Source organism: Pholcus phalangioides, unplaced genomic scaffold, assembly GCF_987345545.1.
Source record: "Pholcus phalangioides strain wild (caught in Gottingen) unplaced genomic scaffold, Ppha-v1.0 ptg000011l_1, whole genome shotgun sequence".
NCBI lineage: Eukaryota > Metazoa > Arthropoda > Arachnida > Araneae > Pholcidae > Pholcus > Pholcus phalangioides.
Genome location: NW_028301604.1, coordinates 27,244,101 through 27,372,403, shown reverse-complemented (window position 1 = coordinate 27,372,403; position 128,303 = coordinate 27,244,101). Strand labels below are relative to the sequence as shown.

Genomic DNA, 128,303 nt, shown 5'->3' with positions numbered 1-128,303 from the left:
GATACCCTCAGCAACACTACTCCTGTAAATTTGTGCAACTGGCCCCAACAATTCATTAGCACATTCCCTGAGGTCGCTAGGATAGATATCCTCTGGTCGTGGTGCTTTGCTTGCACATACATTTTCTAGAAAATTTAGGACCTCCACATCTTCCACTTGAATATCGTTGAGGATTTTATTACTCCATTCACCACCCGTACAGTGAATATAGTATTCTCTATTAAAAACCAACGCGAAAAAGTCATTGAAAGCATTACACATACCTGCATTGCTCTCTATCCTAGACCCTCCTATCAAGAGGGGCCCAACTGTCCCCTTGCATCCATTATTGGCGTACCTAAAAATGATTTTGGGTCGGAGCCAATGTTATCTGTCAACCTATATTCAACTTCCTTCTTACTATCTCTTATCGCTTTCTTCAACGCCCTTGTTTTATGAGTAAACAATGACAGGTCACCTTCACCACTTTTATACTCTCTGAATGCTCTCTTCTTTTCAAGGTAAAGGTTACGCACGATATCTGTGAACCATAAAGGGCGCGATATAAAAACCTCCTTTTTTTGAACAAAGGAAATAACGTCGTGCAAAACAGAAGATAGCTTCGTACTAAGTTCTTCCCATTTGACTTACCACCTGACTGATTTCAACCGATCTTTAAAACTTCCGCTAACCTTCCTCTCAAAACATCAAAGTTAGTTTTCCGAAAACAAGGAACCAGTCTTTTGTTATCAACCTTACCCGAAGAAAAGTTACAGTGAAAACTGACGATACGATTATCACTGGAAGAAAGCTCGTCGCCCACCGAAACATGTTCAACAAGATCCTCGGAACTAGTAAGAACTAAATCCAAAATAGCAGTACCCCTAGTGGCTCTTGATACATGCTGATACAAAACATTTTCGAGCACCAGCTTAAGAAAGTCTCTTTCGCACTGATCTCTAGCTAAATGGGGAGTTCTTGTCCTTGAAGGAGCCAATAAATGGCGTGAATATTGAACAACCCTTGAATATTTCAATTGATGCAGTTGAATATTAAAATATCAGAGAGAAGTAAAAAAACATTAGAGAGACAAGATCTCTCTCCACTGCATTTTGGGGAGGACCCTATGGATTAATTTTCCATGTGTGGCGGGGTGGTCCCAAAATTTCTGCCACTCATTATCCTTTTGCAGTTGCTGCTGGAATCTTCTTTTCCACGAGGATCTTAGGACTCCGGCATGGCAGCGAACCCAGTTTAGTTGGATATTGGTATTGCTTAAGAGGGACCTCCGAACGATCCTGGCGTGCTCATGCCTCGTGAGGGGGTCTTTTATGGCCTTTAGGCTGGATCGGCTGTCTGTATTATATAGACTGGGTCATTGTATTTTCTAAGCTGCTTACCGCTTCTCTTAGAGCAAAGAGCTCCGCCTGGAAAACCGTGCACCCTATCAAGATCCTCTGCTTCCATTCCTGGGTTACTACGTCGTCCTCGTATCTCACGAAGGCAACACCCGTTCCATCTTGGGTTTTGGAACCATCTGTGAATATGATGGTTCCTTCGTATGAGATAGGGCCCGTTTCTTCCAGGGTGATGATCAGGTTCTCCTGGATGTCGGTGGCGGGGTGCACGTCCCAGCCTATCCTCTGCTCTAACTCGCTCCACTGGTATTGGGTCTCCTCCCCCCAGACTGCTGTTCCTCTTGAGTCTTGTCACCTTTGGCCACATACTCCGTCGTAAAACTCAGTGGAGGAACTCCTGCGATGGTCTGCATGGCTGCTTTCGGCGTCCTGTGGTAGGCCCTCGTGAGAAGGTGCAGAAAGCCTCCCTGTAGGCTGTCCAGCTGCCTCTTGAGTTTCTCTGATGGGTCCTGGCACTACGCAGTAGCTCCGTATATTATTATCTTGATGGCCACCTGGTCGTACAATATTCTTCTGAGCTGCGTGAGTCCCCATCTTGAGCCTGCCATGCTCGTCAGTATTTGCAGGTTAGCGTTCGCCTTGGCTCCCTGTATTTTTTACGTGTAATATCCAGTCCACGTCTTTGTCCAGAGTGACCCCAAGATATTTGATCGTCTTCTTCCATGGGCTCCTGGTTCCCCCTCATCCTTATCTTGGGTCTCTTGATTCTTGGACTGTACCACAGGTAAGAACTCTTTTCTACTGCCGGCTCCTTGTTGTGTAGCCACCTGATCTTCTGGTCCAGCGTCTTGTGGAGGCCTTTCCTTCCATCTCTTTCCATTTCTCTGTGACCATGACTATGAGTATGTTGTCCGCAAAGAACTGGATTCGGACTCCCTCTTTCCAGGACTATTTAAGCAGTCCGTCCACCGTGACGTTCCGCATAAGGGGGTCCGAGCACGATCCCAGTGGACAACCTCTCATTTGGTCACGTTCCACGACCTCACCTCCCAGCTCCATGGTGTTTCCTGTCTTTCAGGAGGTACATCAAAGTCTGCGTTAGACATAGAGGTGCGGGAATCTAGGCAGATCTCTCTCAGGTTGACGTATCGAAGTGCATCGAACGCGCTTTTGATGTCGATGGACATCAGTGCCACGTGCTTTCCCTGTCTCCGGGCTTCCTTGATGTTGTCGACAACGTCACAGAGTGTTTCGTCCGCCGATCTTCCCATTCTGAAGCCGTATTGGTTCTGGTGCATGTAATGGTGTCTCTACAAATGGTACATAACCCTCTGAAGTAGGATCCTTTCCTGAATCTTTCTGGCGTGTGGGAGCCGAGTGATTGGACGGTACGACTTTATGTCGTCAGCCGGCTTTTCTTGCTTCAGAATCAGGATAACCTTTCCCCTTTTGAAAACCTTGGGAAATCTCCGCATCTCCAGACACTTGTTGTAAAGCGGGGTCAGGAGTTCCAGGTGCTTGCCATTAACCGCCTTCAATATGAGCACGGTTAACCCATCCGGGTCCGGGGCCTTCTTGTTACCTGTCCTGCTCAGCGACTTCTTCTGGGTGATGTCCGGTTCCACCTGGCCAATGGGGGCTCCTGCTGGTCCTGGTCTCTTTCCTCCTCCTCGTCTGCTTCTCTCCCAGCTCCACCTGATTAGTCGGGTGCAGGGTTCTGAGTTACCTGGCTATGGCCTCTTCCATCGTCTGGTCTTCTTCTCCCATGATGATCTGGACCGTGTTTTCTCTCCGCTTGACCTCATAGACGTTACCGAAAGCATATGTGGCCTTTTCGCAGTACTGACGCCATCCTTCAGTCTTCGCTTTCCTAAGCATGTTTGTTTACTGTGCCTGGTGTTTCTTGAATTCGATGACCTGGTTGTCTTGAGTTCTTTTTTCGCCCTCTTCCAGTGCCTGTGCCTGGCTCTCAGGTGCCTCCTCTCTATTTCATGTTGCTGCGTCCACCAGGGTGCCACCTTCCTAGTTGAAGGTTCTTTCCTTGCCAGAGTCTTATCCGCCATTTCTCTGAGGCAGTCTAGAACCTTTTCAGTGGCTTAGTCGAGGGTTTCTTCGTTGTCCGCTCTCCCGATCGTTCGCAGGAGCTTAGGAATCTGAGGCACCACCCTCTTGACAAATTTATCCAGTCTCCTGGTGGACGAGCTATACCTGGGTTTATACCGACCGTTGTGAGATAGGTTAGTTTTACCCTACTGTTGATAGGCCGTGTTCTCCGGACTGATGCGGTAGGGTAAAGCTTCAGCTTGGTGCATGTTTTGCACTAAGCCCTGGGGTCAGCGGCTTTAGCTCTGTAGCTATAGCTAAAAACCGGCGAAAGTCTGATTCGAGAGTGGTGCCAACCCTCTTACGACGGACATTCTTAATGTCTCTCGATTCGGGGTACTTTCCCGTCTCGCTCGTCGGTCTTACTGAGTACTGAGCGGGATGGCGACGTCTGTTCTACAATTTCCTGTATGGCCAAAAGGCTGTGTAAGGGGTGTCTCACATGGATACTTGGGTTTTGGGGGTGCCAGACCTTCCGTAAGCCACTGGAAGTGGATGTATTTGTGAGAACCATGGGTGACTCGATCGCCGACATGCTATCCTTTCAGTTCTCCGGTGACCTTCCAGAACGTCTGGTCCGGCCACCCCCTCTTCTCATTGTGCAAGTAGGTCGGTACCACATTGCCCCTGCTGGCCACTTGGAGTTGGAGCTCCATCGTCAGATTACGGACCGACCTACCTCTCTCGTCATCCTCCCTGTAATTCCAGTCCGAGTGGTGGCCGTTCAATTCGGTACCGGTTATTGTTGGCTCCCCCCACTGGCTGAGAACTACCTCCCTGATTTCGACAAGGGTTTCCTGGATTTCTGCTTTCGGTGAGGGGTAGCCGCTCATGATGAATACCTCCTTGCTACTGACCCTTGCCTTGATCGCTGCTGTGTGCTGACTCAGCTTCAGCGTGGACGCTTCTACATTCTTGTTGCAGAAAAATGATGGCTGCCTTCTTTTTCTGGGATTTCCACTTTCTCCACGCCTGCGGCATCCCTTGTAGTGCACTCCTCGCCGTTCACGGCTCCTGGATGAGGAGGACATCTACTTGGTTAGCCGCTACTTGTTGCTCTAGTAGGTATATGGGCCCTCTGGCCCTATCTGCATTGAATTGCAGGAACTTGAGTCCTTGAGGCTGGGCCACCTCTGTGTCTGCTGTCTGAACGTCTACTGTACTTGAGATTTCCCGACACCTATCTGCAGTAGGCACCGTTGTGGTGCCATCCGTTTCCATGTCGTTGTGTTAGCTTTAGGGTATTTTCGGCGCTTTACTTTTGTGAGGTGCTCTTCACTGAGGCCTCACCTTCCTTCTGAACGCCACAGTTCTAATCGGTGAGTAGGCCTCTAGTAGGGTCCCTGACACCTTCCACTGCCATGGTTGTTCTGGCTGTCACCGATCTTGTGTGTTCTATCAATGTTCTCTGCGGCCTCCTCGAGGCACCCAACGGGGGACCATCCTTGTTGAAAAAGGCCCTGGAAGCTTTCTTCTATCCGTCACCGCCTCGGGGGGCAGGTCTTCGGGTTACCCTGGGTTCGCCCCCCATTGCGGGATATCTGGCTTGGTCTGCTCCTGGTCGCGTCCCATTTAGCACTTCTCTGGTTTCGCCCATTCCGTCTGTCTTCTTCTCTCCTCAGCGGCACCTGAGTCCCCGTCCTGGTTTGGGGCACGGCTTCCATCCCGGGGACGATCGGTTCGCTCTTGCTCCTCTTGCTGGGATTCCTCCTCTGTTTCCCGGTGCTCTAGCGTTGGACTGTTGTTCCACTGGGCCTCGACACTGTCTCCCTGTATATGGGGCACTCTATACCCGCCACTGTGTGGCCCACGTCATGTTTCGTCCCCCTTTCTGAGTTTCTGTGCAGGCAGTTGATGCACCTGACAAGAGTGCTCAGGCATCTCGGCGTCTCGTGCATGTCAGCGCACCTGGCACAGAAGGGGTCGGGCATATTCGGGCCCTGTAGTCGATCTTCTGGCACCTGAAGCATCTCGAGGATGGGGTGAACGCCTTGAAGTCGATGCGACCCATGTTGATTGTCGCGTGCCCTCAGTGCATCTGTTAAGGCAGCGGTTCTCAACTTGTGCTCCGCGGAGCACTTAGAGCTCCTTGTGCACTCTCCAGGGGCTCTGCGGCCGCTGAGGAAAGTAAAAAAAACAGTAAAATATGTTATAAATGTTATAATGTGTTATAAATGTTATAATAAAATGTTATAAATGTTATAATAAAATGTTATAAATGTTATAATAAAATGTTATAAATATTTTTAAATAGTAAAAATAAATCAGTAACTTTGATGAATAATTAAAAAATTGGTCTACGGGGCTCCGCCATTGAATTATTTTGTTAGAAAGGGCTTCGCGAGTCAAAAGATGTTGAGAACCGCTGTGTTAAGGTATTCACACACATATCAGTGCAATCGACCCTTTACAGTCAGAACGCTTCACACATATCGGTTCAGTTCCAGTCAGGTTTCAGGCTAATCGAAAAGCAATTACAGCGGGAAATAGTTCGAGTTTTAATCCCGACATTTAAATACAAATTTCATAATAACAATTAGATTGATTAACTGACTTCAAAAATTTATGAACACGATGTGGCGGCGTAGAATAAATATTAAGTTATGATTAAATAATTTTTTATAAATTACAAATTTAATTTTTAAAACATAGCTGCAATTTCAGGCTCTTGCCGAAATTGTCTTTTCTCGTCTAGCAAACCAACAACCAATAGAGTGAAATAAGAAATTGCAGTCAAATAAATTTTTAAAATTTTTTTTCGGCAGATAAGCCGCAATTTCAGGCTCTTGGCCATAACCATCATTTCTCGCACTAGCAAACGGACGGTCCAAAAAAGCCATTAACACTTGCAATATTATGAAAGGCTTCGAGAAGCTAAAAGGCATAAACTTTTGGTAATCTGTTCAAATATTACTTCAAGCTTCACGAATTACAGTTCATTCTTGTGGCATAATAGCTCCAAGAAGAATATTCAAAGGTGTTCTGCTATCTATCACCAATCTCTTCGCATTGCTACTGGTCTTCCAATCTCAACACTGATTCCTCTGTTACTCAGCATCTGTGGAAAACCTCCATTTTCACTGTTTTTGTTGAAAAACACCACTAATCGCATTATCAAATCAAGAGCTTCCCATTACAGCTCTGTGTTCAAACATATCTATTCTAATTTCGGTTTTGACCGACAAGTCCTACATATTAAAATTTTGGATCCATCTATTTTTCAATTCATCCAGGACAACAATTTACTTATTCCTCTTCAACCCCTGTTTTTTTGCGAATCCTCCTTGGTTAATCACCAATATTTATTTCACAACCAGTTCTCTTCCATTTCAAGCATCATCAAATGATCTGGTCACAAAACAATTGTTTTACGAACATGAACAAAAATTCTGGTCTTGTTCTACTATTATAGCTACAGATGACTCAAATAGAGCTCATACCTCTATTGGAATTTACTGTGCTAACGCTTGTTCATTCTTGTTCTAATTCATTTCAAGCAGCCTCCACGATTGCTCATCTGTCTTCACAGGAGAATGTGTTGCAATAACCATTCTTAAATTCATTTTCAGTAATGAAAACTACATCATTTTATCCGATAGCAAATCAGCTATCCAGGCAATCGCCAACATCGTAGCCGGTCAATTTGTCGCACTCAACTTGTCGAGCTCAACTCGTCGCGTCCCAATTTGTCGCGGTACAAATTCGTCGTAGTGCCAATTCGTCGCGGTACAAGTTTGTCGCAGTGTCAATTCGTCGCGATACAAATTTGTCGCAGCTCCAATTCGTCGCGGTACAAGTTTGTCGCAGCTCCAATTCGTCGCGGTACAAGTTTGCCCCAGTGTCAATTCGTCGTGACGTCAATATTACAGCGCAGAATCAATTCGTCGAATCGTCGATTCTTCACTGTACATGTTCCACGCGAGCTTGTATATAGGTTTTTGTCTTACACGTGAAATAAAAAACATGAACAAAAGTATACACGCAGTTAACTGAAAATAATTATTTTTTGTGAATGCGGGAAGGTCATCTTAATTAAAATTACAATATCAATTACATTTAAAAATTTAACTGCATATAAAAATTTAATTATATTTGAAAATTCAGTTATAAAAATTTGAAATGTGTTAAACAATTGATTTTTCCTGTGATAAAATTTCAATATCATGTGGAAAAATTTCGGTTTGTATGATATTCCCCAAATTACAGTGAGCCTATGTTTAACGGTAAATTTGTATTTGCCCCATGGACGCGAGAGTTTCTTTCCCCCCCCCCCCCTCCGAGAGTCACCAACATTTACCATTACAGTATCTCCATAAGGACCTGAAATAATTAATTAATTAATAATTGAATTAAATTAATATTTAATTTTCACCGTATAAGCCGCACTCTCGCTTTTGTTGGGATTTCTATTTCTCGCAGCGAAGGGAGTTGGGCGCTGATCAAGGGTAGAAATGTACAGTGCTTATGAATGACGATTCGATGAAATTTCATATTGCCCACAGGATGAGCAGCGACAAAAAGACCATGTAATCACCAATAAGAAAGACGACTATGGGTCAGTCGCATAGATATAATATAACCATTAATCTTATGTTTATAATCAGTCGCATATCTTTGGCTGACTTGTTTGAATATTTTCACATAGTTTTCATTAGCGTCTAAGGTTTTGATACAAGGTTGGTGTGCTTGGTCTACATATTTATGTTGGCAAAAACATGGAATATTGCAAAACCGAACGTGGAAATGATATGTTGGTTTGCGTGTGTGTTTAAAAGTTTTTCCCCCATAATTCATGTCCCGAAATTAGAAAAACTTTTAATGCAATTGAATGAATTAACCTATAATTAATTTTCTTTATTTGAGTTGTTTGTTGTATCATAAAATAGGGATACAGATTATACGGATGACAAAAAATAATGTAGTACTTTTTAAATTATAATGTTTGAATTCAATTTAAATTGCAATAAATTGAAATCTCCTACGTATCGTTAAAAAGAAGAAAAAATTTACGATAGTTTAAAACAGCATCCCTTGTTATTCTATTAATCATGATCTGGCTTTTTATTGCGATATTCACGTTAGATAAGTGTTTAAATAAAATGTTACTCAAAAGCCACTGAAAACAAATAAAGGTTTAGATATTGTGGAGTGTTTTTATATGTACGATACGAATTTTTTTTAAAATAAAAAATATCCTAATAAATGTAGGCCATAATCAGAGGCGGATTTATAGTTTTCATATTCTTGATCACCAATTACTCAATTTTGGTTACGCCCTTTCTCTTGAACTTGTCATCCTGGGATAAAGCCAGCATTCCCCCTCCCCCCCCAGGAAATATGTCTCTGAATATAATCCTTTATTGTCTGTTAATGTTAATTCACTCTTGTGTTGTAAGAAGAAATTTTTACTAATCTTTGACTGGAGCCGTATGAGTGTCTGTGCATGAAGTTACATACACAATGGGCTAATTAAAAGTCTGATTTCATTCTTTTTACTTGAGAGTTGTTACTTTAGAGTTGAAAAAAAAATCAAAAATCGATTGACATTTGCAGTGGTGTCACAGAAAGGGATGCTGTGGGTGCCCAGGGTACTTTATGGAATGGGTATGAGTGTGGTGTCCTTATAAGAAATGACTAAAAGAACTAAACTGATAAGAACATACAACGCCACCTAGTGTTGTGTAAAAGGAACTAGAGAGTTCCACCTCGGACATCAAGTAGACAAGTTGTCTAAATGTTCTGCTCTTTCCGCTTTATAAATTCTTCCTATCTATATGTATGTAATCTATCTAAGTCTAACGTAATAATAAATACTCATCAAAATAAATACCCATGTGTTATCCACTCTAAAGAAAACACAACAAGTGGCGACGAGGCCCATCTTGAAAGTTGGATAGAGTATTTACTCGAAGACTGCAAAAGGTAGGAGAAAAAGTTTTTCATACATCTCTGAGGATAGAAAATTTAGTTGAAGAGTCAATAAGACAGAATCAAGCTCTAATGGAAGCTCTCAAAGAGCAACGAGGCTCAACGTCAACAAACCAAAAAGTGACGGCTTCTTTTGATAAATACGATGAAGCTTCAGAGACTTTCGATTCGTTTATAAAACGTTTCGAGGCGTTTTTAGACATTCAAAATGTCCCAGAAGGAAAACGTGCTAAAGTCTTAATTTCGAGCATTTCTGCAAAGCTCTACAACTTGTTGAAAAAATGTATTGTCTCCGGACAATTCATCGGAGAAAAAATTCGCCATTCTAAAGAATGTTTTGAAGAACCATTTGAATCCTAAAGCATTGATTATACCGAGTAGGCACATGTTTATAAACAAAAAGCAGAACAAAGGCGAAAGCATCAGTTCATATATAGCCGAATTGCGACATCTCGCAATCGCGTGCGATTATAAACAAGAGATATTGGACACCATGCTTCGGGATGTTTTCGTTAGTGGGCTCCGAGATAGAGCGATCCTCGATCGTTTATTTGAGGAAGACGACATCGAGCTAGACAAAACAATAAAGATCGCGCTGGCGATGGAGAAAGCTGTTCAGGGGGCGAATGAGATTATCGGGAAGCCGGCAAAACTGAAGATAGTGAAAGCGGGGAAGAGGAAAATGAAACTGCCCACGCAAAACAGAAACTACTCTGCCGCGGCTGTCAAATATCCGCCGTGTATACGATGCACAGGGACAAATCACGATAAAGACTCCTGCAGATTTATTGCTAGCAAATTTCGCTTCTGTAAAAAAATCGAGCATATAGAAAAAGCCTGCTACGCGGCAAAGAAGACTCAATCGACACCTAATAAACAGGAACAGATTTCAGTTGAGGAAAACGAAAATGACGTTTCCATGTTTGGGTTAGAGAGGGTATTGAGTGAAGAGTCGAAAAAGCCTCCGATGATGGTTACTGTCAACATAGACAATAAACCAGTGAGTATGGAAGTTGATACGGGTGGAACAGTATCAGTAATGAGCTTACAGAGATTCAGAAAAATCTCGAAGAAAAAAGTTCAACCTACGAATTTAGTATTCTGGACATACAATGGAGAAAAAATTGTCCCAGCGGGATATGTCACTGTGAAAGTGGAGTAATAAAAGCAAATAAAAGCAAAAGTTGCACTTGAACTTATATTTGGTGAGGGAAAATTTAGACACGATTTTTGGCCGTAAATGGCTATACAAAATCAATCTAGACTGGAACTCTCTTAAGGCTGTGAGGACCGCTAATGACATGGATCTAAAAAAATTGTTGGATGATTATAAAGAGATTTTCGACAACAAATTAAGTGAGATAAATAACCATGAAGTGGAACTAAAGCTAAAACCAGATGTTACCCCAGAGTTTCGTAGAGCGAGAACTGTGCCCTTCACATTAAAAGACCGGGTTGAAAAAGAAATAGACCGGCTTGAAAGAGAAGGCATTATCGAGCGAGTTGGAACTTCAGATTGGGCTACACCAGTTGTTCCCGTGGTGAAGCCAGACGGATCCATAAGGTTATGTGCAGATTATTCTGTCACATTAAATCCTAAGCTAGATTTGCCTCAGCATCCCTTACCAACGTTTGAGGAAATATTCTCATGTTTAAATGGGGTAAAAGATTTTCAAAATTGGATTTCAGTCATGTATATTTGCAAATGAAAGTGCACCCTGACAGTCAACGACTCCTAACCATAAACACTCATAAGGGGGTTATACGCCTGTAAAAGATTGATGTACGGCCTAAATGCAAATCCAGCAATATGGCAGAGGTACATTGATGGGTTATTCCAAGGGATAGATGGTGTAAAAGTTTTTATGGATGACGCCAGAGTGACCGGAACGAATGACGAGTCACATCTCAGGGCTTTGGAAAAAATTTTCAAAAAATGTCAGGAGCATGGGCTGAAGTTAAATTTGAAAAAGAGCATATTTTTTCAAAAAGAAATAAATTTCTTAGGTCACAAAATTTATGAAAATGGCCTAAGTGAAACAAATGAGACAACAGAAGCAATTTTGAAAGTTCCCACACCGAAAAACGTTCAAGAAATAAAAAGTTTTCTGGGCGTTATAAATTTCTACGTAATGATGACGTAATACTTGAATGACCCCTTTCGAAAGAGGCATGATTGTTGGAGCCCGTCTTGCCGGAGCCACAGTAATGAAAACGGCCACCCTTGTTGGTGTCGGGACTCGGGAGAAGTACTATGTCGATGGTAATGACAGCCTATAGCAAACAGGGAAAGACATCATCTACCAAGCATAACAGTGGCTGAAAGTCGAAGATGGCTGATAGACCCAGAAGGGTTTTGAAGCGGATTGTGGCCAGAAAGCACAAGATAACAGCATCCCAGATAACATCTGAGATGAACACACATCTACAGGAAGATATATCGACAAAACTATCCGCCGTGAACTGCATGCAGCAAACATACAACAGAGCGACTATTCCAAAATCATTGGTGACACCATGCAATGCCTTTAAACGACGAACATGGTGTCACGAACATAAGAATTGGACACAACAACAATGGGAGAATGTCATCTGGTCAGACGAATCGTCGTTCACATTATTCCAGACTAACGGACGTGTTTACGTTTGGAGAACGCCAGCACAAGCCTATGATGTTGATTGTCTCCTTATTCCTACTGTTAAGCAGGGGGGGGGGGGGAATCAGTGATGTTGTGAAGCGCGATATCTCACCGTGGTCTCGGCCCACTTGTTGTCCTGGATGGGCGGGTTAATGCAGCAGTTTATGTCAGTATTCTGGCCGACCATCTTCATCCAATGGTTCAATATTTGTTCCCTGACTCTCGACTTGTGTTCTAAGAAGATAATTCGCCCGTTCACACTGCTGGAATTGTCGGAGACCGACTTGACCTCGCGTGGCCCGCTCTGTCCTGTTATCTTAATATAATTGAACTTTTGTGGGGTATTTTGCAGGCCAAAATGTGCAGTAGGTTTCCACCTCCAAAGACACGTTCTGAATTAGTGGCCTTTTTGCATGAGGAGTGGCTACGTATCCCTGTGACTTTTGTGCATGACTTGTATTTGTCCATCCCACGACGGATACAAGCTGTAATTAATGAAAAAGGAAGGCCAACAGCCTATTAATAAAGATTTTTTTCTCATTTCACGGGTGTTAATATTATTTTGTCCAACCCCTGTACATAGAAGTTTAAAACAATAAATAAACAATAAAAATAATTTCAGCATCGATGAGATAATTCCAAAATTAATGAAAGATAATTTCAAAATTAAGGAAAGATAATTCCAAAATTAATAAAAGCGATAATTCCAAAATTAATGAAAGCGATAATTCCAAAATTAATGAAAGCGATAATTCCAAAATTAATGAAAGCGATAATTCCCGCATTAATGAAAAATAATTCCAGAATTAATGAAAGAGAGACTTTCAGCATTGACGAAATTTATAATTTCAAAATTAATGAAAGTGATAATTCCAGAATTAATGAAAGTGATAATTCCAGAATTAATGAAAGTGATAATTCCAGAATTAATGGAAGATAATTCCAAAATAAATGAAAGAGATAATTTCAGTTCCAAAATAAATGAAAGAGATAATTTCAGTTCCAAAATAAATGAAAGTTATAATTCTAATTAATGAAATTCCAGAATTAATGAGGCTTTTCGAATAGACGTCATAATCATCATCAGCATCACTCCTGAGGGACATATGATGATTCTCATACGGCCGTATTCACCACTCACGGTCCTGAAACGCGGATCACTTGAAACCCGTTTCAGTTTTAGAACGAATTTGGCATTCACCAGTGAGTCTCGAGTGCGTATCAAGTGAAACTCGGTTCAGTTGGCGAGTATTTGGTGTATATTAGCTTGGCGAGAGTAGATCCGACGCTGATTGGATGAAGGGTTTTTGATCTTCTAATGAAGTAGAAAACTCAACGGTGTGATTCTTGTGTTTACGTTTTTCAACAATTTTTTTTTCGATAAGCAAAATATGGTTTTATCATCCCCTTTTTAATAGAAATTCCATTTCATTCCAGCTACTGTTTTCTTTCCTACTTCCGCTATATCTATAATGATGGTTTTTCATTTCACTACGAAATTGCTAATATTCTCAGATTAGATAAATTATATATCGTACGTACAAGCAGCTTATGCGCTTTTCATTGCTTTGAAGAAGAAAAAAAATGTATCAGCACATACAAATTTTATTAATCGTGAAGGAAAAAAGGACGGTCGCAATTGTGTAAAATTTATATTTTAAAAAATACTAATAAATTTGGAAATTTTTCAAAAAATAATTTTTATCTGAATATTTTTTAAATTATGATTGTTTTGTATCTGAAATCAAATTTTTAGATACACATATTAAAATGAAAAAGTACAAAATTCAGTGAATTTGATTTCCAAAAATTTTTTTTATGCTAATAGTAATTCTTGTGATGCACATTGAATATTAAATTACTGAACATTAATAGCTATATTTCCTATTAGCCAAATAAGTTAATATCTGAGACTGATTTTTTGTAATTTGTTGAAACTTGTATGATAGTTGCATGCAATCCTTCCTACACAGAAGATGTGCCCCCTCTCAATATATAAAATGCTAAACCCAACAGTTTTCTTTTCAACAAAAAACTGTTCCAACATGTGTACTAGTTTTTTTGATTAGCTTACATAAAAAGTTAGATTCAATTCAAAACAGTTCATTATATTATTAAATATAAGTTGAAAGGACGTCCTTGAAACTGAAAGATTCTTAAAAATAAAAAATCTGTAAACAAAGTTTCAAATCTGACAGTCAATACAAGCATTAGTGTATTGACAATTTTTTTTTTTTAATGTGTAAAATGCATTGCCTTTGAATCATGTTTAACTAAAGGGTAAACTAACAGCCAAGACTAAAAATTAAAAAAAACTTGACATATATTGATAGATTCAACGTCATTATTCATCAACAAAATCATTTTCCATCTCTCTTTTTACTAGCAGGATTGGTAGTTAAATCTGGGGTTTTTTTAAATATATACTGTATTTACATGATAATCACAATCTAGTAATTCGTTACTTTCAAAATTTACACTGTAACTTGAACATAATTAAGGCACAAATTCAAACTACGTAAAAAAAAGCTAACATTTTCCTCACTTAAGAAATAACGACAAATCAATTATCAAAAATAATTTATTCATATTTATATGGAAGTATTTGAGATTGCTAAAAAAATAATGGTACGTATAACACACACACAAACATTGTAAATAAATATTGAGATTTTCTTCCATGATTGAGTCAGCTCGTCTTCAGTGGCCACATTTTATCATAGATGTGTTTTTACCCTACTTTTGCTCCCAAATACTTGTTTCATCTGAAAAATTAAAAACATAGTTTTCATGAAAAAAAATTTCCCTAAAGAATGAAGCAAATCATACTCATGTGTTGTGATTTCAAATACAGTGAAATCATACTGCATAATACGAATCACGTGGTACTAGTTATGTAATGATAGATTACTTAAATATTATAAATTTCATTCAATCATTGCCCAATGCTGGCATGAACTGCACATAAATAAGGTTCCAAAAAGGAATTCCATGAATTTTTGAATTGGTGTTTTGAGCACGAAAGGTATGATCACACACTAAAATCTCAATAAAATGATATTCTGCACATCAAGAAAAATTATCATTGTAGAGGGATTGCTGTTGTATTAAGATTAGAGATGTAAAATTCTTGAGAATATTGTAACGAAGGACTACTATTGTAAATAACTTGAGAATATTCTTATTATTCTTAACAAGAATATTCCCCAGTTATTTATAATATAATTATATATAATATCCTAGAGAATATTCTTTGGAAAGACTACTTTTATAAATTACTGGGGAATATTCTCATCAAAAATAATAATTTAATAATTATTCTCAAATTATTTCTCATATTAATATTCTCATCTCACATCTGTAATCGAGTGGCAGCAGTTTAACATTATACTATAGGAATTTCCAAACAAGACTTTCAAAATATTGATGTAGAGGGATTTATTTTTATATCAAGTATCATTGTAGTGAGGTTTAACTGTAAATAATAAACGAATGAACTGATATTTATACGCAAAATACTGATGCACAAATAGAATGAAATGAGCTGATAATTATATGATTTTGGATAATGAGAGTGCATCACAGAAAATATTTTTTGTTGTGCACGTGTTTTCATTTGTGCAAATACTGTGGATTCTGCTTATAAAGGTTTTTTTTTTTCAAAAAATTACCATGAAAAATGTAAGCGGGGAAAATGCTTTAAACAGGAAATCTTAATAAAAATTAATTCGAGTACTAAGCAGGAAAATATTATACATGGGAATGTTATAAGCGAGATCGACTGAATATAGAAGGAAAATGTCATGTTTACACACAGCAGCAAAATATCAGCAAAGTATCAAATAAATATATTCCTGCCAAGAGGTAAAAGCTAAAAAAAGATAATATATTTTGCTTGGCATTAATATAAATATTTTCATATTAGAGACGAAACATTTCATACACAAATTTATATTTTAGAGTGTTGTTGAATATTGTTTTGTTTAGGAATTAAAATGCACTACTGTAATGATCGCTTTTGCCTAGTACATTTTACGAGTTCTTAATGTACGAGGCTCCTCAAGAGAAAAAAAAACCCCACAAAAATGAGATCTGGTTGAAATTTTCTAGAATTTACCAGGTAGGACCACAGAAAAATTTCTCATCTCAGGGCCCCCCCCCCCCATCATGCTCTTAAGATGGTCCTGGTTAGGGAAAAAAAAATTTTGTATACAAGTAATACAAAAGAAAAATTTTTTGTATACAAGTAATACAAAAGAAAAATTTTTTGTATACACTGTATACAAGTGACTATTCCTGCAATTCAAGAGAGATATTCATGACTTCTTTTCAGACCAATGATACATTATTTTCAGAGGAAAAAACTTCAAAAGCGTGACACTATACCCTGCCATTTTAACCTTTAGGTCAGGACCGTAAATAAGTTGGGGCAACCGGAGCACTTCCCAAGGGCCGAGAGAATGGGGGCCCTCACAAAAATGTACACTTTATTTTACATAATAATACTTTCAGGGGCCCCCACTCAAGAAAAAAGTCTGCATCGAGAGAGCCCACTACCAGTGCTGGCTTAACGGATGGACCTACCCGGGGGCCTCGAGAGAAGAGGGGCCTCACAAAAATGAGATTTGGTTGAAATTTTCTGTAATTTACCTGGTAGGTCCTCAGAAAAGCCACTTGCCCGGGGGCCTATGGTGTTCTTAAGACGGCCCTGCCCGCTACGACCCTGTTTCAGGTACCATAAAGACGAATTTGTCATTAATATCAATACATGAGTATATTACTCATATTATTAAATAATCATTATTTGATAATGATCATTTTGTTAGCGAATGAAGTTCAGATTTGAAGGAAATCATAAAAAAGTATCATTACTCACCTTCTTTCGTCACTTGTTGATGGCTTCAAGTAATAGTTGAAAGCTTTCATTGATCGGGGATAATTACTTAACATATATTTAATACCTAAACGCGGTCACTCATCACCTTATAATTAATAAATTATTCTAAATTCCCTATTTCATTCCGGGTCATCGTAAAAACAATTCAGCGCGACCGCCATTACTATGTCGATGTTTGACGATAATGTTCACTGCGCATGCGCTGAAACTCGATTCACCCTGCTGGATCGCCGATATCGGAGGTTCAGTTTCAGGCTCGAAAAGCTGGTCCGTGGATCTCGATTCAGGGGTGGTGAATACCAATTTTGAGGTGAAACGCGGTTTAGAACCTGGATCGCGTTCTGAACCTGGACGGTGAATACGGCCGATAGAGATCAATGTTAAAATTGCCGATTTTAGCGTAGAAATGTGGAAATTTAGTGGGGTTTTCCGCCACATCAATAATTTTAAAAATTGAATTGAATCTTTGGTTTTTTCGCAATATTGAGCTCGCTTAGAGATGCGAAGCCTAGAAAATTAAATATAAATTAATGAGCCAGACCCACTTTTGAGGTGGATATTCATGCAATAACATTGATTTCAAATTTTTATTTATATCTTCTCAAGCGGGAAAATGAGAACTAATGTCTCCGTATTGTCTTATATTATGCAATTGCATCAATCCAATATAGTTTAGGATGTTTTTAAATTAATTATGGGCTCATATAAATTACATCGAAGAAATTCCCCATTTTTAATCAAGCATTTTGTGAACAACAGGAAGGTCGATAACTTCAAGTTAAAAATGTTATGTCCCCCCCCCAAAAAAAAGGGAAATATCACGTGATCCAAAAAGCCTCATTAAAAACAATTCCAGAATTAATGAAGGAGATACTTTCAGCATTGACGAAATTAATCATTTCAAAATTAATGAGTGATAATTCCGGAATTAATAAAAGATAATTCCAGCATTAATGAAATATAATTCCAGCATTAATGAAATATAATTCCAGCATTAATGAAATATAATTCCAGCATTAATGAAATATAATTCCAGCATTAATGAAATATAATTCCAGCATTAATGAAATATAATTCCAGCATTAATGAAAGATGATTCCAGAATAAATGAAAGAAAAATTTAGTTTTAATGAAAGAGGTAATTTCAGTTCCAAAATAAATGAAAGCGATAATTTCAGCATTAATGAAAGAAATAATACCAGAATTAATGAAAGAGATAATTTCAGCATTGATAAAAGTGGTAATTCCAGAATTAATGAGAGAGATGATTTCAGCATTGATGAAAGATAATTCCAGCATTAATGAAAGATAATTCCAAAATTAATGAAGGAAAATTCCCGAATATTGAGGAAAAAAATTATTCTCTCCAGCATGAATGAAATAAATAATTTGATCTTTTTTTATCTTTAGATGAGTTCTCTATCCTTTTATTAATCTTTAAAACGCAATATTTAGAGACGGAACTGTACATTTCTATGGGAAAATTGCCAGTCACGAACTTTGTTTTCACCGAGTCACGTGGTTTCCTTGCATTTGATGTTACTGCCGTCGCGGCTGTTGGATGCTTTCTCCAGTAATATAATGGTTAGCCCACTTGGGCGGATCTTTCAAACTGAGAGGTATGGTAAAATATCAGTGGCGTGAGATATCAGTGGTTTACAGATTTGTAAACAAAAAGAAAAAGGATACATAAAGGCTGGCTATATTTTCTAGAGAAAAATATGAGAAATCCGGATTCCAAATACGGGACATCGCCAAGAATAATGCCAAAATGACAGATATTTCTGAAATTACGGAAAAATTGCTATGGTGCGAAATGAAGCATTACTGTACATTGCAGTGGATTAAAATTAATTCCACGAAATAAAACGTTCACCAAGACAAATGTGGAAGATTAATGTTTTTATTTATATAGTTGTAATTATCATAATATAATTTATGTGTCGAAAAAATAATTTCAATCTTTGACGTCAATAAAGAATAAAAATCAAAATAGGCTCATGGAAAAAACGTGAAAAACCGGGACACTTTTGCCAAAAAGTCGGGATGACCAGAAAAAAAAACCGGGACTGCCCACGACCACCTAGATAACCTATAATAAGGTTATATAGGAAGGAGGTCGTGGACTGCCCCGGGAAATACAGGACATATAGTCAGTATAGATACATGGTGTCTTTGTCGCTGTTGTTTTGATCCTCGCGCTGATGCTTGAACTTGATATTGGCAACTGTGTTATATATATAAGGTGTTATATATATAATGATAACCACTATTTTAATTTTTGTTTCTTCTCAAGTTAACACTTTACTATTCGGGAAGTGAGATTATTATTATGGGATTTTATTTAAGACCGGCTACGTTATTCATTTACTTCCGGAGTTTGCACTGTTGTTCTGTACATGAATCGTTTTAGGCGCATTATACCGAATATGTGTATAAAAGCATTAGCGATAGCATTTAATGGGCTGTCTTTTCTATCTGAACAGTTTTCTTGAATTGCCCGAGGCGAAATTTGGAAAATAATCCCTATGTCAATCCTCATTCTCTCTTGTAAATATCACGCTAACTATTGCTGATGATAAAGAAACGTAGGAAAAGGTGTTTCTCATGTGCATATGACTGTCTGCTAGGTAGGAAAATAATTTTGTATGTATATATGTTTACCACAGTGTTGTTCCTTATTCATTAAATTATACATTACTAGAAACCCCCGAGCATTCGATGATCTTTAAGATTGGGTATTTTTATTATCAGTATATATTGACTACCTAACTGTGACATATATTTCAGGAAAACTCATCAAAAGTTGAATTTTTTTTTCTGTTTAACTTTGTGCATTATATCAAAAAAGGGAAAATGAACTTTGTTCCGTCTACAGGAAATGAGCAATTTTTTAATACTAGTCAGTTATCGAAACAACCATTGGCACAATTTAAAGTGCTTCTGATGGTAGTCCGACACGGAAGGTAGGATTTAGTTCTGGACATTTTTTAAGTGTAAGCGAATAATATTTTTGTGATAAAAAATCGCCCCTATACTTCTATTGGTTCCCTAAAAAATTGCTCCCTTCAGTTGGCACACTAAAAAATCCCCCTCCTTCAGTTGCCACCTTCTGCTGCCGCCTAGTTCGCGGGATTCAAGATCCAACCCTGGTCTGACATTCTTATTCATGCTCGTGGTTATAGTGTAGTGACCTTTTTTAACCATAAAAACCAAAATGTCCTATAAGGTTTTTTTTTTCTTTCTTGTTCAGACGTGTTATTTTTTTATGTAACAGTTGAACATCTGGGCAGAATGACATAACAGGCTTCTACACACAATAAATTTGAGTCCCGTTATAATGAACTACACGAGACCAGAGCAATCACTTCTTTTTATAACAAATTTTCGTCATAAAGGAATTCCATGTTTTTGCATTGTTCCTATGTAAACATCAGGGGGGAATAAAAAGTTCATTAAAACAAGATTTTTGCTATAATGGTATTTGTTAAAACGGGATTCAACTGTATAATGAATTTATTCTATGCGGCAGAAACTCGGCATGTCAAAGTATTTTCATTCATGCATGGCAAGACTCCTTATTATTCCTCATATTAACCCCCCTCCTCCCCAATATTATCCCTCTAAGGTGCACGCACCAAGCTGCAGTCAAGCCCTGCAATACTGCCTAATTTTTCTCTGAAGTGATCGAAACATAAACTCTCCAAACGCTATTTACAGCTAATGAAACGAATAGCATTACATTAAGAACTCTTCTTGTTAGAATTAGAACTTCTTCAATGCCATGTAGATTTTCTTTGAAAGCAGATATATTAGATGAACTTGCTGCAACCTGTGACTGGCTGAACCAATAATGTTGAAACTGGAAAATGCTATAGTATAATCCCTTTTGGCGATGTGTTGGCAATTTTTTTCTTTCTCAAGAAAAACACCCGAAAGCATGATGAGAAGTTGCCAAGAGTGAAACACAGTCATGCTTTTGGACATCTTGTGAAAGAAAAAATTGCCAAAAAGAAGTGACACTATGGCTGTTAAAATGAAAAAATTACGATAAAAGCGAATGGCAATAACAAAACGTTCTCAGACTAAATAATGGATCAAGATTAAAATATATCTCAGGGTGCGATTGTAGTGCATGCATGTTTCTGATTCTGGAAACCTGCTTCGCCGATTGGTTAAAAACCTGAATTTCAACTTTTTTTAGCTTGAAATTTGGGTTTATAACCAATTGGAGACGACACAGGTTTCCAAAATTGGAAACACGTGTGCATTATGATCGCACCCTTAGACCAGAAACGTGATTGAAAATAATAAAAACCAGGACTCTTTTAAATAATGTGATGGTCCCTTCTGATATATAAGTAAATATCCTCTGGAATAGAAATAAAAACCCCCCACTCTTTTAATAATACAACAGTCAGGACAAAAAAATTAAAAACTCTTTAGGTTCAGTCAAAAACAGTCTGGGTTCAATAAAAACATGATTGCAGGAAAGATTATAACAGCTAGGCTAGTATGCAAAACATTAATAAAATGAAAATTTGAAATTCACAACCTAGAGATGCGAGGCCAGAATATTCGTCGGAGAAATAGAATATTCTCCGAATAATTGATGTAATATAGGAATATAATTCTCCTTGATGTGAAAATTGGATAATAGAGAATATTCATTTTCCTTATAGATAATTAGAAAATTTGTATAAATTTTGTTTATATTATGAAATATAACTTGTTTTCATTGCCAGAAACATTTAAAGCAAAACAATTTTATGCATAATCACCTCGTAATAACTTTTAGTTTTAGAATATTCTCGGTCATAGTAAGAGGTTTCAAAACTTTTTGTTTTTAAGATTTTGGATAGGTCACGTTCAACTGTCCATAAGATCATACGGAATATCCTCCGATATTATCCGTACAAACTTTCACTTGTGCAGCGGTTGCTTCCACATGATTTTGATGCTCGACTCCGGTTCTCACTGCAGTTTCTAGCTTGCTTTAAGGTAGATTCAGACAGAATGGTCTTGGAATATCCTCTGGACAGATGAAGCACATTTACACTTGGATGGTGCAGTTAATACACTCACAACCGCAGAATTTGTGAACCAGAAAATCTGCATGCTATCTTAGAGGTTCTGTTGCATTCACCAAAAGTGATAGTATGGTGTGGATTTCCTGCATCATTTATTCTGTCCCTACCTCTACGAGGAATTATGTTCTACAGGTCCAGAGTAACAGGTTCGATCAGCGGGAAGCAATATACATTGCTGTTACAAAACAAAATTGTTCCGGCTCCGCAAGCACGTCACTGCCTTGCAGTTACAATCTTTATGCAAGGCGGAGCTCCTTCACACATTGCAATGTGTGTTAAGAATGTTCTTAAAACACATTTTATAGAAGAACGTGTCATCAGCTGGTACTTCCGTAATCTATGGCCTCCCCGGACCTTAATCCATGTGATTTTTGGCTTTTGGGGGCATTTGAAACATCTGGTAAGCCGTGACAATCCAAGAACTTCACCTAACTTTAAAGGTAGCATTTCACGCCACGTGCTATACATTTCCGCACACACACTTCGGTAAGGTGTGGAACATGCCAACTTGCGATTTCACATGGTATGGTGGATACCATGATATGATATCTGAAAATGATGGCCATCATGTGAAACATGTTTTGTTGCAGTAACAATTGTAAAAGTGTATTTTACAATTGTTTTACAAATTTTAACAATTGTTAAAATTGTAAACATTTGCCTAAATGTGTCATTTCTTAACACTGGAACCGCAGAGTGAGTCAATTTGACCCAAATCAAACTTTGTTTTCATTTGTCTCATAAACTTAAGCTCAGATGATAAAAAAAATTTGTGACTTTTCATGATATCATATGAGTATTAATTCACGAAAATTTTATTATCTTCACATTTCGTGTTTCAGAGCTATAAGCGCTTATACCTAGAATCACGGTTTGGGTCATTTTGACCCAACGTACTATTCTATAGGAAAAAGCTGTGTATAATTTTCTTAGAAGTGGTTACCCTTTCTAAAAAGTATTTATAAATGAAGATAGTGAAGAATAAAGGTCTTTCAAGGTCAATTTTTGTTGTCCGGGGAGATTATCTTTTTTTTCAATGAAAGAATGACAAGTAGAGCTAAATATTTTTCCTTCTTAAACTTGAATACCTGGAATTCTGACGGAACTCAAGAAAGGTTTTCGGAAAGTAAAAGCTTAACTCTAGAAAAAAATGTATAGCTTGAAATTTCTGTAGGCAAACAATGTCAGGGAAAAAGAATAAAATTCTGCCTTGCACTAAATACGTTTTTAACGGATTTCCAAACTTTGGGAAGGATCAGCGTCCAACGAATCTCTCTTTTAGAGCACATAGTGATGCAACTGATCAAGCCATTTGAGAACAAGGGCAGAAATGCCTCAACCGACACCTTTTTATACTGAAGCTGGTTCAAATGCTGCCAAGAAATATGAGCTTAGTAGGGACGGTGAGACAAAATCGAAGAGTAATATTATCTGACGCAATATAGTGATACTGCAGTTTCATGAAACATAGCCACGGGAAAACAATGATGCCATAATGAAAATTTATGAAGGAAAACAATGTGTTATTACTTGACATGACTTCATCTGACAGTCGATATCGACAGTAGTAGCCCCAAAAAGCTTCCAGAAACTATTTCGCTTTACAATTCAACAAGGTTTGCTGCAGTTTTAGCTGATCAAATGGCCATAAAATGTTCGGTTAAGCCTGTCCACATTTTCTACAACATCTTAGATCTCAGTGTGTAAAAACAATCCGGGATTTTGTATATTAGAGCAGCACAGAAGGGCAGAAGTATTTTTCAAATGCAGTTTCTCTAAAATCTTATTGAAGAGCTGGGTTCATAATTTTTGTTGCCCTTGTGCAAGAGGAAATGTCCATGCACTCATGATCATGTAACTGCTTGTTAGCCATAAAAAATAAATAAATAACAAATAAACGAGTCTGATGTCAGGTAACATCAAAATGTAGAAACAAATCTTAATTTTTGCATGGGTTGTGCAACTTCAACATGAGGTGAATGTGCAAGAATAATAAAAAAGAATTCTCCACTGCTCATCATAAATTCCCCTTATCAGTAAGAAATCAATACTTATTTGACATAATCGTATTATAGACGTTCTCATACTTAATTTCATACTTATTTTACATCTTTGTCATATTATGGGATTACTGAAAAAGTTTTTGTACTGAATAGTGTAGGCTAAATCATATATACTAAGTCTTATTTTTACAGCATTACATAAATTTTTAGCTAATTTTAAAGCCCATTTTACAAATATAGTTTTTATAAACAAATAGTTTTCCGTTATGAATACACAATTAAACAACATAGAATAAAAGTAGGAGAAAACCCCAGGAAAACCGAAAATAAATTCCTGTTTTCGCTATGAAACACCGTTTCTTCACAGTTTGGGTCAATTTGACCCAGTCCGCGGTTCTAATGTTAATGGAATGCCCTCTGGTGGCAACACGCGCAACTACTTTTTCCCCCCTGAAATAAATTCCCATCACTTCATGAAGTTCTCCACAAAATTTCATAATTTTCTGATGACTGGTTTTGTCTGTAGGCTACTTTAAAATAGGGTCTTTTAATTATGGATGCCCTGTACATTAATATAACGAAGTTTTTTACATGAATTTTAGATATCAGTAGTTGTAAAAAAGTGCACATTGCATTTCCTAGAGGGGTGTCACTGTGAGCTTGCAAGAGTGATGCGTGCCTGTTCCATGCTCTAAATTGCCTTTTGTTCCCCACATCCTGGAGGGGCTATGCATGAGAGAGGGCGTGGCTGGTAAACTCTCTCTTGAGAACCACTTGATATTGTATAAATGTAACTATTGCTTATCTAGTTATGTGTATGCCTCTACAAACATACCCAATTAGTGCCTGAAGCTGTACAGATAACTACTGGATATTTTTATATATTTTTTTATACAATATTGATTGGCCGAGGCCTATACAAGAGGATGTGGAATTATATATGGCAAAAGTGATGATTGATGGTATGAGAAAATTCGGAAATCGTAGTGCAATCTACAATATTTGATGGTAGGTTGTTCCAGTCGATAATAGTTCTTGGGAAAAAGCTAAATTTGTGACAATCTGAAGAGGCAAATATGGGCTGTAATTTTTTGGAATGATTAAGTCTAACAGAGAAATGTGAAGGTTGGATTAGAATATTGGATGTGTAAATATTAAAAACCCCATGGAGGAGTTTGTAAAGAAAAGTTAAACGAGAGATAAGTCGAAGAGAGGAGAGCGGTTGGATATTGAGTTGTCGCTTGAGTTCCGTTATAGAGACGTGAAGACCAACAGTTGAAAATGAAACGAGTGGACTTATTTTGGATAGATTCTAATTTGTCCATGTTGGTTTGGGTGTGGGGGTCCCAGGCTTCACAGGCATAGGAGAGGGCAGGGAGAATATATGTTTGGTAGCACAAGTGACGAACATGACAAGTGGAGTATTTTAGGTTACGGCGAAGGAAAAACAGTTTTTGGAGACATTTATTAAATATATAATCAACGTGAAGGTTCCAGCGGAGATCGGAAGAGATTATAATGCCCAGGTATTTATATTGGGAAACCTCAGAGATCAAAGAGTTGTTTATACAATAGGGGAATTCGTGAGGGATTCTTTTACGGGTCACTTTCATAAAAACAGTTTTTGAGAAATTGAGGGGTAATTCCCAGGTTGAGCACCATTTGGAAATAATGTTAAGGTTGTGTTGGAGAGATTCTTGGTCAGAAAGATTAGGCACTGTTTTATAGATGACACAGTCATCAGCGAAGAGTCTAATGCGGCAGTTTATGGAGTCGAGTAGATCATTTATGTAAATTAAAAATAATAATGGCGAGAGGACCGAGCCCTGGGGTGTGCCAGATTTGACATGAAGAAAAGGAGAGTTCTGGCTCTTGTACGAGACAAACTGGCTACGGTTAATAAGGAAGGCCTCCACCCATTTCAGCAGTTGAACATTTAGTCCAAGGTATGAAAGTTTTAGTAGAAGTTTATTATGGGGCACCCTGTCAAATGCTTTGGAAAAATCTAGGAACATTATGTCGGATTGGAGGTTTTTATCAATTGAGTCTGTTAAGTCATGTATGAAAAGTGTTAATTGGGTAGATACTGATAACGATGATCGAAAACCATGTTGGTTAGGGAAGAAAAAGTTAATCGAATCGAGGTGGGTACGGATGTTCTTGGCAATTATGTGTTCTAAGAGCTTGCAGCAAGAGGAGGTGATTGCAATAGGTCTGAAGTTGAGAGGGTGGGAGAGTGAGCCAGATTTATGGATGGGAATTATCTTATTAATTTTCCAGTCATTGGGTAGGTTAGAAGTATTCAGTGAGACGTTGAATATAATGAGGAGATAGTTGTAAATTTCATTGGCGCAGAATTTTAGGATATGGTTGGGGATCCCATCTGGGCCAGTAGAGTGGGGTTTTAATTTTATTAGGAGATTCAGGAGACCGGCTTTAGAAAAGGAAATGGGACAGGAGTTATGAAGTGAATCGAAAAAGACGTATTGGGGGGGTGAAGGATCAGAGGAAAAAACAGAAGAGAAGGCCCGGTTAAATTTGGAGGCAAGATCGAGGGGAGAGGTTAGATCCGAGTTGGAAGTTTTGAGCGAGGAGGTACCTGCTGATTTGGGGCGAAGAAAATTCCAAAATTTTGAGGGATTAGTTTTGAGATAGGAAGGCAATGAGTGGGATAAGTAGTTGGATTTGTGGCGAGAAATAAGGTCTTTGAGGTTACGGGTGGAGATCGAGATTTTGTTTCTGAGAGTAGAGGAGTCGTTAAATTTGAGTTTAGAGACGTAACGTCAAATTCTTCTTTTGAGATGGATAATGTCACGGTTGATCCAAGGGTTAAAGAAGCTTTTAGATGAAGAGCATTTGGTAGGAACAGTGGCTTTATATTTATCGATAACAGCTTTGAATTTACTCCAGAGACGTTGAATATCGTTAGAAGAGGAGATGAAGTCAGGAAAGTGGGTACGAAGGATATTTTGCATGAGGAGGTAGTTGGCCTTGTTGAAGTTAAGTTTTCTGGCGCGAAAAAAGGGAGCGATGGTATGATGAGGGAAGAAATCTAAAAAAGGGATTTTGTGATCGGAACAGCCATCAAAAACTAAAAAATTGGAAACCGGAATTTTGTTAGAAACTGCAATTAGGTCTAATGTGGAGATTGAATGATTGGATATTCTTGTGGGTTCCAAGATGGTTTGGACGAGGTTAAATTTTAGGAAAATGTCGAGAACTCTATTGCTAATACCATGGTTTCCCGAGAGGGACTGCATTTTATGCCAATCAATACCGGGTAGATTCCAGTCACCGGCTAAAATTAAAAGATGAGAATTATGAAATCGGTCCAGTATTGTTTCAAGTTCAATGAAGTAGTGAGGGTCCGAGGCAGCGGGTATGTAAAGGGAGAAAATTGCGATGGGAGTGCAGTTGTGATGGTGCCATTCGGCAGCGACAATTTCAATATTTGATTCAAGAGGGATTTCAATTAGGGGTAGAGAACTGTTGAAAACAAGGGCAACGCCTCCTCCACGTGTGTTTCTATCTTTATGAAAGGCAGAGAAATTCTGTGTTGCTGATATTACTGTGCAACCAAGTCTCTGTAACCGCAAGAAAGTTGGGATTATGAGCTAGTAGGATGGATTCGAAGGAAGATATTTTGTTAATTATGCTTCTTGTATTAACTGTTCCGATTCTGAAGAGATTATTTCTGAGAGGAGAATGGGAGATTAAGGAGGAGTGAGGTTTCGAGGGGTGGGGACTAAAGGGAGAGGAGGTGAAGGTAGGGAAAGGTCAGAAGGAGGAGTAATGGTGGGAGGGGTTTGGGAAAGCGGGATAATATCATTAAGGCTGGGATCCCAGATGTATTTGATGTTATTGATAAGAGCAAAGTTATGAAAAAGTTTAACTTTCAGACCGGACTCACGGTATTTTTGGGAGGCCCCTCAGATTTGTCCACGTAGCCTGCATGTCTCAGGTGAAAAGCGAACAGGTGGCACTGTTCATTGGTATATTTTTACTTAGGAAAAGCTTGTATAAGAGTTCCCCTGCAACCGAGTGTGTCGCACCTGTGTCGATACATATGAGACCACGATCTTGACGTACTTGAATTTCCATCAGCGATAGCGATACCTGAGCGTCTGTGGGTTGACAGCTGTACAAAATAGCGTTGTTTGGTGATTTCACAGCTGTCGCAGTCGATGGAGAGCAATTTGGACATTTTGCTTTGATGAACCCTGGCATATGACATCCATAGCAAACGATAGACGATCTGTCATGTAAAGGTACGGATTTTTGTGGTTGCACAGTTTTACGAACTTGTTCAGGTTTATTCTAAAAATTGTTTCGGTTGAAAACACTTCTGATATTGTCATAGGCATCCAGTTTATCGGCAAGAACAGTGGGTGAGATTACTTCTGTCCACTCATCCATTAGATGCTCTTTGCATTCAGGGGGGGGGGGGGGGGACTTTCTTTTTCATCTGGTCGGTAATGATCAAGCCCTTTAACCCATGGAAAGTTGTGATGTTCGATTCAGTTAACCAGTTCTCGAAGAACAACCTGAGCTCGAAATAGTAATCACGCCAAGTACTGTCTTTCGATTTCTTGTGAGTAGCAAAAAGTTGACGGAATTTTTCAGCAGATAATCGGAAACGTTTCAGGATGACCCCTTTTACATGTTGATAATCAGATGCTTTATCTTCAGGTTCCTGTGCGATGAGCGATGTTGCACTACTCGGCAGGACTGTGATGAGGTGGGATACCCAAAATTCTTCAGGGACCTTCGTCAATTTGAGTTGCCGTTCAGCGAGAGATAGAAACAAGGATATGTCATCCTTTTGAACGTCGAAACTCGGGAGCAGTTTATGAAGTTCAAATCTAAATTCTGGTGACGTTGACACAGAGCTGGCACTGTTATAAGCGACTTCGGGTTGAAGTTTGAGTTTTTCAAGTTCGAATTGCATTTATACAAATACAACGCCACAACAGGCAAATTTACAACTTTCGGATTTCGATTTCCTTTTCCGCTTGAAGCATGGCTTGTTCCCGTTGATCTTGGCGAGTCCGAAATTCTCTCATCGATGACAGTTAGCAGGAATTCTTTCATAAAGTCCTCATCATAATCGTCGTGGTTGATTATTGCAGATTTTATCTGAATGACTGTCATTTCGGTTGACACTGCTACTCCCAATACTTGAGCTAGAACGATGAGGTCTTGCTTCTTTCCTTTTGCTAAATAAGCCATGTCACACTATATATAAACGAATGTTTCAATAACAATACAAAAAAAAATCTACACTTTTGAGACGTGCGGAATGACATAAAAAAAACGAACATTAAACATTTTCACACTCAACGAACACTTTCGCGAATTTCGTTTCAGGTTGAAAACGAACATCGGACGAACATTTTCACACTCGACGAACACTTCCGCGAATTTCGAAACAGCCGATGCGACGAATTCTTTTAGGTTGAAAACGAACACGGATGAACATTCGAAACAACTGATGCCATGAGTTCTTTTCAGGTTGAAAACGAACATTTGCGACGGAAGTTTCACTTACCAATTCGTAGGTACGTTCAGGCTGAACGCTGACGATTTCCCTAGAGTAGAAAAAAAACCCGTTATATTTCACGTTGGGTGCCGAATTGTAGCCTCGTAGGGTTGAAACTACTATATTTTTATTTTCAAGGGACTGAAAATTTACATTTTACTGGGGGAAAAAAATCCGGCTTGCGACAACATACACACCACGTGGGCGACATCACAACAACTTCGTTCGAACCACTCTCGAACACGACTGCCACGAAAGCGAATCTCGGGCGCGCCACCTATATTCGTGAATACGGTTGGCCTTGACCATCACATATTTTAATTTTCCGCAAAAATATTTAAAATATTTTTTAATTTTCGATTTCCTTTGGGGGTGGGCACGGGTCCCCATGTCCTCCTCGGATTTTGTTTTCGGCTAAAATCTGGGTTTGTAACCAGTGATTACGCAGTGGTAATCAGTTCAATATGACTTCCTAAGGTTCTCCAACCTTGAGTGAGTTATCCCTTTGAAAAAAAAAAAAAGCTCTGTTGCCCAGACCAACTGTGGAGGGGTGCTTGCCCCCGCCCACCGGCTTTGAAAAACACACTAGAAATTATGTATATATGTACAGTGGAACTTCGGTTAACGAGCTTAATTCGTTCTGCCAACATGCTCGTTACTCGAATCAAACTTCCTCATAGGAAATAATGGAAACTTGGATAATTCGTTCCACAATAATTCATTCACATGAAAATTACTAATAAAAACGTCATTCATTCAATAATGAAACGCAATAATAATACAATAAATATTACATAAAATATTTAAAAAGTAATAATGCCATAAATAAACACAAAGTTTGATAATGTTTACAAATTAACTTACTCTAAACAACCAGAGAAAGGAAGACTATACCGCACTCCAGGGCCGTCGTTAAGAGCATCATGGGCCCCCAGGCAGGGTTGGCAGGTTTTTGACGCATGTCAGTTTTTGACGGTTTAAACCGTCACGTCAAAAACCTTCCGTCAAAAACCACTGTCAAAAACCTCAAATACTGCTTTTCAACATATAAATTCCCATTGAAAATACCCACATTGATTGCATGTAATGCTTAAAGTGACTATGCTGCAATACATAATGTGTGATTTTAAAATAATCTCCCCCCCCCCCCTACATAATTATTTTGGACAATTATATACATGTATATATACTTGTAAAATATAGAATTTGAGTAGAGCATAGCATAAAACTACGGAAGGATATGTAATGTATTCAAGATAGTTTCAACCTTCTAAAATTTCTTCAACTGTTTATTTATACACTGCTCAAAACAATTAGGGGAGCACATGGTTTTAACTAAATTACGCAAAGATGTATACCGATAAGTAACATAAAATGAATCATCCATAATTTAAAGCGTAGCACGAAACGGAAGAAGAAAACTTCATATGCAAATCAAAGTTCATGACGTCAAAAACCAGGAAAAGGAGATAAGGGCAGAAATCGGGACGTCTGTTTTACTGCCGTAACTGTGAAATTCGATTGCGCAGTATTTTTTTTTGAGACAAGGTGACTTGAGGATGTCTCAACAACGTGATTCACCGGAATCCATGGCATGGCGTGTTATAGGCAGACTGGAATCCGGGCAAACACAACGTAGTGTCGCGGACGCTGTTGGAGTCGCCAGAAGTGTTGTTGCAAGGCTGTGGAATCGATTCCAAGAAACAGAAAATGTTAGACGTCGACCAGGACAAGGTCGGCCACGCGCCACTAATGACCGGTATATACGGTTAACAGCCCCTCGAAACAGAACAGAGAATGCTACGCAGCTGCAAAGACGGTTGCTCTTGGCAACAGGACGAAGGGTGTCCAGCCAAACAGTACGTAATCAGCTTCATGAGGGAGGGCTCTATGCACGTAGGCCAATGGTCTGCATTCCGTTGACCCCACGCCACCATGCGGCCTGAAGAAGATGGGCTGCTGAACATCGAGATTGGGAGCAACATGATTGGAGCCAAGTGCTGTTTACAGACGAGTCCCGATTCAGTCTGGAGTGTGACACCCGACGTGTTCTGGTATGGAGGGACAGGGGCACTCGAAATAATCCCGCATTCGTTCGTGAAAGGTCACAATACAGACGAGCTGGTTGGATGGTATGGGGTGGAATCAGCATAGGCGGACGTACGGACCTGCATATCATTCGGAATGGCACTTTGACGGCTCGAAGGTATGCAGACGAGATACTGCTACCTCATGTCATCCTTTACGCTGGAGCCATTGGAGATTCCTTTGTTTTCCAGGATGATAATGCCCGACCGCATAGAGCTCGTCTGGTGGAGAACATGCTTGAAGCTGAAACAATACAGCGTATGGAATGGCCAGCGTGCTCTCCTGACCTGAATCCAATCGAGCATGTTTGGGACATGCTCGGACGACGCATTGCTGCGCGACCAAGGCCGCCTGTTACTGTCCGAGACTTGCAGATTGCACTTCTTGAGGAGCGGAACAGTATTCACCAAAGTCTGATCGATAACCTCATCGCATCTATGGCAAACAGGTGTGCAGCAGTCTTAGCTGTTCGAGGAGACCACACGCCCTATTAAAACTCGTGCATCATGTCTAAACAGTTTACATGTAACCAAATTGTTGCCCTAAATCATCTTTTCATGTTTTTTCCATATTTTCAAAGAATTAAAGCTTAATTCCAAATTTTTTTATGTCTTTTTTCTGTATTGCGCAGTGATATGCGTGTGCTATCCATTGTATGCCAATACCTGGCTGTCTCGCACGGTTTTCTTCACTTTTTTGCTTGCTCCCCTAATTGTTTTGAGCAGTGTATATGAATATATATTTGCATATCAACATCTGCTCTACTTTTTTTTTTTACAACAGATACATGTTTAAAAAGTTCTTTCATGCTTTCTATATATAATGTTGATTTCTGTTATTATATTATCTAGACAATCCCAGATATTTATAACAATATTCTTATTGTACATAACATTAGAATATATATATCCAGCAATCAAAATACTAAATTATCCTAAAATTTTTCCCCTGAAAAATTAATTAGTTCATTATTAGTCAAAATTTTTCATTGTTACCACAGTTTCTATTCTTGGGTTACATTTGGTGGTATATTTTTAAATAAGTGTTTTTTTTCCCTTCAAAAAGACCTTATAAAAGTAGCCTGAATATACATATTTTTTATATAAAGTATCTTAGTTACTTAAGTTATATTACAATATCAAAATTGCTAATTCTTATCACATTTTCTAACCTTGGGCTATGCATTCTGACGTTCTATTTTTAGAAAATTCATGAATGGTGATTGCATCAGATCTAAATGTAGTGGTATATTATCTCACAGGGTTTTCTTTTTCTTTTTCCTTCACCAAGAAGCAGCAACAGTAGTGACTGCATTATCATGCTAGGGGCAGATGGTCTTATAATCCAATAAAGACACCAGCTGCCCTTAGAATACAAAGACCAGTGTACTAGAGAAAATTCCAACTTTGCTATTTATTGTTTGAATTGTAAAGTAGTGAGGATTAATATGGAAACCAATTTCAGAAATTTCATTTGATATTTTTTTATGATTAGTGAAACCAATTCCTAAGAAATCATAAATATTTAGTCTATTATTAGTTTAAAATATAATGAATCGTGGTGGAAGGCCACAGCATATAGCCTGGCAAAATTTTGATAAAGTAGAGAAAAATGGAAAGATATATGCAAAATGCATTAATTGTGGAGTTATGCGATGTAATCGTGTGGACAGGATGAAGAGCCATATAGCTCAGTGTATTGGAAGGGGCAATGATGTTGAACAAATACCTGATGTACAAAAAGCAACTACATCAACATCTACAGAGTCCACTGCTTCACAGCCTATTATTTTGTTGGAATCAACAGAACCTGAAATTTTCACTCAAAAAAAGAAGCAAAAAATTGATGACTTCATTGTGAAATCAAATTCTGCTACAACTAAAAAAAATTGATTTATTAGTGGCAAAGTTTTTTTATGCCAATAATATCCCATTCAGTGTTGTTGAACATTCAAGTTTCAAAGATCTAGTTTCTGCTTTGCGACCTGGTTATAATACCCCAAGTAGAAAAGCTTTGGCTCAGTCATTGCTTGATGAAGTTACAAGAGAGGTTGAGAAAACTGCAAAAGACAATCTCAGTGGAAAAGCTGTAACTTTAATTGAAGATGGATGGAGCAATATTCATAACGATCCAGTCATAGCTACATGGTGCCCGAGTGGCATGGTGGTAAGATGCTCGTCTACCATCGTGAAGGTTGTTGTCAGGGTCCCGGACCTTGAAGCCAAGTGAGGATATAGATAAGATATTTTCCCTAACGAACTCGAGGCAACCACCGATAGACAGCGCCTTCACTTCCAACCCATCTCACTAATGGCAGTAAATTGCAATATAGCGATATGGCCAGAATTGGTGTTTGGTGAAGTAGTCATAGCTACATGTATACATTCTGAAGGTAAATCCTATTTTCTTGAAGCTGTTGAGTGTAGTGCTATTATGAAAAATGCAGATTACCACAAGTAAATAATTGACAATTCCATATGTTTTAAAATGCGCAAAATTAGTTACATGTTATCGGATGCTACGTGGTAAAAATGAACCATACTATTAATTATATATCTATTCTAGACATTTTGTACCTCAAATTCAAAATCGCAAATTATAATTAATATTTTGTTTCAATTTTAATAAATTAGTGTTTGAAAATGAAACGTAATATCAAAGTGCCTCATCATTAAGTTATATACCTATTCTATTTGAAACATCTTAAAGCATTCATTTAGGTTTTTGACGGTTTAAACCAGTTTTTGACACTTGTCACGTCACCCAACCCTGCCCCCAGGCCAAGTGATTTTTCTGAGGCCCTAACTGGAAAATTCTCAAAAAATTCAACTACCTCTCGTTCTTCTGAGGCCCCTCTTCTCTTGAGTGCCCAGGTAGGCCCATGCGTTATGACTACACTCTGCCACACTCACAGTCTGTAAACTTTGTGTGTTTGAGTTTAAAAAGGAACCCTCTATCTTAGATATAAATTTGTCTATGAACCCTATCTATGACTTGCTTTTGCCTCTTTTATTGTTTTTCAGAAATGGGAAATCGCAATATTGTTGGACAGATTTATTGCTCGCACTGCTAGAGATTTATTTGGAGTGGTTCTCTTCTACAAAGATTCCCACGTGCCACACATCTCTTAATCTTATTTGAAGTGAGGGACTCCTTATTTCTCAGTTCGTCTTTCTCAGACGAGATCTCTTGCAGAACGTCTTGCAGTTATGTGCAATGGAGATCCATCTGCTCGTCTATGGATGTGACTATGCTCCTTCACTAGTTCTTGAATGTCGGGCTCATGTACCTCCAGTCCCATGGTCTTCCCTAGTGACACAATCTCTTCAGAAATGGTGGCCCTTGTTCATCAGCTAATCCCTCTAAAGTCACGTTCAATAATGCAATCAGCCCATATTTTTCTACAAGCAGAATTTAAAAGAAACTTCAAGTGCACATGTGTGGTTACAATGCTATATCTAGTTTTGTACCGTAAACAGTCACGTTTGTACGGGTGTTAATTTTTCGAATTAGGCACGCTGACCGAAGACTATAAGAGAGAATATTACCCACAATTTCACAGCACGTGTGTGGGCGAGAGAGAAAAACCATCAGCTCAGTTCTGATAACGTGAAAATAAACTTTGTTTGTTTATTTTGCTCATTTGCGCATTTTGCTCTTAATGCAAATCATCGCTTGTTAATCGGATAAAAATTTGTTCAAAATTTTTGCTCGTTAACCGAAGTTTCACTATACAATACATTGAGTACATGTTATTTACCTTTTCCCCCGAAAAAGTTGAAATGACAGTCCTGCTTGTTGCCACAACGATCACACAAACCTACAACACAAATATATATCGGGTGCAAGAGCTGCGCCGAAACGGTTCTCTTGTTACAAGGTGCGCCGAATCCCTGCGCATTTGCGCCAATTCCAGTTTGTGGTAAGAGTCGTTATGCAAGTTCAGGCAGGTTTTTTTTTATTCCGACAGCAGGCGCAGATCCAGAGGTGTGCGATCGCCCCTCCCAAGAGCTGAATAATATGGGAAAAATTGGCCTAGCCATAAAATACGGGACAATCGAACGAACCTACACAAAATAGATCGCTCTCCCGACATATTGTCCCGAATCCACGCTTGTCCGATAGTCGTGTCGATCGGAGTGTGAAAATGAGTGCTTCCGAAAATCTTGCAGTGTATGCACCATCTACTGGGTTCATCTTCCTGCACATGTAAACGGTGCGTTTTTTCGCACTATGTTTGTACTCTCACACGATGATTTCGGCTCTCATAAGCAACGTTCCCTCTAATTTTTTATTTTACTCTACCACCTCCGATCTTTTTTGTCCATTTGCGGTATGAAAAAAATTATGCAGTCGGTAAAGAAATTGGCTCATTCGTGCACATTCTATTTGGACGGCGTTTTATTCTGGCGCGAATCGTTGTTTGGTGCGACGATCGGTCGGGTACTAGCATGCGTTCCACGTGGACCTAAGTGCTCGATCACCCACACTTCCGTTTAACGTTGTTCTAAGCACTTCTGCTCTGATTTGAGCCCACTATTGCTACTCGTCGTAGCGCTTCGTAACGCAACGGGGCCGGTGTTGACCCGGGTAAATATATATCAATAGTGTATTCAGTTTTTTATCCGCAGGATGCGTTTTCAGCGGGCGCGCTCGCGTAGCTTATTTCGGAAAGTTTCGTTGTAGGTGCCGAAGGAGCTCTGATACGACAAAAACATATGTAGTGGGTCTAGGCAGGCCAGAACTAGGCTGGGCAACCGGGTCCCCCTCAAGCTGAATGGGAGCCGCACCGAAAGTGTACACTTATTTCGGATAATCTTTCATAACCCTTTCAAGGAGAGCCCCAAGGAAAAGTCTGCCCTGGGGCCACGAGAAGGCATGCTACAGCCCTGGGTCTAGGGTTGCCAGACGACCGAAAATGCGTATGCAGGGATGGATTACATTGAATGTTCCTAAATTATTTGAGGGCCTCTGCCTTCTCTCAGTTTCTTAGAGGGGGGGGGGGGGTTCTTTGTATCTTGGGAGCTCTTAGGTTCCAGTGCTTATGAGGGTGTTGTATTCAAGTAAACTTAAAAAGTTTTTGGAAATTGAAAAAAAAAATTTTAATCAGTTTTTTTTATTTTGCTATATGTTGTCAGGGGGGGGGGGATGCGTAAATTCTTGCTTTTGCTTTTAGCATGCCTGTGCATGTTTTGAAAAAATTCTAATAATTGGTTTTGTCATTTCAGTATTGCATACTTTCATTTGTTAAGAAAATTTATTTAAAATTATCTAACCATTTGTGGCGAAACTTTCAGCATTTTAAGGAAAAATGACCCCTTATATTGCAGATATATTCCGTTTTAACTTCTGCTCCATTTTCAAAATTTCTGCTCCAAAAATTAAAGTCTGCTGCTCCAAAATTTATGAGTGGCACTTGCATCCCTGATATATGCATTTACATTTCAAATCCACTCATTAGCAATTTGGAGGATATAGAGATGTAAAATTCTCGAGAATAATCTTTAGGAGAATATTTTCTGGAAGGACTATTATAAATAACTTGAGAATATTCTTATTCTTGATGAGAATATTTTTGTTATTTATAATATAAATATATATAATATTCTTGAAAATATTTTCTGGAAGGAGTACTTTTGCAAATTACTGGGTAATATTCTTATCGAAAATAATAAGAATTATTCTCAAGTTATAAATAATAGTCCTTCCAGATATTATTCTCAAGAATATTTGTAATAGCATACATTATAATAAATAATCTCTACAAATAACTTGAGAATAATTATTATTTTATGATAAGAATATTCTCTGGTAATTTATAATAGTCCTTTGAGAGAATATTCTTGAGAATTTTGAGAGAATATTCTTGAGAATTTTGAGAGAATATTCTTGAGAATTTTGAGAGAATATTCTTGAGAATTTTGAGAGAATATTCTTGAGAATTTTGAGAGAATATTCTTGAGAATTTTGAGAGAATATTCTTGAGAATTTTGAGAGAATATTCTTGAGAATTTTGAGAGAATATTCTTGAGAATATTCTGTCTCCCCGTCAATATTTCTTCCCGTCAAGAACACAGGGAATATTGAAGTTTGTAGCCCACAATATTAAAGTTTAAAAGCAAGAAAATGAAACCAACATGGCTGAACTTGCAAAGAAATGAGAGTGATACACAGAATTTTTAAGTGTATGTACATTGAAAAAAACAATGGTTCTGTATCTTCTTAGAATGAATGTGATTGTATAAGAATATCTTCCTTTGTCAATAAACTTTGACTTTTGCACTTTGCTTTGAACTTATTTCTGAAAATATATCTAATTTTAAAATAATTTTTTAAGGTTTTAATCTGAAGGTTTTTCTAAAATCTTTATAACCAAACTTTTAAAACCTCTCATCATGACCAAGAGAATATTCTCAAACTAAAAGTTGTCATAGGGCAGGGCCATCTTAACAGCATCATGGGCCCCTGGGCCAAGTGATTTTTCTGAGGCTCCTACCTGACAAATTTTTGAAAATTTCAACCGGTTCTAATTTTTCTAAGGCCTCCTCTTCCCTTTGAGTGCCCGGGTGGGCCCATGCGTTAAGAGAGCACTGTCATTGGGGGTGATTATACCAAAAATTGTTTTGCTGTAAATGTTTCAGGCAATGAAAACTGATTTATGTTTCAGGCAATGAAAACTGATTTATGTTTCAGGCAATGAAAACTGATTTATATTTCATAATATAAACCAAATTAGTAAAAAAATTTAAATTATTTAAAAGAAAAATGAATATTCTTGATTATTCTCCTGGATGTAAAAATTGAAGAGTATTCTCACATCTCTAGGAGGATACATGGTACCCTACTGAACACAAAACACACCAAACGCTGGACACGCACACAATTAAGTTTCACCAACAGAAATCCGACATAGCTCCCCATATTCAGGTGTGAAAATATTGTGGCAGTTAAATTGTGGTAGATCGGAGTTGTGGACCATCAGGGAAGGAAAAGAAAATCATTCCACCAGGAAATCGTTTCGCAAATATTTATATGATTAGGGAAAAGATAAACTTCAGAATCTCATTTGCTTTCAATTCAATCAGAATATATTATTGAAAGAACTAAGTTTTTCCGAATTGTAAAATCAATCAGAAAAAAATTTATAGATTGATTTTTATTAGTAAATATATAAATGTGCCCAATTTGATTATATTAGTTTTAGATTTATTACATGTGTTAAATTCCATGTGTTATACACTGAAGAGCCAAAAAAACTGCTACACCTGCCTAATATCGTGTAGGGCCCCCGTGAGCCCGCAGAAGTGCCGCAACATGACGTGGCATGGACTCGACTAATGTCTGAAGTAGTGCTGGAGGTAATTGATACCATGAAATCCTGCAGGGCTGTCTATAAATCCGTAGGTGTAAGAGGGGGTGGAGATCTCTTCTGAACAGCACGTTGCAGGGCATCCCAGATATGTTCAATAATGTTCATGTCTGGGGATTTAGGTGGCCAGCGGAAGTGTCTAAAGTCAGAAGAGTGTTCCTGGAGCCACTTTGTAGCAATTCTGGACGTGTGGGGTGTCGCATTGTCCAAGTCCGTCGGAATGCACAATGGACATGAATGGGTGCAAATGATCAGACAGGATGCTTACGTACCTGTCACCTGTCAGAATCGTATCAGGGGTCCCATATAACGCCAACTGCACCGTACCGTCACAGAGCCTCCACCAGCTTGAACAGTCTCCTGTTGACATGTAGGGTCCATGGATTCATGAGGTTGTCTCCATACCCGTACACGTCCATCAGCTCGAAGCAATTGGAACCGAGACTCGTCAGACCAGGCAACGTGTTTCCAGTCCTCAACATTCCAATGTCGGTGTTGTCGGGCCCAGGCGAGGCGTAAAGCTTTGTGTCGTGCAATCATCAAGGGTACACGAGTGGGCCTTCTGCTCCGAAAGCCCATATCGATGATGTTTCGTTGAATGGTTCGCACGCTGACACTTGTTGATGGCCCAGCATTGAAATCTGCAGCAATTTGCGGAAGGGTTTGCATGTCTGTCACGTTTAATGATTCTCATCAGTCGTCGTTGGTCCCATTCTTGCATGATCTTTTTCCGGCCGCAGCGATGTCGTAGATTTAATTTTTTACCGGATTCCCAATATTCACGGTACACTCGTGAAATGGTCGTACGTGAAAATCCAAATTTCATCGCTACCTCGGAGATGCTATGTCCCATCTCTCGTGCGCCGACTATAACACCACTTTCAAACTCACTTAAATCTCAATAACCTGCCATTGTAGCAGCAGTAACCGATCTAAACGGGCCTACACACGTTCAGTTATGCCTGCACAGTTATGCCTGTACAGGCATAACTGAACGGTTCGATGCATCCACACCATTCAGTTATACCTGTGCAGGCGAAGCTTCTGGAACTGGTTCTAGGCAATCTGTGGCGATATTTTCATTCTTCTATCTCTGTCTTCGCGGTCTTTTGATCAGTTCAGATTTTTTCATAGTCTATAAAGTTCGGAATTTTCAAGTATGATTTCCACAGATGATGCTTTGGGTGTAGTTGGATTGGTTATGGCACTGAAAGTTGTTACCCGTTTTTTCTTTTTTTTTGAGTTAACGTGTGGTGCAAAGATTGGTTTAAAAAAAGGCAACAATATTCGCACGTTAAATCATTACAGGAATTGAGATTTGCACCAAAAGATTGGCATAATTTTCTCAGAATGGATCAAGATACCTACTCAAAGCTTCTTTTTTTTTCAATTCCTTTCGGAAATTACATTTTTTTTAATATTACAAACTGTTTATTTTTTTAACAACACTGTCTCTGTGCGCTATAGAATCTATTTCTCTCATTTTCCACACCAATCTCTCACAACTATCATCTTTCTTAATTTTGTTATGGTAATCTTTAGTTTTCACCTGCCACAAGCATTTCACATTCCTATACATTTCAATGAATTCTTCCAAACATTTGCGCTGCCTGTTTCGAAGATCACTCGTCATTGTAAACCTCGAGTCGTATCATCGCTATAACGTGAAGTTGTCATAACGAGCGTCGACTGTATCTTCGAAAACAAGCATAGTTTCTCCTCTGAATATACAGATAGGGGATACATGCTCCTTCAGCATCGTATGATAGCATTTTCATCTCGCGATAGCGTCAATTTAAAAAAAATAAATTTTTTGACTTGAAAATTTTTATGGTAACTTACGTAGTGTTTTTCCTTGAAAGAAAATTGAATTTTCAACCAACTGACTTACGATTAATTCAACTCAATTAGAAATTGGCTTATTATTAAGCATAGTATGTATATTAATAGTATTACTCAATATATGATATAATTATATTATCAATCGTATCTCTCAGAATTTTTCGATTGTTTTCTTACGTTTAAAACTAGAGTAATTTCTTCTGCATTTTTTTCTTTCAATGTTTGAGCTGAAAGTTGAAATTTGTTGCAATCTGACGAGATGTGTTCAAAAAACAAATTCAATGAGATTCATTAAGAATTACATGTAAAAGAAAATAATAAATTGCAGTGATTTTTGTCCTGTTGATGCTTTGCTGGTTTTCGGTCAAGAAAGGAGTGGGAATCCTGCGTTTGAAATTGCAAACAATTGCAAACATTAACTGACTCGTATAAACACCTGCTTGATTTCTAGGAATCTTGATTTCTAAAGGAAGTACATGTGAAAGAATACTAAAATAATCTGATGTCACGGGGCCCCTAAAATCTCCAAGAACCCTGGTTAAAAACCACTTCTCTAAATAATCAATAAACAATTAATAGTTATAGCACATTATTTGAATATAGAGTTTGTGTGTTTCGGTGCATAATTTCGGGCAAATTTATTGAAAAAAAGATTTCAACAAAATTGCGAATTTTAACAATGGTCGAAATATTTCTAAAATTTTATTTCGATTTTTTTTATTCGATATGAAATTGTAAGAAAATATCGTGAAAATTACGCCATTAGAAAAATTTCTTCTAATTAAATGGAATCCCTCTCCAAAACAAGTTATTCAGTTATTATTGTTCTATTTCATTATCAGTAAAAAAGAAGAAAGTAGGGCGAATATAGGAAAGCGGGAAAAAATAACTGCGCAGTTATACCTGATGGCCCATACACACGCTCAGTTATACCTGCGCAAGCATAACTGTACAGTTATACCGAATCGAAAAACCATTCCCTTCAGGTCACCTGTGCAGGTCAACTGACGGCCCCTATACATGCTCAGTTATGCCTGCACAGTTGGCCTGTACAGGCATAACTGCACAGGTATAACTGAGCGTGTGTAGGGCCCTTAACAACTATACCAGACACTTGTTGTGTTATATAGGCGTTGCCGACCGCAGCGCCGTATTCTGAGTGGTTCCATATCTCTTTATTTGCATACGCATGCCTGTAGCAGTTTTTTTGGCTCTTCAGTTTATTCTCAGTGTTTAGGGCTGTTCAAGTATTTCATCAGATTTTTAGCCATTTTTAACCCCACCCCCCGTCAGCAAAAACTTTGATCCCCCCCCCATCAGCAAATTTTTGTCTGCACTTCCCCCTACCTCCTGACGCAGATTGGGATCAGAGACATACACGGAACAGGGGTATTAGCCCCGCTATGCCCTCCCCACGGATGATAAAAAAATTTAAAAGCAAATTGAAATTTCTGAAGAAAATACCCTTATATGTTACCAATTTCTGTCAATTTCAGTGCTATTTGAAGGCTAAGAACTCAAAATTTCTCTAAGAAATTCATTGCCAGCCACCTTCTAAGCCACATATGCTAAACCTATGACCCACGGACTGAATGTGGCCCTCGGGGTTATCTGATGTGACCCGCCAGCTCAAAACTAATTTTGTAAAAAATGAACTAAGCGGCACATTTACAGTTTGCTTAAGCGACCTGTAGCACAATTCCAGAGCAATTAAGTGGCCCGAGGCACATTTTCAGATCACAGAAGTAAGCTCATGGCATACTCACAGTTCACTTAAGTCACGCACGGTACATTTACAGATCACTTGTGAGTGACCCATAACACAGTTCCAAAACACTACAGTAGTCTGTGGCACATGTAGAGATCCCTTATGTGGCCTGTGGCACAGTTTTGGAGCACTTAAGTGGCCCACAGTGGAATTTTACATCACTCAAGTTATCTGTCTGACATACCTAGATTATTTAAATGATATGTGGCATACTTACAGATCATTTGAGTGACGTGCTGCACAGTTCCAGAGCACTTAAGCAGCCTGATGCACATTTATATAACACATATTATTGAGCAGCCCGGACACATTTCCAGATCACCTGAAGGATCAGTGAGACATTTGGAGATCATTAGAGTGATTCTGTAGAGGACTTATCAATAGGAAGAATGTTAGTTCAGGTGCCTACAAACTAGAGAAAGGTTTATCTCATTTTTGGTACAACCAGTTAGATGCCATTAAGAATATCTTTTTTTTATAAAGGGTGGTTGTTGATGTAAGCGTCATTCAAACCCCCTCCCCATCAAAAGTCAGCTAAACTGAAACCCCCTTCCACCCCGATCAATGCTGACATAATATTTGAATGACCTCTTATTGGCTTCTTTGCAAGCTTTCTCTACTAGTGGACAATGAAAGTAAAAGAACCTAGTTATAAGCAGGTAAATTAACCTTTTTTTCAATGAACCTTTGGATTGAAAATCTTTTTAGAAACAAATTATTTGATTCACAGGGATAGCAGGGAATCGGAGGGGAAGGGAAAGGACCATATTTTCATTTTTTTTCATCACCACTCTCAAAGGACCCAGATTTTGATAATTCAGGGTTAATTTTCCGTAAGCGTGATCACTGCCAATGTGGCAACTTTTTTCGCGCCAAAATATGGCTGCTTTTGCAGCAGTTAATTCAAGATGGCCAACAAAGAACACCTACAATTACACAAAAAAATCAATTTATTGCATATCTAATGATTGATTTCATGTAATAAATTTAATTTTGTGGTAATATATAATAATCAATCAAAAAATGCAGAAAACTATGAAGAAATTATGCACAAAAAATTGAATTAACGAAATATGCACTTAATTAATGTGGTTTGATAAAGGCCTGCCAAAACTAGCAAACACTATATTGGCTATCAAGGTTGATAATTTTGGTGTGTAAAAAAAGTTGCCATGTTGGTGCTGACCACTCTAATGGAAAATTAACCTAATCTGGGAGCCAGGTAAATCAGAGTACAGTGGCATCTCAGTCTCAGTATCATGAACCTCATTAAAACACCATTGTGGAACAGAATAGATGTATAAAATACAAATAGCAGTGTTTCTGTTAATGGTCTCAGCAAGTAACAATTCCATTTTGAAAATCCATCTGATTAGCCAAATTGCTACAAAATGATAAAAAGTCGGGGACCCTGAAAAATTGTGAAAAAGGGGGATGGGAGCTCTACAATAATGTTCTCTTTATTGCCGCCTAAAGGCTCTATTTATTGTCAATTGTGTTAGCAACAGAGGCTCCAAGAAGATTCAAGATGCATAGGGAGGAAACAAGCAGTTTTTCTTTTCAATTTTTTTTTCCACTTTCGATATTTGTGGGGACAAAAATCAGAAATCTATAGGAGATTTTTATTTCTGAATCAATTCTGTGGGTGCTCTGCCCTCTGCTAAAAAATACTGTGGCTGCTCGAGCACCCCGGCTGTGATGCCACTGTATATAGGCCTATTAAAGTGAGGTCAAAATTTTTTAAGTGAGAAGAAAGCCTCATTTTGAACAATCGCCATGCTCATTTATAAAAAAAACTTTTTTTTTTTTCACCTGTTTTGGGATTATTCTCATTATTAAAACTTTTCATACAAAATTGCAAATGAAAAATTTTGTTAATTTGTAGGTGATGTAGGATTACCACAGAATTGTTCATCTATGTATGTATATAAATGATCTTTGAAAATTGTTAAGGGAGAGATCGAATGAGGGGCCTTTTGCTAATTTGACATCTGCTTAACTTGACATGTTTTTCTAGGATCCCCTTGGGGTATCAAGCTATCAAGGTTGCACTGCAGTAATTAGGGCAGTGATTACCAACTTGTGCGTAGTGGCAAAAGTGCCTCAAGATCAAGCAGGGGTATCACAAGATTTTTAATAGTTATAGGTCTATTCTTATTCTTCAAGTGTGCCATGAATTAAAGAAGTTTGGGAATCACACACTGATTTATACAATATTATTTCTGTTGATGGTCAACAGGCTATATTTTAAGTCTCATTGTTAATCAAATTTTTATTTGTTTTTTCCCATGTTTAATGCACAAGTGTTTGATTTGTGTTTACATTTGATTACGAATTTAAAACTGTTGTTTAGATGGACTATGAAAATTCTTTCAGGCATCATTATGTGGTATATGGAAAATGTGTAAACAACTAGGCCAGTTTTCCATGAAGTCACTGAAGCAAAAATAGCTTCAGTGTCATTGGTCTCCTTTACATAGGTTGACCCCAGAGGGACAGATGATGTGTTATAAGATCTACTTGAGAAAGTTTTCCAGAATAGTGAATTGTCATTGTCTTCATGAAGCAGGTACTTGATATGGTTTTTTTTCTTTCTTTTTCCATGTTATATTATGCATTTTATAAATAATTGTGCATTTGGGTGGCATAGGGTTACCAGATTCGAAAACTGAGAAACAAGAACACATGCACCCTAAGGCCAGGATTACATTATAAAAGTTATGTAAAAGCTCTTTGATAAAACTTGAAAAATTCAACCAATAAGATCACCGGTTGCATTTGCCGAATGTACTGATGCGCTACTAAACAACCGCTAAAAAAAGCAAAAACAGAAAAAATTCAGGGAATTTTGACTGCTACTGATATCAATAAAAAAAAAAACGCAATCACTCACATCAATGAAGAGATATGTTTCAAAGTGGAAAAAAAGTAACCTGAAAAGGAGGATGAAAGGGCAAATTTTCCAAAATGTAGGAGGTTGCTTGCAGGGTTGGGTTTACCAGGACATGGTAAAAAGTAGGTATTTACCAGTAAATACCATGGTAAAAATGGTAAAAACCTTATCAGTACTAAGAGGCTAATTGTATGTATAATTAATATGCAGATTAACCGTTTTTCTGTTAACTATTGATTAATAGTTGTTTAAATAATAATCATAAAAAAAAATTCAAATAAACTTGAGCCTTAATTTAAAAAAAAGAAAAATGGAATTGTAGAAACAGAACTGTTGTAACAACCAATGTTTGGGTCTTCATCAGCAGCACACTTTGAATTAGGTTGATGTAAAAAACCTATTTTTTTTCTTTTGCTACCTCTTTGTATATATAAATTCTAATAACTTGCATTTTGTACAATTTATAACTGAAACATACTAAAGTAAAAAGCCTATATAATGATGACCAAAGAAACATATTGTTATAAGGGAGTTATTATAAATAGAGTATATTAACACTGAATCGGGACCAGAGAGTAATATAGATATAGAAGAAATCATTATGTAAGATTATTGTACAGTGAAAAATCGTTATAGAACGATAAAAATTCCTCTACAATATTTTTCTTGGTCCATATACACTATCTACCAATAAGTATTTGGACACCTGTGGTAGAAAAGAAAAACTAACTTTATTCAAAATCAATAGTTGGTAGAGCCTCCATGAGAGGCAATTACAGCGTGAACCGTCCGGGGCATACTTTCCACAAGTCCTTGTGTGACGGCTAGTGGTATTTTCTTCCACTCAGCTTGGAGAAGACATGTCAGTTCCTTCACCGATTTTGGACGGGTAGGGCACCCCTTAATTCGGCGATCCAACTCGTCCCAGAGGTTCTCGATAGGGTTCAGGTCTGGGCTCTGGGTAGGCCAGTCCATTCGATGAACCCCATTGGCACCAAACCAAGCCTTGGTTAACCTCGCATTATGACAGCTGGCATTGTCGTCCTGGAAGTAACAGGGGTCCACCCCGTAAAACTGCCACAACGTAGGGAGCACATTGTCATCCAAAATAGTGCAGTAGGCATCGGCGTTGAGCTTACCATGAATGGGGACCAAGGGTCCCAGTCCATACCAGGAGAAACACCCCCAGACCATAATTCCACCTCCGCCGAACTTGACTGTTGGCACAATGCATTCTGGCAGGAGACGTTCTCCAGGCAGACGCCAGACCCTGCCATCCGAACGGTAGAGGGTGAACCTTGATTCGTCGCTCCAAAGAACCCGTTTCCACTGATCTACGATCCAATTTCATAGCTGCCAAGTCTCCCGAATTTTAGCTTCATCGCTCGACCTCCCGAAAAGTTCTTAAATCTCCCGAATTTTTACAAAAATCACAAAATCCCTAATTGTCCCTAAAAATTTCCTACTTCATTAAAAAAAATCCCCGCTTATGAAAACAATCCCTAAGGAATTTCTTGTGGGGCATGAAGCAGGGCCGTCTCTGCATGAAGCCTCTTTTTTTTCCCTTTGAAATGATGTCACACGTCGTAAATGGGGAAATACCCTTTTTAAGGAAGTTTTACAAACCCTCTGATGGTAACAAGAAAGTTGTTTGTCTTACCGTGCAGGGGAATGGCTTAGCAGCCAGTAGTCCTGGATAATAATTGAAGATTATAGTGACGCTCATATGGTCAAAAATTCTTTTGTTGAAGTTACGCACGTGCGATATAACAAAGCATGAATACTGATAAGCAAAAATATATTTAATCAATTTTAAAGATACTTATTCCGATCAATTTCCTTTCATCAAACGTTCCAGAAGAGGGCCGAATTTCCCTTTTTGTACAAGTTGTGTTACGGACATAAACATCGGTCATGGTGGAAAGAGTGACATCACTCATGTGAAATGAAAAAAAAAAACAATCAAGTGTCACAAAAAGTCAATGTTCTTCAAAAATTGACAGTGTTTTCCTTCATCTTCCAATGATTTTGGGGTCATTCGTGCAGAATGTTTGTTCACAGCGTTTCTGATTGAACACAATATTTATTTTTACATCATTGAAGTTTTGGCCTCCAATTTCACTTGTTTTTTACGTAGGAATTTTATTCCCAAGGGTTTAACTTCCATGTGTGTAAAATCCCTATTTTAATTTGACTTCAGTTTTTGAGTAGGGATTTTATTCCCTATGCTTTAACTTTTATGTTTGAAAAATCCCTATTTTATTTGGAAAAATCCCTATTGTATTTATTAGGGAGTGGTTTTAGCATAAAATACGGGTTTGCGCGAAAATCTCCCAAATTTTCATTTTCAATAGTTGGCAGCTATGCAATTTCGATGTGCTTTGCACCACATTAACCGAGCAATGCGGTTGGACTTTGTGATCAAAGGCTTATGGGCAGCAGCACGACCATGAAAACCAATCAGATGTGCTTCCTTACGGATGGTATTCATTGAAACAATACTCCCGGATGCCTGTTGAAACTCGTCGCGGATGAGGGCCATCGGTTGGGTGCGGTTCTTCCGAATTTCTCTGGACAGCACCTGTCGGTCTCTATCTCCCAGTTTCGTTGGTCTGCCGACTCGGGGCAAATTCCGACAATCACAGCTCACCTTCCACTTCTTAATCACATAGGCCACTGTCGATTTTGGGTACTTCATCTCGCTAGATATGTCCCTTAAGGATCGGTCATTTTTGTGATACCCGATAATTATACCTTTCTCGAAATCAGAGAGCTCCGAACTGCGCGGCATCTTGCATGCGACTAATGCCGATGTTGTTTCCTACACGATATATACCGGCGGCAAAATGTCAAAATCTGGCTGTCCCAGTTTCAAAATAGTGTTAAATGAAGAGACTTGGTGCAAACCTGGAATATTTTTTTTCAGAACACTTGGAATCATATTTTATGTATGTGCCATAGATGAATAAAACTGAAAAAGTTTTGAGAAAATTTTTTTTTTCTTATGAAAAACTTTTTTGTGTTCGTGTCCCGAAATTTTTCCCATTTTAAAATGTCCACTCTGTTATGGTCATTTCAGAAATATATTTTTATACCAGATTAAATCTGATAACACTTTTGAGCTCATTTAAAGGTTTACTTTTAATGCTTCATCAACAATTTTGGATTTGACTTTTGCAAAATTACTTAATATTCATTTTATGTCATTAGTATCAGATTTTTCTGTCAGTTGTCCACTCGGTTACGTCATTATCATAAATAATTAAGATTTTTTTTCCATCTATATCAGCATCCAGTGATAGTACATGGAGATATTCTTCAAAATATAAGTTTTCACAAATCATTTAAATTTATAATGAAAAAATAATAATTTAGGCTAATTTGTCCACTCTGTTACGTCTTCCAAAAACTCAACCAACGCAACAAAATGAAAACTATGATTTAAAGTAAAGTTTTCTTAGTTAAGAGGTTTTGAAGTTTTAAGTTAAATTTATTAAGTTATCTATTCAATTTAAACCCTTTACCACATTCTCCCCCATCATATTTTTTCAGTTAAATACGAAAGTAAAGTAGTACAGATCATTAGAATCACTGCCAAGCACAGATCCAGGGAGATGTGGCACAAGGGGCATTTTAATATGAATAAAGGTCGTTATATGACAATGCATTCTGTATTTTGTCGGACAGAACAATTATTTCCCTATAATTATTTTTGTTTTTTGTCTCTATCCCCCCCCCCCCACCTCCAAGTCTCGCTGGATATATTCTGGATCACTAATGTGAGAGACATAAAACGCGAGATTTATACCAACATCAAACTACCATTCAATTTCAACAAAAAATTTTGAAGTAAAAGAAAGTTGGAAATAGGAAAACACATGCTTATATGTTGGCAGCACAGTAATTTGAAATATAAATTGATTGCACTATATAAACTGAGATTAATCCAAACATCTCCTGAAACCATAGTTAATGATATCACGTGTAGCAGAGAGTCTAAGTCCTGTATGTATGGTAAATGTTTGAATTGTCTTGACAAGATGGTATCTAAGAATGAAATTTCTAAATTGCTGGATGAGAATAGCACTGTACAGTGAAAAATGGCAGCACAAACAAGAAAAAGTGGAAAAGAATGGCAAAATGATAGAAGTTACAAAAATAACAAAAGAGCAGAGATTGTGGAACCTAAAAGACTTGATCAATGTTTTGCAAAAAGAAATGAAATTGTTCAAGAAACATATTTTTAAAATCCAACACTAACATAGAGCTTACCAAATGTGCGTTAGAAACATACAAAAACATGAATCTGTTCTTCATGTGTATTTCAGTAAAAATTATATTAGCAAATTATCTGAAGAAGTGCAGTGTCATCATTTCAGTGGGTCAAGAAATCAAATATGTCTTCATACCCGTGTGCTGTATGTTGCAGAATGTAAGAAGCCAATTTCCTTCTGCTCAGTTTCACCAAATTTGGAGCATGGACCTTCATCTATTTGGGCTCATTTGGAACCGAAAGTGATGAAAGAATAATATGAAATAAATGTGGTTTACTTTTTTTTCTGATGGACCTTGTACTCAGTACAAACAAAAGAGAAATTTTTACTTATTGGTCAAATATGTTGCAAAATATTTCAAGTGGTGTACTTGGAATTTTACTTGTACTTTTTGAAGCAAACCATGGCAAAGGAGCAGTTGATGGTGTTGTTGCTGTATTGAAAAGGACAGCTGATAGATTGGTTGCATGTGGGAATGACATATTAGATGCTACAGTTTTTCACAATTCTCAAGGATATAAAGACCAATGTAAAATTGTATGAAATCAAAAATGAAGAAATAAAATATTTATTATACAAATTGTATAAAAAATATATATATATAAACAAATTATCCCAAATTATTCCTGTGCTGAAAGGCATTATGGCAGTTCACCAAATAGTAGCAACTGGCAATGGATTGCTGCAATATAGAGATGTTTCTTGCTTTTGTGAAAGAAATGCTAATCTCTGTGAATTCTATTTTTGTATTTTCTCATATTTGCTTTTTGACTTCCAAAGCTTGTTTTTTGCAAAAATGTCGGGGGAACTGATGGTAAATTTATGCCTATTCTTGGCCTACCATCATTAAAGACATTTTTGCTGTTTGGAACAATGTGGGGGGTTCCATCTTGAGAACGACCTCATTGTTCCATTTCATTTTTGTATTTTTAATTTTTTATCTTCTTGTTTTTCTCCTAATTTTATACAAATATATACACACATACATACATTGAGTACATGTTCTTTGTCCTCCCTGAAAAAAGCTGAAATGACGGCCCTGTTGTCTCTTACCTCTTTTATATCTATTTTTTAAAGTCCAATATGCTGTGTTTTTTGCAGCTGGTCACCATCTCCACACTGAATGAAATGCTAGAAACGTGGTATCACTAAATTGTGAACAATAATTCAGTCTCCCTTGGCAATATTTTTCTCCCAAACTAGTTTAAATGGAAATTATTTAAATTTTTCTAAGAAACACAGTGCTTTCTAACAAAACAAGCCAATATTTCCATCGTAGATGAAATGCTAAACGGTCTTTTACTGTATTTCGAATAGTAAATCCACTTCCACCCAATTCCTTATTTCCAGAACCAGTTCAGATAGATGAATAAGCATTCATCATTTTTCCTAGAAATAAAAGCTTTCTAACAAAAGGGGGAATCAGAGTACAACTATCACTCATCCATAGGATAAAAACTTGCACTTCGCCAAAAATTCTTTTCATTTCAGCAGGTTTTTTAGCTGACTAAATATGCCTTCGGTTTCCACGTTAGACAGTTTCTGTCTTAAAGAGATTTTCCGCAATTGAAAAGCATTAATTATCAACTAGACTATTTTTATGTTCTGCTTAAGACAGGTTTCACTGTATATAATAAACTGCCCAAAGTGAATTCAGCCATCCAGGGTCAGATTTGAACCTGTTTCCTGAGAATTCGACCTCACTAATCTGATGTCTTACCTGATTTTGCGACCACAGCAGTTATAAGCTGTTAATTCCAGTTATGTATGGGGCCCCAAAATATCAGCCATGCACACACACAAGAAGGAAGCTTACTGAACTCTAACCTGGGGTAGGTGTGGACCCAGGTTGATGTGTCATGTCAGGATGGTTAATTTATTGTGTAGGTTTGTTGAATCGTCCCTTTTTCTATGCAGGTCTATTTTTCCTATATAATTCAGCTCTTGGGAGAGATGACCCCCCCCCCCTTCTAGATCCATGCCTGGCCTTGGGTTCCGGAGATTGATCTTATTTATAAAATTTTTGTTTATTATAAATTTAATTTAATTTTGCTATGTAGAAAGTTCTTGCTCTTGGGTGAAGGTAGATGGCCATGGGCTGAAAAAGGTTGAGAAACACTGCTCTAAAGAAAGATGTTCATTGCTTCTGTAGCATAGAGAGAGAGAGAGAGAGAGAGAGAGTGTGTGGTCTAGCACACTCGCCTAGATTGCAAGAGGAAAGTGGTCAGATTCCCCATGGAAGTAGTTGAATTTTCTTTTTTGTATTCATCTTCACATCAGCCAGTTGTCTAAACAAGTGGTTCTTAAACTTCTTGAACTGCAACCCACTTTTGACTAGAAATTTATTCTCCACCTCCTACATATGTAGTGACTATATCAGGTCCAGCCAAAATTTGGGTCTGTTTCGCTCGAATTATTGACGGGTGAGCTTGCGAGAGGAAACATCTGTAGAAGTTGAGCTTGGTAAGGAAGCGTGTGTAGAAGTTGAGCTTGGTGAGGAAGCATCTGAGTTTGTTGACTGTCTTGGGTTTTGGGAAGTCTCGAATAACCTCAACCTTCTCTGGAAGAGGTTTTACTCTGGTCGAAGTAATAAGGCATCCTAGGAACTTCACTTCTTCCGAGTACACATTTTGATGGATTGAGTTGAAGACCACTGCTACTGAAGTACTGAATTGAAGGCCATGGTGTTCAGTCAGGAGAAGACTTGGAAACTTCACTGGTTGATGCTATCAGGAGATCATCAAAGTATAGGAGGCAGAAGTCTGAGGCCAAAAGGATTTGGTGCATGAATTGTTAGAAGCTTTGGCCGGCATAGCGGAAGCCAAATGGCGTGCAGGTGTGTTCAAACAGTCCAAAAGGAATAGTGACTGCTGTTTTTTTGATTCACCGGGATTTGGTGATATGTGCAGGTGAGATCCAGTGTTGAAAAGATTGTCTTGCCATGAAATGCTTGCGTGCAGATGTGGCACGTTCGATCAGGATTGTTTTGTCAATTTTGATAGGATAACGATCGGGCAAAGTGATAGAATTCAAGCAATGGTAGTTTCCACATGGACGCCATTCGCCGTTGGCTTTGCAAACCATATTCAGAGGACTTACCCAAGGTGATTCTGATGGTTGAATTATTTCTGCTGACAATAAATTAGAATTTTTTTTGAGCTATCTTCAGCAACTCAGGTGACAGGCACCTAGGTTTGCAAAAGACAGGTTGTCCTTTGGTTTCGATGTAGTGATATACTGTCGAAAGTCCTGCTATGTTGAATACTTGAGACAGGTTGGTTATGTATGGATACTGTGCAAGAACTTCACGGAACCAAGAATTGCCCAAAAGGACACTGGTGGTTGACAACAACTGCAAGCTAGGTGGTTTGCGAGAGGAAGACAGGTTAGTGTTACCATCAGAGACGAGAGTTCTGGACATAAACCAGTAGGTTGAAGTGTTGCAGGAAGTCAATCCCAATGATAGGTTGTTGGACATCTGCAACAATGAATGTCCATGTAAAAAGACGGCGTAGTTTCAGGTTGAGGGTAAGTCTTTTTTGGTGTCAAAAGTTGGAATTTTTGTACCACTCGCTGCAAACAGAAGCAAGTCTGTTGGTGTTTCAGCCTGAGGTACAAAGTTCTTCATGAGCACCAAAAATATCAACACCTGTGTCTATGAGAAATTTTGTTTTTGATGTCTGATTGGTCAAAACAATTCGGTGATATAGCGATCGCTGTTTCAGTTTTCCGGCTGAGCGCGGTAGGCACATGGAAGGTTGCATTTCTTGGGTCTTGAACCTAAGTTTGTATGGTAAAAACACATACCATTCTCTAGCTCCTTGTACTGTCAATTTCCAATTTCTTGAGCTGCTCCTTCAGTGGAAGTGGGGGCTGTGATTGTAGCCGCGAGAAGCATGGACGACAGCTGTTAGCTTGGTAAGTTGTGCCACTTGTCTCTCCAGTTCCAATTTTTGTGGTGGCACTTGTGTTGCAGTGATATTTGCTGGAAGGGCCAGATCGCAAATTTTGTTGGTGATGGCTGCAAGCTGGTTGAGGTTATCTCCTAATGCAGCGAGGACACTCTGGGTTGTACTTGGCATTCTGATAAGCCACAGTGATTTCAGGAGAGATTCTCCCATACTACTCTCGACTAATGCGTACATACGTGTAAGGAGATGTGATGGTAGCTTGTTGCCTTATTTCAGTCCTTGTGCAAAACCACAAGGCTTCACTTTGCAGGTGTATGTTCATGAACCATTTTTTGGGAAAAGGCTCTGATTACACCCCGGGCAAATTTTGGTCGTTGGTTTGAGGCATGGTTGAGAGGGAATATATAATGCTAAATAATGAAAATAGTGCAGAATAATTGCAGGTAGCTTTTTTTTAAATGTCCAACTTGAGTGTTACACCATGAAGAAAAAAATTGAAGCTTACAATTTACGGATGCATGTCTTTTCTCTCTGAGTTCACCTCAGCATAATATCCAGCAAATATTTGCTTTCTCAATATCTTGGGCTAAGGAAAAAAGCCATCTATATATCTCTTTACCGTCCCACCTGGGGGCCATTTCCTGAACTTGAGAGAGGCTACTAATGCCTCTACTTCAGAGCCTCATGCCCCAGCACGTGAAATAATGAAGCAGGGTTGTGTCACCAGTGGTATAGATGGTAGCATACTTGCCCCAGTATGCAAGAGGGCCTGGATTCGAGTCCCGGTGAAAACAAAATGACTTCTCTTTCCAAGTTCACCTCAGCATAATATTCAGAAGATATGTTTCCTTGAGCTGAGAAAAGGTCATCTATATCTCTCTCTACCATCCCACCTCAGGGCCATTTCCTGAAGTCAAGAGTGGGTACTAATGCCTTTATTTGAGCACCTCAGGGCACGATGTGTGAATTCTTTAATTCGCGCATCATCTGAACATGCTGTGCTGTTGAGATGATGCTGTGGCACAGTAGCAGTCTCTCAGTATGATGTTGAAACTTGTTGCTTGCAGAAACACAGAAAGATCACCATAAGAAGTATTGATGAGACTCCAAGATATTCAGAAGGAAAATTTAATCTTAATTGGATTAAAGGTATTTAATTAAATTATAACAATTAGAATTGCCTCCTCGACATGCGACACAGACGCACATTGGCTCTAGTGTGTCAAGATAATAACATGTAGCCGCCGAGTTGTACACTTCGTACCAAAAAGGAAAATTATACTATGAGGATGGAAGTAGGCTGTGGTATGGCGATGGCATCTAACAAGTGAAAAATGAAATGCGAACCTTTGCTGGGGGTGTTGCACACCATACTACGAAGATTTCGACAGCTGGCTGATGTAGAGATAAATCCAGGAAAGAAAATTCTACTGACCTTGCGGGGAATTGAGTCCACGTCATTGGATAAGTCGACATCTGGCAGCAGTGTCGTGTCAGAAATCGTGAGCTTTAGACTGATTTAGGTCTGGCTAGCCATGTACGTATCTGTTCAGTGCACATGAGCTCTAAGGAAAGAGGATTCGTTGGCTTCGTGGTCTAGGGTGCTCACTCGGCAAGTGGGAGGAATTTTCGAATTTTCTTTCCTGGATTTATCTTTGCATCAGCCAGCTATCGAAACGTTCGAAAATTATGTTAACATTTAATTTTATTTAAAAATGCTAATGTTTTTATTTTGTTTCTTAAGTGAAGTGTAAATTACTTTGAGTGTATGCAAAGCCACAGCCTTGCTTCAAAGACTTTTTTCTGGGTGTGACATATATCACTGAAGTTTCTTTTGCCTGAAATTATGGTAAGCTGAAAAAATACAAATGAAACAAGTAAATGTAATTTCAGGTTATGATATGTATTCTTCATGAGGTTTTTTTATAAAGAAATTAATTATAATTTTGTATTTTTTACATAGAAGATGAGAAAAACAAAACTTTTATCACAAATACAAATACTATGCCACGACAGACAAAATGTCCAACGAGGTGGCTGAGAAAAAGATGCCCATATAATAAATATAGATGTCATATATTTCAAAAATACAGCAACACAATTAAAAATGCAATTACAAACAATATATATACATGATTAAATATTATACAATGCCCATAAGAATGCTTATGGTTGTCTTATTCTAAGTATGGATAGAATAAGTATATGGATAGCTTCTCGATTTATCCCAACATGTTTATTGTATTTCTTTTTAAACGTGTCAATTGTATTACAATTTACTACCTCCTGAGGTAAGCTATTCCATTTATTAACAACCCTGTTAGAGAAAAATTCCCTGCGACACCATAACCTCGCATTGTTCCTTACGAATTGCCATCTTGCCCTCCGGATTTGCTCTGGAGCTTTCCGGATATCTCCAATGGAGAGCCTGTATGTCGAATGCAACGAGCCATTGCTGACATCAAGATGCCAGCAACTTTCCTTGAAATATTATATCAAAATGAAGTCTTTACCAGATCATCCACTTCATTGTGTAATTTTCAATCCCTCATTTCATAGACTTTTTGCTGCTCGTACTTCATGTGTTCCGTCCTATGGTCTCCGTATGAGGGTACTTGTAGAAGAACTACAAATAGACATCAGTCGCATGGCACCAGTTGCTCGACAACTGGCACCATGGGAGCAGTTTCTGCCAGATGTCTTTTTCATTATCATTATACCCTAGAGCCACCACAGCAGATGTCGTATATTGACAGATATTCCTTAGGCACAACAGGTACTTCCTCATATATACCGACGGCTCCAAGAGCCCTGGCCATGTCGGTTGTACCTACATCTGCTGTGAGGAGACATCTTTCAAACTACCTGACATATTCTCTATTTATTCGGCGGAGCTGTACAGAATCCTTCATGCTCTACGTCATGTACGACGCAAACGCCACAGACGATGCATCATTATAGTGACTCTCTCAGCGCATTGCAAGCACTGTGTTCCTGTGCATTTCACACTCATCCATTCATCCATGCTATTTTTCATGAACTGCATCACCTCATCCATCATGGTACCACAGTAAAATTTTACTGGGTACCAGGTCATGTCGGAATACCAGGCAACGAAAAAGCAGACACCGCAGCTGGAACAACAACTAACATTGACAATAACCTGTTGGTACCTGCCAGTCACCACTTCTCAATCCTCCGAGAAGTGATGCATCACCACTGGCAGGATCATTGGAATAACCAGGTAAATAATAAACTACATGCCATTAAGCCCACACTTGGCCATTGGCATTCGAGCTGCAGGACTAACCGAAAGGAGGAAGTTCTGCTTTGCCCGGTTACGCATAGGACACAGTCGCATCACACAATCATATCTTTTACTACGAGAGAGTCAACTGCAGTGCCCTCATTGTCAAAGTCCATTTACCATTGCTCATGATTTTACTTGTTTGCACCATCATCGTTTTACGACCGCTTTTGGTCAAGGTCATCTTTTACTTCGTGACATTTTATCTGACCATTGTGATGCATCTCGCATTTTTAAATTCATCAAAACCATTGGTTTATATGACAAATTATAGTTTTTTACAATTCATGTCATTTTTTCACGTTTCACGTAACATTGTTTTTTATCATGCATAGTTTTATTTTCTGGACTTCACAAGAATAAGTTTCATCTTATTTTTAATTAATCATTTGGTTGGCACCTTTGGCCTTATTGGTCCTTGCGCCATTAAACCCAAAATCCAATCCCTTACGAATCGATACTGGTGTCCCCTTGTAAAAGCACTCGATTGATGGTGTACTAATAATTCATGGTCCATCCTATCCATATCATTGAAAATTTTGTACACTTCAATTATATTTCCTCGACACCTGCGTTCATCCAATGTAAACATATTCAAAGAATGAAGTCTCTCTTCATAACTCAAACCCTGTGTGCCAATAAGGACACGCATAGCTCTACTCTGCACCCCTTCAACCAAGTCGATGTCCCTCTATAGGTATGGTCTCCAAAACCTTACAGCATACTCCAGTCCAAGAGGAACTAAGCCTCGGAAAAGCGGAAGAATGACTTTAGGAGAACGCGAAGAGACCTTTTTGAAAATGAGACCAAGCATTCTATTTGATTTTTTGACCACCGCTGAACAATGGGAATTCCCAAATCTGTGACCCTAGTTGCATCCGGGATAGTGACACCATTCAACTCGTAGGAGAACCGTGAGTTGTTCGAACCAAAATGAGCGACCATGCACTTATCAACGCCCCCAAAGCAGAATGTGCCAAAATCTGCGACGTATGTCGCAGAACAATTAGCACTACTGCAGAACAATTTGGAAGAATTTAAGAAAAAGTGTAAAAAAACACTATTACATGTATGGGAATTTTCACCGCAGAACATTTCCAGTCAGGAGGGCTCGTCGCAGAACAGTGCTAAACATTCTGCTTTGGGGATCATGCTCCATTGATTTGCCCATGCTGCAGTCCTGTTTAAGTTGGTCTGGAGCAACTCCCTATCACTTTGATTCCCAATTACCCCCATTAGCTTCATGTCATCTGCGAATTTGCTAGTAATCCCATCAATATCCTGATAGAGTTTATTGATAAAAGTGAAAAAAAGTATAGGGCCAAGTGCACTTCCTTGAACTCCACTTGTGATGCCTGTCCAACCAGAGAATTCCCCGTTCACAATAACTCGTTGTGACCTATCTCTTAACCACGATTCTATCCAATTCAGCAAGTTGCCCCCATCCCAATCTCGTGCAAATGCTTCAGGAGTTTACCATGTTGGACCCGATTGAATGCCTTCTGGAAATCAAGGTAAACAACATCTACATTTTTGCCCTTACCCAAAGCCTTTGTCATGTGATCATAGAAACAAAGGAGGTTAGTCACACATGACTTCCCCTTCCTGAACCCATGCTGATTATCTGACAATACATTATTCTTGTCTATCCACTTCACAAACTGCCTTTTGATAATAATTTCCAAAATTTTCGAGAGGGAGCTTGTCAAACTCAATGGACGATAATTGGACACAGCTTCTCTACTACCCTTCTTAAATAATGATGAAGCCATTGTCCAAAATTAAATTAATGAAAGCCATTGTTCCAAATAGCTACTACCAACTGTAATGCATGCGTCAACAACAGCAGGATTAGCAGACTTATCTATATGTAAAACGCTAGGCAGCAAATAAAATTCTATTGACAAATCCATAAGATTCAAAAATTATCTCAAATTAGGCTTTTGGGATGTCCCCACAGAAATAAATTAAGACAACATATTGTCGACATCTAGGATCAACAGATCAGGAAGTCAATAGGGGGTAAGATGTTGGAACACTCCTCCTAATTCATTGTCCTTTATTATCTATTTTTGACCATGCTGTGTTCTATTGGTTTGTAAAGTTTTCACATCTTTTTTGAACCATCCTATGAATATATACGCAGGTTTATGTAGTTTTTTTATTGATTTTTTCCCCAGCATCATGTTTTTGAATTTTGGTTGCAATTAAAAATTATTTTTTTATAGATGGAAAGGCGGATACGCCTGAAAACCCTGAATTCTCATATAACTTGCAAAATATGCAAAGGCTACTTGATTGATGCAACTACTGTGATCGAATGCTTACACACATGTAAGTAGTCAACATTTTTAAAAAATTTTTAAAGTAATTTCTTTATAAAATACTATGATCTATTTTCAAAAATATTATTTGTTTGTACACAAAGATTTAGTCATTTTTACAGACTACAAAATACAGTCGAGCACACTGATAACATACCCTGGATATAACATACGGTTTTGTAATCCCGGATTTTTGGCCCATTCATTTCCATATGTTTTTACCTCTGTTATTACATATCCCGCTTAAAACATACACTGTGGTTATAACATCTTTAAAACAGTCTCCTTACCTAAAAATAGTTTGCATGTAATAAAAATAACATACTGCGAACAAAAACCTGGAAAAATGAGGTCCAAAACTGACTTATTTTTACAATTTGTGTTACATGCAGATGACAAAAAGCTGTGAGAATTTTTATAATAAAAAATTTAGTGTCGAAGTAATTACATTAACTCTGTAATGGTCTACAGCAGGGATTCTCAAACTTTTTTCACCTGCAGCACCCCTTACCCTAATGAATGCTTATCTGTGGCACCCCAGACCAGTTTAACAAAAAATCTGTCAGTTTGAGAAGCACTGGTATACAGCAAAAGAGTTAGTTAAAAATATAACTATTCTTACAATAAAATTATGTGTTATTTAAAGAGATTTTATGCATTTCCATGAAAACTGCATGGAATATTCTCTTCAAATTATTGAATGTGTACTTTTCTGTAACTTCTGGATCACTTATTCGAAGATGGCAGGGATCAACAAATGTTGTGATCGGTAAAAGCAGAAAAATCTGCGCTGTTTTAATAACATCAAAAATTTCTATCTATTGAAAGGCTTTTTTTTCTTTCTTTCAAACCAAGCACAACTCGGTTGAAAGACTTTGCAAAAGCATGCTGATTGATGACAAGTACACTTCATGAACATTAATTGTTTTATAGATGGCTTTTTCTCAGCCCAAGATATCAAGGAAACAGATATTTTATGGATATTATGTTGAGGTGAACTCATCTTGTCTCTGCCGGGACTTGAACCCAGGCCCTCTTGCATACCGGGCAAGCATACTACCATCTACACCACTGAAGACGCGGCCCTGCCTTCCTTATTTCATGCGCTGTGACATGAGGCGCTAGAGTAGAAGCATTAGAAGCCTCTCTTGATTTCCAGAAATGGCTCCCAGGTAGGATGGTAGAGAGATATAGGCAGCTTTCTTTCTCAGCCCAAAATATCACGGAAACAAGTGTCTGAATATTATGCTGAGATGAACTCTGAAAGAAGAGTCATCTTGTCTCCACCGGAACTTGAACCTAGGCCCTCTTGCATATCAGGCAGCTTATAAACAAAGCCTACATTTCTAGCTACATTATAGAAATTTAACACATCATGATTGGCTGAAATGAGTGATGAACCATTACATCACTCATAGTGAAATTTTTGCTGGCAACGTTTAATAATAGATATATTTAATTGTACTTGAATCTCACATCCATAGTTGGAGCAATGGTTAGAGCACAGGACACATACCAAAGGTTGTGTTTCATTCCCTATCAAATTCATTCAAGATTTTTTTTCTCACTATCTTTGCTATCATTTATTGATTCATTAAAAAATGCTCTCATTTTTCGTTAATGAACTTCAAAATTCAGTTTCACCAAAAGTTCCACCCCTTGTGACATTGTTATCTTTCTTGCAACCAATCACTGGCATTCTAATGCCTCTTGTGTTATTAAAAATGTAGAGATTCTACTTATGCTAACCGGGCAAGCATGCTACCATATGCACTACAGGAGACACGGTCCTGCCTTCCTTATTTCACACACTGTTGCATGAGGTGCCGAAGTAGAGGCATTAGTAGCCTCTCTTAACTTAAGCTAATGGCCCCCAAGTAGGACGGTAGAGGGAGATAGATGGCTTTTTCTCAGCCCAAAATATCAAGGAAACATATTTTCTGGATATTATGCTGAGATGAACTCGGAAAGTCACCTTGTGTCTGTAGGGACTCAAAACCAGGCCCTCTTGTATACTGGGCAAGCATGCTACCATCTACACCCCTTGAGACACAGCCCTGCCTTCTTTAATTCACGCATTGTGCCCTGAGGTGCTCAAATAAAGGCATTAGTAGCCACTCTTGACTTCAGGAAATGACCCTGAGGTGGGATGGTAGAGAGATATAGATGACCTTTTTTCAGCCCAAGATATCAAGGAAGCATATCTTCTGGATATTATGCTGAGGTGAACTTGGAAAGAAAAGTCATTTTGTTTCCATCGGGACTCGAACCCAGACTTCCACTGGGACTTGAATCCAGGCCTCTTGCATACCGGGCAAGCATGCTACCATCTATATCACTGGAGTCACAACCCTGCTTCCTTATTTCACGTGCTGTGGCATGAAGCGCTGAAGTAGAGGCATTAGTAGCCTCTCTCTTGAGTTCAGGAAATGGCCCCAGGTGGGACGGTAAAGAGATATATAGATCACTTTTTTTCTTAGCCCAAGATATCGAGGAAGCAAATATTTCCTGGATATTATGCTGAGGTGAACTCAGAGAAAAGTCATCTTGTCCGTCATGCAAGAGGGCATGTGTTCGAGTCCTGGCGGAGACAAGATGACTTTTCTTTCTGAGTTTACCTCAGCATAATATCTAGGAAATATGTTTCATTGTTTTTTTAATATTTATTGTATTAATGCTGAATAAAAATCATTAGCATAAACTCGAATAATATCTGTGAAATCAAATGAAAAAGAAATGTTTGCATGTCTCCTTCATTTTGTCTCATATTTTCCGGAATGGTCTCGTTATTTCTGGTTTTTTTCCCCACCCCGAATTTTTTTAAAAAAATGTAGTGGTTTTTCATATTTTTTAGTCAAAGTTTTCTTGAATTTGTTATTTAATCAAAAACGTTGATACAGGTAATTTTCAGCGGATTGATTGAATGCAATATTATCATATAGAAGTTCCGAAAATTTCATGAATTATCGCATTTTGCTTCGCCCCCCCCCCCTCCCCCCAATAGATACACGTTTTGCTTATGGTATCACCATCAAAATTCAACTTTCATTCATTGAAAAACTAGAGCAGATCTGATAAAACCAATCAGTGCTTCAAAAACACCCTAAAATCATTGAAATATCCTTGAGAAAAAAATCATTGCATAGTGTGAATCGACAGAAAAATTCGAAACCAAAAATTATTTTGAATACGTCAATTCGTTACGTAATAAGTTTGATTAAAAGTTTCTCATTGAATTGTTATTATTTTACTGTTTCCACTAAGTCACATCTTCGTCAAGCTACCATTTTTACATCCCTCGTTGAAGCATTTTACAAGTAACAGTTTCGATGAAAGTTCAAAAAAACCAAAAAAAAACTGCAGTTTTATTGATCAACATTGTAATCTGATTAAAACAACAACGTAAAATAATGATCGCGCAATAAACACATGCGCACTGTATGCACCTTCCCTCAGAAAATTAGACTTGGGATACATTTGCCAACATAGAAGAGGAAGCTAACACGTAAGCAATACGTAATAGCAAGGTTATAGTATCGCACTACATGGAGAGAAAAAGTGCCAATCGTGAAGGAAGAAGGCGAACTTGGCTTCTAATGGGATTGAATATTTCAGTTCATTTTTAAGAAGTGACAAACCGCTGCTGGCAGAGAAATTCACTTTGGTTCGGTGTTTGGCATATAACTGACCATTAGAAAAATGACACATCACAAAATTTTAAAAGCTTATAACTCACTTAATATTCGTCTGATCAAAACACGGAAAACACTTTTCTATATTGGTTTTTCACAGGGAATCACGTGTGTAATTATTAGGTGGTCGATAGTTACCACCCTGTATATATATATGTCAGATCCGGATATAGATCTATGCAGTGCCATAACTAGGGGGGGAGCAGGCGGGTCTCGTGCCCCAGGTGCTGGACCCGAGGGGGCGTAAATTTCATTCTGAAACCTCTCCTTCAATATTACAAGGGGGGCGTTAAATTGTGTGCTTGCCCCAGGTGACCAAGCATCTAGTTGTGGCCCTCTGTGTCTCCTAAGATAGATCTATATTAGGTCTATATCATGAATCTGATTTATATCTTTGTCATGTTCACGATGTAGATCTGTATTTCAAACTATATTAAAATAATTTATTGTCCCAAGAAGTTGTCCTTCAAAGTGAAGGTTATTCACATGGAATCAAATACATATTCGATTGAAAAATTAAAGATGATCAATTATTATCATAAATAATTTGCACCATATTTTTTTAATTTTGGAGACATTCATTACCACGTAAAAATTAGGTGAAGTTATTTATTGTAACTTCAAGAATATTCTCAGGAATCTTACAAAAAATTATTATTATCAATTATTACCGAGAACTTTACATCTATAAAAATAACTGGAGAATATTTTCATCAAGAATAATAAGAATATGCTCAAGTTATTTTAAATAATAGTCACTTTTTCCAGAAAATATTCTCCAGTATTATCCTTGATGAGAATATTCTCGTTATTTATAAAGAATATTTATTATAATATACATTATTATAAATATTCTTGAGAATCTTCTCTAGAAGGACTATTAGGCCCTATAAATAACTGGAGAATATTCTCATAGAGAATAAGAATATTCTCAAGTTATTCGTAATAGTAGTCCTTCCAGAGAATATATTCTCCTAAAGATTATTCTCAAGAATTTTACATCTCTACGTGATTCCAAGTTTTTTGAAAAAACTGAATTTGAACAGCCAGCTTTTGAGGTATTGCTACAAACAATGATTTAAAAAAAATTAGATACCATCTGAAACCAATTAAGGAATTATTAGTACACAATTATTAGAACACAGAAAATTAAATGAAAAACTAGAAAAAAATTAAAAATATTACCAGTTCTTTGAAATTTTGTAAAAAAAAATTATAAAATCTCGGATACAGTTTATACTTTTTTTTTGGAATGACCCGTATACTGTATCCATCATGATAGGGTGTGACCTATAATAGCAACTTCTTTCACTTTTGTCATTAGTGCTTGGGTGATAAGAAGGCATACTCAATTGTCAAATGTTTAATTTATCTAACATTTCCTTGAACACACAGATGTATGCAAATTATCACCTCTGTCACTTAAAACGTAATCTGGCTTACCATATCTACAAATGATTTTCGAATAAAAGGTGTCTACTAATGTTTGAGACCTCATGTTTGATGATGCCATCTCTTTCACAAATCGAGAAAATTCATCCATCATAACAAATACAGTAAAAGTCTGTTATAAAGAATATTGCTTATAACGACAATCTCAATGTAACAAGTTATTTGCAGGTGATTGTCAGAGCTAATGCTAAAAAAAACATCCACTTTTAATGAGAAGTCCATTATAATAACAATTTTTCCTGTGATTGTGAGCTGTCGTTATAACAGACTTCTACTGTATATATTTATTTCCCCTTTGTGTTATAGAAAATGGTCCCATGATGTCTGCTGATACAAGTTAGAAAAGGTAGTTTTGCTGAAAATTTCTCATTTATGGGGCTTTCTTATTAACTTGATAACCTCTGCCTTCAATACATATTGTAGAAATTTTTACTTACTGCTGACATTTACTGTAATAGTTGGGCCAGAAGTACAAAGAACATAACCTCTCAAACATTTTTCTCAAAGCCTAAATGGCTGCCCAGGTGATCGTGAACTTCTTTTCAAAGATCTCTTTTCATAGCTTCAGCAATAACAACTAGGTCTATATTTTCCGTCCGAATCAGTCGGATGTGACTTGAATCTTAGTAACAAAGAATACCGTCTTTTAAAAAATAAGGTTCTGAAACTTTCTGATATTGAATTATAGGGGCCAATTGTGGATCTGCCTTCTGCAACTCTCAAACATGTTTCCCCCACTGCTCTTTTGTATCTATGTTGATTATGTACGCTATACTTGTCGAGAAAGAGCTTCCGCTGCAAGATTTTGACTGCCTGCTTTATGAGCAACATGGAAGCTGCATTCACCAAGACTCGTAGCCCACCAGGTTAAATGAGGGTTACTAGTCTTCAAAAACAAAATGTATTTCATTCGTTTGTGGTCTGATTCCACCGTGAAGTGTCTGCCTATAAGATATGAACAGAAATAATTGATACCCTCAGTGATTGCTAACAGCTCTAATTCAATAGCAGAATAATTTTTCTGTGGAGGTTTCACTTTTCTGGCACATAGGCGGAGATAGACTTGGAAGTCTGGATTGCCCCCCCCCCCCCGTATCTCCACCCATGTTTTGTTGTCATCAATGCTATTGCTCTTGGAGTTGGTTATGATGGGATTTGACTGTAATAACAATTTTATTACATTGTGAGTTTTTTAAATACTAAAGTTGTTAATTAGCACTGTATACCAGAATAATAAAATGTATTTTTTCCCTTTGTGATTTTTTTCCATTTATGATCATTTTGCAAATGACTTCAAAGTACAATCAGCCATAGATTCCACTTACACCACTTATTGACGTAGGTCAAACCCTTTGCCAACTAAAAACAAATTAATTTTGAAAAAGGAACACAGCAGAAAATAAAAGACATTGTGTTCCTAAAAAATGTGATTTTAAAAAAAAACCATCATATTTTCAAGTAGTTTCATTGACTTCTACATAGGTTCTAGGTTAAATATGCATTAATGAAAAAAGCTGTTAATGCCTCCAACATTATGAGAATGAGCAAAAACATACATCTGGTGCTATAAACAAGAATTGCCTGAGTATAATACGTGTATATGATATCAAAATGATCAAATAATAAAACAGAAATGAATCAAAATATAAATTTGTAGAATATCTTATCCAGCTACTTTCACCAAGTAACTTAAATTGCAACTCATTATGTCGTCAACATCTTTCTGAATTTTCACAACATTGAACTGGAAGAAGCTGTGCTATATATTTGGCAACCTAATAGCCAAAAAATAGAATTGTTATTTTCTGTGCATGCATACTTAAATTATTACTTGATTATATTTTCTTAAAATGCTCATATCTCATTAAATATTAAATTTCTTCATTTTAAAAATTTATTTACAGTGTGCCTCATTTATATTTTTAAATTTTTGTGGGGGCTCAGTAAAATTTGGTTTGATTTTATAAGCAAAAAAATATAAAAATTGGAATTTTTAGAAAAAATGCATCCTTTTGAATATACATGCTAAATGAATATATATATATATATATATATGCACATTGCATATAACAATTATGTATAAAATATTTTATGATTTTTATAAAAATCAAAATATTAAAGTAACAAGTCATTTGCAGCTTTTTGTGATACTCGGTTGATCAAAAACATATATTTTTTTCTTATTTAATTTCTTGTTGGTCCCCCCCCCCCCCTAAATGCACTCCTGACTAAATTTTTACTCAAGTGCGAGTATAAACATTTTGTTTGCATGTTGAAATTCCAGAATAATTCAAGTATTTTTCGAAAAAAAAAAATTTTTAATGTCAAACACCAAAGTGAACTCTGACTTGAAATACATTCCATCATCATTTCTTTTGATAGACAGGATGGTTTGTCTGTAGAGTGTGTTGAAATGTGCATGCAGATGTGTTGTTTTAAGGTTGGTTGTCTTTGTTCTGCAATTTAAGAGACAGATTTGTACCACCTGTATGTGGTAAAGGCTCATCTCATTTTTAAAACTCATGTTTATAACTTGTTTAAATATTCTAGCTTTTTTTTTATTGATAGATGATGTAACCAAACCCCAGAACAGGCCTGTCGTTTGGGGGCTGGGGGATTGCCCCTTTTTAAAAAATACAATAGAAATAGACAAACAAGGTGAAATATAGAAATAACTTACCTTTTGGGTTAGATAATACCAGGGAACGACTGATGTATGTTGACCCAAAATTGCAAAAAGAGAACCATGGCTAAATACGTTTCTGAACTATATGAAGTTCCTTCATCAGTAGCAAAGAAAGAAGAGTGAAAATACTCCTTACAGAGGGAGTTATTCACTGTTGTAGACAAAGAGTTGAATTCAAAATGAACCGGCAACAAGAGAAAAAGAAAAATTGCGGAGCCAATCACACAAATGAGAATTTGATAGTGATGCTGATGGAAAAGAAAAAATTATTCTAGAAACTGTTGCCAGATTTTTGAGAAGGGTGGTGTACTAGTTAGGTCGTTGACCAACTGGTTTGAGTTTTTATTAATGTGGAATGATTGGAAGTCCAAGTCAGATGATAAGGGGCATTTTTGAATAATTTTGGCAGAAGAGAAGTCAAATTTATGGTCAAAAAACCAGCAATGTTGGCTATGGATGAGCGGTTAGTGTTGGTTATGTATTTTCTATGCTCGTTTAAACTGTATTTCAAGGTATGTTTAGTTTGCCCTGTGTATGATAATCTGCATTGGCATGAAATGCTGTAGATGCCTCAGTTGTTGAGTGGGTCAATGGGATCTTTTAGTTTAGAGAAGCTGAGTTTATTGACGGGTGAAAATCAGAGAAATTATATTTTCGAAGGATTTTAGCAATGCATTGGGTAGAAAGGCAAAATGATCAGGTTTTTGTGTTTAGGCTTGGCTGCGGAAGTGTTTTTATAAGTTTGTTGTGTAGATTATCAATGAGAGAGCTGCGGTAGCCACGATCGACTGCTATTGCTTTTAGGATATTGAGTTCAGCTACAAGCAGCATCTGTGAGAAGCAGATATTAATAGCTTACTTCACATATGTGTAGAATGAGGCATACTTTTGTTCCAGAGGATGTGCAGAGAGGTGGTGTGGGGGTAAAGAAACAGCAAACGGTTTACAAAAGACAGTGGTAGAGAAAGTTTGTTCGTGGCGAATGACCAATATGCCCAGGAATGCAAGTTGGTTATTGTTTTTTTCCTCTATCGTGAATTGGATGCAGGGGTCAATGGCATTGAGGGTATTTAGAATATGATCAATGTTAACATTACAGTAGAGAAAAACGCAGCAATCATCAACATATCTGACGTAAAAAGGACATCGAATTTCAAGGAAGAGTTTTGTTTCAAAATAGTGCATGTAGATGTCACTAAGTGCAGGACTTTCATGTTTTGAGCAGGGTCATTTTCTAGTATTTCAGCTTGTCCGTTAGGTATAGATATGTGCTCCAGTGTTCCGATAATGTCATCAATTCTCGTGTTGCTGGTCTTGAGATCTGTAAGAGAGTGATTAATCCAATGTGATTTAGTGATATGGTGATTGTACTTGAATGGTTTTTTAGAACTGAGTTTGCCACTTGGAGAATAGTCTTTCTCGTTGTTGTATTGTATTGTTGCTTTAGGTATGACGCCGTCCTTCTCCCACAGTACGTGCATGACAGGATTGGAGTGCCTATAGACTGTTTGCTGAGATGCGTCTTGGACTAGTAGGTTCTTGTCGTCGACCCAAAATATCTGTATATGTCATAGTTGCAGTGATTGAAGTATGCTGACCATTTGAGACAAGTCGTTTAGCTCTGTACTAGTCCCAGGTGTTGGCCATAGTTGCTAGTAGTCCTTTGTCAGTAGGTAGCCATTGAGTGACTTTTTCATAGTCTGTAAGTTTGAGACATTCCAAATGTCATAGTAAAGGATTGTATAGATTTCAAAGTCACATACCTGCAAATAGGTATTTGTAGCCAGTTTCTGGGTACAGCAAGTGTTGCTCTAATCAGATGAGAGGTTCCATATGTCCTCCTGCATCTCCAGTATAGTGGTAGCCTGTGAGATCTGCGACGCCAGAAAACAAGCCGATTCCATCTTATCTTCCGGGTAGTCCCTGTACGGGTAGTACCAAAAGCCTGGCCGTATGCGTGATGGGCCCGGTACTTGTAACGGAGTGCATAGCGATGCATCAGTCTGTGTGTTTACATGCTTGGCTCTCTGATTCGCAACTGCTACGTTAGGTCTGAGTGTGCCGTTACTTATAGGAAAATTTGGAGCATGTACCAGGATGGACTCTGTACTCTGTGGTGTTAGATAGTCATGTAATCTGTAATAATAGTCCTTGAGGTCTTGATCATCCCCGCTGAAAAAGTTAATGATGGGCCTGTCCCAGAATGAACTTTATTGGGTTTATTTTTTGTTTTGGCCCATGAAAATGCTTTCTAGCATACCTTACCATTTATGATTTCTGCTAATAAAAAGACATTTTATTAGATTTTACTTAATTGAACTGAAAAGTGGTTAATCTACAGTTTTCGTTGCCTTTTTTTCCAGTTTGTAAAAGCTGTTTGGTGAAGCATCTGGAAGATAATAATACTTGCCCAACTTGTGAAATTGTAATACATCAAAGCCATCCTTTGCAATACATAAGGTAATAACAGCTATCAGTTATATTTTCTGCGGTTTTTTCTGCTTGTGAAGAGATTTTCCACCCCTGATTTCATATAAGTTAATTTTTCACTTCTAATTTCACTGTTTAATTCTAATTGGAATAAAAAATTTAAATATTATCTTAGGATGTCTTTAGATTTACATCTTTAAAAAAATGTTTTATCACATAATTTATTTCTAGATTCATTTTTTAAATTTAATTATTAATTAGAAAATGAAAATTGATTGTAGTTTTTTGTAATCTTTTAAACGATTTATCACTAGAAACTAAATTTTTTGTTTCATAGACATAAAGCTGATCTGTTTCAGAACTTCTATACCTATAGGAATCAAATAATGATTGTAGTTTGCTTAAAAATTTATAGACCTTTTGTGAAATTACTGTTAATAATTGTGTAGCTACTAAAAAGCAGTGCATTTCTTTAGAGAGATTTTTTTACTTTATAAAAATTAAATAACTTTGTTCTTTTTGCAGTTATGATCGAACCATGCAGGATATTGTTTATAAACTTGTTCCCAATTTGCAACACAGTAAGTATACTTTAATTTGTATATCACTTCTGTCACAAGAAACAATATTTACAATAGAAAAACGTGAAGCCAAGCAGGCTTTATAATGACTTGAAAACAATTAAGACTGACTTTACAAATCACTTCAATTTCTACACGTTTAGTTGACTTGGCAATTATATAAGCAGCACATATTACAACTTGCCATTTCACGTAAAATCAAGTCAATGCTATAGATACATGTATTCCCACATGAACATTTTATGGAATTAATGAATATGATTAAAATAAAACGAACAACAGACACATTCTTGCACTTCTACCAAGTCATAAAATGTTATTAAACTAAAAGTGTGGATTCTTGGAGTCATTTATAAATTAAAGTGTCACAGTTAATAACAACGTCAGACTTTTGTCAACATCAGATATCGCAACTTTTTATGGATAAAGAATATCAATACTTGGCCACATTTCTACATGAAATGTTTTCAGGATTTCACTTCTTTTTGTACGTACCACAGTCCTCTTTTTTTGACTAGAGCTTTTTGGACATTTTTTTTTTTAAATTATTTTGTTCATTGTTTTACCTTGTAAACATGCCCGCACGTTGAAAAGCATCCTTACTTGGGTGACCGCATGATCCAGATTTTAAGGGGTATTTCTGAATTCCTGTACTTTTTCTGTCCTGACTCTTTTTTTTCTTTTTTTTTTAAATATTTTGTTTTTTCACCATAGCTCAGTTTAATTCGTAGTATTTTATTTACTAAAATCATGGGTGAAGATAACATCATATCTGCTACAAACATTGTTAATGTTCATCTAAAATTTTTATCATGCATACAAATGAGCACACTTTTTGACTTTTTACAGGCCAAAATCAAATTAGTTTTCGCTATTTTTTCCTCGTCTGACCATAGTCTAGAGAAATTATGAGAAATGAAAATGAAATCACTGAAAAAAAATTCCTGTATGGTTTCTGGATTTATCCATGTCCATGAAACATTCAAAATAAAAATTAGATTACACATTTGTGATTAAGAAAATAGAAAATAATTTTAGGAAGGTCTCCATTTATTTTAGTTCTTGAGCCATAAAGTTTTTGTTTTTTAAATTAACACTCCATTTATATGTTGACACTGCCTATACATACAGTCCATCTCAAAAGTTTAGATTATACACTTTTCTTAAACTAACAAGAAAAATATGGCGAGTAAAATTAACACCTTTTAATTTATAATACCTGAAGCATTTCTACATTTATAGGAAAAAAAATTCTATGAAAGAACATTTAGCATATTTATATTATTGAAAATACAAAAAATGGTGGTCTCAAAAGTTGAGAAAATTCAGATTTACAAAAATTACAGGCTTTTAATTGCTAATAGGCATTTACATTTTTTAATAACAATCTTAAACACGCCATCCTCTATGGATCTAACTAAATTAATTCTCTGGGGTTTCAACATCAAAATTGCACCATGCTTCCTCGATAGAGCTCTTCAAGCCATTAACAGTTGAAAAAATACTGTATTTCATTTACAAACACATTCATTGTGAGTATGCCCCATACATGCCTAATAGGATTCAAGTCAGGACTCATCAATTGCGAGTCCAAAACCAACATTTTTGTTATTAAAGAGCTTTTTTTGTGGCAGATCTTTGAATAGACACGTTGTAACGTTGAAATGCCAAGTTGGTCTTCCTAAATCTTTTCCAATCAGTAGCAAATTGTCCTCGAGATCTCTTTTAAGCATCAGTTTTGATGACCAATTTTAAATGTTAAGGAAGCCTGACCATTAGAAGCAAATGCTGCCCATACCATTATCGAAGCTCCACCTTACCATCTGCTGAAAACATCCATTTGGAACATGTGACCTCATTTTATTTTGCACCACTAAATTTGATACCAAGCTATTCGTCTCTATAAAACATGATTTTGTACCCATTTCCATCTCTCTTCTCCACCTATCTTTGGTGCTTCCTTGTGACTGGCAATTTCCTAACCGCTCTTGTAGGAATCAAATACAAGCTTCTCTAATCTGTCGAACTGTATCTTGAAATTTTCACTCCAGGATCTTTCATAATTTCATGCAAGGTATTTTTTTTATATTGAAGCCAATCTTCTAATGGTTTTGTTTTCACTTAAACTTGTACTGCATTGCCTACCACAACCAGGTTTTGGCTTTTGAGGGGACACATTAGCTCAATACATGTCAGACACTACACTTATTTCAACTTGCTCAAAGCAATAGCAATGCCTTTTACAACCTTTCTTTTCGCTTTCAAATGAAGTACTCTAAGAATTTCATCATACAAAATATGCAATGACTTTGGCAATTTTTTAATGAGAACCAATCCGATAGCTTTCCATTTTTATACTACCACGTCTCTGATATACCATATAGATGCAATCTCTGAAATTTACGTATAATTGGAACTTTTCTAACTTTTGAGATAGCTATTTTTCAAAATGTCTAGTTTAAAAGGTCCAAAACTTATTTTCCTTGACAATGGCCAAAGTTTAAAATAGGTTTTTGCATTCTGATCACAAGCAAAAAAAATGAAATAATATAAAATGGTATCCATGGCACAGTTAAAAATCTATTGTGTTGAAACTTTTGAGACAGACTGTATATATTTTAACATATGATTAAACCTTCCCTGGCAGTGGCACATTACTTGTACAACACCACTGCAGATATATAACAGCCCTTTATTTCCCATCCTCTGCAAATTTTCAGCAATAATTGGCAATTTTGCTACCATTTGGTATTGTTTCTGACAACTGGTTATATCCCAAATTTACCCACATTTCTGATCTTGAAAGGAATTTCCAGGATTTTTAAAATTTTTCCTTTGTATCACAAACACTACCTCCATACCAAATATCAAGTTTCTATCTCTACTGGAAGTGCCTCAGATTTTTGATGATCAGTGAATGAATCAGTCAGTCAGTGTCTAAATAATGAAATGTTGAGTTTAAATTCTTCATGAACTGCAAATGAGAGATGGGAAATTTAGAGCTTATGTTTTAATTTTTGGAGTGCTCTAAATGCACTCTTTTTGCAAGAAGAACAAAGCTCCATGAACAAAAAAGACTTTTTTATCGAAATTAAATGTGTGTAAAGACCATACGCAGGTAATGAGATGATTGATGGATTCAAAGAACTTGAATTTTTAATGGCTAGCAATTCCACATGGAGTGTTCACATCAGTAATTGGTTAAACCTTTCCTAGCAGTAACACATACATGTACATGTCTGTGTAAGGAGTGATAAAGATTGTTACTACAGATGTTAAGACAAGATGATTTGACGCTCTCAGTGTTGCAACATTTAGGGGTGCCAAAATCGGGCAGTCTCACATTTCCCATACATGTTCAATTAGTGAAAAGTTCAGTCACCTTAATGACAAAGGAAGAGTATCAACAGTACAGGGGCAGTCTAAAGATATTCCAGTCACAGGAGGTCGGGCATTACCTGTGCCATCAAAGGTAATAAGCCACAGTATGTCAAGCATTACCTGTGCCATCAAAGGTAATAAGCCACAGGATGTCAAGATATTCTTGAGCTGTTGAAGTTGCACATAGGATGACTGGGAGTGACCTGCTGTTGTAAAAGATAGCAACCCACACCATTATACCAAAAGTAATGGCTGTGTGCCTCTGTAAAACAGTCTGATTAGGACCACTGGGCTAGGCACCTCCACACAGATCAGATGGTCCTGCTCTAAGACTGAATCACTGAACACTATGCAATGTTGGTTTGCTGGCAGTCACAATGAGCTTCAGCACTACTCCATAAGACTTTATGGATGTTGTGCCATTGAAGTCAGATGTCTTAGTGGCTGCTGTGAGCGTGAACTCACTTCGGCCAGGCAATGTGAGATAGTGGAAAGTACTGCGGGTGTGTGTGCTACGCAAGAGGCTGTAGCATGTTAGATGGTGGACAATGATGCAGTGGAGGCAGTCATATGATCTGGTCTTGTATTCATGTATCTTGGCCTCCCGGAGCCTTCATTCCATCTTGCATCAACCTATGCTGTCAGATACTTTGCACAGCACAGTGTAGCTGTGTGACCTATCACTCCATGTGACCAATGAGTTTCACACATCCTGACTATTGAACCACGTTTGCAAGTGTCCAATAAATAATAAGGTCCTTGACAAGATCTTAACAGCATTAATTATTGTGTCTTCATTGGAATTAATTCATTTGCATACTTGGTATAAAAAGAATGTGTTTACAAAATTTTGAGATCTGATTATATTTTAGGGGTGCTTCATGTTTTTTTTTTATTATTTGTGCCAAGTTTCAGGTACCTGAACAACTGTAATATGAAGATATCCTTTTTATTCTAGATGAATGAAGTTTTTTTCCAATGAACCTGGGGCAACTACCAATAGATGCGCTTTCATTTCTGACCCAACTCAATCAGTAGTAAATTGCTGTATGGCAATATGACCAGAGTTGGTGTGTGGTATAGTGGCCTAATTGTAGTAGGCGTCCACATATATGTGGAGCCTCAGGTTAAGTGGTTTTAAACAGGGTTGTTCGGTTTAAACCATGGTTTTTACCAAAGAATCACATAGAAGTGGCCTAAATTTATTTTTTTTTCCCCTTGAAAAATATCATATTGGTTCATTATTAGCCAAAATCATTCATTCTTATCACATTTTATATTCTTGGGGTATATTCTGATGGTATATCTTTAAATGTTGTTGATCTTAAAAGATAAGTGGTTTTTTTTTTCAAAAAAAATCTCATAAAAGTGGCCTGAATATAATTTTTTTTTATATTAAGTATCTTTGTAGCTTAAAGTTAAATATAGAAGCCAAAATTTCTCATTCTTGCCACATTTTCTAACTATTGGCTGCATTCTAATACTCTATCTTTAGCAAATTCACGAATAAGGATTGCATTACACATCTTGATGTAATGGTGTATTATCTCACAAGGTTGTTTTTTTTCCTTCACAAAGAAGCAGCAACAGTAGTGACATTATGCTAGGGACACACACATACACAGGTGGTCTTATAATCCAATAAAGACACCAGCTGCCCCTAAAGGACAAAGATCAGTGTACTAGTAATTACATTACCTCACAGACATTTTCATTTTCTTTCCCATAAGAAGTAGCACAGCTCATACCGTATATCAGTCTTAAGATTCAATAGTTTTGTTTTATACTTCCACCATTTAGTCCAGTTAATTGAGGTTCAGTAATAACAGCTTAATGGAAAATAATCAGCTACATACAGGTGATTATAATTAAAGTTTTGATTCTCCAAAACTGTACAAGAGCTACTGGTCAGAATGACTTGAAAATTTGCATGGGACCCTGGAAACTTCTTTGGGAAAAGAAAAAGTTCAAAATGTGCAAGTAGATGATGCTGTACTTGGCCAGCAGTATAATCTTTTTTGTGCTACCACATTTCAACAGTTCAACAGCATCAGTGTGTGGATAACACCAGTGCTATCTTAAGGCCTGGCTCGGAAGCCTCAAGTAAAGAGGGCCTCACAAAAATGAGATCTGGTTGAAATTTTTGAGAATTTGTTTGGTAGGGCCTCAAAAATCAATTGGCCTGGGGGCCCATGATACTCTTAAAACTGCCCTGGATAGCACAACTTTTATCAAGATGCACATCACAATACCAGCTTCTGAAGACCCATTTTGACAATAACAGGATGGCATGACACCTGGCCAGCCGCAGTTCACCTGACCTTAACCCTTGCAACTTTTGGCTGTGGGGAGGGGGGGTACTTCAAAATTTTATGAACAGAGGTCAAATTGCAAATATTGGTGAATTGCAAGAACATCCACATCATGACCATGACATAGTCTGATCTGTTGTTGAACAAGCATTTTTGTGCTTTCACCTCATTGCCAAATTACGATGTGGACATATCTAACATTTCTTGAGTAAGTTGTAGTTATTTGTTCAATTACTTTATTTTTGTGATGTTTCCATGAATTATGAAATCATGCAAATAATTAAGTTATCATTTTGCCCTGAATGGCCATTTTTCCCATTCTGCAAGCAAATTTGAGTTGGGTGAGTAGTGTTGCTAATTTTCCATTTTTAAGTATTTTTCCCCTTTGCCATATAAAATTCCATTACTTCAGGAATATTCATGTAAATTTTCCAAGTCATTCTGACAATGGCTCATCTACAGTGTTTTAAATCGAAACTTTAGTTATAATCACACTGTATATTGTAAAGCATTGCTAATTAATCTGCATTATTTATGCTTCATTAAATACATTATATTCACCTAATTTTTATCACAGTTTTTGTAAAATAGCTTCCTAATTAAGTATACTGAAAGTAACTGGAGAAAACACACCTTTTATATTATATAGTTAATAGTAACATTAACAATTTTCAAACACACGGTAATTCATTGAGTTCAGCAAAAAAAAAAATTAAATTGCTAAAGTTGGTTTTTATTAAAAACCAATGAATGTAATTAATTGAAACATTTTTAATGAAATTTTCTTTTTAAAGGGCATTTTAACAATAAACACATCAATCACAAAAAAAAAAATTTTTTTAATAGTTGGTTTTTGTTCAGGGGCAAAGAGGGATATCAAGGGTGTCAAAAGTTCTTCAAGAAAAGGGCTGTTATGGCCATGCTTGGTTTGCTTTAATTAGAGGGAGCACTACTGTGCCTCCCAGATTATTAATTATGGTGAGGTATTTTCCAATAGGGTTTATAGATGGGATCAATCCTTTATGATCAGCTGAAGACAACCCAGTTACAGGGGGGGGGGGGGGAGACATTTATAGACATTTAGATTCTCTTGTTAAAAGTGGAGGAAAAGGAAAGTGTTGGGAAATTCAAGACATTTAAACAAACTGCATATCATTCCAAAAAAAAAATTGGAATTGAAAGTGTATTTCTAATGTAAATGGTTGCAGAGATATCCACTGTGTGCAAACAATTTGAGACAGTCTACATCAATGTTTCTCCACCACTGCGCCCTGACATCACTCATACCAGGCCGCGAATGATCAGCCATTTTATTTTTCCTCATTCGTTTTCCGTTGGTCTTGTGTTTGACTGAGCCTTCCACTCACAAAAATGAATTAAACCGGGCCGCCGGCTTGCCAAGGTTGAGAACCACTGGTCTACATGAATGTCTGCTGCTTAAATATCTTGAATTTTGTTTGTTAATAAATACACTAGAACCCTGCTAATCCAAACCCAACTAATCTGAAAACCTGCTTAATCTGAACAGATTTTAAAAGAAGAAAGACAGACTATCTGCACATGAAAGTTGAAGAATCAACAGAAAAAAAAAAAGTTCATAAATTTTGTATTGTAACACGTTACATTTTACACATGGACAATGAATACATGATCATACCTCATATATATGATGATGAATCACATAGTTGCCTTGAAAAAATCTTCTGTTTTCATTTGAAGAAGTGCCCACATATACCTAGTGGACGATGCAGCTCTTAGTCATGGTCTCAGAAACATGTATGCAGGGGCTTGCATTAACATGCTGCTCCACATATGGAAGGGCAGTTTTAAAAGCTATCACAGCTTCTGAATGAGTCTTTGGTGATGGAGCATCGTAATGTAACCCAGTGGTTCTCACATTTTGCCATCCGTTGCTCCCTTGTTATGACAACATTTGTTCACTACTCCCCTAGATTGTCTAAGAAAGAATCTCTTCAAAGCACTGAATAGGCAATCATCAATGTTTGCAGCTCACCGCAACGGCCTTGACAAAGACTAATGATGTCTCTAAGAGAAACAACACACACTTTGAGAATGACTGTTCTAACCCATCGTTAGACTTGTCATTGCCAGTGTAAACTTCTGAGACAATTTCTGTGTCTGTGAAAGTTTGATGGTTGTTACAGTCTAATGATAACATTCCACCCACATATTTTTCTTTTGCCTCCTTGCAACCAAGGATTGTTTTTAAAAGCTTTAGGATTTCATCAAATTCCTTTGTTTCTAGATTATCGTCAAAAGCAAGTCTTGGCCATAATTTTTTCCATGTTTTCTTTAGCAAGGTTTCCATCACGTTTTCCCATGCTTCTGCAGGCCATTTGAATGACATTTTTCACAGATTTTTTTTTTCTTCATTTTTTTGAGAATGGAAAGGGACTCATTCTCATTTTCAATGATATGGAAGCAACATATTTTTTATACCTGTTTGATGGATTGTAATGCCCTTGGTCCATTGGCTGAAGCAAAGACATAATATTGATAAGGTAAAAAAATAATTTTAATTTCCCCGCAATTGTTTGTCATTGTTAAACAGAATTATTTGGTCTGTAACTCTTATCCCATCCATAGTATAAGATATTATTTTTACAGTTTTAAAAATTCCACATTTAAAAGACAAACCCTGTTAATTCAAACAGGTTCCAGTCCCAATTAGTTCAGATTAGCGGGTTCTATTGCATTGAGAAATTATGTTTCACAGTCTAAAAGTTTTTTTCTTCCTAGCTTTCAAATCTTTCTATATGTTAAAATTTTGTGTTTAAATGTGCATGTTAAGAAAATTTGTATTATATTGGTGCACAATTCCTTTCAGATGAAATCAAAAGAGAAAGAGAATTTTATAAAAGGCGAGGCATGTCTTATCCAAAAACATTGCCAAGTGAGTTGCTTTAATTATCACATACTTGATACTATTATTTCCAAAAAGTGTAAGCTGGTACTTCTTCCATCCAGGTGTGGGGGGGAAGGGCTACTTCTACTAAACCGCCTATTTCTAACGAATCCAGGCTTGTCTGAATGTGCTGTGTATGTATTGTGAATCTAGCGTGAAGTTTGTTTCTGAAAAATGCTTGTTATGTGTTTCTAAAAAGTTTACCTTTCTTCTGATATCAGAAGCAAGTAACACAGCTGGTTATTTTTCTTTTTGTATCATGTCTGAATTAAATGGTGTCAGAGCTGAGGGTTCAGTGGGTGCTCAAGCACCCAGAGTATTTTGTAGCACCTGTCTGTGCATCCCTGGAATTGATTCATAAATCATGATCTCCCATATAAATATCAAGTCGAGCACCCACATGTCTAAAACACTTCTAATGCCTCTGTCTAAATTATTCAAATGTTGTAGGTCTAATTGCTTTCTGTGGTGAGATTTTTTTTAGTGGGAAATTTGCTCATATTTGCTCCTTGAAATTAGAAAACCACAGACAACCAACTTTAGCGAACCACCATTATGTCCTTAGTGGGGTTTGGAACAGGATCCCCCCCCCCTTCTGGTGTGAATCCATCACTATTCCTATACGACTACATAGCATCGGGGGGGGGGGGGGCTGCGTACTCATGTGTATGGAATATACAGTCAAATTTTCTAACTTTCACCAGATGATAGCAGAGCAACATAAATTGAATCTTAGTTTACACAAATGAATCTCCAGCTGTTGATTATTCTGCATCAACATTCATCTCTATTTAAAAAAAAAAAAAGCATAGCTCATTTTCTTTAAATACTTTTGTGGCGCAGAAACACTTCTTAGCTTTGAAAAGGTTTGAATCTACAGTGTCTTAAATTTTGACTATGGATGTGTTAAGCTTATAATTACTATTTCCTTTGATGGAGGACCAGGTGAAAAATTGAAAAATCCAAGATACGTGTAGGTAATAGCGTTTGCTATGCACGCAACATTATGAGCAACAAGATATCATGATCTGGATGCAATGATCAGCGGATAGCTAGTGAAAGCCCTAGGACCATGTGTATTAAGAGTGTACTTCAACAGGAATGCGCGGCTTAGTATTCACGCAGTGTAGTCATGACGTTATTCTGGGTTGGGACTTCTTAAAAGCCACAGATGCAATAATCAGTTTCGGCATCGGAGAGATCCAAATCGGTGAAGCTTCTACTTTTGCTGGATCTAGATAAATGCTTTTATCTACTAAGTGACCTAAAATCTTAAGGTTCTTCTGTCCGAAACAGCATTTCTTATGATTCGAAGTTAATCCAGCTCTTTTTTTACCTTGAAGTACAAGTCTCAGTCATGAAAGATGTTCTTCAGAAGTTAATCTAAAAACTATTATGTCATCCAGATAAAATAGCTAAACTTGCCATTTCACAGTATTCATCGCTTCTGAAAGAAGTGCTTTTTACAAAGTAGAATCCAGAATATATTGTTCTACTGATTCAGAAAATGGCTGGTCTGGTTATTGCTTTATCACCATTTTGCCTCTTATTTAGAGAACTTTGTCATTACTTATCAATGGGAAATCAGAAAAATTCTTAGTTTGTTGGTTAGCTGTTAGTAAAGTTATATGAAGTACAATGAGAAGAAGGGCTGTCCTGTTCATGCAAAGTATATTGAGTTCTTTCATTTGGACTTACTTACCTTGAATCAGCGTTGGCAGGTTTTTGACGGTTTAAACTGTCACGTCAAAAACCTTAAATATTGCTTCTGAATATGAAAATTCCCATTGAAAATACACATTGATTGCTTGTAATGTTTAAAGTCACTATTTTATGCAAAGAATACGTACTTAATGTGATTGTAAAACAATCTGCTCCCCTACAGAATTATTTTGGACAATGTATGTGTATTTTTTCATGTAAAATATACAATTTGAATAGAGCATAACATAAAGCTGAAGGAAAAACTATGGAACTATATTTGATACTACTCAATTCAAGATGAGATTCTTCAAAAATTTCTTCAACTGCTTATATATGTATATTGATATAAACCATCTGCTATACTCTTTCATAACAGATAAATGTTTAAAAGTTCTTTTATGTTAAAAATGTAATGTAGATTTTTGTTATAATTAAATTATCTAAATAATCACAGACACTTATAAAATGATACTCTTATTATGCATAGCATTAAAATATAGCTAGCAATCAAAATACTAAATTTTAGGACTAAAATGTCCTTTAATTTAGCAGTGCTGATTGCATGATGATGCTTAAGAAAAGCTTCTATAACTTGTTCTAAGTGAAAAAATAAAGATAACATTGACAATAAGTTTTTGACTTTTAATACTGATCAAATTTCTGAGGTCAAAAACCTAACCTTGTGATCTCCAGTCACATATATTTTGAATAAACAGCTCTATTTTGCTTAGTAAATTGAACACGGGTAATCAGTATTTTAGATAAAATGGACCATAAAATTACATATCTGTTCTAGACTATTTGTATGTCAAAATATTTGAAATTTGAAATTATAATTTATGTATTGTTTTAATAGTTATAATAAATTAATGTTTAAAAATAAAATGTAACACAAAAAAGTAAGTTAGTCATGTTATTAACTTATTGTGCTCAAAATATTATTCAAAAGCATCCATTTCGGTTTTTGATGGTTTAACCCAGTTTTTGATGTCAAAACCCAACCCTGCCTTGAATTAAATGATACTCAAGGTATGTACAAAGAAATCGGTATTCATTTTGCCAATTGTGAAATACAAATATAATGCCATTGTTTCTACCAAGAAAAGTAGCTTGGTTAGGTTATTGAGAAACTGAATCCTCCCATTGCAACTGAAACAAACAGCTGATGACATGTAGATGTGATTGGTAGGCTATAGGCAGGGGACTAAAACATACTTTGGTCTTCTGTAGTTCCCAACTTTGAGGTGCGAATGTGAGCCAATCTTCCTGTTAAAAGTCTCGCCGCACAGAGCAACAGGCTTACAATGATAGTGTTACTCAATCATTACACTTCTCTCATAGTTAGAAAATTTGATGGCAGGTGGCAGCACTACACATAACAAACATTACACATAACCAAATTTTACATCAGGTTCACAACACATACACATATTCCCACATGTGCCAATTCGTTAGATGTTCCGCAGAGGAATATGGACAAAGTGCATGTCTGGTTTAGTGGGTAGGGGACTGAGATCTCAATCATAACTCATCTGACTAGAATTTAAAACTTGTTCTTGTGCTGCAGAAAGTTTGAAAGTGAAGGAATGGCAGGACTTAAAAAATAGTAGTAGACTCCATAATCAACAGCTTGTTTGCATTTCAACTTATTAACCATTTCAATTCAATTCTTTAGTGATTAGTTCTTTTAATCACTTCGACAATCCAAGGCCAATGTTCCATAAATGGAACATCGTTTTTATTTACAAAAATATCAGATAAAAATTTATTCAACCATTTCCGGTTTTTTATCGTATATAGAGGAGAGTTCAGAGTATTTTTTGAAATAAATTCGAAACTTTAGGTTGATATTAGGTTGATTAAAATTTGTCAAAATTTAAATTTTGAAGTAAATTGAAAATTATTTTGTGTGTTTCTATCACTTAATATATCAATCAAAGTAAATCAATTAGTTTCTTTGTACTGCTAAACGTTAAACAGCTATGCGCGTTCAAAAATGCATGTTCCATTTATGGAACATTGGCCTTTCAAGAGAGTGGGATTCTAGGGATATGTAATGTGCAGTGCGCTGCTTCGATTTTCACGTTCGAACCGCAGGCTGTTGTCATCATTTGACATGGTTATAGGGCTAATTCTGGGTAATATGACACAGAGGAATGTGCTCTCTGGGGTGGATTGTTTATATTGGGTGAGTACTTTTTTATTCTTGCATTCTTAGAAATGTATATTTTTGCGAACTGCAGACTAATCAAAACGAGTACGACAATCCTAGATAGCCTTGTTGTGTTCAGCTGAGTGTAACCATATCAAAAATATATATCACATTAGGAGAAGCTGTACGATATTTAGAAACTCTTTCAGATTCCGAATTAGAGGATATAGATATATGTGAATTACGTGCTAATGAAAATGAACATCATGGATGAATATGATATTGTTGAAAATGATCTAGCATCAACAGTTGCAAATGATGTATGTGAAATGCTAGGTAATTTTTCAACAATGAGGATGGGGTGTTAGAAAACTCCTAAAACGTGTTTTTCAAAAGATGTTGGGCAGAAAAAAAGGACCAAAACGTAAGTGCAACACTCAAGTTTCAAGAAAAGGCAAAACAGTTTTGAGCGATCTGAAAAAAAATTATTGCATGAGATAAAAAAAAAAAAAAGTTCTTTTTAGAATCTGATCAAAACCACGGCTCTGGATTCCTCATGTTTCAGATGTGTGACTTGAAGTAGGAGTTGGACTTAGTTGCTGCATATAAGCTTTTAGACTGTCCAAAAAATCTTGCCTTAAAAGGATGTCTTTGGAAGAGTTTCGGAAGAACTCACTGTACAAATGGAGGGATTATCCATACATAAAATCTGCAGGTGTAACTTCCATATGGAAGTAGGCGTAGTTTTTCCATGGGAAGAACTTCTGTCCATGTGAAGTCCGTGGGAGTCATGAGTGTGTTCTACATAGCCATTAGATTGCAGATGGTAAGCTGTGTTTCTGGTTTTTTCAGTTCCAAGGAACCTTCAAAAAAATTTGAAAAGAAAACACTTTCAAAATTTTTTCTTCTGTCAGTTGTAATGGCCTCAGGTACTCCAAAATGAGCCACCCAGCCAGAATAAAATATTTCAGCTATTGTTTCTGCAGTTTGATTTGGAATCTGAAATGCCTTTGGCCAACTTGTGAAACAATTGATGCATGTTAATACTTAATAGTTATCCCGAGATGGTGAGAGGGATCCTACCACATCCAAATTTACATGAGCAAATCTGATCTGGTTGTTGGGTAAGTAATGATAAGTACAGAGAGATTTCACATGACATTGTATTTTGTATTTTTGACAGTCTAGGCAAGTTCAACTCTACTCTTTAGTCTTTACTCAAAGATTGCCACACAAAAAGTTTTTTAACCATGTTGATAGTACGCTTGATTCCAGGATGCGACAACCCATGAATTATGCTAAATACTTGGTGTCAGAATTCCTCAGGAACATATAGTCTAATAACACCAGTAGAAAAATGTCATAATACAGGCACTGTTCTACGTTTAGTAGTGCAAGTTCCTTCAGTTCAAGACTACTGTCATAATTGAGTGAAGAACGAGTTTAGAAGAGTCACACCAAGTAATTAACTACTTATCTCGTTTAGGCTTTTCTTTAACTAACTCATGCAAATCAGCAGCATTTTTTAGAAACCTGTGATAGACATTTACCATAGCCAAAAGTCAACATTTTTTGGCAATGGGTATTTAACTTAACTCTTTAACTTTTTTGGGTATGGGCAAAAAGCCTCTGTGTAAAAATAACCATTTTTATGAGATTTGGCATTGACTGAAACAACTAATGAATCATCTAAGTAGCAAAAACAACATCCTAAACCATATTAAACTATCCATAAACCGCTGAAAACATTGAGCAACATTACGTTGACCAAATATCATATATACATACTCGTAAAATCTGATTGATATAATGATTATGGTCTTCAGAATATCTTCGGGTTCCGCTGAGATTTGATGGTATGCTTTTACTAAATCTGTCTTCGAAAAAATGGTCTTGCTGGCTAGAGAATTGGAAAAATCGTGAACATGGGATCAGGAATAGTAATTGCATTTAGACGCCTAAAATCACCACATCTTGTTCCCAAAAAAATCTCTACTTTTTTTTTTTTTGTTAACAAGATGTATAGGACTTTCCCACTGCTTTTAGATGGTCGTATAATGCTCTGTTGGACGGAGACTGAAATTGACATTTTACTGCTTGGAAAGTTTCAATGCAATGAGTGATGTCATGAGGTTTAGGATTAGAATTTAAAAGAGAATTGAATAATTCAGGATATTTTTTTAATATTGTGGTACAGTAATTCTCCAGAAATCAGAGTTAATTGGCGTGAAAGACCTGAACAACTCAATCCCTTTCATTGAAGAGATGTTTTACTATCAGTACTTAGAATATTTTTGACGTCAATCAATAACTCATATTTTTCTGAAAAATCAAGTCCCAAAATTAGCTGAGGTATATCAGCAATGACAAACGTCCAAGGAAGTTGTCGCCCTAGTGCCTGATTTAATTCAAGCTCTTTTGTGCCATAGGTAAATATTTTTGAGCCATTGGCCGCACACAGGATGAAATCCTGTTTTTTGGAAGCTGTACTTAGTGATCTTGGGAAACAGCTGATAGCAGCTCCACTAACCATAAGGAAATGAAATCCAGATCTGAGATCAAGAACATAAAGATGGCTGTGTAAGTGGCCAATGTCTGTCACCATTAGAACAGGCGAGGCTAGCAGTTTTCTGACCACTGGCACAACTGGACGCACTTGGTGGCTTTGGCTCCAAAACAGCTATGATACAAACATAATTTCCCTGAATGCAACTGATCTGAAAAATTTCGATCATGGAATTGAGTGAGATTTTTGTTGCAAAATTTTTTTTAATATTTACTACAAAACATTCTTTGGACTTCATCACTCTAAGCTAACAATCAAAAACATTAGGCGCCCCCACCCCTGAGGGCATATGCTAAGTTTCTGAATGCCTAAAAAAACTTACAAATGTCACATTTTTGCAATTTTTCACCTACCTGGTGATTTAAATAAAAACAACCCTTATACATAAATACCCCATCCACTAAGAGACAACAATTTTTTTTATAGAAATAGGGCTACAATTGTAATATCTGCCCAAAAAAAACGAACTAGTGATTAGGTCACATTACACATAAAACAATACACAAAAAGGGGCTTTTACATAATAGGAACCCCTTATTAGCAGGAGTGGAAAATCTGCTACAAACTGCTACAATTTCCGATGTCTGCTACATTCTGCTACAATTTTGACAATTTTCCCCTCATTTGCTACATACTGCTACAAAAATGCTGAAATTCTTCAATTCTGTGCCATCTTGCACCACAAACAAAATTTTCCCGTAGGAAATTTTGAAGTTGTCACAATAGAAGCTGACTTTTCGATGATGCCATTTGTCCTCCTCGCAATTGTATTTCTTGGGGGCCATAAATGGAATTAGCCAGCATCTTTAACAGATTTTCAGTCTCTCGTTTTGCTTCCAAGTTTACTATTCCTTTTCTGCTATTCTTTCTCTTGATATGTCATTTCCTTTTACACCATTCACCAGCATGTCTAGTGTTCAATGAAAAATGGTTTCCAGCTGTGCATTAATTAAAATTACCATGGTCATGGTTGGTTTGAAAGGTATTTGATGTAAGATTCCAGCAAAGCTTATTTAGGCAGACAACTAGAGGTCAACAAAAATTCAGAAAACTTTTCTTTGGGTATGTGGTAGAGACACTGATAATGAAAATGATATGGTAACAAGCTAGCATCCCTCACAGCTACAGTGAGCATTTTTGTCTCATCATTATCATATTCTACATACCTAGGCTAATTGTATTGAGATCTACAGTTTATAACCAATTCCAAAACAGATGCAGTTCCAGAGGACGGTGATGGCCCCTTCCAAGATCTGAATACTATGAGAAACATTGGTCTGTATCATAAAATATGAGATGATCTAACAAATCTATGAAATATATTGTCCTGGACGTATCCTTTTTTTAACAGTCATCCCACACAGGCTACAGTGCTTTTAGATGGAGCAGTTATATCAGCAGCTATGGGTGTCCATATCTGGGAATGTGGTTTGCTTAGGTCGTTATTTTCTATGGACACCCAAGTTTTTTCCATTTTTTAGTCCAAGTTTTCTTGAATTTAAGCAAAAATATTGATATAAGTAATTTCAACAGATTTATTGAATGCAATATCATATTCACATTTCACTTGGGGGGTGATCAGGGTGACTCTCCCCCCCCCCCCCATAGGTCTGCGCCTGTGAGAGATAACATAGGCAGTTTGGTTATTAAAGCTCTTATTGTGGACTTTAAGTTTATGAAGTAAGTGAATATACACATATTTATTGTATTCTATCTTGAGTTGTGTTCCAGCTAGCTGAGATGAATCATAAATTACAATGGTTTCTGAAAATTATTCCATCTAATACAATCATAATTTGAAATTTGCAGAAAAATTTGGTCTAGACCAGTGGCTCTCAACCGGAGGACACATGGCCCCCCTAGTGGTACTGGGATACTTACTTCAAGGGGCCATGGCAGAAAATTTAGAAAGGGACCATGACAGGTGGTTTGGGGGCTGCAGAGAGCTGAGAATAAAAATTAAGGTATGAAGAAATAAAGCTTTTATATTAGTGTGACTATGCACTTACAGAATCCAACAAAACCAGGGCCGTTTTAGGGCATGAACCCACCCGGGCCTCACCGCCTACATTTTGTAGCAAGGTCAAGAAAAAAAATATGCTTCAGGGGGGGGGGCACAAGCAAAAAAAGGTAAAACGAGAAACTGAAAATCTGTCAAAGATGCTGGAAAATAAAATACATGGAGCAATCACAAATCAGTGTGTAAATATTGTGATTATGGCTCTGGAGCAGTGTTTCCCAACCGGTGTGCCCAGTCTCCCTAGGGTGCTGAGATATCAGCTAAGGGGTGCCGCAAGATATTATGGAGATAAATCAAAAAATATTAGTCCACTTAAGGTCTTAAAATAAATCAAGTCGAATAAATTACTCTCATGCATGACAGACTAAGTCGCCATCTATGATTGCAGTGTCAGCAATGTGAGCTTTTGCCTGAGTCTGGCTGTCCATGTACAGCCCTGTTCAGAGCACACGAGCTCTAAGGAAAGATGATTCGTTGGCTTTGTAGTCTCGTGCGCTCACCCGGCAAGTGAGAGGACGCAGGTTCAATTTCCCTCAAAGACAGTTGAATTTTCTTTCTTGGATCTATCTTCGCATCAGTCAGCTGTTGAAACCTTAGTAATAATAGTGGAGGGTGACATCATATTCGGATAAGCTGAAAGATTTCATTTTCCAATGCTTATCAAGATTGCAAGAGAATAGGCTGCTTCCCCCCCCCCCCCACGCCCTTCCCCCCCCCCCCCCGGATGTCCGCCCATGTGCAAAATGCAATAGATATGTACTTTCCATCTCTTTGTACTGAGAATCTCGACTGGGTTGTCTTACCAGATACAATGTCGAGTGGTTTTGCACAAGTGTGTATGGCCGCGAACAAAAATGATCCTATTAACCGAGCATGGTCTATTTCCGACATACTTGCAGCGCTTTGGACGATCATCTCACAATGCTTGTAAGTGTGGTGCTATGGGCTCGCTATGGCACTACGTCTGCCAATGTCCACATACATCAACATTTTATTTTGGTCAGATGTCACAGTCAGATGACGGCATTCAAGAGAAGAATACTAAAAAGTCATATGAACTTCTTGCGCATTCAAAATTTGATTCAATTTTCAGACTGTAACCTATATTTGTTGCACGACAACAAGGGTGGACTACAGAAGAAGAAGGATGAATTTCAGCGTTTCCAGACCAGTAAAGCTGATACCAGGGAGAGTCTACAACTTGCGGCCACGTAGGGGTACTGAAAATTCATGAAACTGATATCGCATTAAATGGCGAACTTTATTGGAGAAACAATAAACGCTTAACATGTAAACGCGTGGTGAATAAATGTCACCCATAATCCAGCCGCTGCAGCTTTGGGAATGATGAAATTCTCCTATTTGTCCAGGAGAATCAAGATGTAAGGTACCTACTGTAGATGTGGAACAAGAATGTGCGCCTAGAATGAGCTAAAACATCTGGGTGTCCAAACATTGGCTGAGGTGGACACTTGGACCAGCACTCCATGTAACGCAAACATGACATCGATTTGTCTTTGTATGGCCTACATGACTATAACTTGTGACATCCAACTAACGCGGACGGACCACCACCAACGGAACTTTGATTATCGAGTACAGACGTGCCAAGGACAATATAATATCAATTTAGATTTTGATTCTTAGATCACGATTCATTATAATTATTTCGTTAATTTATACTCCTGTTATTGGACTTGTTATTCTGTTATAAAAATTTATGTAGATATATATACATACTCATTTAATAAAATTCCTTATGCACCCATCTTTTGGGAATGCTTCGATATCTCCTTGAGATGGGAAACGGGGTGTGTCCGGTCCTTCAATGTTCAATGTCTCACCATTTGCATACAGTGTGGAGAAAATAGTAATAATACCCACTGGTACATTAGGCCAATGTTCAGTTTCTTTAAGGCACTGCTTTTTGTTGTTTCTTTGTCTTTGAAACTCATCCATTTGGTCCGTAAATTCCTTAAATAATCATTACAAGACTTGTTGGTGCTCACATCTAAAGGCTATAATAATCGAAGTTAGTCCACTGTTTCTTGAACACTGCTCTGAGTCTTTTATTCCATATTTCATCAATCAATTGCAGCATGCCTTTTTCATCCATCCAAATTTCTTCGTGGGCTTTCATGATCATTCTTGGCGGAAACTTTGTTTCGAAGAATTTTCTTTCTTTAGAAATTTACAACTGTGTGTTTGTTTTTTCAATTGCAGTTTCTTTCTGCCTGTCATGCACAGTAGCATGACCATGAATTGTGTTTTTCCATGCCCAGTTATTCTAATGAAAGTGGGTTTTTTTTCTGAGTTCATCAGCAATTCTATTGTTAGGAAAATAGAAAATCACCAGAGTTTCATCCATATTACTGACTTATGACGATTCATGTCTTTTTCTTAGTTCAATTATGAACTTGGCATGATTCAGTTTTGTTATGCAATTCTAGGAGCTTTTTTTTTATATTTGTGCACTGACGTAAGCACGGTTTGAAACGGTCCACCTGGAAGTTAAAACAAATGTCATCTATAGCTACAAAAATCACTCTACTGATTGACACCATCTAAAGTAGTACAATGACTTCTCAGATCTTCAAGTCAGCCATGTAACTATATAATTCTGTTAAGTAGAGGGTCAATATTTTCTCCTCAAAAACTGACTTGTGTATAACCTGACTCCTTCCCCCCCCCCCAAAAAAAATGAAGGGACAAATTTTTCAACAAAAATACTCTGCTTATACATGAGTATATACAGTAAGTTGAATACAATCATCACATATCCCATGTGTTTAGTGGAAGCTCAAACGTAGGAAGAGGACAAAAAAAATTGCCATTTCTGTGACCATTTTTTGTTAAAAGTACTCAGAGTAATTGCTACGAGTAGCATGTACCATGATAAGAGTCATAATGTTCAATTCTTGAAGGGAGGTTTTAAAAAAAAATTAATGTTGCAATTCCTAATTTTCTACTCGCTGTGATGAAATATTTTTTATATCTTTAACATTAGCTATTTAACAATCACTTGTTATAGTTAGGTTTTTGTTATAAGTATAATAGTTATATTGGACATAAAGTTCTCCTACTTTTATATCTTACTTATGTTTATACATCTTATTAGATTAAATTTTTATATCTTATTAGGTTAAGTTTATATCTTAAGGTTCTCATTATATGCAGTACTCATTATATCATACTTTTACTTGTCTGCAAAGATCTTTAAATTGTAGAAAATTGCTCAGAAATAAAACATAAGGACACTGCATATTTAGTCAGTTGTATTGTGGAAAAAATATTGGCTTGCATTTAACACTTTCAGGTCTGAGCTATTTTGACTACGTTTGTCCCTGCTGACTGAGGGTTTTGGCAAATTTTCATGATTTTTTAAAAAATACTCGGAATATATATATGTTAACAATTTTTTTAGCTAGAAATTTCAAACTTTTTTTTTTTCATAATATAGCAATTATTTAAAGGTACTAATAAGTAGTATTTAATGAGAAATAATTTAAAAAGTATGTTTTAGAGTTTTAAAAAAAGTTCAGCATAAGAAAACATCATTTTTAACATAAAATTGCAAACAATTCTGAATAAAAACTTACCCAAATGTTGTACATATATCTAAAAATAGTTTTTATTATAAAAATATCATTTTGTAAAATTTGCTTTAGTATGGTACACTTCAAAACACACATTTGCACATAGAGCAACAACACAAGGTTCGTAATAAGTTCGAGTTTCTTTCCTCAATCTTTTTTCAGTTTCTGCCTTTAATTTGCTCTGTTGCCCCTTTTCATCATCTAAAATGAATAATAATTTTGTAAAATATATGTCCTAAAACAGTGGTTCTCAACCTGGGGCCATGTGGTCCCCTAGTGGTACTGGGATACTTCAAGGGGGCCACGGAATAAAATGGAGAAAGGGCCATGACAGGTGGTTTGGAGAGCTGCAGAGACCTGAGAAGAAAAATTAAGGTGTGAAGAAATAAAGCTTTTATATTAGTAAATATACACTTACAGAATCCAACAAAACCACCCATAAAACCAGGGCCATCTTAGGGCATGGACCCACCCGTTCCTCACCGCCTACAAGTTCCCTATAGGATGGGGTTTTTCGCAAGTCCGGCTAGATTTTTCACAGACCCCTTCTCTATATTAAATTATAGTGTGAAAAACAAAAAATGATGAAAATTATATCAGGCCCCGGGCTGCAGCTCTGTCAGTCCCACTCTTGTGAGGGGTCATACCCGGGGGGCCTCATGTCCATAAGTGACCCCACCTTATGATATTTTGTATAGTACAATTAATTTTGAAAATAAGTAGGAAATATGTAGGCTGTTTATTTCCATCTAAGTATGGGACTACCATAGCATCATTTTGCCTGGGGGGGGGGGCGGCGGCATGATGTTGAGACAGTCCTGATAGAACTTGGACTAGCAGGGAAATCAATAAATTCTGGGCCAGTGATCTGGAGGCTAATTTGCTTTGCAAAATTTTCGTTCAGTATAAATTCACTGAAAAAATCATTTCAATACGTATAAAGGATCTTGCTTCTAGATAAGAGTTGAAGACGCTGGGTAAAACAGGGGAGCCACGAGAAAAAAAAATATGGTTCAAAGGGGACCTTCCACTGCAGAAGTTTCACATGAGGATTACCAGATGGTCACTTTTTTATGTTAATTTATGTCTGCAAGCATTTTTAGTATCTGGCCACATTTACAAATTTACAAAATTATTTTTCCTTTTCCAAAAGGAAAAAGAGCAGAGTAATGCACACATATTTGTATTTGTCAATTATATAATGTGTGTTTTCATGCCATCTCACATGCTTCGATCAATCATCAAAATCCACATAAAACACAAACCAATGCTGACTCGCAAGCTGTGTAGCCAGAAGTTGTTTGAGAAACTGTTCTAAAGGAAAAAACTGCAAGAACTCTATTGAGAATATCATTGTTCCCTCTACAACAGCAAATGGCATGCGTGAGAGATCATCTTTAATAATTTAAGCAATTTAAGGATAAGGGGTTGTGATGCAAAATGTAGTAAGAAGCCATTAATTACCCCTTTGTTGAAAAGAGCCCTTTAAAACATTCAAAGAATATTACTTATAACTTATAAAGAATATTATAACTAATACTAAACATTAAATAAAAGATAATGATATTTTGTCGGAATTAAGATTATTTATTACTAAGCAGCTGATGTATGAAATAATTCCAAAGACAGTTTGTGTGGAATCGTGTCAAAACACCTGCATAATGCGCCTCGTGAGCATTCAACTACAAAACTTTTATTTAATAAATTGGTGCATGCCAGATAATGTATGTATGTATTTGTGTCACACTAACATTTATTAACATGTGAGGTGCACATATACTATGTATACTAAGTGCTATCTATGCTTTAAATCAGAAGTGAAAATAGCAGATGTCAAAATTTTTGTTTTTAAATTACTGTGTTGCAGGTCTGCCTGCTCTAAACACCAGTGTGTGTAGAAAAGAAAAACTTTCATATCGCATATGTGTTGGCCAAAATGGAATTTCTTCAATTTCATGGGGTTATTGTGATTTTGTAAATTTTCATTAACATTTTCAAAGACAACGAATGAAAAGTATTTGTCAAAAAGATGAATCTGAATTCATATACGATTTGGTGATAGATTTTTGGGTAAACTTGAAGTTTTGAAAATGATTTTAAATTAACAAAACTAGTGACCAAGATTCAAATGCCATTAAAATACCTTAAAAATTGGTTGATAATATCCTTGAATTATGTTTGCAATCTAGTTTTTCAGAACACAAATATTTCTATTACATATTTGGAACAAGCCATTGAACTGAAAATAGCTCAATATTAAGAAGTCCTGAGTATATAATTTTATAATATTTCAAATGTAATTATAGGGCAGGCTTTATATTTTCTTAACTTTTTTTTTGTGCAGAAGAGAGCTCAACTCATCCTTTTTAATTTTTTTAGATTCTTTAATGGAGAAAGAACCTGGATCTCAGTCAACATCAAAAGCAGAAGAAACTGATTATCACCGGTCTGATGAGCAAGTGAATATATTACTTGAGGCACAGTCATCTACTTTGAAGCAGATGCGACGAAAATTTATTCGTTGTTCAGCTCAAGTTACAGTAACTCATTTAAAGAAGTTTATTGCCAAAAAGGTTTTCAATAATCTAGATAAATATAGAGAGGTGAGTCATTCTGAAGCTGAGGAAAGTTGGAAAAAAACAGCATTAAATGTGAGTAATCCATTTTTCTTGCATTAAATGCTGTTTTTTCCCAACTTTCCTTCATTTTTTGAATTCAAATATTGCACTTGGAAATGTAGATTTTTTTAAATTTTTTCTATCAAGAGAAACAACTACTTTACCGCATACCAACTCCGGTTATATATCAGCATACAGCAATTTCCAACCAGTGGAGTTGGGTGAAAAATAAAGGTCCCATCCAATCGGTGGTCGCCCCAGGTTCGGTAGGTAATCAGGAGAGACAGGGCAACAAATTTCTAGTTAAGTTTTTGGGCCCAGAGTGTCCGTATAAAAAGTTAGTTTTTATATTTTAATAACTATACAACCTCTTGCGACATGAATGATGTATCTGAATTCTATACTTTATTTGGATACTTTTTTTAATTGGCAGTATGCCTCTGGGATCAACGATTCACCTGTAAAATGCTGTGCATGCACTCTGTATACTGGCACTTGATATCCACTATAAGCACTTACTTTCCAACATCTTTTTTTTTTTCAATCTGAAAACAGATTTAGTGAGCGATCAGATTAAATAAACATTTTTGCTGCAAACAAACTCTTCATAAGCAAGTCCCAACTGTATAAACTTTAATTACCCGATCTTCAAATCAATAAATAAACTCAGAACACGTGGACAAAATTTATAAACACCTTTTTTTTTTTCATTTTGGGTATTTGACACTATATAGCATGAATTACATCACTGATACATTGGAGGTGACTATACCAGAGCTGTGTAGTTTCTAAATTACAGGCTGAGAGCATCACAAAAAGTTTGGAATTCATAGCGACAACATGGAATTCATCTGCCAACATGAAATATAGTCACTATGCCCTGAAAAAGTCAAAAGGAGCATTATTTTGGTCCTTTTTCTTTAGGTAGAAAATTTTTTGGCGCCTAGATTTTCTTGTGATTTGTCCAAGAAATATTTTCCCCTGAAGTACCAGAATATACTTCACTCTCCATTGATTTGGCCATCTTTGAAGTGGTTGTACCACTCTTTTATCAGTGTGGTGCCCATTTATTCATCTTTGAAGGTCTGTTAAATTGTGCAGGTTGTTTCCACTTGAAAAATCACCAAGCTTTACTCAAATTTTAATGCAGTTGCATTCTTCCAGTTTTTCCTGCCATTTTCTCAAAAACAAAAATATGACGTGCTCACTTACACTTCGTCATTCATCAGCAGTCTGCTGGCAATTTCTGCAAGCAGGAAAAAATTCAAACATGCACACTCTGATTGCCTACATAATTGCAATAATCCACACTTCCCTAGCTTTATTGGTTCACACATGAAAAATTATGGTTGAATACTTTTTGAACAAACCTTGTACTGCTGTGGAAGTATCATACAATGGAGCTAAGTAGTTTATATCATAGGTTAGCTATATGCCTACACTGCCTCAGAGCAAATAGATTTTCTCTTCCCAATATAAAAGTCTTATCAACCCAGTAGGAGTAATAAATTCAGTAATTCCTTTCTTTAAGTTTAATTATAATTTCAAAAAGCAATTTTATTCATGCAAAGAGAAAGATACATTGTTCTTGATGAACTAAAAGCTACCAAAGTCTCATACTGGTTGCTACAATGAAAAACTCAATAATAATACAATTCGTTATGAAATGTAAAATAGAATTATTTTCATTTTATAGAGAGAAAAAAAAATTAAAAGAGGATAGGGAAAGAGAAAGGGAGTTGTTAAAAAAAAATTAATATAATTAAATACATGTAATGATGAAAGGATAAAAATATATATCATGATAAAAATGCAATGAACAGGGAGTGCTTTAGATTTTATAAAAAAAAATGTACATCAACATGAGATTATGAGAATTTGGATTTGGCACAGAAGAGCTAATAGCAAAGATATTTTAAATTGATAATTTGACCAAGGTGGAAAAATACAATCAGTAACAAAAAAGGGATTGTGAATCAGAGGATGAAATCGAAAATTACTTTCAGTATTATCGATTTGTAGTAAATGTTGTTGGAGATCGTTTTTGAAAATCAGAAGTGACGAAGACTTTCATATCATTCAGAAGGCTATTATGAAATTTAGGAATGAGAAAGCTGAAATGTTTTTTCAGAATAGTTTTATGAACTATACAGACAGTGTGTATACAAAATTGTGTGTATTCGATGTTCTTGGCATGTTTGGTGGTAAAGAAAACTGCTTTTTTTTTTTCTTGATTATAACTATAGATTTGGAAAATGTATAAATGTCTTAATGGAGAGAGATTTAGATAATTAAGAAGTCCCCCCCCCCCCATTTGTGGGAGTTGTGTAGTTGTTTGCTAAAATTCTAATAACTTTTGTAAAGAAATAATGGCAACAATATTGGTTGCATATTCACTTTCCCAGTGTGGTAGACCCATAAAGTAAGTGTGAGTGGAACATTGAAAAATAATAGGTTAATAAAAAGATTGGATCACATACAGTTTCAGGTTATGTAATTTATATAAAATGAATTGAAGTTTTGATTTTAAAGTATTACAGTGAGAGCCATTTTAAATTTAGTCAATGTAAACAGCTAAACACCAAGGTATTTTATTGAGGATATTGGCTCTAGATGTTAATAATTACAAGAATTATAGCTAGAACAAAGTAAATCCTGGATTTAATTAGTGTTTCAATTATTTTTAAGATAGGCCTATAATTGCCATAGCTGCCAAGTCTCCCGAATTTTTCGGGAATCTCCCGAATTTTAGCTTCATCGCTCGACCTCCCGAAAAGTTCTTAAATCTCCCGAATTTTTACGAAAATCACAAAAATCCCTAATTGTCCCTAAAAATTCCCTACTTCATTAAAAAAAATCCCCGCTTATGAAAACGATCTCTAAGGAATTTCTTGTGGGGCATGAAGCATCTTTTTTTTCCCTTTCGAAATAACGTCACACGTCGTAAATGGGGAAATTCCCTTTTTAAGGAAGTTTTACAAACCCTCTGATGGTAACAAGAAAGTTGTTTGTCTTATCGTGCAGGAAAATGGCTTAGCAGCCAATAGTCCTGGATAATAATTGAAGATTATAGTGACGCGCATATGGTCAAAATTTCTTTTGTTGAAGTTACGTACGTGCGATATAACAAAGCATGAAAGCAAAATGATAAGCAAAAACATATTTAATCAATTTTAAAGATACTTATTCCGATGAATTTCCTTTCATCAAACGTTCCAGAAGAGGGCCGACTTTTCCTTTTGGTACAAGTTGTGTTACGGACATAAACATCGGTCATGGAAAGACTTCCATCATGCCAAGTGTCACAAAAAGTCAGTGTTCTTCAAAAATTGACGGTGTTTTCCTTCATCTTCCGATGATTTTGGGGTCATTCGCGCAGAATGTTTGTTCACAGCGTTTCTGATTGAACACAATATTTATTTTTACATCATTGAAGTTTTGGCCTCCAATTTCACTTGTTTTTTGCGTAGGAATTTTATTCCCAAAGGTTTAACTTCCACGTGTGTAAAATCCCTATTTTAATTTGACTTCGGTAGGGATTTTAATCCCTACGCTTTAACTTTTATGTTTGGAAAATCCCTATTTTATTTGGAAAAATCCCTATTGTATTTATTAGGGAGTGGTTTTTACATAAAATACGGGTTTGCGCGAAGATCTCCCGAATTTTCATTTTCAAAAGTTGGCAGCTATGAATTGCTGAGGTATTGCGGATTATCATTCTGGAAGATAAAAGAATAACTATAGCTGATTCAGGAAATTCCTCCCTTTAAATGCAATTATTAATTATTAGGTCTGCCAGTAGTTAAAACCTACATTCACAGTAAAACTTTTAAGGATTTTAGTAGTTAAAGTATCTTAACAAGAGGCAGTGCTTTTAAGGGATTTTGCTATTCTGTGGACTTTAATAAATTTTCCTGGCTCCCACTTAATTTTGTGTGAAATGAATTTTTGGCATGAAACTTATCATTTTCATGATAATGTTAAATATTTATATAATAGGTTAGTTATATTATTATTCAATTATATTTGTTGAATATATTATAATAGTGGATATTAAAATTATTAGTTATTAAAAAAAGTGTAAATTAGTTTCAGAAGGCAGTATGTGATTTTTTTTATCATCAGATCCAAGTGTTGTATTAACCAATTTCCAACATTCAGATGTAGCAAAGTTTGAAAATTGAGTTGAATAATATATATGTTATGGTAAAAGCCTGAAGACCGGTAAGTCAAATCCCGTTTTTAATGAAAAAAATCAACCATCATGAAATTTGGTTTTTTTTAGTTTTCAAGAACAGTTTTTGTTTTATTTTCGTCGGATCAACTAATTCTTAAATAATCCAAAATTCATAATCCTTTTTAGTTGAATTAATTTGGGGTATTATGAATATATTGTGTGATTGTCAGCTATGGCTTCAAGTTTAACACTAGAAAGAGGGACGTGGTCTGTGTGACTCTGCACGCTCTCTTTGCTCCCATATCTCAAGTAAGAATTAACCAAAAGTTTTGAAATCTCTTGACTTTTCCTGAATTATCATGTTCTTAGCATACACCAAAGCTTTTTTCATTTTCTTTCTTAGCAACAGAGATAAGAACAAATATACCTAGAAAGACAGAGGGGGGGTCAACACTGACCCTGTCATATATTTTAGAACGCAGTCATCGTATAATACCATCAACAATGTCACAATTGATTTTGTAAGGTTGAAATTCTTATGATAGTATCTTTGTGCATCTAATACAGTGTAATCCCCATTAGTGAAACTTTTTTACCTTTATTCTTATCTGCAAATGTCAGTCAGCGTGTGTCTCGGCTTTTGTTCTCAAGTATTTTCATCATTTTGTCCAATAAATTGCTTTTTTTTGCAAGGTAGAAATATCCATATACTTACGATTGCTATAGAAATGGTAAAAAGATACAGATTCACCAAAGATAAAACTTTTCAGAAGTTGGCAAATATCGGTTTTTAAAAAGCAGTGTTACTGATGATGAGAATTCAAAGGAGAAAAAGAATGAAAACTACCCGATGCAAAACCTTTGTGAAGTAAGATGTTAGTAAATCAATAGTATTGATGGATGTGCAAATCAGAATGAAATTACACCTCCAAAAATGCCTCAGCTGATGCAAAATGAAATGCTACTGGAAACAATCAATGCAAACCATGAAAACCTAGAACTACACTAAAACATCAACTGATTTCCATAAATGTCAGATATTTCAATAATATCCTGTTTGTCAGTAGCGAAAAAGTTGCTGCAGATGAAAGTGTACAAAATATCATGGGATCTTCCTCGTCAATAGGGCGGCAAGGACTCCAAAATAATTTTATGAGAAACTCAATACTGTCAGATACTGATTCCACTTCGCTGGGATTATGTGAATCTTTTTTTTAAATCTAAATCAAAAAGCTTAGTTAAAACCCTTTGGAAAGGTGGTCATCAGGTGCTTCCAACCACAAAAATATATATATAGCACACAGATTCATTGATCATATTCACAAACTAGAAGTGATGTAACACTAAAATTCTATCTGAATATAGAAAAAGTTCCCCCAGTCTCTGGAGTTTCCTCTACACTGATGTAACACCGCGAGACGCAGACGGTGTTACAGTTTCTGGCGCCTCGACGGTCTCTCGTAATAATAGAGCCGCCGGCATGAAGGGAACCGGCGAGTTCTGAGAAGCAATTCTTCTGAGGAACCGCTGGTACCATCGGGCCTATATAAGGTGACACGCTGCTAAAAACGGGGTCTTTTTCCCCGTAGTCGTGAAGGGGGTGAGAAGAGTCGAGGTGAGAGGAGAACGAAGGGAATCTCGGGTGATGAACATGGACGATCAGGATTGAGATGGGTCCGAAAGTTTTGGTGGTGAGTGCCGTATAAATATAGTCTCGGAATTATCTCTCTCAGTAAATAATCTAAGTTTTATTTCTATGCAGATAATTAATCACTTAAGATTCGGCCTGTCAAGTTCATGTATTTGCGATGCCGTTATATCATGTTGGATAAGGATCTCCTCTTTGAATAGCTCTTATTTTAATTGTTAATTGAATAAATTAATTTTTTATTACTAACCCCTTCGTGTGAATTCTATTAATTTTCAATGGTCAATTTCTTTGTTGACGGACGTCACAAAACACAACGCAAAAATAGTCCTTAATCATAAATTTAATTGTTCTCCCTTTTGTGCCCCTTCCCCAGTCGACACCGTCACAGTGGTGCCAGGTGACCAGGATCCATATCCAACATGATTAAAGTGTTATGTATTTTATATGCCGGGCTGTTAATTGTTAAATTTTATGCCTAGTATTTGCTTATAAGTGAGGAAAGTTGATTGTTTGGTATATGTTGGAAGTTTTATTTTTGATGAATCTTAATGAGAATTACTGCTGTGTCCATATTTAGTTTAGTAATTTCGTATTAATTATAGTTAGAAATAATGGCGAATGAAGAAATTTTGGGGGATGTAAATTCTTCGAACGGCTCTATGGGTCGGGCGTTAGTTAATCCTATTGCAGGATATTTTTCATTGTTAGGCAGTTACAGTGGAGCGGAAGATACTTTAACAGCTTCTGTTACATTAAAAATTTGGAGGATATAGCTGCATTAGCGAATTGGGGTGATGTTGAGAAGATAATTGTGCTGAAAGCGAAATTGAAGGGTAAGGTGCCGGAATTTCTTGTCGAAAATCCCGATGTATCTTCTGAAACCAATTTTGAGATTTTCAAGGCTAGGTTTCTAACACATTTTGAGGAAGAGATCCCGTTGGCTTGTAGGCTTCAACGGTTTACCACATGTAAGCAACTGCCGGGTGAATCGGTGAAGAATTTTTAGTCTCGGTTGAAAAGATTGGCCTTTGGCCTCTTGCAGGGCAGCAATTCGGATGACGAGCAAGTAAAAAGACTGTCCGACAGGACAAAATTATCCCAATTCTTGGCCGGATTAAATCCCGGATTACAGAGATTTGTAATGCACCAGAATCCCGAGGATCTCGATGCGGCTATTCGCACAGCCTCCCTTATCGAGGCGAACGAAGCCATGATACAGAAGTCCTCGTCCTCGGTGATGTGCAATGAAGTCGAAGCAGGTTCCCAGCGAGATGGATTGACATCACTGTATAATTTAATAGCTGAAACCAAACAACAGACAGACTCCCAAACTGCTCTTATAGCCCAGTTGACTAAAGAGATAGCGGGCCTAAAAATGTCCCATTCTGTTCATCCTCAGGCTCCTCATCCCATAAACGGCACTAATCAGGGGGTAAACGGGCTTCCTGGGATGCAAATCATTTGATTTTTTTGTAATAAACCTGGACATACCTGGAGGTTCTGTAGGGCGAGGGTACAGGCGGATGAAACCAACCGATACGTATCCCCTCCCAACCCCACACAATGGCATCAGTCGGGAGGACGTTTTCCCAATGACAATAGGAGTGGGAGTGCCGGAAAGAGATGGGTTCCTCGGAATCGAAATCGGCAAACATGACTAGATCAGCGGGGGAGGGAAAAAGCCAGGATCAGGGCCTGTTTGTTCCAAGGGGTGTCCGGAGATACAAACAGAGTGAACAAGAGAGAGAGAGTAGCCAAAGTGGAAGAGAAAGACGTTTTGCCTAAGATAACAGCTCAGATTGGCAAGAGGTCCTATGTTGATTGACAGTGGGGCCGCTGTTTCCCTCCTCAGCCAGACTTTGACCCAGGATCTTTTTAGGAGAAATTTATGCAAGTATGTGCCATCCGAAGAACTGGTAATAAAAGGCGTTACTGGAACATCCTTGAGGTATAGCGCTTTTGTCCAGGTGATGCTGACTGTCGGGGGCAGAAAACAGCTTCAAAAATTTTATATATTGGATAGGGAATTAAGCCCCCATTTCGAAGCACTGGCTGGCTTTGATTTTTTAAGAAATCAAAAAATGATTCTGGACTTTAACAAAGCCATTCTGTTTAATGATGAGATTCGCTTGCCCCTACTGCCATCTGGACAGGCCACGGGTGTGGCAGCTCATGTTGCTGAGGTAGCTGTTTTGAAGTTAAATAAAAAACTAAGGATACCGACCCGAACCCATAAGTTGATTTTCGTGAATAATCCCGGAGTGCAAAATACGGGTCCTCTCCTAGTTGAGCCCTCCCATTCACAGGGTGAAAAAAAGTGGCTAATCGCTAATGCGATCACGAAAATTAATGAAAACGATAAAATTGGTATACTTCTTGCTAATACATCTAACCGGCCCAAGCATCTGAATAAGGGAACAAGAGTGGCTTACGTGTACCACATGGATGATAAAGTCGACCAAGAAGAACCAATACCCTTATCAAAAAAGAAATTGCCCCCACTAAGTGGCAGAGATTTTAATTTGAGTGAGGTGCCCAGTACCATGAAAGGACCGCTAGTGAAGTTACTTCTTAAGTATAAAGGTGCTTTTGCTAGAGATATCACGGAACTCGGAAGAACTAATTTGGTCCTGCATAAAATAAATTGGAATAATAAAAAACTGAAACACTCACCAATGTATAGGACACCATACGCATTACGCAATGAGTTGAAAAATCAAATGAATGATTTGCTGGAGGCTAATATTATTGCTAAGAGCAATAGCCCTTTCCCTGCGCCTACCCTATTGGTGAAAAAGAAACCCAGTGGGTACAGGTTGTGTGTTGATTTGCGGAGGTTAAATGATACCATTGAGCCAGACTCCTATGCTATGCCCCGTTTGGAAGATATATTTGCCCAACTCAATGGAGCAAAATATTTTAGTTGTTTGGATTTGAAGTGCTCCTATTTCCAACAAGAAGTGGCTCAGGAAGACAGACATAAATTAGCATTCAGAAACGAAGGAGGTGTGTTTGAATTCCAAACTACCCCCATGGGATTGAAATCGGCATCCGCCGCTTTTCAGCGATTGGCTGATGCATTGGTTTCGGAAATGCAAGATGAGAAGATATTCTCGTTTGTGGATGATTTGTTAATAGCGAGTGATACTTTAGATGCTCATCTAATTAAGTTCGAAAAAGTTCTTCGTACGCTTAGCAAACATAATCTAAAGCTGGCTCCCTCTAAGTGTCAATTTTTGAAAGAAGAAGTATGTTTTCTAGGACATAAAGTTAGTACAGTGGGCATAAGTCCTAGTGATGATCACCTGAAAGCTATTGAAAATTATCCGCGACCCACATCGGCAAAACAATGTAGACAGACTTTAGGTCTTTTCGGATTTTTTCGCCGTTTCGTGAAAAATTTTGCCGACCTGGCTAAACCTCTCACAGATTTGATGAAAAAGGATGTGAAATTTGAATGGGGTGAACGGTAAGAACAATCGTTTCAGAGCCTAAAACAGTGTTTAATGTCGTCGCCCATATTAACGTTTCCCAGATTTGACCTGCAATTTTTTCTCAGTTCAGATGCCTTTCAAACTGGAATAGCTACGGTGTTATTCCAGGAGCATGCTGATGGACCGCATGTTATCGGGTACATGTCTAGGAAGTTGAAACCCCCGGAAACAAGGTATGCAACAATTGAACAAGAGCTCTTGGCAATTATAGAGGGAGTTAAATATTTTAGAGAATATCTGATTGGACGAAAGTTCACTATAGTTAGCGATCATCGCCCGTTGACATATTTGTTGTCTTTGAAGAATCCCTCATCACGATTAACTAGGTGGAGTTTGGCCTTGCAAGAATACGATTATGAAATAAAACACAAGCCTGGAAAGGAAAATTTTGTCCCCGATGCTCTCAGCCGATGTTTCCATACCACTGACGTAGACAAGAATGATAATGAATTATATGACCGTGTCAAGTCTTCGCAATATGGTGATCCGGCAATAATGGCCATTATAGAAATGCTGCGTGGATCAGTTAATCCCAGGAAGGTTTCTGATTCGTATTTTTTGAATGAAGAGCTCTTGTACTATTTTGCCCCACCCCACATACGACCTACTAAAGAGCGGTACATAGAGCAGTTGGTGGTCCCGCAGAGTATGAAGAAAGAAGTGTTTGGAAAAACGCATGACAATTTAGGCTCCCATCAGGGGTTTGAGAAGACATTTGAGCGTTTGAGACAGGATTATTTTTGGATAAACTATTATGCGGAATGTAAGCAATATGTGAACACATGTAAAACTTGTATAGAGCGTAGAGGATACAATGCTAAACACAAGGCACCTCTTATGCGCAATTTTTGCGCCTCCGAACCATGGGAGGTTGTTAGTTGTGATATTGTTGGCCCCCTAGATCTGACAACTGCTGGTAATAGATACATATTTGTCATGGTTGATCAATTTTCCCGTTTTATGGAAGCTGTACCTCTGGCTGATACTAAATCTGCCACGTTAGCAGAAGTGTTTTTCCGAGAAATTATCTGCCTGTATGGGAGACCCGAAGCTTGTTTAACCGATCAAGGTAAAAATTTGAATGAGTCGGTTTTTAGAGAAATGCTTGCCAAGCTAGGCATTCGCAAATTAACAACCAGTGCATTCAGGCCGTGCTCTAATGGTATTAATGAAAGGTCCCATGTATCTATATTACACATGTTAGCTTGCATGTCTAATAACACGGAGGAATGGGATAAAATGCTTCCTCATGTGCTAATGTCATATCGTAGTGCGATACATACCACTCTCCGGGATTCTCCCTATCATTGCCTTTTTGCAAGGGATATGCGACTCTTTCCATCTGTATTAAAGGAGAAAATTGCTTGGGGTTATTTCGATTACGAAGATTATATTAAGACCCTTAAGATAAGAATGCAACGTGCGCACGAAATAGTAAGGCAACACCTCGAAGAAGCGGCTGAAAAACAAGAACGACAACGAGCAAAGCATTCCATAGACAAAGACATTCAAATAGGTGATCTCGTATACTTGTATACGCCCCAAGTGAAGAAGGGCCAGGGGCGCAAACTGGCGCGTTATTCTAAGGGTCCTTATCGGGTTGAAAAACAATTGAGTCCTGTTCTCTTCGAGATAAAACACACTGAAGATAGAAAAGATGTCCAGAAAGTTCACTCAGATAGGTTGACTAAGGCTTCACTGGATAGGACATTTTTAGAGGTGAGAGAGGGCCCTGACACTTTAGAAAATGAGGAAATCCTTGAAACAAACCAAGATGCGGAATCTAGTTCTTTAATGGTTTCAGAAAGAGAGGAATGCGATACTGAATCGGATGAGACAGAGATTCTGCCGTGGGAATATTTACAATCTTTTTGTCGGCCGATGCAAACGCCCCAAGGAGCTGATGCAGCACAATCTCACTCCGATAACGCAAGGGATGTCTCATTATCCAGTAATGTAGGTAATGACGAACCGCAGTGTGGGCCTGGGCAGCAATCGACTGAGGCCACCCATAGCAGGTATAATCTCAGACCACGCCACACTCGCATAGCACATGTAGAAAGCACCGATATAAACCAAACAGCTGTTAAATACCCTGCCTCTCTCACCGAGAGAGTGTTGAAATGGTTCTGGGATGACGAATAATAATTGAAAAGTGAGAATTTTTTTTTAATGTTCGAAACACGTGTATATAGTACTTGTTTTCGAAGTATTTGGATTATTTCAGCACATTATGAATTTGAAATGCCTTTTAATGTGTTGTTAATAATTATTAGAGGTGTATTTGTATCGTAAAAAATATATATATAATTATATATATATGTATATCTTGACACATGTAAATTGCAATGACATTTTAACCTTGTAATGAGAGAGAAATTTCTTTTTCTTCTTATGGCACTCACTACTTTATGTATACATATATGAATATGTTTCTATTATGTTTAATGACAGTTTACACCACCAAAGTGACCATTGTGAATGCGGATTCCCTAAGCAAACAATAGTTTTGTCACTCAATGTCGGGACTTTCACGATGATGATGGTAGCTAAAGTAAACAGCCCATCCCTCTTCGCGGCAATTTTCTCTCGTGATGTGTATATACTCAAACAAAACAGTCCGGAAGCAGTTCTGAAACATTTTTTTTGGAATCGCACCTCTTTGTGTTCAGCTTAACGACGACGGCAATGGTTTGCGGACATCTGGAACATGCTGATGGAAAAGTCGGCAGGTTCAATGCAATGCCAGGTGGTTACTACGATTGGGCGTCGGCTCATAGTTGTGATAAGGTGACTGATGGGTCCCTGATGAAGACTGGGTAGGTCTTCTTATCCACAACACCTGTGGATTGATGGGTGGCATCTCCGACAATCCGAAAGCCGCCCGGTCAAGTCGGCCTGTGAAAACAAAACCACAAAGAAGACGAACATCAATGTGTGCGCGAAGAGACTGTGTTGTCTTGTCGGACGCTCGAGACAGCTTGTCGCCATGTCGGAATCGATGTGCTTTGTGTCGCGATAAAGACTCCCATAGAGAGACTTGAAAAGAGTAGTGCGTGTGCCATCTGAATGATGGAATTCTGTGTTGTTCAGGGAAAGAACATAACTTCACAGTGTTTTCGGGTTTGAAAGAAGTATCGGGATTAGTGAACCAAGAAAAAAAAATGATGGAGACTATTCCGAAAGTGTTTTGTGTACTCTTTCCATAGCAAAGCCTTTTCTTTTCCTCACTCTACAATTTATTGTTGAGAAACATTATTTTTGCTTGTATGGGAATTATATATACTGTAATATTGGAAGTTGTTATGCATGGGACTGAAGTTTATCAGTGTATTGCAAAAGAGCAAATTAATAGTTATGTATGTAATCTGTATAACCAATGTATATAGAGTGAGTGATTGTATATTTTTTTTTTTTGCAAGAATAGGTTGACATGTATGTTTTTGTTGAATTTGAGTTTTACAGGGAATTTATATAGCTAGAGAGATAGAATTATGAAGATCAGGGCCTCACCACCATTAGGATAATGATTTTTATGTTTAATATGTGAGCTATATGATGATGAATACCGACGTATCTATAAATCTACGGTGTAGATTTCCATGAAGGGGAAAGGTATGTAACACCGCGAGACGCAGACGGTGTTACAGTTTCTGGCGCCTCGATGGTCTCTCGTAATAATAGAGCCGCCGGCATGAAGGGAACCGGCGAGTTCTGAGAAGCAATTCTTCTGAGGAACCGCTGGTACCATCGGGCCTATATAAGGTGACACGCTGCTAAAAACGGGGTCTTTTTCCCCGTAGTCGTGAAGGGGGTGAGAAGAGTCGAGGTGAGAGGAGAACGAAGGGAATCTCGGGTGATGAACATGGACGATCAGGATTGAGATGGGTCCGAAAGTTTTGGTGGTGAGTGCCGTATAAATATAGTCTCGGAATTATCTCTCTCAGTAAATAATCTAAGTTTTATTTCTATGCAGATAATTAATCACTTAAGATTCGGCCTGTCAAGTTCATGTATTTGCGATGCCGTTATATCATGTTGGATAAGGATCTCCTCTTTGAATAGCTCTTATTTTAATTGTTAATTGAATAAATTAATTTTTTATTACTAACCCCTTCGTGTGAATTCTATTAATTTTCAATGGTCAATTTCTTTGTTGACGGACGTCACAAAACACAACGCAAAAATAGTCCTTAATCGTAAATTTAATTGTTCTCCCTTTTGTGCCCCTTCCCCAGTCGACACCGTCACACTGATGCTCATCAGGAGAGGTCGTTCAGACACACACACAACAGAATCCTTTAAAATTAAATAATGATAAAATATATATCAGTAGGTCAGTGGTTTTATCCACTAATTCCTTGTGGTATAACTCTATTTTGTCATAAAAATATTATACCATGCCATAAAATATTAAAATTAAAAAATTGCCAGAAAAAGTAATGGAGTCACACAGACCCCTATCTGTCTTTCTAGGTATAGTCCCCGACCCGTCTTCTAGTGTTAAGAATCAATTCATCAAAAACCAAACCTGGACTTCCTAGATAATTTGAAATGCCAGATAAAATAAACTTTTTTAAAGGGTTTCCTGTCAGTGTTATCAGTTTTTGGAGTAATAGATAGAAATTTTAGTTTGCAAGAAATTGGATAATGATCTGTTAGGTTAGTGGTGAATATAGATGAGGAAATTTCCTCAATTTTAATTAAGTTTTAAATGAAAATATTATTGATGGAGGTGTTAGAATGAGGTTTTGTAATTTAGAGAATTAAATGGACAAATCTGTGACTGGATAAAATCCTGATAAGTGGATTGAACGCCAGTACCTGTGTTAAGAATGTCAATATTTATATCACCAGCTAATAACACATATATCTGCATTTAATTTTTTTTTTGGATTGAATCAAGTTCATTAACACATTGTGTTGCTGGGAATGAATGTGATCTGTACATGTTCAATATGGTAAATTTTAATTAGGGTTCTTGAATAACCATTAATTTGCGTGTTTGCATCAATATAGAATCAAGTTCCACAAATTGAAAGGATTTTTTTTACTATAAACGAAAATTCCGCCTGAACTATTATATTCTCTGCAGTGTGTAAATAAATCTTATTTGGTAATCTGTGATTAACTTCATCCTCAAATACATAAACCTCAGATAGCACAAGAATATCAATATAATCGGTGGGTTTATCCAATAGCACAATCAGTCGGTCAAAATTATCTCTTATGCTAAAAATGTTAAAATGGAAAATATTAATGAACAAAATTTGTCATGATCGTACATATTGTGAGTAAGCAGAAAATTATTGAATTCCTTCTCAGAGTGCTGAGATTAGAGAACTTCAGATTAGAACACATCTCAAGGAAATTTAGATTTATAGCAAATAATGATTAGCAGCACCCTGAAGGAAACATTATTTTTTACAAAAAAAAAATTAGGAATTGGAATATTAGCATGCAGAAAAATATAGCATAACTTTATAATTTTGATTGAAAGTTTAATGATCTTGACACTGGATACTGTAATGTTTGTGATATGCAGGCGGAAAATTATAAATGAATGAGTGTAATTTAGGAAACAGTAAATAAAGTGTAAAAATCAGAATAACCTGTTTTGAAAAAACGTGAATGCAATCAGAAATATTCCAGAGTTCACTTTTTAGTAAGTGAGAGTTTATACATGTTTAAATACAGTAAAACCTCTCTTTTAAAGACACCACCAGGACAAAAAGTTCATCTGTAAAAAAAGAGTGACCTTTAATCAGGGATTTGAAATACATACCTTTATTGTGTGTGTACACTGGGAAATTATTATTCGGCCATAAAAGAGGGGTGATAGCATCTGAGGAGTGACCATTAAGAAGAGTTTTGCTGTAATATGATTTAAATCATCGACATGATGGATTTTTTGTACACCCTGATGTCCTCCAATTTTCTCAAATAAATTTTACCATTATGTAACCAGCAAAATTTGAAACCATTTACTGATTTGTATTTTTTTGGCAAAGTACAGTACCTGTTTCGTATAAGGTGCAAGATGTTTATTAAAGAAACTTTGTGCTGTCTGAGGCGATCATTGAGTTGTGATGCAGACATTTTTACTTTGCGTTGAAAAAAAACCATTTATATAAATTAAAGCATGCTGAAAAAGACAACTAATAAAATATGTTAATGCCACTGATTTTTCTTTTTTTCTTTCATCTCTATGACAAGCCCCAAAGCAGAATATGCCGAAATCTGTGACGTGCGTTGCAGAACAATCTGGGAGAATTTTAAGAAAAGTATGGAAAACACTTTTTTTGAGACTTAAGCACTGGGCTCAGGGAAGAAATTTTTTTTTTTTCTTGTGGGTAATGAAGAGGTATATCTTAAACTAGTGTTCTTCAACCTTTTTACAGCTGGGGACTAGTAAAAGAAGTTGAACAATTTGGCAGAAATGGAAAGATTAATTTGTAGACCAGCAAAAAAATAAATGAATAGAATAAACAATTTGAGAACCCCTTCTGACAGAAATAAAACCAATATAGAGACAGTATAATATTTAATAAATCTAAAATTGTATAGCGTCTACATGAATTTGTTGAAATGTTTTGCAGACCGGTAGGAAATTTTTATGGACAGGTACTGATCCTAGGATCACTGTCTTAAATTATTTGTGCAGCTAAAGGGTTAAGTACAGGGCCGTCATTTCAACTTTTTCCAGGGGGGGGGGGCAAAGCATGTGTACTCAATGTATGTATATATATATATATACCATTTTTAGTGTATTTTCAAAAGCCGTGGGGGGCAACGGCCCCACCCTGACCCCCAAATGACGGGCCTGGTTAAGTAGGAATGACCAAGTTGCCTCTATCTTATTTCACAAAAATTACATGCAGTGTGCACAAAGCCACAGCATTTCTTGCTTTTTTTTTTCTCTCCAGTAATTCTGCTTTGCTTGACTTATAAATCCCACCAACTTAATTAGCAATTATCAGAAATTACACTTAGCATGAAATGCAGTTGAATCTCCATGACCCAAATTTTTGAAAAACACAGTTATATCTATTTCTATAAAATGATCGAGATATCAAATTTCAAATTTAATTTTAGTATTACCATGTTATTGCCATTGTGATAACAATTTTTTTTTTCCTCTTCTGAAGGTTGACATTTTATGTAATGAAGAAATTTTAGGAAAAGACCACACTTTAAAATTTGTTTGTGTTACAAGATGGAGGTTCAAGGTATATGATTTTTCATTTCCTAGTTTCTGCATGACACTATAATAGTTTTTATACATTTGCAATCAAACCTCTCTTTCTTGGTACTCTTATTTTATAAAAAAAAACCTCTATATATATTGAAAAAGAAAAAATCCTTGCATTTACTGTATTAAATCAATGCATTTTCACCTCTGTCTCAGAGTATTTTTGAAAAACAAATCTTGGAGGCCAAGCCATAATGATTTGCAAAAAGAAAACAGACTCCTTTTCTTTCGGGTAAATCTGGCTTTTTTCCAGAGCTTTAAGAAATTGATAAAAAAAGGTCATTTTTAATGGTATTACAACTCATTGTGATAATTGATCTTATCAATTATAATTGGATACTATAATTGATAGGGAGGGCAGTTTATTTAAAAAAGCATAGTAATATAGGCAATAGGTCGGAGGTGGACTATCATGCCTTCCCCACCTTCCGCCATCACAGCCCGAGTCGGCTATATATTCAGCAATAATTTTAGTATCAGTTAAGGGGTGCTACAAGTTTATAGTGAACTGTTCATTTCCACAAAATTGGAGAATGATATTTCAAGAAATTCTGCTTATGCTCATAGCATTGATGAGCTGAACAAAACTGATAAGCATACAGGTCAACATTGAATAAAATAAATGGGTTGGGTGACGGGCTAAAGATTGGGATGCCACGTGGAACAGATCTGGCAGTTCAGTCAAACTTCAACGATTCTCGGAATAATGCTAGAGATGAAATTTCAGAACGTTGGGGACATAAGAATTACTAAAGAACACTTGAATCTCAAAATTTCAATTTCCAATTTCTTGCAAATGGTTCACTATAAACTTGCTGTACCTTAACTGATACCAAAATTATTGCTGAATGTATGGCCTACTAGGGTGATGAAAATACTGCAGAAGATGATCCAGAGGAATTAGAAAAAAGTGAAGAATTCCAAACATGCTACAAAAATGTTTCATTAATTTCGGGAGCAAACTAGGAAGATAGGGCTCAAATTATTTGCACCTCTTGCTAGCAGGATTAGGTTTTTGCCGTAAAAAGTTCAGTTTTACCAGGACAGTGTCAAAAAGTGGAAAAAACCAGGCAAAAATGGAAAAAGAAATTTAAAACAGTATTTACATTATAGATTACATTACATTATATATGCAATTATCAATCATTATAACTACAGTTTTGATTTAATACAGTTTTCCACTATTTATTTTCTTCCATATTTCTACTAACCCTTTGCACTCGAGGCCTTCCTCTCATGCAAACCAGCAACTCGAGATGATTTTCCACATATTTGGTGAATTTCTTACAGCTAACTTAAAATGATTTCACACACAATTTAATGTTCAAAACTTTTATATTTTAACATTTTATACATCTTTATACTTCAAATAAATAAATAAAAAATAACTTGAAGAAATCGAATGCTTTTTTATGTCTGAAGATACTTGAGGTCCTGCTGCTCTTTCGCCGGATACAAATAGAATTCTTTGCTGTATTTCTTCAGATTCTGTGCACGTTATCCATTCTGAATTTTCTGTCTCTTCTGTGGGAATCATTGTCCCTTTCACATTCACTATCTATTACCCTTATTTTTTTGCCTTCTTGCACAGCTTACTTCATTGCTATCTTCATTACTGCTTTCCTACTTTCTATCATCAAGTAGTCTATACATAGACATAAATTTCATTCTTCATCAACGAAAAATCAAACTCATCTTCACTTGAACTGATTCCTTCAGCATATTCCATGCTTACTGGGCTCCGTAACTTTGAAAATAATATTCCTATTGCTACAACTGTCAAGTTCGAACTAATCTTGATGATGCATATATAACAATAAATCTAAAAAATGTGTTTAAGATTAAAGATTGGCAGTAGTTTTATACATGCATGTATTGTTGAATACATTCATGAAGCAATACTGCCCAAACCAAAGCTAAATGAACATTGTTACTGCTCGAATTATCGTGTCAAACTGAGTGGTGATCAAGAGTCACCTCTTGAGTGCAAAGGGTTAATATTATTGATTGACTTTAATAATATCACACACATAATTATGGGAGATTTTTGTGTAAGGTGGTGTGTATTTCGAGCAAAACTGTTTGAGCATTGTTTTTAACAAACTCATATCTATTAACAACAATAACGGAAAATGCTACGTGAGAGGGGAAAAAAAAAACCTTTGTACTTTTCATTCTCAGTTGTCCTTTAGTGCATTAACATATTCAAAGTTTATGTTGAACAGTTCTTATATAAAGTGGCGAATTTAAATTTTGGTTGTTGTAGTTATCTACTTAAGCAGTAGGGAAAAGATTATAATACTGCAAAAAAACAGAATACAAGGTCTATAATTGTGTTACTCTTTTATGTGCTTTCATACTGGCTGTAATAGCTTTAGTATCTTGCGTATGATCAAATTCCAAATTTCCCACATTTTGCCATCTCTTTTTATAATCCTGGAAATAGTATATTAGGCTATATTATCTAATGTTAAAATAGCAAGCTATTGTAATGTTTGCTTTTAATTTAAGAGATGAAAAACAAAAAAGTTGACAAAAATCTGGAAGGTTGAAAATTAAAATAGTGTGAGCTTAGTCAATGATGGTTATCTATTTACATATCACCTATCTAATACTTTGAAATGCAACTTTGTGGCACTAACTTCACTCACCCTTATCAAAAATAATGAAATGAGAAGGAATTGTCTACACTCTCACTTCTGTGATACAGCTCATATCAATTTATGTTGTTGGATCTCATTAAGAAAAACATACTTTATTAAGAACTTTTTTACAAGCTATTTGCTTGGCAGAAATGCTTTTTATTCATATTTCTCTAACCCTTTTGTCTTATTGAAAGGAAAACAGCTCCGATTCCAGATGTTAAAAAAAAATATTATTAAATAAGATTCATAGGGGTTGGACAAAATAATGTGAACACCTGTGCAAAAAACAACACTTGAGGGAACCTGTCATATACGCCCGCCCTCTAGTGTGGAAGAGTTCCACTTAATGAGCGATAATATGCACGCATCAGTCTAGTCGTAGTAGTGATAGCGTTCGGATGCGATGTATATTGGGGCGTTAAAACTTTGTTATGGCTGACCTCACAGATTTCAAAAGAGGCATGATTGTTGGAGCCCGTCTTGCCGGGGCCACAGTAATGAAAACGGCCACCCTTGTTGGTGTCAGGAGAAGAACTGTGTCTATGGTAATGGCAGCCTATAGCAAACAGGGAAAGACATCATCTACCAAGCATAACAGTGGCCGAAAGTCAAAGATGGCTGATAGACCCAGAAGGGGTATACATCCATGCTGAACTAAGATTCGAACCCAGACCTGCACAGCAAGAGGCTAGCTCCTGAAATCTGAAAAACCCAAATTTTTTAAGTTTCTGAAAGACCTACAATCTTGACACACATGTGGGAAGAACAGAAAAAACCTATAAAGTGACACTAATTTCATCGAAATATCTGGATTTTAGAATGGCAAGCTACATGCACTGAAAGATCGGCAAAATTCGAAATTGAATTGTCCCAAAATTTTTTAATTGCCAATTCTGCAAACACCCTTCTAGCTACAATGGGTCAAATTTACAAAAAAAAAACTTGTCCATTGCACCAGCTTTTGAAAGAGCCTACAATAAGCTATATCAGTGATCTAGTTCAGGAAAATTTAGTCTTTTGTTTGCAATACATCACTGAAATTACATCTTTTATCGAAGTAGATATTTTTACCAAAATTCGGAATTGGTAGTTGCAGATTTTGGTGACAATTTTATTTTTAAAAAGGAAAAAAATTGTGTAAGCTGACATTCTGCAGAGAGGTGACATTATCTACAGAAAATCTGTATTTAATGGCAAGCTTCAAGCACTGTGAGATTGGTGAAGTGAAAAATTGAATTGTCGCTGAAACCTACTAAAATTACTTTGACAAACGCAGATTTCAGTGATGTATTGCAAACAAAAGACTAAATTTCTCCTGAACTAGTTCACCGACATAGCTTATTGTAGGCTCTTTAAAAAGCTGGTGCAATAGACAAGTTTTTGGTAAATTTGACTTATTGTGGTTAGAAGGGTGTTCGAGGAATTTTTGATGGAAATAATTTGATGGAATTGGTGTCACTTTATGGGCTTTTTCCTGTTCTTTTTCATATATGTGCTTAGTTTGCATGTAGGTCTTTCGAAAACTTAAAAAAAATTAGGTTTTTCAGATTTGACACTTTTTTCCCCATAATGGGAAGTATCCACCATAATTCAAAAATGGTTCAAGATATGACCAGGCTGGTAAGGTGTTTCATGTCCCACTTGAGCTTGTCTTTCACCCAGGACTGAGCTTGGGAATTTTGCTTCCCGGTGCAAAAAAATTTTGTAGCCCCTCCAAAAAAATATTAGGCATTCGCTTCCCAACTTAAGTATAAACTTTTTGAGTTACAAACATAAATCTTGAAGGGGAAAAAATTGTTCAGAAAGAACTCATTTTATTACACTCATTTTTTCATTATTTCAGGAACGTGTTGATAGTTGAGATCGTAATCAATAGAGCCCAGAAGGTAAGGCAGTAAAAATTGTCGAAAAGGTTTTTTTTAAATTATATATATATATATATATATATATATATATATATATATATATATATATATATATATAATTTATGGAAGGAAAAATAACTAAAAACTAAGGTATTAAGGTGGTTCAAAAACTAGCTGAAAAATTGGTTGCACTTAATCCGTCTGTTTCAATTAAAATTTATAATAACTGCACTATTATCCGAGTTAAATTGATTTCAAGCCCAAAATAAAATATTTGAGGTCCCTCAGGTCAATTCCAGGGCCACCATTAACAGACACGAAGCCCAAAGAGAAAATGATCTGTAGAGCTCCTTTGAGTTGCAAATAATTCTCATTTATTTGGAATAATCACAATTGTTTCTATAGTTGAAACACAGCTACCTTGTTCTTGTAAAAAATTTGCTTTTAACATGATCACATATGGGGAACTCCTCCAAGTGTGAGGCCCTGTGTGATGCATCTATCGCACACCCCTGAGGGTGACTCTAGTCAATTTAATCGAATACCAAAAAATATGTATGCAAATAAGTATCCATGGTTGTTTACAGTGCATTTATGATGTAAAAACACAAAAAAAACCAAATCAAAACAACATGGGTCCCCAGAGCTCTGTCTTCTACTATGCCTTGGGTGAGTCATGACGTCAGCTGATGACCTCTTGGAACAGTCGTGTCAGCTATACATATGCAATGCAGCCCAATGCCTGAGCGAGAGACATACAATGTGAAGCATGTGGAGAAGCAAAAACTTCTAATTTTCCTCTGCTTTTCTAGCATGGGCTGCATTCATCTGAAACACCCATGCCTCCCCCAAGGGTGGGGCAGACAAGGCTCCAGCTGGAGGGGGCAGGACAATTCTGTCCGTCGTTTTTTTTTTCATACAATAAATTCATTACTTTGGGGCCCGTGAAACTAAGTTGAGTTATCTTTATTTGGCCATATGTGCTAACATCTGGCCAAAGTAAAGTTAACTCATGGCAACACCAAGTTCCCTATCTCTCATATCACTTTCGCGTTTAAATGGAGCCGAAAGGGTAGAGGGAACTTTTTCTGATGAAAATTAATACTGAGTTATGCAAAATTTCTTGAAAAAGCATTTCTTTTGTTCTCAATTGTCAAAATAGCCAAGTTTTGCATATTATAGCCTCTGAAATGCACTAATAAACTTAAAACTATGCTAAAATAGACATTTATGACAGAAAAAGTTAAAAAAAAAAGGCATTTAAGGTATTTTGCCTGAACTTCTGTGCTCTAGTAATCAAACACTGTCTATTGAGAGGGAATTGCATTTTAATTAATTTTGCCAAAATTTATAAATGATTAATAATTAGCGTGGTCCACTTGCTTACACTTCAGCATGGCTTGAATCATATTCAAAGCGTTTCATCATCTTTATCAAATATATGTTGCAATTAGGTAACTTTAATTATTTTTTGAATCTTTTATTGCTGTTTTGGTTTAATTAATGTGAATTAATAGATGTAAAGGAATGAAGTATTGGGATTCACAAATATAAAGATAAATGTTAAAAACACGTTAGAACTCTATTTTAAAATGTAGATTAATTTAAAATTACTATAGTATATTCTTATAACATTCCCACTTAGAAAGTTTTCTTGCTTAGTACGATTTATTTTCGTAATTGTAACTTTTCCTAACACTCATCGAAATTTCCTGTTTAAAGTGTTTTCCCTCCTACAACGTTCTTCATGACGGATTTTTGGAAAACGCTATAAGTGGGATTCACTGTATATGATCTCTTCAATGTTATTACTTGTTTAAAACCATGAATTTCTTGCCACAAATAAAATCCAAGATTGTAATCTAAGTATTAGAATATTCTAATTTGAAATTCAAAAAGACGTTCTGGTATAAGTTGTTGAATATTAACAACACCAGCTGCGATCAGCCTAAACCTCAGATGTAACTTATTTAATAGTAGACAAACACATTGCTTGCAGAACCAGTTCATTTTCTGATAAGACAATGTAGCCTACATCCTAAATTTTCGGACTTTTGTGCTTTTTAAGAGGTGGAAAAGAGAGGAGGTTTTAAGATTAATTTATTCAATGAAATTAAACATAACTAAACATAACAAAAACAGTTAAGATTAAAACATCTTTCACAAGAGCACAGCGCCGTGATATCGAACCGAAGGTAGAACTAAGTGTGTGTTCATGGAGGAAATCTTCCTCTATATACGTGGGTCGCTCATGATTGATGACGTCATGGCGAATTGATATTGCCAGCATCCGATTTACATCGCAGATCACAACACCCCTCTTCTCTGGCTACAGCAGCACAAAGTCTTTGAACCTGGATGGTTTTTTGATAGTTCGTTTAGGTCGTAGCACTAGTTCAGAAATCCGCGATTTCTCCTGTAGATTAGATGCCATATCGACAAGCTTGGACTGCTCCTACGATTCATGGGATGGCAATGACTCTGGTTGAGCCGGCATAAGGTCCTCATCAGCTTGCACTATTGTAGGTTTGGTGGTAGGTCATGCTTGAATAGTTAATCCACGTGAGGTCTAATCACTTCTCCTGATTCAGCAGTAGCCTGGTAGGAAACCGAACCCGTTTCTCTGGCCATCGTTGCTGGAACCACTAGAATAGTTCCTAGCATATACTTAATCATCAACGTCGAATTTTCGAACAGATCGTTGTCCAACCAGAGATTTTTGTTACTCCTGTTGATCTATAACAAAGTCTGGATGCAGTCTGTCCAGACAGCTTCTTAGCCTCCTCCCCATTAGAAGTTCGGCTGGACTTGGGCCTGTAACTGAGGATGGCGTGATGTGTTGCTGTAGAAGGAACTGAGCTAAACGTTTATGAGACATCCCAGTCACAATATATCGCAAAGCATCCTTAGTCTTCTGAACTGCATGTTCGGCTTGGCCATTTCCTGCTGGCCTTCGAGGAGCTATAAGCACTCTGAAAATGGTATTTTTTGCAGGAACTGAGTTAAACAATGTTATATAGCAAATTATTAATCAGTGGAAAATTATAGATTACATGGAACATTCTTTAAAAATTCAATGTGTAAATACTAGTATGATCAGACAACAACTTAAAGCAGCAAGTGTTACACAAAATAGGAAAATCGTGCATATAAAAACATGATTGCCAGTGGCACAGCCAAAAAATAATAATTGCATTTTAAAAATGAACTTCAATATTAGAAATGGTTGATATATATTGAAACAATTTTTTTTTTGAATGCACAGTATGAGTGTTGGTTAGAAAATCATGAAGTAATGTATTATATACATTTTAGGTGCTAAATAGAAAAAATGTTTGCGAAATATAGTTCCTTTCTGTGTAGAGGAATTTCATATATTTCACCGGGTTTTCTCAAAGACATTTTGTTTTTTGTAGAACACAAATATTTATTTTTTTGCTGGAAGAAGACCAATTTGTGGAAAACCAATTGTCGACATCTAGGATATGTTCTACAGTAGGATTATTAATTGAATTTGAATAACGCAGAAATTCAAAAACCTTTTTTGGATGATTATGATCGAACATCATAACTTATGTTTAGTTATATCTTATGATTAATAGTAGATTGGTTCTATAGTCACAACCCCAAATTTTTATTCTTTATTGCAGTGATGATTGAACCTAAGCATAGTAACTTGATATATTGATTACAAATAGTATTTGATAAAATTACATTATATGATACATGGTAAGTAGTTCAGTTGAGTAATGGTATTTTTTAGAATTAAGTTTAAGAGTTTTCGGTTCTTTTGGCCAACGTGAAGTGCAGTTTTTGTCGTTCAACATTTTGTTCACACTAGTGGGGAACATTTTCAAGAATTACGTGACGACGGGCAAAAGACTACTACTTACTCCTTCTCCCTGCTTGAGTCGCACTGCCTCGTCTGGATTGGTCTGTTGAGCCAGTCTGTTTTCCCCATTGGCCAAAGTTGTTCCTAAGGGCTCTGGATAATGCTTGGGTTTCAATCTCATCATTTTCAAAATGGGAAATCAAGCACTGTTGATTTTCATCCTCTCTTCCTTTCTGTTGAAGCAGTTCTTTTGCTTTCGAATTTCGATTGCTTCTCTAATGATGAGATATTTTCCACATATTTTTAAAGAAGCAATTGAAATTCGAAAGCACAAGAACTGCTTCAACATAAAGGAAGAGAGGATGAAAATCAACAGTGCTTGGTTTCCCATTTTAAAAATGAGATTGCAATCTGGATAAATCCAAGCATTATCCAGAGTTCTTAGAAAAACTTCTATCAATGGGGAAAACAGACTGGCTCAACAGACCAGTCCCGACGAGGCAGGGAGAAGGCATAAGTAGTAGCCTTTTGCCCGCCATTGCGTAATTCTTGAAAATGTTCGCTACTCGTGCAAACGAAACATTGGAAGACAAAAACTGTACTTCACATCGGTCGAAAAACCTAAAAACTCGAACTTAATTCTAATTTACACAATGGCCATGAAAGCCTTTTTTGTTTCAATGGTATTTTTTGCGTATGGTATATTTATTTTAATGGTATTTGTTTCAATGGTATTTTTAGGTGTTTCCTTGTTTGAAAATTCCCTTTTCAAACACTGAAAATAAACTGTAAATAAAATGAGTTAACACATTTTATTACTTTACGTGAAACATGTATTGGGTCTCATTACAGTTTATTTTAAAAACTTTATCCAATAACAAGAAATTTGTCTCAATAAAATTTCCTCAGTCTCTTATTTTCTCAGTAACAAGGTTTGACTCTGATAGAGAAATTTGCTTTCTGTTTATGCTGTAAGACAGTGCTTCCTATGGGCAAAGATAAATGGGAGCATGAAGTTTGACCCCCCCCCCCCCCCCCCCACCCAGCATCAAAGATTTATTTGGTTAATCAAACTATGTATTGGCATTATCATTGTGCCCCGCCGAAAGTTGAGAAAGATTAAAATTGATTTGTTATTAAATTTTTTATTTTGTAAATTCACTTGAATTCCCGCCATTTTATTAAGACCCCCTGTTTTATTAACACAAACCCCTAAGGGGTTATGACTCATAGTTTGGGAACCGCTGATATGAGAAAATAGTCCAACATGGTTCATTTTATCAAGGAGAAAAAGTCACTGAATTTTGCTTTTGGTGCATGGTAGACACCCCGATAGTGCAAAATGATACTTACAAAGTTGCTATTAATGAGAAACATAATAAAAAATAGCATAAAGATGGGCAGTGCAGTTCCACAAGTTTGTCTGCCACTTGCTTATGAAGATATGTGCGTTCTGAGTTCATGTGCCCTTATCATGTAGAACGTGGCTTACTCTATGGAAATTGTACAAAATCTAAAAAAAACTCAGCATTAACATGAGTTCTAGCTCTTAATATTATTAGCTTCTCTTCTTTTGTGTCAGTCTTTTGATAATGATCTGATACTGTACAATCAAGTGCTTTTAAATTTTTAGGATAAGATTTCAATATTGTTGTTAGGGCCATAGCATATGCCTCTTATCTTGTGTTAAAGATTTCAAGATTCCTTTCGTTTCCAATATGATCTTTGGTAATTTTGTACCAGATTGATGTTGGAAATGAAATGTATACTAAACAAAATAATGGAATTTGATATCATTTTGTGGTGAGGATGGCCAATTGTATTTGCTTGTACACTATCTACCAATAAGTATTTGGACACCTATGCAAATGACGATATCTGCGGTCCTGAGATACGTCACGCCCTCTGCCGGTATATATCGTGTAGGAAACAACATCGGCATTAGTCGCATGCAAGATGCCGCGCAGTTCGGAGCTCTCTGATTTCGAGAAAGGTATAATTATCGGGTATCACAAAAATGACCGATCCTTAAGGGACATATCTAGCGAGCTGAAGTACCCAAAATCAACAGTGGCCTATGTGATTAAGAAGTGGAATGTGAGCTGTGATTGTCAGAATTTGCCCAGAGTCGGCAGACCAATGAAACTGGAAGATAGAGACCGACGAGTGCTGTCCAGAGAAATTCGGAAGAACCGCACCCAACCGATGGCCCTCATCCGCGAGGAGTTTCAACAGGCATCCGGGAGTATTGTTTCAATGAATACCATCCGTAAGGAAGCACATCTGATTGGTTTTCATGGTCGTGCTGCTGCCCATAAGCCTTTGATCACAAAGTCCAACCGCGTTGCTCGGTTAATGTGGTGCAAAGCACATCGAAATTTGACCGTAGATCAGTGGAAACGGGTTCTTTGGAGCGACGAATCAAGGTTCACCCTCTACCATTCGGATGGCAGGGTCTGGCGTCTGCCTGGAGAACGTCTCCTGCCAGAATGCATTGTGCCAACAGTCAAGTTCGGCGGAGGTGGAATTATGGTCTGGGGGTGTTTCTCCTGGTATGGACTGGAACCCTTGGTCCCCATTCATGGTAAGCTCAACGCCGATGCCTACTGCACTATTTTGGATGACAATGTGCTTCCTACGTTGTGGCAGTTTTACGGGGTGGACCCCTGTTACTTCCAGGACGACAATGCCAGCTGTCATAATGCGAGGTTAACCAAGGCTTGGTATGGTGCCAATGGGGTTCATCGAATGGACTGGCCTACCCAGAGCCCAGACCTGAACCCTATCGAGAACCTCTGGGACGAGTTGGATCGCCGAATTAAGGGGTGCCCTACCCGTCCAAAATCGGTGAAGGAACTGACATGTCTTCTCCAAGCCGAGTGGAAGAAAATACCACTAGCCGTCACACAAGGACTTGTGGAAAGTATGCCCCGGACGGTTCACGCTGTAATTGCCTCTGATGGAGGCTCTACCAACTATTGATTTTGAATAAAGTTAGTTTTTCTTTTCTATCACAGGTGTCCAAATACTTATTGGTAGATAGTGTATAAGGGGCAAGAAAACTTTCCAATATTGGGTGTGAAGGAATTTTCCGGGTAAATCATGATTTGGTCTTTGATGATCATATGTAAGTAGCAAACACTTTTGCAAGATGTGGTACATGTGCTTTTCAGGAGAGAGTAATGTGACTATGCCTGGTATAAGATTGTAAATCTGCCATAAAATGTTATGATAGACAACATAACACCACTTGAAAATGACACTATGTCTGCTTTAAGGAGTTTCTGGTTATGCTGGCGCTGCTAGTTAACCCTTTCAGACTCCAAAGAATTCCCTTTTCAAACACTGAAAATAAACGATAAATAAAATGAAAATTAGTTTAGAGATTACTTTGAACCTTCTTTGTCAACACTAGATAACAGCACCACACAAGCCAATCCATACTTTTGGCCTGTGTCCAGTGGCGGATTGAAGTCAGTCGGGGCCCTGGGCGCAAAAGAAAATATTCTGCCCCCTAAATTAGAAAAAAGTGTGAAGTTTGTGTTTTTCGGAGTTCTTTAGGAGTCGCGGCCCTGGGCATGCACCCGCAGTTAAATCTGCCTCTGTCTGTGTTTATTTTTTTTTAAACTTTTATTTTCAAAAAGATAAAGAATAAAGATTAATAAAAGAATAAAGATTTCTGGGAAAAAATTGTTATTTTGTTGGCTGTACACTAATCTATTATGTATAAGTTTTAACTTTTTACATTAAAAGCCTTCCTAAAATCTTATCCCTAATTCTAGATATGCCCTCTTTGGGCACATCCACAAAATTAAAATGCTAAGTGCAATCTTTACAAAATTATACCTGCATACTCCTCTAGTCCTGAATAGACTGCCTACAATTATTATTTTTTTAAATTCCAACTTTGAAGGGTAGCATGTCCGAAAAGGTTAAGAGGGAATTCCTGCTGACATGCGAATCATCAGAATAGATGTGTGAAGATACTCAAATTACTTGAGTAAGTGTAAAAAGGTTTCATTCTTGCTGGGCTGCTTTTCTGTGCTAGCATGAGTGCTAGTTGTGCTTCCAGCTCAGAAGCAATTTGTCAAAATATTGAGGTCACAATAAACAGTTGAAATCTAGACTTCTATTCGATGAGAGCCATCTCCACCAGGTCTTGCTTTTTTGCTTAGTTGTCTCATCAGTTGGATGCATCGCTCTGCCAGATTTACTCACCTGTTTTTTTATTTGACTCACTGCTTTGCCAGACTGGCACACCCCTTTGATCAACTGACTTTCCTCATATATGCCATATCCCTTGACCTTGTGTGAAGATGAATCTTTGTTTTTCTTTTTATTACTGTGGGATTCCTTTGAAATATTGTTATTAAATTATTCTACATAAGAACTTACATGCAACAACATTGCATTTAAATTGAATACACCAGTGAGATAAGTTTGTGACTAGAGGCATATTTTTGACATTTGAACAAATCAATTTTATGCATAATCACGAACTTTGATGCAGTAGCGTTCAAATATGAAATATTACAATTCTCTGGAATTCTGAATATCATGCCCTTATTTTTATGACTAATATGTATACTTTTTTAACTCGAGAGTGATCATGTGAGAAAGATGAAGATTGCTTCATAATTGCGGGCATGAGAAATACATATTGCAATTATGATTTGGCAGTCAGACAGAAAAAAAATAGACATAGCAGTTAAGTTTTGGTTAAGAAACTATAGTTGATCTTTGTGTTATGGCATCATCAGTTGTAAACAGAGGTAAGTGTGTGTGTCATTACCAAGGGGTATAAGCATGTGTCAACTCATTTCAGAATCTGGAAACCTTGACGTTTGGTGTACCTTGTGTTCTCCATATTTGGGTTAATTTTCGCAGATCAACCATAATTAACTGATCAATCTGTAAAAATTAATAGTTAATCTTTACAGATTCACCTTCTCAGTCACATTTATGAGATATCTCGCCTTACTTGATGCTTTGTATTTTGGCAATTATGAGCTATCTCACCTCCTTAGAACCCTTTTATTTTGGTAACGGCTGGCCCAAAGAGTTTTTGAATTCTGATTCTCTTAAGAACATATTTTCTATTTCCCCCCCCCCTCCCCATGTCATCATTTGCCAGCAGACAGAGCCAGTTTTTGTTAACATTTCAATAAGAGGAGAGACTCGAATATATACAATAAAACCTCATTAAGTTGTCACTCTGGTAAGTCGGCGTTTTTCTTTAGGCCCGTATTAATTTCATAGACAACAATATTATTAAATCCTCATTTAGTCACCGCTAATTTCAGTTAACTTGTCGCTATGAAAAGTTTGAAAGAGAGGAAAAGATTAATTTTATGGCTCCCTTTAGAAAAAAAGCTTGTTAACAGCATTGCCATATGCTTAAAAGTCATCATAAAAGCCTTATGTACCAAAATGGAACAGTTCAAGTAACGAAAGTTATGCTGGAGAAGTCCATTTACCAACTAAAGTTTTTGAAACGTTAGGGGGGGGGACTGTTCAAACTACAGCTGATTTCTGCATGGGCTCTACCAATTTAGGGCTTCAAATTTAAACAAAATATCTTTGTTTAAAAACCATTTTTTTTTAAAGTTGAGGTCTTCTAATGCATGCTTTTCCCTACCCAGGGCCCCCTCATGTCAAAAGTGGACTCTGTGTTCAAGGTTACCTTGATAAATTTTACTAGGATTACCTTGTAGCTGTATCATATGAACTACTGATGGAGAATTAAAACTCTAAAATTAAATTTCATGTACATGTAAAATTGAGCAATAGTTCTGCTGTGAAGAAAAGATAGCTATTCTAAAAGTTGCTCTGATTAGTCTAAATTATAAATTACTAGTATAAATCAGTGTACCAGTATATTTTACCATAATAAGTCAAGTAATAAGAGCTCAAAAAAGGTAAAAATGTCTATTTTTTGTCATTTGCAATCATTTTATTAATATTGCAATTTTAATTCATATTTTAATAAATGTTATATTTAAATTTACACAATTTTCACAATATTGCACATTGGAACTCACAGCACTTCGCTTAAATTGTCACTCTGCTTATGCTGTCGTAATTTTTCGATAACATGAGGTGACGACTTATCGAGGTTTTACTGTATATTTTCCCCCACCCTTTTGAGTAGTATAGGAATATGTCTACAGTATCAATAATGGGAAAAGATTAGTATTTCTCTTCCATAGTTAATTGTTCTTGGAGTTGGAAAGCACTATCACCTGCACACTATTTATTGACAATTGGTGTATTGTCAATAAATAGTGTGTATCACGTTAAACCAATTTTTTTGTTTCGAAAGTGGCAATATATTATTTGATTTTGGGTATGAAGTGATGTTTTAAAAATGAAAGCAGTTACTTAAACTACTGGATTTAATTTCCAAATCACTGCTTAGGTTTCACCTTTGTCTGTTTCCCCAGCTTATATTTTTAGTCTTTCAAAAATCAGCTTAGCTTGGTTACGTGTAGTATCCTGATCAACTCATTTCCATCGCACACATGTAATCCCATGACGATTTAATTCAAAGACACGACATTTCCCACAGAAAATGACATAACCCAGAGTTATCTTGCATAAATTAGAGTATTTCTGTATTTAGTAATTATTCTTTTCATGAATGTCTTTAATCCAATGTTTTTATTCATATTTTTCAAACAGGATCCTCCTTTGAAGCTTTACTATAGGCCAAGATTAGATCTAGGGTGATCAAGTAATTTGAAGAATGTAAAGAAAGCTACTTTTATAACACTCAGGTTTTCACTGGATTTCTCACAATGCATTCTGCTACATAAGAGCTTGAAAGAAATAAAAAATGCACATGGATCCGTGATTGCATGTGAAACTGTAATACGGATAATGTCCAGAGTAGCTCAAGCAGATTGGGTAATTTTTTGTCTGCAAATTATGTGTTTGCATGATATTGTCCTGATGACCAGTTCTTATAACCATTGTATTAAGGAGGTGTGTGCTAAACTGCAATCACAAATAAAAGTGATTAAATTACTAATTTTTACAAGTGTTTGTCATTGTGATAAAAGTATACCTTTTTATCATAATTGCTCAAAATATGCATTGCTATAAATTTTTGACAGATTATGAGCAGCCATTGTGCTTGCTCAACGCAGCCTATCATCTGCCTTATTGTCAAATGTGACTTCAGCATTCGATGTGTGATATCTGTGTACGGAGAGTATAGGACAATTTCTGCTATTTATGTATTGAACTTCATTTTTCTTGTCAAAAAATAGTGAGCAAAGCAACAAGATTCTGAATTTTATTTTATGTACTATATACATAATTCATTTGTGGATGCCAGTAACCAAAATACACATGCGCTTTTATAAAATTTTTATTATATTCCAATTAGGAAGTTACACAATCTATTTCAAAATTTAGGCATAATTTTTATTTTTCATATATGTTGTCTTCTCCTAGCTCTCTCAGTGAAAACAATATTCTAAATCTAAGTAAACTGAACTAGTTATGAATTATATAGTTGAAAGAAAACTGATATTTCATTTCTGGTCACTTAAAAACTCAATTCAAATCAGTGTGAATTATGCGAGTCTTTGTTATCAGGGCAAATTTAATTGAAAATAAATAGTACTATAATCTTGAGTTCTAATGCATAGTTTTTATTTGAATGACCCATCCTCCCCCCCCCCCATCTCTATTTCAGAATGGGAATAAAATATTGTTTTGAACAATATTTTATATTGCCTGTACCCAAAAGATTTGTATTAAAAAAATTATACAAGATTTATATATTCAAAGAAAAAAAAAACCTATCACAGTTTTTATGCCCTAAAAATCTGAACTTCCACCATGAGAGAAATGTTCATAGTCTTGCTTTTGAAATTATTGTGCAGATATGCTTTTTCTTAGATGTAGCGAGAAAACATGGTTATGTTTTGCTGCATGTAATTGAAAATATATAAGTTTGCTTGATGTCATGAAAAATAGTTGACTAATTATTTGAAGGGTATTGACTACAGTTTCTATATTTGAAAGATGATTTAGTTGCTGTTTCTTTTCTCAAACTATATTTTTTTTTATTATAAAAATTATCCATGTGTCATTAAATTTACACAGGCACTTTTGTAAAAGAAATATTACAATTTCAAAAGAGAAATAAGTTCATGGTATCACACCTTTAGCATGTTAATCTTCATTGTTAGTGCGGCAGAGAAATTGTATATGGCTGTGTGGGTGCATGGAATCAGAAGTATCTTCAGCAACTGTTGGTGGAGTTTCAAAGTACTGTAACTAATTGTAGCAACAAAATCAAAATGTTTGAGGTTGTTGCTAAAATAATTTGTATGATATTAGAAATGCCAGTGTAAAAAAAAAAAGAAAAAAAAGTTATAAACTGATTTTACTTGCAGCAATACCAGCTTCAAATTTGAATGGTCCAAAAATCATGAAAATTCCAGGTTCTATAGTGAAAACCAGTGTTGGAATGCAGACCAAATAGAGTTGAATGTCTGAATGTTTTAAATTGTGACACATATTTTTCCATAAAAATCAGAGGAAGTTCATTAAAATTACAAATGCCAAGGAACATGATACACAATTTTTAAATTATTCAAATAGATTTTATTTTGAATCTAAAAATGAAAAGTTCAAATATCACTTGGAAAAAATTTATCACGGCATATTGCTATTTTTTTATTATTATTGAAAGTATTGTATTGCAAATCAGGATAAGATGTCACAAAAGTTTATTTTAATTTTTAATGCAACTTTACTGAGCTGAAACAATATATTTTAAATAAATATATCATGCCTACATGTGCAAATTTTCAAAATGAACATTCTACAAACCAAAATAATTTCTCAAAATTTAAATTGTGTAATTTTCTTTCAAAGTAACTTAGAAAAAAAAACAAGAGCTTTTAAATGATTTGTTTTTTCCCATTGGCAACAAAGAGTAGTATATATTATGTTGTTTTGTTCTGCTACTTTTGATTTATATCAGTGGTTTCCAAACTTTTTACATCATGAAGCCAGGGTTGGCAGGTTTTTGATGGTTTAAACCATCACGTCAAAAACCTCAAATATTGCTTTCAATTAAATTGATATAGAAATTCCCATTGAAAATACACATATTGATTGCATGCATTGTTTAAAGTCACTGTTATACAAAGAGTAAATACTTAATATGGTTGTAAAATAATTTTATGCTTTCTACAGAATTAATTTGGGACAATATATGTGTATTTTTTCATGTAAAATATACAATTTGAATAGACCATAACATAAAAGCTGAAGGAAAAACTAGAGAACTATTTGATATTCCTCAATTCAAGATGAGATTCTGGATCTTCAAAAATTTTTTCAACTGTTTATATATGTGTTGATGTAAACCATCTGCTGTACTCTTTTCATAACAGATAGGTGTTTAAAAAGTTCTTTTATGGCAAAAATTTAATGTTGATTTCTGTTATTAAATTATCTATATCTGTACCCTTATTATGCATAACATTAGAATATAGCTAAGGCAATGAGGCAAAGTGAAGCTAATTAAGCAGAGTTAAAACGTATCTCAAAACAAGCTGTTACGGGCCATGTTGTTTTTTTATTTCAAACATGGCCCACAATGCATAAAAAATTTGGTGAAAATTGATATTGCTCCCTATGCTTTGGAGGATTGCAGATTTCTGGTACTTCTTTCCATTCCAGTCTATTTTTTTTATTATTCATTCCCTAAATTTGCTGCCCATCAAAACATGTCTTGCTGAGCTAGAACCTACTCACCTCCCCCCCCCCAACAGAAGTAAGGTGCTTTGCATCAGTCCGGGGTTGTGAGCGGTTCTATCTACTCAACCCCCCCCCCCTCCTCCAGTAAATATACCCCCATTCCTGTGAAGTGACATTTGGAATCAGGTACCATAAATAGCTTAGATAAGAGTTTAGAAAATAAGATAAGTGAGAGA

General features: G+C 36.7%; 2 protein-coding genes and 1 long non-coding RNA gene across 3 annotated transcripts; 2 read left to right on the top strand and 1 right to left on the bottom strand.

Moving 5' to 3' along the window:
• The first annotated feature begins 9,753 nt into the window (after positions 1-9,753).
• On the top strand, positions 9,754-10,530 carry LOC149080293 (uncharacterized). The gene has a single exon (XM_089238634.1). The coding sequence runs from the start codon at positions 9,754-9,756 to the stop codon at positions 10,528-10,530; it is 777 nt and encodes a 258-aa protein (XP_089094760.1).
• A 4,044-nt stretch (positions 10,531-14,574) lies between these two features.
• LOC149080292 (uncharacterized) lies at positions 14,575-17,263 on the bottom strand. The gene is made up of 2 exons (XR_016193497.1): positions 16,884-17,263; positions 14,575-14,772 (listed from the first exon to the last, which is right to left on the bottom strand). It is a non-coding gene; the product is annotated as an uncharacterized LOC149080292 (long non-coding RNA).
• Positions 17,264-19,108: 1,845 nt separating this feature from the next.
• l(3)73Ah (polycomb group ring finger 3-like lethal (3) 73Ah) lies at positions 19,109-126,802 on the top strand. Its single transcript, XM_089239423.1, has 9 exons — positions 19,109-19,534; positions 44,980-45,172; positions 59,217-59,322; positions 69,506-69,602; positions 70,098-70,153; positions 78,695-78,760; positions 93,190-93,413; positions 109,899-109,979; positions 125,026-126,802. The coding sequence occupies exons 2-9, from the start codon at positions 45,164-45,166 to the stop codon at positions 125,071-125,073; spliced, it is 687 nt and encodes a 228-aa protein (XP_089095549.1). The 5' UTR covers positions 19,109-19,534; positions 44,980-45,163; the 3' UTR covers positions 125,074-126,802.
• Positions 126,803-128,303: the final 1,501 nt, after the last annotated feature.

What these genes read in the sequence shown, in the direction of transcription:
- LOC149080293 (XM_089238634.1), top strand. Translation starts at nt 9,754, where the DNA reads ATGTTTATAAACAAAAAGCAGAACAAAGGCGAAAGCATCAGTTCATAT.